Below are 127,144 nucleotides of genomic sequence, written 5' to 3' on the forward strand. Positions count from 1 at the left end.
CATTAATCTTTGGGTTGCCAAGACTTTAGGGTGTCTGAGGTCCGCTTGTCAGGAAGATGGAAATAGCTGATTTACAGTGAGTCACTGAGCAGCTCGGAGCTGCTCAGATGGCAGTCTCCCAAAACAGGCATCTGAAGTAACTTCGTCTTCCTGCACCACATAAAATGCCAGGCAGTTTTCTTCAAGTTGAGCCATATATTGCTTCCCCCCCGCCCCCTGGTTTAGGAGCATGGGCTGCAGCCCCCGCTCAGGCTTTCCTGCCAAAAGCACGAGCCAGCCTTGTCCAGTAGAGGGAATTGACTTTTCCACTTCTTGGCTATCATCCCTCTGAATGATCTAGCGGGTGACTCCAGCCACAGTTAGTTTCATTTATTTTTTTCTCATCAGCTCTTGAAAGTTCCAGTTGGGTCTGCTAATTTCTTCCATAAGCTTAGGAAAACAGAGCTTTTACAGCTGGGCTTTCCCAGAAGCTCTGTGCTAGGGATCCGGCAGGCTGACTGCATGCGTTGTTAGCAGCTAGTTAGGGTCCATATGTACAGGGCTGTATGGCATGCTTCACGTCATATACAGCAGTGCCTAGGGTGAGGCTGCAGGGCACTCGGGTGCTCTTGGCTCCATCCTGATACTTTAAATGAAGGCCTAGGAACAGGTAGCTGGATTGAGGAGGGGAGGGGCGTGAGAAATGAAGGGAACGGGTGGAAAATGGAAAGCAGAGAGGCAAGGGAGCCTGAAAATCAAGCAGAGAGGCTGCAATGGAAGAGAGTGCAGCTAAGGCGCTCTGTAGGCAGCTGGCAGCACACCACCGTGTGGCATGGCAATGCCTGAGGTCCTGCTCGCTCCTGGCAGGGAGAAGGGGTCACCTGAGGAGGTGATGCAAAGTGCTTTTAGCAAAATCAGCATGTAGGGTTGTCTGCCACTGCGTTGCAAGGCCTCTGCTAAGGACCTGATATTAGCATTGCAATGAAAAGAAACACTTGTGGGGGCTGGGCTTCCTCCATGCCCAGCAGGGAAAAGTAATGGGTTTCACCACTGGGACACCTTCAGGAAATCAACCTGGGGTCCTGCCAGGCATTGTGAGTGCTTTACAAAACAGATTATTAAACAAATAGCTAATATAGAGCTGGAGAAAAATGTTTTTTTCCTCAACAGACAGAAGAGGAAAGCCAAGAAACAGCAGATGCTGTAATGGATACAGGCTTTCATGAAGCGGTAGGATTGCCCATGGCTTCAGGCTGCTCTTCTTCTCCAAGCCAGTACTGCGCAGATGGACAGGTATTTGTGTTAACAGCGTTTGCTGCTTTCACTTTCCCAAGATTTGAGCCTATTAACTGGTACGTGTGAGTGTTGAGAGACAAGCAAGAACTACTGGTCTCAGAAATTTAATAACAATTGTAAACAGAATAAAGGCAGTATATCACCGAGGTGGCCAGCATTGTTGGATCAAAGAGCAAGAGTGGTTCCTGAGTGAGTAATACTATGTCTCCAGTCCGCAAGGCTCTATATCTGCACCCTACTGCCCTGGACCAGCCATGCCAGGAGATGCCGCAGCTCCCTTCCAGCCCACGTTCCTGGGGGTTTGCCATGGAAACAGGGATGTGGGTGATTACAGCTGCACTGCATGGATTGGGGACGGGCTGGGGTGAGCAGCAGACCCAGAAATGGGGCTGGAGCCAAGAGAAAGGTGGAGAGCTGTGCCACTGCTTGGTGAAGAGCCAAACGCGAACTTTCAGGGCTCGTATAGACAAATTGTCTGAAGGTCCCAGGATTAGTAATCAGTCATTCTGTAATTAGCATTAAATATGATTATTTCCAGGTTTGGTCCTGTGGAAATCTGGCAGTGTATAAAAGAAATATGTAGAGAAGTGAGCTAAAATTTCCATATACAGTAAGCCATAGGCTTTCCATAAGCTTATGGAAAGGAGCGAGAGCTGGACTGGAAAGGTTAGTTATACCCTGCCACAGGTGTGACGGAGGAGCGTACACTGGCAAAGCCAGTTAACAGCGTAATCGCCATGAAAAGTTAATTCCTGCATACCCTCGACCCTGACTCAAGGGTTTGTGGGGGAGAAAAATCTAGAAGCAAGAGTGGCAAAACACCAGAGATGGTGAAAGGAGGGAGAGAAGACTGAGCAAAGTAGGAAGGGGAAGAGGAGCCGGGGGAGCAAAGGGGAAAGCTTCCCGGCTCCGGGGGTAATCAGGCATTTCAGTAGGTTTGAGGGAAATGGCGTGGAGAGGTAAAGCAGTAAAAGGAAGCCCTGTGGGAACGTGGAAACAGGCAGACACGTGCAAGAGACCTACAGCTGAAGGAGGGGACCTGCAAGAGAAGGGGTTAGTGGGCAGAGGAAGCAGCTGGGAGTAGGTAAGAAAAAAGGTTGATTTTTAAAAATTATTATTCTCTGCTTTTTCTTCTAGGCAAACTGTGTTCAAAATGTATCACTGTCCTTAAAATACTTGTCTTGAGTCGTGCTCCAGGTGTGCATTAGGCGATTCTCAGGCCAGGCTGCACCTTCCAGTCCCAGTGGCCCAGGGGGCATCTCCAAATACAACCTTAGACCCTAACCACCCCCTCCAGGGGCACATTGGTACTTTCTGTGCTTTGCAGAAACCCCAAGGTTTTCCCTTGCCACCTCAACCACAGGCACCTCCCCCTGCCCTTCAGGTGGGGTGACCTGTTTGGTGTGGGGTCCGGCCCCAGCAACCTCCCCGGGGGTGCAGGGCAGAGGCAGGCACCCTGGCAGGGCATGGAGAGGTCTTTCTCCATCACGGTGGGCAAGGAGAGCCAAAGAGCAGCAGGGAGAGAGGGTTCAGCAATGGCATGTGAAAATGCGTTTCTCTGAGGAAAACTGAACAGGAAATCTTCCACTGAAAGGATTAACTTATCTGGCTTTTTTTTTCCCCATCTAAATCCCTTTGGAGATTACCACCCTGCACTCCCCTGGTTTGGATGTGCAGCTACCCACAGCAGGTTGCAAAGGGTAGTTTATTTCTTGAGTGCTGCAGGAAAACCTAGGTTTTAGAGAGGCTGGGGGTCGTGCTGTGGTGGGCGCCATGGTGTGAGCACAGTGACTTCAGGACGGGGGAAGTGAGCCCTGGAAACCCTGTCCCATGGGTGTCTGTAGGTGACTGGCATTGATGGGGGTGCTTGGGAGAAGCTATAGATTTTGGGAAACTATTTCAAAAGGATGTTGTTACCTCAAGACATGTCTGATGGGCAGATCCTTGGGGGGACCACGCAGGCTGGCAGTCTGCAGTGCTGCCCTCACCTTATCCTCAATGGCTCACCACCTCGGTCCCATATGCGTAGACATAACTGGAGGCAGGGGGACAGAGGGGACAGTGCCAGTCCACCCCAGGCCTGCATGAAAAGTGGTTTGGGCAGTGCTTTTCATCCCTAAAGCTTTCCAGCCACCCTTTAGACAGGGTTTGCAACAGGGGAGCAGATCTCAACAAAGACAGCATGGATGTTTTGTGTCTCAACAGCAGTGATGAGTCCAAGTGCGAACCGTGTGTGATCTGAATATCCTCCAGTTACACCTTGGAAATGCTAATAAAGCTACATCTGAACCGTGTACATGGAGCAGATGCCAGGATCGGGAGACAGAAGCACCTTTTTTACTCCTTGGGAGCACCCACTGGGCTAAGTGACATCTGGCTGGGGTGCTACCAGATCGTTGGGCCAAAGGCTCAACCCCCGCACATCTACTTTTAAGGGTTGTGTGTACAAAGTGGTGTGTGTTAACTTCAGTAAACAGCTTAGCAGAAAAGGCAAAGCAGAGCTGTGCAACACTTGATGTGCCACCTGTGGTTTGGGGGTAATAGCCTAGTGCTGCCCTTAGCTGGTCAAAATGCTCCGTCAAGGCAAACAACGGAGAAACGTCATCTGGAGCTGTGTTGCCAGGATTTGGCCCAGCTGATGAACTGTTGAAGGGTTTGGGAAGATAGAATAATTCTTCTAAGTAATTTTTGCCCCATGTTGCACAGTGTAGAATAAAATAAGGAGATTCAGGAGGGTTAAACCAGCTAAAGGAAGGCAGCAATCTCACGGAGCTGCACATCCTCTTTAAATACCATCTGTTGTCAACTTTCAGTCATGGGCCTGTGCTGTGCCTTAGATTGCATCAGGTTTTTCCCATAATTTCTGAGAGGTCAGCTTTTGTAGATTCACTTCTACATGAAAAGTTCTTGAAAAGTGCAGTAGTCAGCAATTTTACAGCAAAGCTGTAAAAAAATTATTTTTTTCCAACAAGAATTAATGTAATTAAGGGGGAGTGGGATGCGTGCTGGAGCTTAAGAAACACAATTTAAATCCACAGGGACAATGGGTATGTAAGAGGGTGAAGAGGCAGGAACAGGTTTATTGCCTGGATTTTGGAGCCTGTCTTTTTGCGGGCTGGAGAAGCTGGTCACTTTTTTAAATAGAAATCAAAGGGTGAATGCTCACCGGTGTGAGATTTGGGTCACTAGATGTCTCAATGATGTGCAATCAAATCCCTCAATGCACCAGTGACCTTGTCTGACCACTTCTGGGGCAGGTTGTCACGGGGGAAGATCTCAGCTTCCTCCTCTACAAAACCAAACACCCCATGCGCATCTCCCAGTGTGAGTGCTCTTGGTGCCTCTTTCCAAATGACTGCAGTTTTGTTGCCATGGCCATCTTCCTCAGATACCTGCCATTTGTCAGTGGGGTTAAGGCAATGCTTAGCAGAGCAGGGTATGAGATGATCAGTCACAGAAGCCCTAACTGATGTACAGAAGCAGTGGGGATGATGTGGCAGGGCTGTTGCAGTGGGAGAGGCTGCTCCCACCTCAGAATAGCCATGGACATAGCCTATGGGAGAGCCTCAGGGATTAGCCTCCAGCATAGCTCACAGGATAGCCTATGGGATAGACTGCAAAATAGCCTAGAAGATAGCCTAGGGGCTGGGCTCCAGGGCAGTTTACAGGATAGACTGTAAGACAGCCTAGAGGACAGCCCACAGGATAGCCCTACAGTGGCAAGGACTCTCTCCTGGAGCATTTCAAGTGCCTGCTCCAAGCTGTTAGAGAGGAAAGATTTGAAGCAGAGGCTTGCACCTCCCCGAAGAGTCGCCTTGCTGCTGGCTCTGAGGGCATTAGGAGTACCACTGGCTTTGGTCTGAAAGGCCAGCCTGGCTCTAGCTCCCAGGCTGGCTCCAAGACCTGCTCAGCCCTGCCAGCTCTTACGAATCCACTTCGCACAGCGAACAAGCCCTGCCCGTGTGTTGCAGGGGGCAGCTGAGGCTGCGCATTGAGCCGTAGCCCGCAGGGCCACATTGGCTTCCTCTGCAAGTCAGTTGCATCTCTCTCAAGTTGCAGCAAGGCCCTGGGGGTGGGCAGGGAAGGCAGCACTAACGCTGCTGCTGCAACTCCAGCTGTCCCAGACTGCAGCGCAAAAGAGGCCAGGCAATGTTTTTGCAGCTCCTCCATCAGAAGCCTCAGAAAACACCAAGAACTAACACTCACAGGACGAGCTGTTTCCAGCCACTGCATGCTTGCAGCCCATCAGCCAGCCTCTCCCCCGTGAAGGCAGAGGAGCCGCTGCCTCCAAAGCTCTCTCCCCTCCATGACCAGCATCACCCTTCTCCGCCACTGCTCCAGCTCCTCACAGGCGCAGGCACTGCAGCACAGCACAGACACAAAGCAGATGGCATTTGGCATCCGCTCAGGGAATCGACTGTCGAATGCTCGTCTCCCTCCTGGTTTTTGGCTGTGACTTCCCACGGGAGATGCCTTTGCCAGGACACTTCACATTCCCTTAAATAACAAATTCCTTCACTCCAGGTGTGGCACGGGTGGTGCTGGGTGAGAGTGTGGGCTTCACACTTTCTTCGTGCTTCTGGAGCTTACAGGGTGAAAAAAGCTACTGCTTTTTCTTTCCATCCTTGTAATGATAAGAGGAGGGATGCGGCAATTAAGCTGCTGAGTTTGGGCTGAGACAGCTGGAGCCCTGGCCAGCTCAGAGCAAAGCTGGGAGCCTGTCACACGACCCACAGGGTGCAGGTAGCTCACCAAAACGGTCGGCACTAATTAATAACTACGGTCCTATTTCAGCATAAAAACGAATGACATCTCTCACCACCCTGATGAAGGAGGGTTTTTTCCCCCCTCCCTAGCCCCCCCGGGGGATAAGTGCCACTTGGTCTGGTGCATACCAGGAGCTGGTCAGCCCCAGGGTCAGAGCTGCAATGTGGATGCCCAGCAGCTCTCAGCCCTAAAGCCGAGAGGGGTTGTTGCTATGGGAATTGAGAGGGCACTTGCAGACAGCATCTGGAGCCTGTGTCTTTCCCTGTCTGAGGCAGCTGGATTTGGAGGGAAGCAAAACTAAAAGGAGGTGGCAGAGAGAGACAGAGGCACAGCAAAATGCATGCATGTTAGAGGAGGGACCTTCCCAGAATGAGAGTACAGTGGGATACAGAAGAGCGGGGACACCAAACTGGCAGGCAGCGGTGGCTCAGCTTGGTAGGATAAACCTTATTTTCTGCTCTGTTTGACACTGGAAAAAAGTCTAGTGAAAGCCCAACTGTAGCAAGATGGGATCTGCCTCTTCAACTTACCGGCCCAAGTGTATTTATTTGGATATTGATGGAAGAATTCAAAAGGTACTTTTGCTGTTTTTCACAAAGTAGCATCTCCAGACGTAGCAGCAACTGAGGGCTGTTTGCTGCACGACGTATTTCTGTAACGCAAGTTAGATGCATGTTTGCATTCAGCGCAGTTGCACGCTTCAAATCTCTTTTTAAGGGGAAGGGGGGGATCTTGAGCGCCTTCTGCTTTGTACATGGATGTTTGCTTAAAGGGGAAAGGGGAAGCTGGCAGCAGGGGAGGGCTGGGTGCTGCCAGCTTTTGCTGCTGGTGTGGGGATCCTTGGTTTAGCAGCTGTGCAGGCTGCCTCTCCCAGAGTAGCGTCGCAATGTGTTTACAAAGTTTTGCCTGGGGAGAGGTTCTCACCAAGCAGTGGGAGCCAGAAAGCATGGCGTGCCGAGTTATGTGGAGATTTTCTGCCAGGGGTTTTAGCAATGGGCATTTTGCTACTGCCAAGCTGAACGGCAGGCAGGTGCCTGACTGCTGTGCGATGGGGTGTGCCGCTGCATCGCCAGGGGGCTGGGAGGTCCCCACCACCTTTGCTAAGTTGTTCATAAATGATGATAAATGTTAATTAAAAGTTTCAGTTCCATTAGCCTGCCTTGTTTGCTGAACCACGGTTCACAGCACAGGGAAAACTGCAGGAGAAATATATTCTGGCTGAAGGGAGAGCTCGCATGCTGTTGAGCTGACAGCTTTTAAACAGAAACAATGCCGCTGCATTTTTGTAATTTTTTTTTCTTTTTGTCAGCAATTCTTTGGCTACAAACCAAGTGCCTTTTTTGTAATTAAGAATTGCTGCAAGGCTCAAGAGCAAGTAAACTCTGACTTGCAAAATACAAATCTCTCTTGTCTTCTTGCTCTAAATTTTCATTTCACCTAGCCTCACCTTTTGTTTCTCCTTTAAAAAGAAACAGCAAAGAAACCCTTTCCCTTCCCTCCCCTTTGCTGTATGAGTGACTGCAGTAACGAGGTAAAGGGAGAGCTGATACAGTCCCGTCCCACCACGCATGCCTCTGTTGCCTGCTGTCCCCTCTGCCACTGCCCTGGAGACCCACCGTGACCGTCAAAGTCATATCCTCGGGAACAAGACCTTGGAGAATCCAAATCTGCACCAGGAGCAGGCTGCTCCTCTTCATCCATCTCAGGGCTTAGATGTGACAAAGGTCCCTCCGCTGCCGCGGGCTCCTCTGTACTGGTGGGAGGGAGCGTGCTGGCTCTGCCGAGCTGAAGGTGCCGCTTCTCTTTTGCCAGGGCTTAATGAGTTAGTTGCCTGATGGCCCCCAGAAGCAAGGCTTGTACAGAGCTCCTCGGCATCTTTGCAGTTCAGTATGAAAATGTTTTGGTATTTTGAAAGGGTGGTGAGTGTTTCCATAGATGTTGGGAAAGCACATTGTCTGTCATCTGTGCTGGTTTAAAAAAGAAAAAAAAAGCGTTTCTCAGAACCAGTCTCTGGAGAGTACTTTTGACACTAAGAACGCAGAAGAGGCACAATCGCAGACCAAGCAAACGCAAACTCAGGCGGATTAAGGGGGGGTTTGTTCTCTAAATGTTATCTGTTTCTTTTTGTCAGATGTGAAATTCCATCTGTGCAATGTTTGGAAGGATTCCATTCCTGCAGTAAAAATGCCATGTAAATGGGGTTCATCCAGGGGTAAGCAGGGCATATCTCAGATTCTCATGCCTCCTCAGTAACAACGTCATTACAAAGAAAAAAAAAAAAGCCACCCTCACAACCCTTAATCTTCTAAGGAATGCAGTACTGGAGGCTTCTACAGTGAATTCATTAAATCAATGCTAAGCTACTCATCAACCCAGTAACGAGGTAGGAGCTTCATTATAACAGCACTTGTTTGAAAGGGCTCAGCTCCAACTTGCAACTGGCTTGCTGGACATGCCAGCGCTGTGCAATAGAACCGGGCATCCTCTGGTAGTGCTAGCTGTGATAGCAACTATTCATAGGTAATTTTGGGTTTCCACGGCCTCATCCTGAATTTTTACCGGTGCAGCTGTAGGGCATGCTACTGACTTTGGGAGAAGTTGTTTCACCTCAGCACTGGGGTAAATGAAGGGACAGAGCAGGCTCAGAGAGCTGCATGCCACCTCCCCTGGGAGCCTGCACATTGCAGATGAGCACTTGACAGGAGTGTTGAATTAAGCTAAGTAGGTTTGTGTGTTGGCAGGTCCAGAGGGGCACAGCGAGGGAGGCCATCACTGAAGGAAAATTTGCTGGCTTGGAAACCCTTCACAATAGTCACTGAAATAATGGAGGCACCATCAGCAGGGGTTGAATGAACGTCTAAACCCAAGGCCAGCAGGTCCCAGAGGAAAGGCTGAAGTCCATACCTGCAAGGCTGGTGCCATGAACAACCAAAAGTCCCATAGCCTCCTGTGAGAGGGCAGTGGGAGGCTGGGAGCTGAGGGGAGCCCAGCCCAGTGCAGCTGTACATTGCTCCAACGTGATGCTGGGGAAGCCTCGCCCTCGCCTCCATAAATTACTCAGCTCCTGCCCTTTCTCCTCATCCCCATCCTGCCTGCAGCCTCAAAAGCTTCTGGTCGTTTGTCACAGTTTGATAAACTGACCTTTCGTAGACATGGGCAGGCACAAAACTATCTTCACCAAAGCTGACTGAGCATCTCCCTATGCTGGGACACAAGATGACCCACCCCAGCCCAGCACACACCAACCACGGTACCTCCACAGGCACCTGAGCTCAGGATCACCAAAGGGTGGGTTTTGTGTCCACCAGGGGAAGGCTTTGGGTTGCTGGTAGCTGTGTCCCAACCAAGGGCAGGGGATGGGGGTGTCCCATGGGGTGGCCGCCTGCTGAGCTGGTGGAGGTAGAGCTGAACACAAAGCAGGAGATGGAGGGGATGGCTGTGCTGGGGCGGCAGCAGAGGGAGGATCAAAGGCTCTGCAGTGTTCCAGCCGTGCACCAAACCATGACTCTGCACAAACTAGCTTCAAAGAGGTCACTTGTTCTTGGAGCTGACTGAAAAATGAAATTACAGCATAACGCACTTCCTATCCAGTGCCTGTGCAAAGGGGATGCACATGCAGGGGAAACAAGAGCTGCTCTGTTTGTTCATTTTTAAAGGATCCTTTCACCCAGAGACACGCAGCAGTTCATTTCCCACTTGCCTGGACACATGCCTCCCTCTGCACTTCGGCTTAGCACACCTGTGAAACACAGCCGTGTCCCACCCCTGCCACAGCTTGCTCTGCTGCCAGGCAAAGGAGAAAAAGGTGCGATGGGGGAAGCCGTGGCCCCGTTTGATGTAGGAGAAGGGGATCTTGCAGTGCCACTGTGGACAGGGATTTCTCATTGTTCCTGGAGTGCCACTAGATGGGACCAAGCACCCAAAACCCCCAACCTGCCGGCAGGAAGGGAGGTTTGCTCTGCCAAACCTGAGCTGGATCTGGAGTCTTATTTTCCTTCTTAATATTATTAACCCTTTGGCTGCATTTTTAAGAAAAAATCCTACTGAGTCTGTTTCAAATTAAAAATCCACCAGCAAGAAAATATTCCCCAGCTTGTGCCTGATCTTTTTCCATGAAGAAACTACTGGGGAACATTTTCTTTTGACCTTTGAGATTTAAATGGTAGCAAAACCAAACCAGCCAGTGGCCCTATTCCCAGGTGGGTGGCTTCATGGCTCTCATTTCCAAATGTCACAGGGTAGTGGCTTTGAGAGTTCCTCTGAGAAAAATACTTAATTCAAGAGGATTTCTGTTTCCAGTGTCTTAATCAACATCATATTTGTAACATGGATGGAAAGTCAGAGGGGTATAGGACCTCAACTAACTGGAAAAAAAGAAAAGGACCGCCACCTTTGTCAAGAAGTCTATGAAATCATTCAGGGTGGTATTTTCTTCCTCTTCAGAAAGCAACTAAAGAGTTTTGGAGTAATTTTGCTGGTTTTCTGAGTCATTCTGGATGCCAAACAGATAAATGACCTTCGTTATTTTCTCAAAGAAATGTATTGAGTTCAACCTTTCTGACTGCTGTACTGACCTGTGGAGCAGGACACTGAGCCATCCATAGCCACTGTTCCTCTTGGTCCAAGGTCCGCAATGAACAGAACAACATTAAGATTGCATTTTGGTGCTGTGGTTATTGCACTGAAACGTCAGCGCACCGGAATAATTTCTGTCATGTGAACTTCTCTTTTTAATTAGAACAACAGCAACTGTGGTATAAATGCCTAGACTCTAGCAAAACCAACAGATTTTTCCAGAGCGCATCGTGCTATTTTTAACACACCAAACTGGATTCAGTTTACAAAACACAGCAGAAAAATAATGGCATGATGATTGGTTCAAGGCGATTAGATGTTTTTGCATGCCGGTAACTCTTGGCACAGCAGGGCAAGCATGCTCTGCGGTGCTTATGGACCCCATCCCCTGTCTGTTTGGAATGAGGATTTAGGACAACACCCTTTCAGCTGCCAAGTGTCAGAGGGGTGTGCAGAGTGGGTGCTCATGGGCTGTGGGGGCATGGACACCTCCGGGGGCTGCTCTGCCTGGCTGGCGTTCACAGGTTCTTCCCATGCATGCACAAGCTGATGCCAAAACCCATTTTAGCACTGTGAGGTGTAAGTATGTTTTTGTGGGATCAAGGCCATTTTCTTACCGCTGGCAGATCTCTGTGGGTGAGGGAGGGTGCAAGGTCACACAGCCTGAGTCTGGCCGCTGGTCTTAGCTAACCCTGGCATTCCAATTTTAGCTGGCCCCAGTGAATTCAAGGCAGCTGCTAGATGTTCTTGTAAAGCAGCAAGAAATGAACAGCAGGTTCCTAAAACTCCATCACATTACAGCACATAAACATTTTAAAGAGTCAAAATGGCTTAAAACCATGGTTTTAAAAAAATGAAAGAAAGTGTCATATCAGAGGTCTCTCTCTCTCTCCTACTCCCCCTTCTCTTTCGTCCCCAGTGAGGGCTCCTCAGAGCATTTAGGGGACCAACCCATAGCCCCAGTACAGCTCTGTAATTCCAGCATAGCTCCATAATTCTTCTATGCCCCTCACCCAGAAAGGCTTGTTTGCTGCTGTTTATCATTCTGAAGTCACATGCAGTCTATTACAGTTGTTAGAGTTGCTGCTCACGTTAGCCAAGACAAAGTGTAACAGTCTCCTGCTAGCATTACCTATGAATGTGGACAAGCCAAACACAGCAACTCACGCGACTCATATACAATTCTTCTGGTTTACTACAAACAAGACAAAGCCATCTTGGTTTCAGCACCTTTCTAGCAAACTTATTTCTACAGCTTCAAATCAGCCTTTCACTGACCCCTCACCATACCTGCATTTCCTTACACCATTAACTAAGATTACCCTTCTAACAGTCCTATATTATCAAGCATGTTGTAATGTCAGACATTAACTGTGTGAGTAGTTTTGAAACAAGCAGCCTAGCTTCACTTGCATTTAGTGAGGACATTTGGTGCTAAAGCTTCCTTATTATTCAGTTTACAAAACATTTCAAGCCTAATGCATTAATGTGCTACAGGGTTAATTGTACTTAGCACTCCATTAGCAGCAAACATGTGCCCTTTTTGTGTTAAGAAAAGCCAGAGTATAGACATTTGTGTTATTGCTCAAAGGCTGAAATGTCTACTGCAGGAAACAATAAACTTTCAGCTCAGCCTCTCACAAACAGCCTTGGTTTATAACCTGGTTCCTGGTTATATTCCACCATTAATCATTAGTACTGAAAGACTGAATATTAGCAATATGTCCCTTAGTATAGTCAATAGGTTGCACAAGGCTCTCTTTAATGCAACCTCACTTCTTCTATGAGCCCAAAGGACTCTAAAAAGTAATGAGATCCTTCCTCGCTCATAGTGAAAGAGCCAGCCTCTGCCATGCTGTCTCTCTGAATGGATGTCCAAAACTGCCCTGGGGATCACACATATGAGTGAATCACAGATGTTTTATCTTTCCCAAAAAGAGAAAAATCTCTTTTCCTATAGCTTTCTGTTCAGGGATGTTATAGGGGTGGGAATTGCGACTTACCATATAGTGACGTGTCTCGCGATCTTGATACTTCAGCTCTGTCTGCAGCTCCTGTTTCTTATTTTAGGATAACATATATAATTAGGAAACTATAAGGATTCACCCCACTTAACCATTAACCGTAGCCATCTAAAAGTTAGTGATGAGTGCTCCAAGCTAGTCATGCAGTTTCCCCTGTAGTCAGTGGGGAGGTGGGTGCTATCTCCAGAGGATGATTCATCCCATCTTGAACTGGGTTTTGGAGACATGTGGGCTGATATATACCCTTTGGAAGTTGTCCTCTTTCTCTGCTGGCAAGAGAGGGAGTCTAGCAGAATGACATGCATGAGATGTTGAACTTGGAGATGGTTAAAGTTACTTCAGACAAATCCCACCTGTATATTTCACTTAGGTGTCCTGTTAAAATAAATGTTGTCACATCACTGCCCGAAGGTAAGTGTGGATCAGCAGGACCGCAGAGCTCCAGCTGCTGGAAGTAAAATAAAACATCGACCGCACTCCTCATCCTCTAACAGAAGAGATATTTAAAGAGTTTGGGGGAGCTTTCATTTTTGCTTGGACTCTCAGCTGAGGGCTTTCATGTTTTCTTCCCCACACATGCACATGCACACATGCACACATGCACACATGCATTTATTTCCTGTTCTTCTCTTAGGGAAGCCCCTACTACATCATGCAGTTGGCAAATCTAGCATACTATTTTTAATACAACCTAACATTCGAAGCTCAGATAAATGGGGTGGTTTTCAAAATATCAACTGTTAATTAGTGCAAGAAATAAAAAATAGATAGTTGGGATATAGTTGTGCTTATGCTATGCTTGTACCTGAATTCAAAGTATAAGAAACCTGGAAGATGTTTAGATATGGGATTTTAGGTAAGGCTGCTGTTAGATATTGGGATCTATGATAGTTCGTTTATTGCTGTTTTTTAAGGAAGACTTATTTGCTTACACGTCTAGAAATATAAATTCTTTCCAGTGATTTCTACACAGTGGTATCTGAAAGTCCTGGATCTTGCTTCATACTAATGTGGACAACAAAGACCACTGGAGAAACAGGGAAAATCACAATGAAAAAGTTCACATCAGCCTTCTGCCATAGCAATTCAGGAATCCTCCATGAAAGCTGCTCGTACAGAAGCAGCAACAATATTCACAGTCCATGCAAGATACATAACCGAGTTTTACCAGACTCTCTTCTGACACACTCTCTTCCAATCTCATTAGGAGCGATTATCATTTTAGGTTGTTTCCACTCCAGTTTCAGCCCTGACTGGACATTGATCACTGAGTTGAATGAAAGACATCACCAAGTGCTAGAAGTCTTGAACACAGCAGGTTGAGATGAGCAAAAGAAAGCAGGACTGGAAACTGAGGGTACACTGGCTTTGAAAATATTTTTGTATTATTTATTTAGGAATTTTACTAGGGTAAAAAAAACCCACAAATGTGAGTTAAATTCTTGGAAGAAAACCCAATTACCAACAGCAGATCAGAACAGGATAACATTCTGGATAGGGTTTGCAGTTTACAGAGAGGATTAACTGTTCTGAGGATCAAATATAGAACAGAAATTGAATTTGTAAGCTGTGTTTTTTACCCACCCTATCTGAAAGCAAAACATGATGTGACTAGTTGGAAACTGGTAGGTTGCGGAGTATGTGCTCAGTGGTCCCTTAGTAATACCTCCATCACAGTCCTTAATATTGAACTGTTCCTCTGAGTGGGGAAGCCAGTCAGAGTACCAGAGCTCCTAATCCCTACTCTTTCTGAGGGGTTTTGGAATCCTTGTCCTGGACCAGGGGTAGACACTATGGATTAAGAGACAATGCCTCCTTCTTTCAGAGGAAGATGTTTCAAAAAACTGCAGAACTGTCTCCAGGAAAGAAATCAGTCTCACAGAACCGATCTCTGGGCCAGGAACCAGCCATCCCCGTCAACTCATGCTGTCCTGCTTCACAGTCACTGAATGTTTCATCACAATATTATTTCCACTCCAAAAAGCTTCAGTTATTATTCATTCTGCTTTCCCCCGCTTTGTTTCATGTTATTTTCCAAGGCAGACAGAACCATTCCTCACTTAAATCAAATGGCTGCTTCTTGGTCTTGATGAAGACTCACTGAAACAATCAAGCAAAGCATTCAGAGAAGACTAGTTTTCCTGTCCTTTTTTTTTTCTACACATGGTAGAAGTTTGTTAACAGTGACAAAGACAGAAATATGAAATAATGTTAGTTCTCAAACAAGGGAAATTAATTGTTTGAAGATGCTGCATCACTTTTGAGGAATATATTATTTTTCTTCTGGCAAAAATCCAAGGGAAATGCAATTAACAGGATTTATATGTGGCTGATTTTCTTCGTGGCATTTAATTATCAGTCTGCAAGCTGAAGCAGAGGCCTCTGTTTCCCATGCAGTGCATCCCTACTGTAACTCTGCTTACATGTGATTTTGGCTCTGCCTTTGCTTTCAGAAATGACCCTGGCAACTGAGTATCTTGTGTTGACCAATCTTGCAGGAAACTCTTGTACCATGAGACAATGTTGGAGTCCCTGTGTCCACTTTTTCTTGCAGGAGGTGTGTCAGAAGCTGAATCCCTGGCTTTTTTGGGCTGTGCTGACCTAGGTGATGAACTTTTTTGACACATATTATTGGGAAACCTGTCTGTGCCCTACACACACATGATCTTAGCCCACTACAACAGCTGTAGAAACTGCTGTGGTCTCCTGTCTTTGGCCTCTATTATGCTCCATAGCAAGGTCTCAGTTCTTTCCTAAGCAGTGGTATCTTCCAGTGCCAGGTATTAATGCAGGGAGTGAAGTGTTGTGGGACACATCGCAGCCACGGCTTGCCACCCAGGTGTAGGAACAGGGACCTAAGCAAGAGGATGACTGTGGGTCAGAGACAGCTGAAACAGGTTTGAAGGGAGATGAAGTCCCTCAGTGCTGTCTGTGGGTCTGGATCAGATCCACAAACAGTACCAGAAAAGTATCATCATGGAGACCACGCTGAACAGCAATGGTTTCAGGAGATCTGCCCAAGCAAGGACATCTTCACAGGGCTGGGTAAGATACGTGCTTCTGCAACTAGTGCCAACAGGGTTGCCTGTCCTCAAAGCTGCAGGTCAACCATCTTCCCTGATCATCGGAGAAACCATGTGTCCCAGATGGTTGAACTATGGCTGCAAGCCAAGTGTCACTATATGGCCTTCAAGTTGCTAATGTCCCTGCAATGACAATGGACTTTAGGCAAATCGGATTCCTATACTGTGCTGGAGCCATCAATAGTATGCAGTACTGTCCTCCCATCTCTCCAAAATACATTCCAATTGTATTCCATCGGCAAAACTGACATCAACTTTATTGGGAATGTAAACCTGTGGACAGTAACAGGAACAATTGCATATTGCTGGGTAATGTCTGAAGCTAGCTGCTTTGGTTTGGAACAGAAGGAAGTTGGTCAGAAGAGCTCAGCAGGTCGCAATAGAAGAAAATTGTAGTAGCTTATGTGCTTTGATTAAAAAAATACAAACAGCTGAGGACAACCACCCTAAGTTGAGTATCAAAGTGCGGTGGGTGATTCACAAATCCACTTCTAGCAAACCTAAGTAAAAATGCCAAGTGTGGAAAGCTAAAAAGCATGTATGGAGATAACTCATGATCTAGCATCCACAGTCTTTATTTTGCTTCCCACTCTTGCACTATTACGTGGAGTAAAAAGCATTAAAATTCATCCTCAATGCATTGAAAGATCCTGCTGCTTTCTATGAGTCAGGCTGGCTTTCTTACCTTTAATGGTTTTTAATTTTATGGGTTTTTTATCTTTTCCTCTTTTATCTGTCCTGGTCAATCATAATTGATTTCCAGAATAAGAAACCTCAATACCTGAAATAGCACTCCTGGCACATCACAAGCCTTTACCTTCTGTTCAGCCACAATTAACATAATCTGCTCAGTTACTGTGTGCACCAGTTGTTGTGCCCTCCAATGCCTGTCAGCCAATTTTAGCACTTATCACTCAGGTAGGACTCTGTGTTCTGCTAGGAGTGGGTTTTCAGTCCTATCTGTACTCAATCAACTATGTTTTATTGCTTTGATTGCTGCTGTATTTTAATAACCAAGGGCCAATCACTGGATAAAACAGGTTTTTAAGACCCACTTGGGTATTAATCCCACCCATTTCCCCAGTAACAATCACTACCTCAGTAATCAAGTGCCTTGATTGCCTGGTGTAATCTCATCCAGGTCAGAAAACAGCGAAGGTGAGTGTAAGCACACCTATCGGTCACAGCCACCTCTTGAGGTGACCAGTATCATTCTCTTCTCTACCACGAAACCCATGACATTCCACTCAAGAGTAAGAGGGCTTTGCTTCAGCATCAACTGGAGCTTCGGTGCATCTCACTCCAGGCACAAGGGGACTCAACCAGGCTGGTCAGGTCTTGCACATGCTGTCCCAAATCTCCTGATGCTTCAGGCTCGTGGTGACCTGAGCTGTGAGCAGGCATTAGCAACTCCTCACTGGCACAATGTCCTGCAGGCTGTCCCATGGCTTCCCCATCGCCAGCAGCAGAGGTCTGGGTTGGCATCACATGACACCTCTGGGTGAGGAAATTCCCCTGGTGTCTGAAAGGCATCTCAGAAAAGGCACGTGTGTTACAGCAACGCTATTATGATTTAGGAACTCAAGCACTCAAAGGCCAAAGCTGCTGGAGTGAGGCTGCGGGCTTAATTAACTCCTGGCACCGACACTTTTGGAAGCATCTTTAATTAGATGATAAAATGTTATTTTTTCAAGTGTGGTCCTCATCTCGCTGAACACATGGGGCCTGCTTTGACCCGGCAAGGGTGGCAGCAGCCCCCACTGCCTGCAGCCCCCGCTGCCTGCAGCCCCTGCCTCCTCCTGGCAGCATGAGGCAAGACAGTGAAAACAAACCAGTGGAAAGCCACCCTGGGTGACACGTTCCTCATTTTCTGGGTCACCAGCCTTGAGGCTGATCTGTGGGCACGCACAAAACTCCTCTGTCCACAACAGGCTATACTTGAGAATATGGGATGCTAAGGGTGGTTGTGGGGGTTAGAAAATAGAGTTTCCAGCAAGGTACTTGAAAGGAGAGGAGACTTTTGACTTTGATCTCCCTGTGCCTCAGACCTTATCTGCAAAATACCTCTTTCTTGCTCCTCCTGAGTTCTAGCCATTAGGTCTCCACAAGTCCCTTTGGGCTGCCGAATCCTGAACCCAGAGGCTCTATGGCTATTTCTTGTGGTGTGCGAGGGAGCTGTGCTCCAGCACTGGCCAGGGAAACTGCCCCTCTCCACACCACCACCTCCCCTCATTCACCACAGTAAGCTGTCCCCCACAGCCAACAGCCACCCTGTTGACACCAGCAGCCCCCAGACAAATCAGACCCACTGCTCGCCATTGTTCCTGCCTTTGAGAAGATGAGCTAGACCTGACTGCAGTGAGGTATTTTATTTCCATGGCAGGTTCAAAGCTTCCACCCACAGTCAATCAAAGGCACACAGAGAGGTTTTCTGCCCTCCACTGTGGCTGCAGAAGAGCTTCTCAACCAGGGAGCACCATCACCCACACGTCCTGATGGACATAGGAGTCTTGAGGAAAATCACGGCATGGGATGGCAACATTGAAGGCTGTATCACAGTGGGATCAAGGGGATATTGCATTCCCAGATCCACTGCTCAGACAGTCTTCTCTGCATAGGAGAAGGCATGTGTGGAAAGGCAGTGGGTTGAAAAGCTGTTTGGGGGCCTGGGAAGGTAACTGGCAAATTTTGTAATTTTTCAAGCTCCAGGTTGTGACCTAACAATGGGAACCACACAGCCTGACAGCCTGCAGAAAATTTGGCCCAACCTGTGGGGCAAAAAAACCCTCTGTTCAGTTTGAAGCTGGCTTAAGTCCAAAAAGTAGTGCCCTTTTATACCATCCAAGGACCTCCCCAAATCTGGGCTGTTTTCTTCCTAAATCCGGGCTCTTACATCCTTAAATCTGCAGTTGTTATCATCCTGCAGCAATACGGCATTGTAAGAAACCTTTTGCTGTCAGTTCACATACGTTATTGCTCTACTTCTGAGCAGTACAATTAGGTCTCCAGAGCTTGCTTTCTTTATCAAAAAATACACAGGTATTAAACAGGAGTAGAGAAATATTCCAGCTCAAAAGTCAAATCAGATAATTGAAATGGCCTTAAAATTAGCCTAGTTCATGCCTGAATAGAGTTCATATCTCACTGGGAACTAACTGTCCTTTTTCTTCTTTGTCTTTATTTTTCTCCCCCTTCTGCTGTTTGGTTTGGAAGGTGATCTTCAGCAAATACTGCAACTCCAAAGATATTATGGACCTCTTCTGCATTGCAACAGGGTTACCAAGGTAGGTCTCTTTTAATTTGTGACATTCGTTTCACTTTTGTTTCTTTACTTCTGGGGGAAATTTAAAGACAAGCCCCAAAAGACTAACTTAGCTGCTATTCAAGCTTTTCTCTCATTCCAGTCTACTGGAAGAAGAAATTGGGGCAATCCGGATAACACCAGCTGGAAAAGTGCATGAAGCTCTGTCAGGCATTGAGCCACCTCAGCGGCAGCTGTGCCTGAGGAACAGAGAGGAATAGGGTAGAACAGAAAAGAGATAGTCCAAAAAATACAAGCAAGTGCAGAAGACCAGCACTGAGTGCAGAAGGGTTGTGTAGCAGTTATACATCAGCACTACATTTTTGCCCAGATCGAGTGAAACACAACCATATGTTTAGAACCTGTTTTTTAGGGAAAAATTTGGCCCAATGATTTGCCATTGGCATTGGTGAAAGGCCATTTGGCATTGGTGAAAGGCTTTCCATTTAGATACAGTACAATCTAATCCCAGGTATAGGGTAGTTAAACATAAAATACCCCATTTTATGGAACATAAATATCCCCAAATCCATTGCCCAGGCCAAGTATTTTCTAATTTATGTTGCCTTGCAAAGTCCATGCATCTCTCCTGCTGCAATTTCCTGTAGGGTTTGTTTCTCTTACCTTCAACCCAGAAAGCAGCATCCAACTTAAATCTCTGTGTTGAGAGGGATCCAGGATCAGGTGTAGTTGTGTGCTGGGGTGGGAGAGGCTGGTGAATGGTGGAGGGTGGCATGGTGTAGCACCCAGCCACTTCTGCACCACCTGTCCAGAGCAATGGCATGCAGGGAGGGAAGCTCTGTCTAAAACGGGCCATCTCCTCTCTGAATAGGAGCTCGGGCAACGCAGGCCAGATGCACAGCAGCATGCAATAAGCTATAGTCTTTACCTGTGTAAAAATAGGTTTACAATAAGAAAAATCATAGGAAAAAATAAGCCAGTCCTTTGATTATGGGTTTATTGCATGACTCTAGCTCTGGGGATTGAATGATAAAAATGTCTATATTGACTCAGAATTTGCATAAGCTGCTGGACAGAATTAATGTCCTTTGCTGTTTATCCTAGCTATTTCTTCCCATTTGACATTAGAGAGGTTAATAACTCTCATTTGCTTATGATGTGAAATACTTCCACTCTATCACTGAGGAAACCTTGTTGAGCAGTTTTAATGACTCATGATTAGGGTGTTCACCGCATATTTGGCTTTTTTTTTTTTTTTTTTTTTTTTTTTCATCAGAAGACTTTCAAAGAACAATGCATTTCAACCAGGATTCTGGAGCCAAAGTAAACCTCCAAGGTTTAGATCTGAGCCTATGAGATCACACTTCTCACAATACTAAAAAAAAAAAGGCCCCATATTCAGCAAGACATTTTGTTTTGTTTGTTCTGGTAAAAGAGTAACTGAGTAAGTTCAAGACAGTCATATTACCAGTAGTTATTTGTGTAGTGGGAGTCAATACATAGCTGCTGAGTCAATGTATCATAAAACATAGCTTTTTAACAGAAATGATGAGTTGATGAGTCAACTGAATTCAGGGAGCAAAGTCTGCTCAGAGATCAAGGATGATCACACTTAATTTTTCCAGAAACATCTCTGGTAACTGAAGTGGGCGAACCATCAAGCTTCACCCTGTCCCGTGCTTTGACCCTTTCTGCACCCAGGTAAAAAGGATCTGAGACAATGTCAGGCCAGGCCAAGAGTGCTGCAGGAGATAAGATGGCTATGTACTGTGTGCACAGAATTTCAGCCAGCATTTCCAGGTCAAATAAACATCTTTGAAACATGCTTTTCAGGAACACAACAATCTCCCTTCTGACGGCAGACAATTGTATGGTATCCATTGACCCGACAATGCCTGCAAACTCAGAGAGGTAAGCTTTGCTGCAACCTGCTCTTTAAAAATAGGGTCAAGCCCAAGGGAAGGGGTGATGGTTGTGTGCAGATGCATTTCGTACGCAGTGGGAGGTGAGCAGCTCCCTGGAGGGAGGGAGATGACAGTAAGAATTGCTTGCTGGCTTATAACACTAATGCCTGCTGGTTTTGAAGATTTTAACTTGTTATTAAGGTAGAAGTAATTGTCTGAGGAAAAAATACTGCTTTTAGGTATTGAATGTAGAACATCTGTTCCCATCCCACCATGTTTGCTGTCAAGGCTCCCGGCTCCTTTGCTCCCTTACTCCTTTATTGCTCTGCTAGGACACAACCATGACATTACTTGCAAAGAGAAGTCAAAGGTTTTGATGAGGGTAGGTCTCTTCCATGCTAGCTTTGGCCCTTCTCACCTCCAAATGCCTTTTTCTTTCTCTCCTTAGTTTCCTGTTGCTTTTCCAACCTGGGACTTTTAGTTTCACTCTGACTGCTTGTACTTACTCCTGCTAGTGTCATTTTCTTAATTGCATATTTCATCATTACTTATCACTGGCATTACTCTCATTGGCACCTGTGATGGAGCCCCAGCAGTTGGGAGGAACCTACTGCACAGGACGATGTGTCAACACAGGCCAAAAGATGATCCCCACCACTGGAGCGCCCTTCTGACCTACAAAATTTCCTCACCATCTCAGTCCACAAGCTATCAAGGCTTGCCAGGCAGGAGGCATTTTTACCATGTTTGTTGCATGACCATACAGCACAAGAAAGATCTCTCTGTCTCTAGCTCAGTTGTAAACTGGAGAGATGTGTGTTCATAAGAAGTACTCATTGCATATTTAAACTCACAGGTTTTAAGAGTGGTTAGAATATATTCAGATACTTATTCCAAATTCTCGGGGAGTTTAGATATGAAATACAAACTGCTTTCTGAGTGTTGCTAACATCAACCCTCTCTGACTCTTCCAGGTCGCCATACAAAGTGATACCTGTTGCCACTGGGCAACTCTCAGGTAAAACAACCCTTTTGAACTGAATTTGCTAAAGCTAAATTTGTGAACATTTGCACATGGAAATTATATGGCTATGATGCAAGGAAGAATGATGATAGTGTCATGATTGTAGCCACAGCAGAATAAGAAGTATTTGATCATAGTGTTCTGGAGGAAAGTTGAAGAAAAATCCCCAAAGTATTTGAGAATGAGGTGGAATGGCTGGGGTCCAGGGGACTTTCCCAGTGCTTAGCTGTGGTCTGACACAGCACCACTGATGTCCTGGGGAAAGCCCTAGATGGAGCAGTGTGATTTTTTCAGGCAATGTAGACAAAGTTTGAAAGACTGTCCTGCAGTGTTTTGTTTAACTTGTTCATCTCTCAGCAAAGCTCCACTGGAAAACTGAGCACAACATTTGAATTCCATGTTAGTTCCAAATGGCTGAGGAGAGAGCATAATTTCCGTTGTGGGCATGGTAGCTCTAAGTGTAATAAATATTTAAATATACCTGACAAGATTAAAGAAGGCTTGGATGGAAGAGCACATCTGGAACATGTTTCCCAGAACACAGCTGTTCTCCACAGAACACTGTTGTACTCCACAGGCAAGACTAAGCGGCACTTCTACCATTTCTCTTTGCCTGCCAGTGTCACAGTCAGGCCAGTAGCTCTCAGACACTGGAGAAGAGCATTTGCCTGGGGCAGGTCCTGTAGAGCATCTGGCTCACGGTCTCTCTCATCTGTGCAACCGTGTTATCTCCTGCTATTCTCTCCAAGGCAGACTGAGCAAGAGCCCTAGACTGTATGCTGTGGAGCTGTAGCGAAAGGCTGGCCACTGAGGCAAGGGCTGCAGGAGGATAGGGAATGTCAGCTGGGGACACAGTTTGGAGCACTAAAATGAGAAGATAGGTGAGACAAGGGGCAAGAGGTTAAGATTATCCTGGGAACAGAAAGAACAGGAGGGAGCCAGAAAGTCTGGGGCAGGAATAGAGGCTCTTGTGACAGGGGCAAGGCAGTTTTGCTGGTCCCACTGGTTTGTCTTCTTGCTAATGCTGATTGCAGGTCCCACCTCTTCTTATTGCTCAGGCTCCTGTATTACACAACAAAACATAGTGTCTCACAGCACTGCCTTTTTTTAGATGGGGAGACACAGGGAACCAAAGCTGCTCTCTGAGGCACCCACGACTGCTGCAGCAGAAACATCTGTAGGAACAGGGCACAGCAAGGCAGCGTAGGAGAATGATGGGGGGTGGGGGGCTGGGGGGGGGCATGGAAAGGCCGCAGTGGGGAGCTTGTGCATGCAGAGAGCAAAGGCAAACAGAGCAAAAAGAACAAAGAAGCTAGGAAATGGGGAAGTGCTTTATCACAGTAAGATTTGTTACAAGCCATAAACAGGTCCTAGATCGGTGATTGCCACTGTTGCTGGAAGGAGGTAGTCAAAGCCAACTGCTAAGGGAGAAGAAGCTGCCTCCTAAACTATTTCCTTTTTGTAACAAACTCTGCTGGAACAGCATCACTGTTGTGCTCCAGAAGTACGCTATTTGCATTATCAGGTCAGAAAAGGTGGGGTCTTACCTGCTGCATGTGTCTCGGTGTACCCGCTACATGGGTAATCAATAGCCATTTGCCCCAAGATGGAGGAACAGGGCGAACAGGGCCAGCAAGGATCTGCTGGGCAAAGCCACTGTGTTATACCAGCTGGGAAGCCAATCAAAAGGCTTGCTAGAACATCTACCCTTTTTTTTCAGCAAGGATCTGCTGGGCAAAGCCACTGTGTTATACCAGCTGGGAAGCCAATCAAAAGGCTTGCTAGAACATCTACCCTTTTTTTTACCTAACATGAAACTAACTGTATATTTTTATAAGACCATGTATGACTTTTCACACTTTCCCAGGGCCCTCGTTTTTCACCCCAGCTGACAGCACATGGCTTTTCTTTCTTCAGAGTGCAGCTCACGGTGTCAGCAAGGTCTCTCTTCCCTCCTTGAATTTTATGAAACAAGGATTTCCAAAGATCTAAGCTGAAAAGGGCAAGAAAAATTCTGGCTGTTAGTTGCCAAAGCAGAAGAGAGTCTGCTATGGAAAGAGGAGGGAAGTTGAATTGAGTGTGATGGAACTAATGTTCCTTGGTATCTGTTTCTCTTTTGCATGGGCTGTCATTAATCTTAAGCATTCCTGACATTTTGCTGAGAGTAGGAAGAATAAACAGAGTGGGAAATTGTTCCTCTTCATTAAAAGAAAAAAATCCACCTCTGTTCTACTCTTCACTTCTTAAGCAACTCTGCCTGCGTGGTTCTGCTTCCCAAAGCAACTTGTCCAAATACATGCCAAAAAAGGGGTCACCCTAATTTTCACAGCAGTGGGAGGTAATGCACCTCTTTTCAGCAGTCTCCCAGGCAGCTGGAAAAGAATGACGCATGTTTCAGTGGAACAAAGACTGTAAAAGGTGGGACTGGAAAATATGATCCTTTGGGAGGAAAATATAAGCAGTGGCTTTTATCCAGCAGAGGAGATATCCACTGGAGTTCTACTAAGAAGTCATTCTTTATTTCCTGGCCATAGTCATGGGAGAGGGCTGGAATTACAAAAATTATTATTCCAGTGAGCATCCGTTAGATGCAGCAGTGACTACCGTATCACCATGGGGTCAGCTGTCTGCAAGGCAAAGCAAGGGCTGAGCTGGCCAGCTCTGAGCCTGTGTGGCCATTGCATCACGTGCTGTCCCTCCTTCTGTGGCCCCAGAGTAGAAGGTACGTGGCTATCTGAGCAGAGCATCAAACCCCTGGTGCCAAACCCTTCCTTCTTTCTGGGGTGTTTAAACTCCCAAGGCTATCTTCTCCCTCCCAACAGCAGGAAGGCTCTGGTCTGCATCCTTGTGGTAGAACAGGTTCAAAACTCACAAATGGATGGCTGTGTTGTGGGTATAATTAGTAGGGTTCAAGCACTCTGCAATATTGCTGGAGATGCCAATTAAATGAACAAATCCTACTAGCAGCACACACTTGAGAAATAAAACTGAAGTCTGATAGTGCACAAAGTGGAGCTATCGTGGAGCTCAAGTGAGCCTGATCCACCACAGTCCTAAACAGGGCTGGAAACGTGCAGGGACTGTCCTACCGCTTCAGAGTTAGAGCAACAAAGCACACAGGTGGCTGAACGAGCCCTTAAAAATCTCACCAGGGATGTGACCTGAAACAGCATAAGATGTGCTGAGCTTAGTCCCAGTTTTCGCCACATCTCTGTCTCCAGTTTGTTCTGGTGGATCCTTCAACACAAGCATCCCCTCATCCCTGTAGAAATGGGCAAGGAAACCCGAAGACAGCAGTGCCCTGTTGGGACGGAGGCCAGCACGTGGAGAGACCTCACCACTTACCACTCCTTGCTCAGCAGCCTCAGCAGTGGGGAACCCTGCCAGCATGCATCGGAGCGTGCATCGGAGCGGCTTGGCCAGCCTAAGGCTATAGGCAGCATCTTCACCTCCCACTTCACTTGCTATTCAATTGTTTGCCTTTTCAGCTAACAACCCATCTAGCATTTGCATGGAGGAAAGCCCAGGGTCTCTCCCCATGGATATCGGCTTGTAGCAGGAAAGCTAGCTCAACCAACACCTGTGTAGCTGCCTGCTAGGAGGCTCACATCTGAACAGTGCTAACTGCGCCTTGCCCACCACTGAGCCCACCAATGACTGCACCAGCGAACTGTGGAGACAGCTTTCCCCCCCCCCGAGTGATTAAATACACAAGATCTTGTGCAGATTGCTCTTAGTAAAGTGACAGAAGCTTGTCACTGTGTCTAAATCTTCTTATTCTGGGATATCTCTCCTCTCCTTTTGGAGGCATATTCACGCTTGCAGATCAAGCAAGTGTGAAGAGGCAGAGACTGTGAGAGAAAAAGCCCCCTCCCTCCTGCTGCTCCTTACATGCATCCCACATGGATGCATGCATCCGGACAGGGCCAACAGCTTCAGGATTACTCACCTGAGCAGGGGTTTGCATGCAACAGCCCTAATTAACCTGAGCTGTCAAGTGAATTTGGTGTTCGATATGACATGATTCACAGACGTGGGCTTGGGCTGGAAAACACACCCCTTCCTCAGGCTTTTGTCCACCTGGCTGTTTGGTTTTTTTTAATTCCTCTGACTGTCCTGATCCAAACAAACCACAGAGTGCAAAATACAGATAGAGGCCTGAGCCAGAGGCACAAGAACACGTGAGAAGGAGACCGTATGGCAGGAGTTCACCAGCCTGATGCTGGCAGGCAAAGGCAGATGCCCACATCCTCCCAGCCTTGATGGTCACAGCAGAAAAGATAGGGGGAAAACCATCCCACACTCACAACCCCATGCACTCTCTGCCTGCACCCTGCCAACGCTGGCAGGATGGCAAGGGGAGCCAGGGAGGGCGAGAGGGTGTAGGTGGCTCCCTGGCTGTGATTCTGGTGGGTAGGACAGGAGAGGAATAGTCACTGCTGAGCAGGGCGGTGTGAAGCAGAGGGTGCATGCCAGCAGCTTATAAGCCATCTGTGTCAGCGCACAGGTGACCTGAGCTGCCCCAGCATGTACCTAGTCTCTGTCTGGCAGGGAAGGTGTGTACACGCTCGCTGCCAGCCCTCTGATCCGGCCACAGTGGGAGTCACAGGAAAAAGTGCTGCTGCCATATTCCCCTGCACCTGCTTTCTGCCCAGCCCTGCTAGAGACAGGACTGCTGAGAGGGACAGCAAAATGGCTCCTTGCTCTGTGATGCCCCAGCCAAGTTCCCTGCTGAACTTGGCAGGGGCCAGCAGGCAAGGAGCTGAAGTCCCTGTGCCCACAGTGAGCACAGGAATGAGCCAAGGGAAGCCTGGGGAGGCCTGAGCTGCTCTGTCCTCTGCCCAGCATTACACTATTGCAGCATCTTCTGGAGGGAGTTTTTCTAATTTTCATTAGTCAGCTTCAAAATATCTTGCATATTGTGCAAAAACCTGTCTTGCTGAACACCTGCATTTGCAAACATTGCACATTCATGGTGCTGGCAGAGGGTGAGCTGAGAAGAGGGTTGCTGCTGGCTTTTGGGGTGCTGCAGGAAGGAGCTGGTGACCCTCAGCAACGTTCACAGATTGCAGCTGCCCATGCTACATGCACTAGGATTTCCTTTTCATAGAGGGAATTGCAGCAAAACAAATGAAGCAACTGAGGGAAAAGGTAGCTGCATGCACCTGGGGTATCAGCCCTGCCCAGAGGTATAAAAAAAAGCAGATAGACGGTAACGGAGTAAAAGAACACCTAGCCCTCCTGTTACACAAATGAGTGGATAAGTGAGACTAAATGATGTTGGAGTGTTATCTCATTTTCTTCAGAATCGGGGGTTAGCAGTGGTCTCCCCCTTGGAAAGGAACAGGACGAAGAAATGGATCTTTGTCTCTTTAAGATGAGACGAACTGCCACTCTTAGTCATATATCTTTACTGCACCCTAGGGTTATAAAAACATACATCTTCATTTTGAAAGTCTTTTATTACATCCATAAACATCAGATTGCAGCTGACTGTTCCCTGGATGAGAACGTCCTAGTACTCCAAGTGAGTTTTGACAGGGGGAGGGAATGAAAATAAGATTTTTTTTTTAATTTTTTTTTTACTGGAACAGTTTTTATAGGGAACTTGTCAGTCTCTGGCATGCTACAGCCACTGTCAGAGAGCTGAGCAGCACTGAAGTGAGAGGACACGGGTTTCTCTGCTTATTTTCACTGTTGGACTCAGGTACCATCCCAGGTGCTGTGCACGGTAAGCTTTCCTCCTGTCTTAAATAGGACGCAGCGTTTGCTTTGTTTCAGCGCTTGGATTTTCGAATGGGATTTGTGAGAAAACTGAAAAATGGGTCTCTGTGAAAAGAACTAATTTCTTCATTTGCTCTGCTAGCCTCTCTGCTGGGAGTTGGATCACAGAAAAAAAAAATGAAGAGGGAAATAGATCTGAGACTTTCAGAGCACAGAGTGCTTGTTCCAGTTTAAAGACACAGGGGTAACAGCCAAATTGTTTCGATCAGCAAAGTGAAAGCACTTGACAAGTATTTCTGACATCTTTAATACCTGAGGAATTGCAAATCTTTTCAACAGGTACAAGAGCTATTATTTAGAATTACTCTGTAAATGCCGGGCTGTATTTCTGTGTGATGTGTTTTGCCTGGGTGATTGCACTCGTGAGACATTGTGCTCCCTCAGGCAAGTGCAAAAAGTAGCTTCAGAAATGCCATTGGGGTATTTCTACATAGCATATAAATGGGTGTTCCATAATGTGCGGCATGTATATAAGAGTATGCAACATTTCTACTTCTGGAGCATGAGTAACCAAGAGTGCAACCACATTGCAAGCACAGTGCAGTTTAAATTAACTGGTGAGACAAAGTGGGAACAATCTCAAAACAGCAGCTCACAGCTCAGCAAAGGTGATTTATGCTTCCCATCTGTGTGAATACAGTGTGGACTGACTGAAAGATGGGAAAATATTGTTATTATACTTCTTCCTTCCTAAAGTGTACTGTCCCTCAAAATCTAGGTTCTTGTTTTAAGGATGCGTTTGCTTTTCCCTGTGTTAGTTATTGCAATCCTGTGATGGTCTTGGAAGGGGTTGGTGCTTCAGCAGGCTGACTCTCCTGAGCTGGCTGAAGCACCCGAGCACTGGAGTTGGCAGCAGGAGGCAGGGAGCTACTGGAGTGAGCGCTCCCAGTGCAGCCACTGCCACAGCGTCTCAGACATTGATGGGATCCTGACGGGATCCCTATGGTGGCTCTGTCCAAGTTATGTTCTCAAGGGAAGGGGGCTGGGAAGCTTATGCACTGCTGTGTCCATCCTGTGAACCAGGAAGGACTCATTCTGCAAGGACAGTCACTTTGAAATCTCACATTTGCCTGAAGTTTATGCATAGCAGTACAATCCTTATGAATTTGCACAAAAAAAAAATTGGTCTCCAGGATAATGTCCCAGTATACATCTGAAAAGAAAACTGGGTTATCTTGTGTTCATAAGCTGTTGCACTGCTCATAGGCACTCCGGCAGTGTGCTGACGGTGTAGAGGCAGTCCTTGTGAGCCAGATGTTTCAAAAGTGGATGGTGATTCTGGGAGTCCTACCCAAGAAGTGTGAAAGGGGTCATCTTTTCAGAGAGTGCTGCCTTAAAACAAGTACCTCTCAGAGACCTCACCAGCCCCCCTCTAAAAAAAATTTCTGAGAAACCTTGACTGTAATCTGCAGGCAGAGAAAGGCAGGTGATATGAGAAGTCATTCCTAAACACTATCACTGTTCAAAGGACCAGAACTACTTTTTGGCTAAATGCCTCGGCGACAGAGCTGGAAGTCTGGGGATGCCACTTTGCAGGGAGGCTGAGGATGTCTTTTTTGCTCTGTCATTTTCTGTTATGTCCCCCTCCTATTTTCTCAGAGAAAGAAGAATTGTTCCAGAATTTATTGGGACAGATTGCTGAGCAGTTCTCAAGGTAAGAAGCTGAACATCATTATTAATTTAAAATGCTATTTCTTTTATCACCCTAAAGTAATATTTTCACAGGAGGCAGAGGGGCATTTAAGATCTTCAAATCCCACTCTTCCTGACAAATTTACGCCTGGTACACAGCTTATTTCCTGCTGACAGCAATATGGTGGCTTGAACTAAATGTGATTTCAGTGATTATGTTTGATCTAAAAAGGAGATCAAGTTGTAAATATAAATGTTCTTATTGTGCTTCTGCCCTCTTAGGAAGCAAAAGAAATGTTTCTACATTGAGCAGTCAAATCATCCGGTTTGTTTCATTTTTCCCTTTATCACTCAAACATGTCTCTCCCCTGAGAGGATTTATCAACATCTGTATAGCTGCTTATTTTATTCCAGCTGGTTTCAATAAGACAGATCAATCCCGCCACAGCTTAGCAAATCACCAGCATAACTCTAAAGGAAGGGGGGCTTCAGAGTGTGCAGACACCAAGGTGCTGCTGTTAGGCAAGGCATTATCAATTTAACTTTGCTTCCCTGGGGGGTACAATAACAAGCCATTGCCAAGAGAGGGGGTGATGAAGTGTTGCAGAGCCACAGTACATTCCCAGGGTCACAACAAAATCATTAGTTGTTATTTTTTCTGAAAATTAAACGCGGGTGTATTTTCTGCCCAAATTTTAACATTTCCACAGGAAAATTTCTTTTCCTTATGGCAACCATGGTTGGACAGATCAATCCTTTGAAAAATATAGACGTTTCTAGCAAAAGTCCTTTGTACCAAATGGCAGGTACAGCACTAAATGTATAACATTAATACATGAGGGTTTTCTTTTCAGGGTTTTTAAAATCAATGAGCTGAAAACGGAAGTAGCTAATCACTTGGCAATGCTGGAGAAAAAGGTTGAATGTGAGTGTCCCTTTATTCGTATTGCAGTGGGAACCGGTGTCTCAGAAATTCCCCACCTTCTTGCCCTCATTGAACCCCTCTCTGTCCCACTCCTCACAGCCCCTCTGCTTTCTCTGATTGCTAGCAATGTGGCCAGCCTTGAGCCTGAGAGGCCACAGTCCGTCCCAGGGTGAGGCACGGGAAAGGTGGGAGCCTGTGGTGGCACCCACCGGCGGGTTGAGGCCGCGGAGGGACGCTCTGTGTTGCAGACACCCAGAGCTCCTCCCGGCCTCCCCGCTGAGGGGCCATCGAGCCCTCCGCTGAGCTTCGGGCCCAGGGCCACATCCTCCTGCTACCATGTCCCCACAGAAGAGGGTCTCCACCACACAGCTCCCTATCGCCCACCTCCAAGCCCCTCAGCCTGCCCTCCCATGCCCCCCGACCCATCCCCTGCCCCTCCTCAGCTCCCCTGCACCCAGCAGTGTCCCCCATGCCTCTGCACAGGCATTCCCCGCAAGACGCTGCCCTGGAGCACGCCCGGGGCCTAGCGCTCGCTGTTGCACTTTGTAGTTAATATCAGGAGGGTAACACAGCTGCCTTCATCCTGCTTTAAGTCAGATACTTGCACAGGTCAAACATGTTGCCTTGCAGAGAGGCTTTCTCCTTTCAGAAATGCATTTACTGTATGTTAAGCAGTCAGGTCAGTCCTCGTTGCTGACAGAGGCCCAGCACCAGCACTGGGACCTGACTGTGTTTCTTCTGCTCAACGCCATGTTGCCTGCCTCCCCCTGCTGGGAAAGGGCCGGGGGCCGGGGAAAGGCCTGTCCCCACAGCACATGTGGTGCCACGTGTGCGCTACCCATGGGACACTAACACGGCACCAAAACGTCCATAAACGGGCGGTGTAACGTGTGCCATGAGGCAGCCGGAGGGTACATCTTGTGGTCTCGCGAGGGGGTGATTGCTGGGCTGCGAACACGGGGCTTCACCCCTCTCTGGCCATATTGCCTGGCAGAGTTCTAGGCAGCATCGATTGCCTTGTTCAGTGTGTTAACAGCAATGCAACCATGTTCAGCTACTGTGCAACAGCAAAGTTAAGTTCATCTGGTCAAAAGCTCCTTTTCCATTGGGGGGGCGGGGGGGCGGAAATTTTTTTCCCCATGCAGCACCTGACTTGTTTTGTTGCTTTTCAGTATATGAGGCAGAACACAGGTCCCAGAAAGGCAGGGAAGGGGAATGAACAGGGCACTGTCACCCAGCACTGTTTTGACACCAAAGGTCACATCCTTGCTGATACGCAACATTTAAGTCAGGAGCACGCAGAGTCTTCCCCAGCACTACAGCTGCAGAAACCACTTTCTCACTAGAGCTGGCTGGAAAAAAAAAAGTTTCTGGTTCATGGAAGAATTTTTGTTGAAACTTCCCCTGACCAGAAGCTGCCTTGACCCTGCAGCTTCTCAATGAGACTGATGCCATCGTCAGCAGGGAGAGGAAAAATATCCTTATTCAAAGAGCAGCTGCAGGGGACCTTTTCTGTGAGGCCACCCCAGCCACAGGCTCCCAGTGCAGTGGGAGCCCTTTGGTCACACTCATGGAGGGGGCAACCTGCAGCGCACATACTCACAGCACAGATCTCTGCAAGGAGCCCAGGTAGCAATTCCTCCCTGTCTGCTTTTCCCAAGGCTCCGCTGATTTATGCTATGGACCAAAAGAAAAAAAAAAAAGGAAAGAAAGAAAAAAAGAAAAATTAGCTCAGTCATTCTGCCTTTTCTGTGAAACTTCTGACCAACTCCAGTCCTCAGGGCTAAGTGCCATGGACTAGAGCAAATGAGGCAAGCATTCCTGTGAGTCTTCCTATCCCCTTGGCAGCCCAGGCAAGCAGCTCTCCCAGCCAGCTAGGGGCTTCTTTTGGCCACCGACTCCCCTGATGACCCCTTGGGACCCCTGGCTGCACCCTGCATGCACACTGCCTTTCAGCACCAGCAGCCCTTGGCAGCGGAGGGAGATAATGAAGATTTGCACACCACTGCAGGAGAGGAATAGTTGTGCGCTTGCACTCTCCAGCACTTTATTGCTGCTTTAGGGAAGGCAGCCTACACAGAGGTGCTGTGCCGTGCAGGTGAACTGAATTCACTGGTCCCCAGACAAGGCTTCTTTCAGTAAGTGGGTCTCACCGCTGATGGAAATAGCAGCTGATGTAGCAATCTGCTGCTATTCTGCCTGAGCGCTTACGATCCCATCTCCAGCAGCCTCAGCCTGTGGGAAGGAGCTCCCTGGGTTGCCTGTCTCCAAGTGCACCCATCTGCTCAGAAATGGACTTCCAGAATTTGCAACAGAGCCAAATCTGCAACATTTTGAAATAATCCCACGCTTTCATGTTTAAAAAGCAAAACTGTGAGAGAAAGGGAGTGTCCAACCTTCCTACTCAAGCTGGACTCCCAGAGGTTGCTTTAAGAGCCATGTTTCAGTGCTGGATTCAGCCCAAGGATTTCTTTAGACAGCACAGGGTCTTTTCAGAAGGTATTTCTTGCTGCAGAATAATATAATGGGCTCTTAATCAGTGCACATGACAAGGCCATTTATCATTTGTGAGCCAAATGCGAAAAGAATTGTGCTTTTGTTTTGCCTTTTCTCCCACCTTCTTCGGAGATCCCTTTTCCACCACTTTGACATGCGATCTCCAGGATTTCTTCCCCAGAAGGGACGTGTGTGGGGATAAGTGCTCATGACAGCACTACATCTGCACCTCACATAAAATGTTCTCAGCTTCCTTCCCATTACTGTCTAGAGACTTCATCACAAAGATGTGTTTTCGAGGAGCCAAATCTTGTAACTGATTTTTAAATCCCATCTAAAGCTTGTGACTTCCCCTTGGAAAATGCATCTATGCAGGGCAAGCACTGGGAATGCTTTGTCCCATAGCTTGACTTACTCTGCTCGTGTTTTTACAGCAGCCCACATATCAATAAGGAAGCTGGCAAAAACCCTTTGCAATTTGTAAGCACCTCACATCTACCTTAAGAAAATAATTATGTAAATGCTGTGCTCCCCAGAGAGGTTTTGGAAGAAAACTAAAGAGATGCAATACAGAAAAATGCTCAGGGCTGCCATTTTGCACCAGAACTTCTCTTCTCTCTGCAGTTGCCTGCCCCACTACCACATCCATCTGATAACTCCGCTTGGCTCCCACTGCTTCAAATAGGCACCAGCCACCATTTAGATAGCCTGGCGAATGGGTTACCCATGAACTTCTCCTGGATGAATGCACTGGGGTGGTATATAGCAGCATGAGGCTTGCAGGTCAGCTGCAGCTGGTGAGTGGCAGTTGAATGGAGTACCCAAAAAAAGTGCAGCCAGATACCCAAAATGAAGATATTGAGCAAGCAAGACAGCATCTTGCCTGTATCATCACATTGTGATCACCCAAAGAAATTGCTTGTAGCAATGCTAGACAAAAAAACACTAATCTGGAAACAGGATATTTAAGTGAAGGGTATCCCTGTAATCAAGCATAAATCAAAAGCTTTTCCCTTTCCTCTCCTAATATATGGCATTTTGGACTCAGTTCATATATCTCTCTTTTTTCCCCCTTTCCCAGATCCAACAGCAATTTTTGTTTTTACGAACATAAAGAAAGCAAAACTGAGGTCTCTGCTTATTTACAGAGTTGTGCCCTCCAAGGCAGTTTTTTGTCACTTACATGCTACTACCCTCCAGATAAGTGTGATTTTGACTATTATTTTCTAAGAAAGTGACCGAATACTGATTGTATGATTGCACATTCCCTTGAGTTTCCTGAACCACAGCTTGTCCATGCAAACAATGAGTTCAGTAAACAAATGAGCTGTGAAATGATTGCATATGAATGACATGTACTTAATAAATGCTGCTGTATTATGTCCTTGAGCATGCTGGTAGTTCAACAAGAGGGAAAGAAAAGGGAGAATTTTCTCATACTTGCACTGCATTAGGTTCTCATAGCTACATGGAATGAAGTGCATTGCTGCATAAACAGGCAATCAAACTTTTTGCCTTGTGGGTCTCATAATTATGTACAGAAGGGAAATAAAGGATTTTTGTGCTGCATGCAGAAATAACCTTTGATTACAAAACTGATTGGCAAAAAGAAGTGACAGATATTCAATACCTAAAAAAAAACCCAAATCAATTGCGAGAGCAAAACTTTCAACATCTCTCTCCCTCTCCTGCATTCTCACTTTGGTTTTTCTGTACTTAACAATGACTCTCAGAGCTCCTTAATGCTCTGCATGAACTTAAAAATTAAAACCTTTTATCTTAATGGGAATTCTAATCCTACTGGGACATGTTTGCCTAGCTGCGCTTATCATCCCATCGTGGGAGGGTTTTTTCACTCAGGATTTCCTTTGATTTGTGTTCTACAGCAAAGAAGTGAAGGCACCAGAACAGCTGACTGCTGCTAACAATCGTGGAAAAGCTGAGACGTTATAGCCATTTTGTGAATTAAAATCCTGTAGCTATTATCTAAAATTGGCAACAGAGAATTCCTATGGGTTTTCAAGATATATTGCTTTGGCAGCACCTGCATATGTGAGAACCAGGGCAGAATGTAAGAGCTTGCTGGCTCACTGGATAACCCCACTGTTAAAGCCCTTTGAAATTTTGCACAATTGTGAAACAAGATCCTTCGACTTTTGCCATGGTAACCCTCCTGTTGTTTTCCTTTGTTGACAGTGGAAGGCCTGAAAGTCGTGGAGATTGAGAAATGCAAGAGCGACATTAAAAAGATGAGGGAGGAAATGGCAGCAAGAAGCAGCAGGTAAGTTCTGCTTTGGACCTAACCAAAGAAATAAGCATCTGGTTTCAAACCCTAATGCAACATTTCTGCAGAATTGTGTTACCTTCTGGGCTTAGAAGTAAAGGAGGAAGAAACTAATAACCATTAAGGACAGTGACTTTAATTTAACATTTGAAGATCTACAGCAATTCATCAGTTAAAATAGCTCAGGCCATGGGAATAGAGAAAAAGGTCTTGCAACAGAGAGCTATTTTTCACCATACAGAATGGGAATTCTTCATCCAGATTTACTGGGAGAGAGGGAATGGGAGAAGAACTTCTGCATAGAAGTTCTGCACAGTGTAGTGTTTTTTAGGAGCAAGTTATCACTCAAATCAGCTCCAATATATTCTGGGAAAATACAAAATAAATATGTAGCAGCTCTTCTAATTATGATCTCATGCTATTAAAAAAACATTCATTTCAAATTCAACAAGAAACTGGGAATTTACTTTCTAATTCAAGGGCTCACTGTGATTGTGAAGCTTGGTTTTGCTGTAATTAAAACACAGGAAAAAAATTGCATTTGGTATGGTATGCAGCCTAGGCTTGAAAGTCTGCCTCCTGTGTCACTGAAATACCCCATTAGTACAAAGAAATCATCACTGTGAGATTATGAATACTTCTGGGAAGGTTGCTGAAGGATATACAGCGTTGCTTAAAGTGCGGGTGAAGGGGATTTTTCTCAGCAAATGTAACTATGCTATCTTGACAGCCTCTCTCATTTTCTTCATTTGGGGTCAAATTCTCTGTCCTCTAATCAAAGCAATTACCTATTGAGGGCAGTGGGAGATTTGCTAAAAGAATTAGACTTTATAATAATTTGCTGTTATGAATTTTGCTACCCAGATATATCAGGTAGCTCAGCATTAATACATTCCTGTTAAGTCTAAGGCCAAACTCAGCTGTCATACCAGCATAAACGCAGAGTAACATTTTTAAACTCAGATCTGCTCCAGCTTTCTAGATTTATAACAGTAAAATGGATTGCAGTCTGCCCTGTGACTTGCAGCATTTCTTGTTCAGGTGTGTGAGGAAACCTTATGTGAGGAGCTCAAACTGGCAGCACATGTGTGCTGATTTGTGCTGAGTGTGATGTGAATAAAGTGTGCCTATGCATGCGTCCTTACCTTTCCTCAACTGTTTCAGGGAGCTGGGAGAGCTGCATTTATAAGCATAGTGACACACAGGCAGATAGGGAATTAAAACCAAGAAAAGAAATTAATGGCAGCTTCATGCTCACCCAGTTGCTGCCACACAGATGAGGAAGTACGAGACTGTCCCAGCAGCAGCTATGACTCATTCCTGTTCCAGATCTTGTCACCTTACAATCTCTATTTTGTATTATAAACAGCAACCTGTTAACAAGAAAAACAGGAATGGGCAGTGCTATGTCTGCCCAGTGCAGCCGTCTTCAGCTGAGGTGTAGTCTTCACCGCAGGCTTGTTATGAGATATGACAGCTGCCAAAAGCCAGAGTCCAGCATGGAGCAGGATGCTGGCAGGCTGTGGTGAAAGTGGGTGTGGTGCTCAGCAGCAGGTAGTGCTGACACCCAAGCTAGCTTGCTCTGAGCTCACACTGCATAGCTGCTTTCACTGAAGCAGGAGCCTAACTGTCTCTGCTCAGCATCACTTTGTGCCATATCAACGTGGCAGCTACTTGTCACAGCTCTTCTTGGTTGCCTTGAGCTGGGTCTTCCTCCTCTCAGTTGCACAAAACCTCCTTCTCCTTGCACAAAATTCTGCCCATGATTATCAGTAGCCTAAGGGCTTGGGTCTCAAAGCAGCAGCTAGATGTGTCTGGGTTCAGTGTCTAACTGGGCGTGGCTGCGGGTCACTTCTTTTTGCTGTAAGACCTCATGGGGAGCTGCTGAAGAATGAGCTGTGGCTCTCTATTCCCAAATGACCATGGCTCTGCAGGACCCATGCCACTAGCCCATGGTGACCTCAGCCTAGGGGTCCTTCATCCCAGAACGGCTCAGCAAGCTCTGTCCCATTGGCATGAGATATGTGCATGCTATGGGAGGAACAGAGACATCCCTGGGTAAGTGGAAATATATTTGCTCTTATTTAGACTTGTCATCCCTTGTGCAATGTCATTTGCTAGATAATGCATTACAGTTGCAATTAGGGATTGCATCTAATGTTAATTAATGTACATAAATATATGCGGTGCCTATATTCTTTCAATAATATCACAGTGTACACAGCTGTATTCTTATACGTTTACATATTCTTACATTTGCTCTTGTATTAACAAATGTCAGAGTAAGGATTAACAGCTGGGTTTATAAAGTCATCACACAGTGAACTGTGCATCTCCCCTCTTCAGAAGAGCAAAGCAGCCCCACTTGCACCCCCTTAAATTGTGGGGGTTTTGCTAGTCTGCTTTTTGCACTCACCACTGACAGATGCTAATAATGTTATAGTGTAATTTAGAATCATGATCATTTGCAGATACAGTTTTACATTTGTAAAGGTCTGATGCATCCTGGCTCTGGTGTGTTCCCCAGTGTGGCAGGATGAAGGCTTCGATGTCTTACTGCAGCTGGGAATTAGAGAGAGTTGGCTGACCCTCAGCTAACCCTGGCAGCCAGCTCCAGTTAGGGCAAGGAATGCCCCAGTCCCACTAATTTTATCCTACTAATACCCCTCACAGTGGAGTTTTGAGGAAACAGCTTTAGAAATTATTATGACAGCTTTTCACCCACTGAGACTCTCCTTAAACAGGGCAGGAAAAGACAGCTGGTTGAAGCCAGCTGACCACCGTGAACTGTAAGATGACATAACTTTTGCAGGATTTAGACAATATCGTCAGAAATGTTAGCAGACATCAATATTAAGAGGAGAAAAGACAAGACAGCTGGACCAATTCCCAATGGAGAAGAGAAGCACTAAAAAGAGATGCAATACAGAATATGCAAAATAATTCGAAAGGGACAAACAAAGTTAACGGAATACTTTGGTTGGTTTCTTGAGAGGGTTTTCTTTGAGCTTTATTTAGCAGGAGATTTGAAAAATGAGAAAGGATAATCCAAATGTTAGGACTACAGGGATAAATACAAAATGCTAGTAGATCAGTCTCACATGGGACTAATTAAAGTCCATGCGACCAGCTACCTGGGAAACATGTGTTGAGTTAAAGTATCATGATTGCCATGGGTGACACCTCACAGCTCTTAGTTTTATTGTGCTCCCCATGGCTGTAAGGCAAGAAACTGCTCTCGTGCTACAGTGCAGCAGCTTAGATGTTCTGCAAAGGCTGTAAGGCTAGAGTGTACCTCCCAGCTTGGCTCTTCCACATGCAGAGGAAGGAGGAGCAGGTAATTGGCAGTGGGTGCTGGTGTTAATAACACGGCAAGTGTTAATTACCTGTAATTTCTGGCAGTGGCTCGCTTCCCCCTGGGAGCCTAGCAGACTGTGTCTGCTGAGCCTGTGCCTCACTGCTGTTGTCCCACCTGAAGGGCAGCAGACAAGACGGTCATGCCATCAAAATGGATGGTCATACCCAAGATTTTACAAGACCTAGAGCTGGGCTGCAGTGTCATGGGCTCAGTGGGTGCCTACACCAGCAAATAAGCACAGGTATGCCAGCGTCCATACTCAGCATCGCCCCTAGCAGGGCTCTGCCATCCTCAGACAGCAAGGTGCTTGCTGAAAGGAAAGTTACTTGGTTTAAGTAGAAGTGGTTGGGTATCCATGGATACATGCTTGAAGACAGATGCTTCTCACTTGAATTCAAATATATGGAGAAGGGGCAACATGGGCATTGCATGAGGGGAGAAAATCCAAAAGAGAATCACACTTTTAAAGCATTTGAGCAACACCACATTAGAAAGGGAGAGGCTGGGGAGTGGGGTAATTCTCTGAGTGATGCCTACTGAGAAACAAGAGTACTTCTGGCATTTTTCAAGACACTGTGTTTCTGTTCCCATAATGTTAAAAGCTGAATATTTCATTTCAGGACTAACTGTTCCTGCAAGTACAGCTTTTTGGATGAAAACAAGAGGCCGACTCCCCGGCGAGATGTACCATCCTACCCAAAGGTACCACACAATGCTTGCTCTTCCCAGAATCCTACTACACCCTTGCCATCTTGACAAGCTCTGGTTTACAATGCATGACTCCATAGCCTTCTTAGCCTAGTTATTCTACAGTCTAGGGCCTGATCCAAAATCCCTGGAAACTAATGGAAAAAGCTGTTGTTGCCAGTGGTGACTTAAAGTTGGATCCTCAGTAGTCTTTTAATACTTGAAAACTCATTAGTGTTTGAAATGTTAATGATCATTTTGCAATCACCAACATTTAACGCTCTTTTGTCTAGTTACATTTGTTTATTCTCCATGCTCATAGCAGACAATCAAAACTAGCCCGTAATGTTGTACTCTGATTGACAATAGTGTTGCTGTCTGTTTTCTCCTAATGGATTATTTTTTAATTTAAAAAGTAATTTATGGGTATGCTTCACCCAGGGAAACAAAGATAAAATGCGACATTGGATTCTCTGCAGAATGATTCATTGTCCCTGTGAAAATGAGTTAGTGTATTTGCTAGAGAAAACAGTAATGCTTGAAGAAAAATGTCTATTGGGCAAGTACAAGTGCAAATCCACATTGATGAATGAGGCTGAAACCATGAAGCACACAGGATCTTTGATCCTAGCATTGGCAGTCTTTACCCACAGGAGTTATTCAAAGCTACCAGGTTATGTCTGCTCAGTGCCCAGCTCACACCTTGACAAGACACCAGCTTACACATGTGCAAGTCATAGTTTAACAGTGAGCATTTGTTTGCACACATCAAAGCTGTCTCAGCCACTCTGAAGTTCACATGGTCCCATGTGATGCAGGTGTATGATATGGACGTGCATCTTTGCGTATTTGTCTTCACAGTCTTCCAGAACAATGAGTTGTAAGTTCTGCTGTTTATTCTGCTCTGCCTAGCAAAAGTGACCTCCAGGCCTCTGAGGCAGACATCATGATACTACATTTCTTTCCATTAACTTCTGAGCTAGAGGCTTGTTCTTCTGACACTAGAAAATGTTTTCACAAAACATATTGGTTCTAAAGCAGATTTTTGCACTTAATCAGTATATATGTCAAAACAAACTTTGATGTACTGCTATGATATTAGGATCTTGAATTAACAACAAGCGCTATGAAAAGTTGTACTGACTGACTGCAGAGTAAACTGGTAGTCTGTATTTCTGTATTATCCCTAGACCAAAGCCCATAAGAGTTTCGGTTTTAAGAGTTTGGGTCCGGCTTGACAAATCTGTGAAATTTGTTATCAGTTGCCAGGTGCCAGGTTTGTCCAATGTCAGTGAGGTTAGGAAGTGATGAGTACACTGAAAGAAGATATCATTTAAACACTGGTATCAAATAAAAAAATCTGTATTGCTAACACACAGTTTTCTTTCAGAAAGTCATATTAAATGTACGTTATATAAGCAAATGCAAAAATCATTGCTTCTTAAGGAGGAAAATTAATCTTCAGTGTTATTATTCCTTGGATCAAGTATCAACAATTTGATAGCTTAGAACATTCATTCACCTGTTCACTACAGTAAGCCCAGACTAATTAGAAACAGCCATGGTAAATGGACCAATTGAAGCTACAAGGGTTTTGTGTCCCAGAAAGTCTCTGATGAATAGAGTCTTGAAAAGATAAACCAGTACAGTCCAGATCTCCCCTGGTCTTTTAAACCCCCACATTCCTTTTTTAAATTTTGTATATAATTGGTAACTGGATGATGAGCTTGATTTTGTTTTAAGCCTCTGAACATAATGATAAAATAATCACTTGAGTCTTGCAGGCTGACAACCAATTTGAAAATGTGGGTGTTCTTGAAAAAATACTCAAAATGGGAGCATAAATCATCTGAAAGTAAATATATCATACCCACCAGCTAATTTAACACTGTTGGCATAGACACTTCACATCATCCAGATGTAACTGGCTCCACTGATTATCACTGATGTTCTGCAGGCAGCAGAACCAGTGCAGCCGGGGACAGATCTTTATATCTCTGTGCTGGATTTACTCACAGCCCTGTCCATAACACCTCTGCTCTCCTTCCTTTTCTCCCAAACCCTTCACCTCCTGGCTCCACAAGGATCTCCACCCATCAGTGACCTACCAGCTGGTGCTGTGGCAGGCAGCAAGCTGTCTGAGGGCTTTCTGGTGTGGCCATTCTGGTGTGACCATGAGCAGCTGGTGGGGATGGTGAGACGGGTTGGGCAGGCAGAGGAAGAGATCAGTTGCTCTCTCTTTGGGAAATATGGCTAAATCCCTCATGAATGGAACCCCGAGAGTCCCAAGGACATGCCAACAGTAGGTCCCTTGCCAGAGTGGGGGACCATTACTTACTCTGACTGCCTTTTTGTCTACAGTACATGCTGTCCCAGGAGACCATTGAAGCACTTCGGAAGCCAACCTTTGATGTCTGGCTGTGGGAGCCCAACGAAGTAAGGATGCCATGTTAGCTGAGTTTGCACTCTTTCTGAGAGCCAACAAGGCCGGAAGAGCCCTTTAAGATGGTCTGCAGGGTTTTTCCCCTTTTCTGCCCCTTACTGTCTATATTTTTTTAACTTTCATATCACACCAGAATACAGTACTTTTTCCTGACAGATGCCAGGTAGATTATACTGAATATTATATCCTGAGTTGTCTTTATTTTTTCTTTAATCTCTTCCTAGTAATGTCCCATAACAACCAGTGCACTATCATTACTGCCACATGAGTTCTCTTGTGCCGTTTTATCTGAACAAATCAATCCCTATGAAAGCGTATGCTTAAGCACACCATCAATAACTCCACTCAAATCAATAAAGCAGCGTGCTGCTGTGTGAAGCTGGACAGAGGTGCATGCATCGATTCACACCCTTTTAGGCAAGAGGTTTTCTGTAGTGTATTCTGAAGAAGTTGCAAAATTGCGTGCACAGCCTATTAGTGTTTTCTTATTGCTTCATTTTCTTATTTTTCTTATTGCTATTAGTATTATTCATTGTTCATCACTTGTATTGCAGAAGGTTCTGGAAGGCCCACATGTAAACCTCTGTAGAAACATGAAGGAAAAGGATGTTTCTGTAATGGCCAGCTTATAATGTAATGTGAAACTAGATTCAGCAAATATGAGCAAATCTCACCTAGGAAAAGTGTAAGGGAGGGTAGGACTAAACTAGGGGGTTTGTGTTGGATTTTCCCCAAGGGAAGGATTGGGTAGTTCTCGCAGCACCCCTTAGCAGCAATCACCTTAACTACCATCCCAATCAGATCTTGTGCATACAAGAGTCATTGTGGTTCAGCACCTATAGGTCAACATCACAAGGAAAAGTACCTCATACAACACCCGCAGGAACAGCATATTCCTTTCAGGATATTTCATCTGGCTGGTAGCATAACAGAAGGACTCTCTGGTGGCTTTAAGTCCAGCTCCCATTCACAGAGGCTGGCGGAGCTTCCCTTGTGCAGTCCATGCCAAGCTGAGCTTGGTGCTCTGCAGTTACTGCTCCCTCTCCAGCCCCTTTTCTCTCTACCATGGCCATACAACTGCTCAGGCAAAATGGCTTTCCCCCAGCTTTTGAACGCCTGTCAGGTCTTTACAGCAAGAGAAAATTATGACCTGCCAGGTGGACCATAACGCTGTTGGCTCACTGTTATTCTGACTATTAAGAAAGAATGGGGAGAGACAAAAACCATTATCCACGGATTCTTGTGTGCTGAGGCATAGTATTTTAGCACAGTAACTCATTCAGAGTACTAGGAAACCCTATATGGTGGCATGAATGAGGCTAACAAGAGGGTGTGGAGATTAGACATGCCCTGCAAGGAGGAGTGCTGCTCAGAAATAAGATACCACACAAGCTCTAGTGAGCCAAGCACCATATGGGTTTTATCTCACCCTTGTAGCTCTAGTTTATGTTTACAGAGAATATTTCAATTCTGTCAATGCTTGCTTAGCAATAAGCATTTGCCCACATGCTTAATGTGGGGCAGGCAGGTTATAAACGATATTCTTCTGTAAGCAAATTAACAATGTGCTCTGCATCATCTCAGTAAACAGAGATATGCCACAAACTTGTGTTCTCTTTCTCAAATGCTCCCTTGCTTTCAAGCCTTACAAGAGTCCAACATTCACATTTTTGCTCTTGACCAAGAAAGCTGAAAATGGAAACTGAGATTCTCATGTGTTCAGGGGCAGGAGCTTTGGGACTCAGAGTCACCCTGCCACTCACCCAAAGATCTCTTGGCAACAGCTGGAGGGAGACAGGCATTTCTGAGGATAATTCAGCCCTTTTGGATCAAGTTTATTGTCTCAGAAAGTCTTTTCTGAAAGTATTGTGACCTCAAGGGCCAGGAATAAGACAAAGCGGTCTACAGCAAAACGCTGTTCATGTGAGCACAACTCAGCTCAGACATTGTCCCTCAAGTCTTGCAGGAAAGTCTCTTTCTTCCTGTTCGGCTGACTCAAAACCAGCCCCTTTGTTACTGTACAAACTATGCATATTCTCTGGATAAATATAAAGTTTCATTAGATTAAATAATTTTTCTGGAGAGTTTTTAAGAGCCTAAATAACAGAAACCTAACTAAAAATGTCTCCAAGGCCATAGTTGTGACATTACATTCATCATGTTAAAACTCCTGGATCAGCCTACAGTCTAAAAACTACAGCTGCTAATATAATGCCTCCATTTCATCCCCTGCAGATTTTGCCTTCAGAAATGGAAATGCAGATACATAAACTCCTGAACTCCTGGAAGTCTGTCCATTTCTGACTGGTGGCAGCTGTTAAGTGCCCAAACACATCACATTATCAATATCTTTCTTTTCCAATATTTTCAAACCTGGAAGATTAACCGGGAGTAGTAGTGCTAAATTACCTGCATCCCTTCCTACTGCAGAGCAGACATTGTGTCAAAAGAGCAGCCTGTCTTTGCATTTCAGCTGTTAGGATTAATAGTTATAGTTTACAGGAGCGGATGGTCACAAACCTGCTGCAGTTTTGTAGAGTTGTTATCTTTTCGTTAAACAAGAAATATGAGCTAAGAGAGTGAAGTAAAGAAAGAAGATATTGACACATATCTAGAATAAATATTTCTCTAAGGTTCTTTTATTTTCTGCTGTCATTTTCTATACATCTAGGGCCTGATCCGTTTCTGTACAGCTAGGGCCTTTGGAGTCAGTGGTCAAACTCCCACTGATTTCACTGAGCATTAGAACATATCCCAGCTGAATTAGAAAAATGGCAATACTTTTTTGTGAGAAGGAATTGCTATGATATGCATGAATCACAATTACTAAAGAGAGCTGGTGTGATTCAAAGCCCTGCACAAAACCTATGAGGTCAACAGCGGTCTGTCTGCTTCAAAAAGCTTTCAGAACCTCTGTCTCCCCTCTTGCACTGCCTTTAATCATGCAATCTTTGAACATCTTTCATCTTAACAAGAGGGCTCTGCAATTATTCAATGCTTGCAAGGAGGAAATTCACTTTGCAATGTATCATAAAGTAAATTGATATTTACCAAACCAATAAACTATCTCTTCCGGGCTGCAGATGCTGAGCTGTTTGGAACATATGTACCATGATCTTGGATTGGTAAAAGACTTCAATATCAATCCTATCACGCTAAAAAGGTGGTTGGTAAGTATTTCAAATTATTGATATTAGCAGTTTTTCAAATTCAAAAATCAATAAATAAGACATTTAGTCAACTCGACTCACATGAGTAATCCCACTGAAGGCAGTCAATCTATACAAATTCTTAAAATTTAAGTATTTCAGCAAATGTTTACATTCTTGTGGTCAATGACTTTTTTTAAAACTGTTTTGCGTTTGTCTGCTGAGCTTTCTGTTACTGAAAGCAGCTCATTTCTGACGAATGCTCTTGGTACCTACTGGAAATGGAGACAAGACAGTGTCTTCAGATATGACCAAGAAAAAATCAGTATGTGCAATAATCATTAGAGGTACTAAGTCACAGGGACTAAAAGAGCAAGTCAGGAAAGAAAAGGACTTGCTGACAAACTAAACAGCATTTTTTGCTTCAGTCTTTAATGCTAAGAATGTTGCAGAGATGCAAGACTTCAGATAAAGATGAGATTATACCAAAATTAAGATGTCTAAAGAAGAAACATTGGAATATTTAAAAATCAGTAAGTTTTCAGGTCCAAAGGAGACCGTAAGAAAGCACTTGCTAAAAACTGAAGAATATATTTGCTTTCTCAGAAAAATCTATCACGTCCCTAGCGAACTGTAGAACAGTAAGTATTTTACCCATTGTTCAAAAAGGATCTAGGGGTAGCCTGAAGAATTACAGTTAGTAAAACTCACAACTCTACCTGAAAAAATGATTGAAACAATAATTAAAAACATCATGATGTGAAGTTCATTATACAGACGCTTCATACAATTCCTACAGTGAAGACTTAAATCTCATTAATTTCTTCTAATTACCTGAAGCATATGCACAGAATAGAGGGAACTGTTCTACATGATGGATGTAGACTCCCAAGAAAGGCCTGAACAAATTCCACAAATTCAGAAGGTGGCTAAAAAACACAAAGCAAAGCACTGGATTCATTGTATCATGAAGTACAGCAAGAGCAGAAAGCACCTGGGCACCAGTGTGCACAGGGGCAGTGACTGTCATTGCTTGGTGCACTGCTGTAGGGTGAATCTAACAAGTCATTGGACTGATCAGAGAATGGAATAAGGCATAAAATGGACCAATGTTATCATGTCACCATAGAAGGCATAAGGCTTACCTGAGATTTAGGTCTAGCACTGGTTAAACCTTTTTAGAAAAACAGTATGACTACATTAAAGGAGACACAAAAAGTAATCAAGACCTAGGAAATCTCTCCCCAAAGGCAGATGAAAAGCTCAGTAATGTTGACCTTAGAAAGCAGCTGAACAGGAGGGGTGGGATGAAACCCAATATAAACAAGGCTAGCACAGAGTAGATAAAACACAAAATTTCCTCCTCCTGTCTCACAGCCTGAAAACATGGGAAACAAGGTGATATGTCAACACACATCAACATGCCACCCACACACATTACTGCAGGCAGCTTCCTGTTAGCATGTATCTCCAAGTAATTATTTACCACCAGCATTTCAGACCACCTAGATCTGAACAAGGGGAGTTTATTATTCATTTTCTACAAAGGTAAGACAGGGTAAGATTTCTTTTCCTAAACTCTAGCTTCACAGAAAAACAGATGATTTAAAAAGAGCCCCAAGGACTCTGCTTCAAACTATGATACTTCCCCAGGCATGCTGTGGGCACCAGTTTGAACTTAAGCGGGTAAGAAAAAGCCACCTCATACGTATGCTTGCTTTCTTGCTCCCATATCCATTGGCTACAGAAATGTTCCAGAAAGGGGAGGAAAGGGTGACTAATACAACCCAGTCACTCCAGCCCTTTAGTGTTCTGAGCCAGGAGTTCCCTGGGATACGCTGGGCTCCAATGCTGGATGTATATGTTACATCCATGCAGTGTTGTACAGTGCCTGGGCATGGCCACGGTTTCCATGTAGAGGCTGTGAGATACTGCCCACCACCTGGAAGCCCTGCTGTCAACCATATAGTTCCATTAGTTATTCATTTTACAATAATGTAATACATTCCTGAAGTCTTGCTGCAGAATAATCTGAACAGCTTTTGCAATGAAGCCCCCAAATATTGAATAAGCATTGAAAATCCACAGTTGTCTTGACCTCGTCCAGAGCTTTGAGGCTTCCTAGAAATCAGGTCCCAGGCTGAAGGGTTTGATCCTGGTGGGGCTTGAGGTTTCTTTAAGTAAATCCACTATTTAGCTGGAGAAGGGGACACAAATTCTGTCCATGTCATTAATTCAGACTCAGTAATGTGTGTAAGGGCTCTCTAGGGTCCAGGCTACAAAGGATTCAGCAGAAGGGGTCCAGCAGTGCTGCTGATGCTTTGCTGTTTTGTGCAGGACAGGATACCCAAGGCTATCCAGTGCATTGGAAGAGTGACTGTGGCATGTGTTAACCCAGCTGTGCCAGCTTCACTCAGCTAGCCTGGCTGACAGGAGCAAGGACACATGGAAAGACAAGCTCTAGCTTGTATTTGTAATGAGGGCACACAGTCAGGATCTGTAGAAAGTTAAAACACACAAAAATCAGTTCCACGTGCCTATATGGCTAAATCTCTTCAATGCTGCCTAGAATAGGAAATCCACACAGGTATGCTAGTGTGTGTGCATTCACATCTTTACTTTGCCAGGAAACACATCCCAAAGTGCCACCTCTGAACATTTGCAAATGAAATAACAACTACAGTTCAGCCTGGAAGTTTTCAAAGCTGCAATTTGCATTCGGCGAGACAGGGGAATGAGGATGTACTTTGAGTTCTTTACACATCCCAAAGTCACCATTTAACCACATCACAGTCTGAAATACAAATTTAGGATTAGAGCACAGAGTCCTATCTCAAGATCGAGATGCACTTGCAGCTGTGCTGGGATGTTTACCCATCACTAGCTGGTATGAGAGAGAAATTGCTGTAAGCTTTACCTGCTGACAAATTCTTGAAATGCAGTGTTCTTCACCATTCCCCAGGTGGACAGGGAGTGTCAGAGGGCCTTGTGCTACCACTCTGTCCTAGCAGAAAATTATATTGGGCTCCATAGGACTCCTGTAGAGGTATACAGTGCTTCCAGGGAGGCTGGGAAGTGTATGTAATCGTTTTTTTATGAGGAAAGAACTCTCTTGTCTCTGACTGTTTCATTCCCTCTCTCTGCAGCTGTGTATTCACGACAATTACAGAAACAACCCCTTTCATAATTTCCGGCACTGCTTCTGCGTGACCCAGATGATGTACAGCATGATCTCACTCTGCAGACTCCAGGTATGCCCCCACCTCAACAGTATCACTCAATTTCATTCATGGGGCACATGTTCGTCCACTAAGCACCATGACACCTGTGCCACTTTCCTTGCAACACAGGCCACCAGCTGGCTAGCAAGTGGTGAGCTTTGCAGTAGCTGCACTTGTTCAGTCCTTGGGGAGAGGAGGAGAGGTGTTGCATTTCCACCACTGGCTGCCCACTCAGCCATCCCATCCTAGACCCAAAAGCACCTACACAGCTTCCTGGGGTTGCTGGGAAGCTACCTTCACCTCCTGGGTATCTCAGATTTGTACACTGAAGCTCTTGTGACATTGATAGCATGAAACATCTATGAATCAGATCCAAAAGCCTACTGAATTATGGTCTGTGGATATAGTCTTCATCCGTGACACAAAATGTTCCCACAAGAGGTTTTCTCCAAATGTGTGCTTGCATCTGGGTCAGCTACTGCAAATAATACCTTGCATGTACTGTACGCAAGATTCACGTTTGACCTGTACTTTCTCCAAAACTAGAGACATAATTTGTTTTCATTGACTGGATGGATAACCTGTGTTTATATATTAATTTAATTTCTGTACAAACCAGATTTTCTTCAGTTAAAAAAACCCCTTTTTACTCCATAGTTAAACATCTTGGTTACTGGCCTAAGTCTATTTTCTTGCCAGCAGGAGTATGAAGAAAAACTTGCTTGAATGGGAGTTCATCCTATTCAGAAGCTGTGAGAATGTAACACTTAATTTTTCTTACTCTTCATAACTTTAGTTAATGGAGAATGCAATGGCAACTAAGCTATCTTCCAGCCCTCCCTTAACTAATCAGGATGCTCAAATGACTTGTAAGAGACTGTACTAATATCTCAGTGCTTTTATATGATCTCTGCAGTGATACCAAGTTTCAAGCAAATTGCCTCCACCGAGCTGCTGTTATTTAATGCAACAAAAGCAAATCTGAGTCATTTTTACTGGAAGGGAAGACAGAATTCTCTTTCTTGACTGAAGTAAATTGATCTGTGGAAAAATACTTCATTTTTCTCAGATTTGCATTTCTCTAAAAAGTAAATGTGGATGTATTTTTTACTTCATTTATGGGGACAGGGGAAGTAGAAATTGTAATACTATGTTTATGTTTTGTATTTTACAGGAGAAATTTTCCCAAATTGACATCTTGATTCTCATGACTGCAGCAGTATGCCATGACTTGGACCATCCGGGCTATAACAATACGTAAGTCTCTCTTGATTCTATTCCCTTAAAATTTATTGGGAAGGTAATACCAGTTGGTATTTTTGGTAGATCAGGTTTTCCTTCTCACAGCTTGAGCTGGTCATGACCTTCCTCAAGGCCCTGATGTTCACTCGCACATGGGCCAAGGCAGAGTTTCATGCAGAAAACTCAGGTCTGGGTTGGGATTGCCAGCTGTCCTTGGCTCTGTAAGGAAAATGCTTTTCCAGATTTCTATTCCAACAGTTCCCCTCACTCCTGAGAAAACAAGGTAAAATGGTTTACAGCTGAGAGAGAGGGCATAAATTATTATAGCTTTATTGACTGAAATGGAGTAATTACACTAAAATGCGAAGGGTGATTTAACTTAAACATTATTTCATAATTATAAATAATGAAGTGCATATTATTCTATTTATTATCATGTAACGAAATTAGAATTGCTTACTGATGGACACTTGTGTGCATGTATGTGTGTGTGAAAAAGAGAGAGAGAATCTACTTTACTTGCAGACATTCATTAAATAACAGTAGAACCTAATTCTGACTTAGATTAGTGAGAATCTCTCCATTGACATTAGTGGGGGTTGACTGAAGGTCAGACAGTTCCTTCTGTGTTTGGTCTATGTCATTTTAAGCTACAGAAATGGTAAAATTAAAAAGAAAAACCTACAGGGGAATAGTGCCTGACATGATACTGAAGTAGTATCTATCTTCTCTAAAAATCTGATTTAGTATTAACAATCAAAAAACAAGCTGCAGCTAGCTGAATAAGTATTAAAAAAATGTAAATAAAAGTAAGGAGCACGGTTTAGAGCAGCTGGTGTGTGTCTGTAGGGGTTTTCATTGTTTTTCTTCACATCAGCTATCAGATAAATGCACGAACCGAGCTTGCGGTACGCTACAATGACATTTCCCCACTGGAGAACCACCACTGTGCTGTGGCTTTCCAGATCATTTCCCAGCCAGAATACAACATTTTCTCCAACGTCGACCAGGACCAATTCAAGCAGATAAGACAGGTATGAATGCTGTTCCCATCTGTGTCGTACAAACTGTTCCTGAAGATGTAAGCATGCACAGACTTCCCTGCCGTACAATGCAAGTGAATCATTCTCCCTAGAGGGTGGGCCTGAAAAAGCCCCTCGCACTGGAAGGATGCAAGAGGGATTCTTGGAAAATTTCCACAGCAGCACTCCCTGGCATGTCTTGCTGTGAAATAATGAGTATTTCCTGATGATTAAAGCCTATGACATTTTGGGGGTATTATTGAAGGAGCCAATTTACTTTAACTGGGAAATGATTAAGCTCTCATGACAGAAGTTTATACTTTAAAAAGAACATTGTATTAATTTTAAGAGGAACTTCAAAATGGAAAAAGATTTACAACAGCAGAGCACTTGTTGGAAGAGGCTTTGGTGGTCTGGGAGTCATCCCAGTTATCTCTGAGACAGTGAGCAATGCTACAATTCCCATTAGAGCACTAAGGGCCACAATTAGGTCTTAGTTCTCATGTTACACCTTCCTCACACACCAAATGAAAAAGCAGACCAGTGTAAGGCTCAGATACTGGTCTGGTTGGAGTTACTGATTCTGCCAGTGTATGGGAAGCAGGCATAAGTCCAAAATTGATAGATCTGTATGAAACCCCACAACTTTAAATTAACCACGTTTTCCCATCACAAACTCTGCCTAGCAGGAAGATACAGAGCTCCTAACACATTGGCTGCATCTGGGTATTTCAAAGCCCTTATTCCAAGGAGGACAAGCACAGAAGATATCTGTATCTACTGATCTCTGTCTCTTCCTAGGGCCACTAAGAGTCAGCAGCAAAACCCATAGTGCTTTCCAAGGAGCCAAAATTGGATCTTGGCAAACAGTGTGGCTTTTAATATCCTGTTGTACCGGGTTTTTTTTTTCATAATTAGTCAATCAGAAAGGAAAAACCTCAATGCCTCTGGAATATCACACCAGTGTTACAGATCAATCCGACCATGATCTTCATATACTGTGAACTCTTTATAATCCTCCTCCAGTCTGCTTGGTAGTTTCAAGTTAGAAACTTCCCCTTTCAGTATTAACAGTGTAATGCATCTGAGGCTTTCTGTGTGTAAGAAAGACCCTACTTTGCTATGCAATAGTAGACTTTGTAAAGATTGTCAAATTAATATGTGACCATGTTTTCTTTGCTAGGGGATAATTACATTAATCCTGGCTACAGATATGGCAAGACATGCAGAAATACTGGACTCTTTCAAGGAAAAAATGGAAAATTTTGATTACTCAAATGAAGAACACATGACCTGTGTAAGGAAGTTTTGTGGATTATTATTTTTATGTGCATAGTGTGAAAGCTTGTAGATTAACATCTGTTTGTTTTGAAACCAAGATTCAATATGCATTATCAAAAAAAGAATCCTTCCTACATCCTCTGCCCCGCCAAAAAGAATTACGATTTGTAAATGCTCTTTATAAAATAGATTAGTCCAGCTTTAGAAATTTAGAAATAGAGTCCCATCAGGAAAAAAACTATATTTACTCTGTCAGGTTGAAATTGTTATTGCCCACTACTGTGGAGCAAATTATCCACAAGAGTACAGACTCTAGTTTCCTCTACTTACCAACCCAGTCATCTTTGATGTCCAGGGAAGTCTTTCCTCAGCTGTCTCTGAATGCTCCACAAACAACTTAATGGCTATTTGTGGCTGAACTTCTTCGTGCAGTAAATAAGCGTACATCCCGCAGCGACACATCCCAGTGCTGCAGACAGGGAAACCAAGGCAGAGAAGGAATAAGTGACTGAAAGAGTGGAAAAGAATCCAGGTCATTTAAGACCTCCAATTTAATCCTAAAATTGTCCTTTCTGTTTGAAAACATTGCCAACCACTCCATTGTAAAGACACAGGTTCTGGATAGCAGAAAAGATGCTGGTATTAAGACTGCAGTATTAAAGTATTATCATCTTTCAGCTGAAGATGGTACTGATAAAATGCTGTGACATCTCCAACGAAGTCCGCCCAATGGAAGTGGCAGAGCCCTGGGTAGATTGCTTACTAGAGGAATATTTTATGCAGGTAAGAATGAGGGAGAGATGCAATTGCACAAATTACTGATCTTCCTGAATTCCAACTCAGCTACAGGTGTCCCGCTATCTGACAGTGCAGTCTAGCCCTAGGATGGAAAGGCTTCTTTTACAGAAAGTCAGAGAAGGATGTCAGGAAGAGAAGCTGTTCAGAAAGCAAGTGAATGCAGCTGGCTACAATTTGCAGATCAAAGACCTAGAAATCCTAATGCTAGCAGACCGGAGCTTGTTCTTTGTAAAGCGGCTGCCTTGCAAGTTTGTTTGACGTATAAATGATTTTTTGAGCCAAAAGGGCAAGAGCAGTGGCAAGAGAAAATAGTTAAGCGAGTTATATAAAATATCACATGGGAATTCATTTAGATAATTTTCACTGCATGTGAATAGTCCCCTAAAGAGAAAACAGAAGACTTGCTGAGGTGTGTCAAGTCAGACTTTAAGCTCCACACACAATTTCTCCTCACTGGATTCCCAGATGAACACAGATTCTGACTGCTTAAAAAAGGATCCCTGGAAGAGCAGCCCTGTGTTGCCTCCAGCAGACAGGGTCCTGAGCAGTGTGTACACTGCAGCAGTAGGATTTCAACCAACATGTAGCTGCAGTGCTCTGAGGAGAAGATGCCAGAGCCTTCTGGTGTGTTTTGTCTATACTTTGATAAGCTGCGCACCAAGGAGGGCATCTCGCAAGAGACAGACATCTCAGATGATGTGTCAGAAAGGCTTCTAGCTCGCTACATCTCCAGCTTCTTACTCAAAATCACACTATCTGTGTGTCTAACTGTTTTGGCCATCCAGCAAAGGCACTATGTCCTGAAACACCCAATAATCAAGAGATAAAGTCTGCTACAGGATACCTTTTTTGCATGCATAGTCTGTGACCTCCTTGCACATGAACCCACATAGAAACAGTGAGTGGTCAAGTACATAGCTTGGTAAACTCTTACTAGTCAACAGAACTATTCTGCATTGACCTGGTTAGCCAGAATTAGTTTTAATCATTAGTAAAGAAGAAGTAGTTGTTTCTGGTTGAATACCCAAAAATCATCACCCTCTGGAGAATGGTAAGGAAATCAAATACCTATTCCTTCTTTTCCAAAGGGTTAAGAGACATTACCACCTTTCTGAATGCTCTGAAATATTTTACGTCACAAGTCCCATGAGTTTGCAAAGGTAATCAGATAGCCTCATTGCCCCATAAGCCTGGAGGTGAACACTTTCATGCCAGTGTTGTACAGAAGTAACTGATCAGAGTTTTCGTTATTCAGATGCTTGCTCTCAACAAAGCAGGATACATTGCCCCAAGGGAAGCATATTGTTATTCTGTGCTATCTTCAGACACTACTGAGATCTGTATCTGAAGGCTACTGCTCTTTAGCTAGTGATCTGCTTGGTACATTACTTTCCTCACAAGCTTCTAGCCAAGATTAATATTGGTTAACTCTGGATTTGTTCCAGAGTGACAGAGAAAAATCTGAGGGGCTTCCAGTGGCACCGTTCATGGACCGTGATAAAGTGACCAAGCCAACAGCACAGATTGGCTTCCTGAAGTTTATTCTCATCCCCATGTTCGAAACAGTAACAAAGGTAAGTCACCCAAGGCCAGAAGCCGAAGTGGGGGTGTGTAGAGCTTCAACATTTGCTCCAACAGGTGTTTAGTTAGCCAGGGAAATGAGGATGTACAGTTCACACCCTGTCTTTCACCCCATTTCTAGCACGTACAAGATAATGTATACAAAAGGATGTATCAGTCTTTTTTCTCTTGTTTTCACTTAGCTATTCCCAGAGGTGGAGGAGGTGATGCTCCAACCCCTTTGGGAATCCAGGGACCACTACGAGGAATTAAAACAGATAGATGATGCTATGAAAGAGGTAAGTGCTAAAAATATCTCTTTGATAAAGTAAACGTTATGGTTGAATAAGTCAAACATTATAATTTAATAGCAGGTTAATTCTGAAATAGTAGGAATGCTTATGGCATAATCATTTTCACAAGAAACTTTCATTATACCTGGCTGGAGAGAAGTGTGTGCCACAAGCACTGAGTGTGCACAAGGCCATGCCCTTGCAGAGTCCACCAGGCACCACACAAGTACAACTGCAGGAAGGGAGCTGCTTGCAAGAGAGGGACCTCAAGACAAAACCCAGAGATAAGCTCCTAAGGGGAGTGCGTTAGCAAAGCATCTTCCTGGAGGAAGCTGCCTTTCCCCAGAAAGGAGTTAGCCCAGGCTAGATTGCGGCAAAATGTCCTGGGGTTGGACAGTTCAAGGCACTGCACCACCAATGCACAAGTTTATTTTCTGGGAAGAAACTTCCACTCATGTGTCTATCATCAATGATGTGTTTGAAATTTTATGAGGAATTACTCTCTCATACACAGCACCCAGTAAGATTAAACACACAACCAATGAAGCCATTTTAAGGCCCAGGCTGAGTGAGGACCTCCATTTACAGAGTGTCTGTCATTGCAAGGCTCTCTTGTGTCTCACAAGTCAGGCTTAGGGGAGGTGGGATATAAATGTGACCACATTTGTTGTCTCCAGCCGTTGTCTGCATTGCCTCAGGAAACTGGCAGGATGGACACCAAGGCCAGGCCCTGGGAGCAGGTGCACTGTGTCTGCAGGGCGGCAGCCGGCATGCTGGCCTGGCTCCCGCAGCACCCTGCAGCCTGCGACACTGAGCCTGCATGCCTGCCTTGCATGCCTCTTTGAGCACTTCTTTTCCCTGCCAAGGACGGTGACAAAACCTGTCCAAATGGCATTACAGTTTAAGGGTTTTCTGACATGAACAAATAAATCGTGTAGACAGGATACTATCAGTCACTCTGTCATTAAAATAAACCGGGATGTGCCCTGAAGCACTAGTTGTGCTGATATTGTTTGATATGTGGGAAATGAAGGTTCAGTCACTTGATCATCCTTGGCTGGATGAGTGAAATGGTAGCTTTCTGGGGTAGCTTCCACCTCCTCCCAAGTGCTTTGGAGGAAAAGCCCATCAGCAGCAGAAATACTAAGGTTGGTTAATCAAAGAGCACATGCTCTGAGGGCACGAAGTTATAGAAGAAAAAAAAGTCTTTTTGGCATTCTTCAGTTTAGAGAGGAGCATTTCTTGAAGAAGGGAAGAAAAATTCAAATATGACTGCCAGACTTTCTGAGTCCTATTAATCTTTGAAATTGAGCTGAGGTTTTACTTCTGGTTTAAAGAAGCAGTCAAAACAGAAGTTTTATACAAACTGATGGAGATTTAATTATGGTGTATTGGCACAAGAGGTCTTAGGAAAATGGGAGCTGCCTGCATTCAGAAATATCCTGAAACAAGAGGAGTTAGTCAATAATCCAAGAGCCTAGCATGGCAAACGATGAGAAAGACTGAGTTCTGTTTACTTAGGACATACATTCAGGGCTGTTTGGATGAAACAGTGCCTGGGATATACCAAGCTGCTGCCTATTATTTCCCAACACATGTTGCACATGCCTTGTGGAGAGATGAGAGTTCAATTCACAGCAGCAGTGGAAAGGGGCACTGTGTGAGTCAGGGGTGTTAATCCTGCTTTGCTTTTCATTTTAGTTGCAGAAAAAGAAAAGTGAAAGTTTGACCACCAGCAGTACTGAAAAGTGAGACGAAAAAGTCTTTGAACAAAACGTAAGCCCTAAGGTTATTCTGTTTTTGAGAAATGCTGTATTTGCCAAACAGATGTGGTGGCTACATCAAAATCCAACTGGGACCATGTACATGGAAATGTGGCAGGTACGGATGCCCTGCCTGCCTCTCTGCCTGCCTGGGCACCTTGTCTGCAGCCTAAAGCCTGCTTACACAGATGCTGCCACCGTTGGGCACCATGGGCTCCCCATGCTCTGGCATGCCCACCACAGCCCCTCTAGCCGGGCTTCCCCTGCAGACATTGCACCGGTTGCAGCATGGCTCAAATCTTCAAATTTGCCTTTTGGTGACCACGCTGACTGCAGTCTGTAGAGGCAAAGTGGAGTTTTGCTAAGGAGCCTTTTCTGGAAAATGATCCACTGGCATCCAAAAACAAAATAAAAGAGTTGTTTTAGTCAAGATACTATATATATATGTGTGTACAGCAGTATGCTAATTACAGCATAGTTTAACAGATGCTTATATCCTGACAAGGGCCCTGGCATATATTTTTGTTTGCTTAGTAGGCCCTAATGACACATTTCTCTGTGTTATTCTCTGAATTTTATAGTGTTCACAGTACCTTCAGAGGTCCACATAGTGGATGCAATTTTATTTTTTTTCTACACTAGAAGAAATCATAAGAAACTTTAGTGAGTTTGCAGGTTTGCTTTGTGTCCTGGTACAGCTAGATGTCACAGGATCCTTCAGCACAAGCAAAGAAGGGAGCACAAAGCTGAAACCACTGTACAAACATTTTTTATCCTTGTGGAGGCAAAAAGCAACAACAAGAAAAATCTTCAAAGATGTACAGATTTTTTTTTTTTACTTTTAAACTGATCTGCTAAATTATATATTCTTCTACAGAATAAGGTGTTGCACTTGTTTTCTTTTGCGTCTGTGTTCGCGTGAGAACTGTCTCTGTTCCTAAAGACAAATGTTTGCATAATGAATACAAGGTAAGGGGCTGTAAAGGAGTGGGGAGGGTTTGTTCTCCTGAAGAGGAGAGGCTTTAGAAACATTTTTTTGTGTGTTATACTTGCATCATAAGAGCAACACCAAAAGAGCTTCACTTCCAGTGATGACTTTGTAAAGTCTGGGAGCCAAGCTCTGCCCAGAGTTGCAGTCATGCAAACGAGCAGCAGACAATGCTGTGACTGACTCCTGCGCACTGTCTCACCAAAGAGGAGGCCAGAAGAAATCCCCCTTCATTGTGCCCATGAGAGGCAAGTCACAGCCAGGCTGCTCACCTGCTCCTGGTTTCTCCCACGGGGGAAGGGTTGCACTCGCTGGGGGTTTCAGCAGACAGGATCAGTTCCTACCACGGCATGGCTGCTGAGACCAGTGGTACGCATGCACCATGGCCTGCTGGCACCCCCCACACTGGCAGCCGTAGGCATACAGCCAGCAAAGTGTAATGCGTGCTGCTTTGGTTCTCCTTGGCTCAGTTCCTAAGGCTGCCCCATCAACTTTGCTAGGTGTGTTAGCAATAAGGGTAACACTAGTGCTATGCCTCTGTAAAATCCAAAGCCACATGTGCTGTCTTAGCTTGTTTTTCAGAAAGAGATGAGCAGGTGGGGGCCAGTCTTGCCCCTCATGACCCAGGACACACCTTAGGAAGCTTAGCCTCTCTGGCCAGTGTCTAGCACCAAGCTCACCTCTGAACAACAAACTCTGCCTCCTGCTATGGAAATTCGGATTTATTCTCCTGTTGTTTCTGTACATTAATTCCAAGCTTAGCTCTTGTCTCTCCCCCAGTGCCATTTCCCATGTTTGGTCACTTTCTTTTGCACAAAACTGTATTACTTCAGCTACTGTCCACTCTCTCAGGGAGATCAATATCACCTGAAACATCTATCCCTCTCACTATTCCTGATTGTGCATTTCCAGAGACCCAAGGCAGATTCACAGCTAATTCTCTCTGCTTGTGCCTCTTTCTGCTCAAGCTGCCTCCTCCTTTAAACAGCTTGGGGTTGGGGGTGGGATTAGGCTTTCTGCTCCAACTGGAAAAGGCTTTGATCCCTGGGTTTGAACAGTCCTGGGGGACCCCAAGGGAGATGGGAAGATCCAAGCACAGGGTCAGATCTGAGCTACACAGACATCTTCATGAATGGGTGAGCTAAACCCTAGTTTTGATTAACCTCAAACTTTCGATGCCTGAAATTTGGATCTGACTTACGTGGTTTGGGCCTTTTTTCTGTACTAAATCTTACAATTCAAAGTACATTGTGACCCGGATAGTTCTGCTGTGGAATTCTTCACTTCTTTTTCCCAAGTAAATCAAATTTACCATCTCCATTCAAGCGGATTTCTGTCACAAATCAGCTCCCAAAGCAGATGAGCTGTGCAGGAGCTATGAACAATTGCTTAGGATATGCCAAGTCCTGCACTGAGCTTGTTACATGAGATGAGAAAACCTGCTATAGGAACCTGACTGCACCCTCCTTCCACTAAAACTGTTTAAGAGTTAGATCCTGATATGAAGTTTTCTTTCAGTTAGAAGGATTTTCTCTAATCATAAACCCTCATCTAACAAGTATTAATGCATGTGCTTAACTTCCACAAGCCTAGTCATGGACCCTGGTGTACAGTAGCTAATTGCATAGTACAGGCTCCTTAGCTTTCTCTAATTGAAGTTCATGGGAGTTGTTTGAGAATTCATGGTCCTTAGTGCTTGTTTTGGCTTGTTTTGGCTCCATCATTTTTAAGAGCAAGAAAACTGTTTACTGGAGAGAGATGATCAGAAGACATTGGTGAAATCCCACTGATTTTACTGGAGCTGCATCAGAAACATGGAGAAGGGAATGCAACTTGTCCTCAGGGCTGCACCAGTGATTGTCATGATGCTATAATGTGCTCTGGGGCTTATTGAAAGAACAGGCAACATCCAGACTGCTATTCACAGACAGCTGAAAAAAAGACCACATTCAATCACCACCAGCTATTGGTATAAACAGGAATACCACAGAATTTTTTAATCTCATTTGCCTTTGTAATATTCTATTTCTAAGAGACAATCCTCTGAACATATGTTTAACCAAGGGGAATGCAAGGCATTCTCTCATAATTCTAGTTTCTTATATTTTTTCCATAATATTTGCTGATGTGATTCATATGCAAATTAACAGATTTGACAGTCTTGGCAATCAGCCCATTAAAATGTCACACATTTCCAAGGTGACATTTTAAAACTACACTTAGTATGAAAATGAAGTTTGTTGAGGCAGCCAGACAGATGTCTCAAGTGTGATTTAATCTTTTCTCTCCCTAATCCAAGGAATAGGAGTGAATATTGTATCTCAGTGTTGTTTATGGTAGGTGCCTTACAAAGAACTGTCTGTGATCTGTTTCATGCAACTTTTCAGCATCACAACAGTGCCACATGCATCCCAGCCTTACATTGCTAATCCTTTACTTGTGACCAAAGATGAACATGAAACAGGCTGTAACTATTCCATGCCATTTAGCTTGTAAAACTAATGATGAGCCCTGGGATTTTACTTCTTTAAAAAAAAACCAAACAACTATGAGATCCCACAGCCCCATACTCACTTCATTTTTTAGGATGGCTTTCATAATCAGATCAAACTAAGGCTATAGTACAACTGCATGTCTTGAGAAGGAAACAGCTTTTTAAAAATGTGAATACCCCCACAGCAGCCAATTTGCAATGAAAATTTAGTGTGTGTTAAATACATAGGTTATGTAATGCCAAAGAAGTATCTGTGCATGGAAATTGTTAATCTCAGTGCTGCCTCTGAGCAGCAATAATAACAGCATCTGTTCCATGTGAGAGAGAAGCAGAGTGCTGGTGTGGAATATGAACCCATCAGGAGAAGTACTGTCAAGCAGTATTCAATTTTCCTGTTTAAGCAGTGGGTTTTTACTGCAAACTGCCCCTTCTCTCTGGAAACAACTGAAGAACAAGTCTCACCTTTGTGCCTGGTTTGTTGTGTTAAGAGCGTACACACATTGTATTCTCCTTGTCATATTGTTCTGTTCTGTTGTGAACGTTTCTGTGAGAAAGCAGACATGGTGGGGCAAATCACCTACCCTACTAATGCAAAATCTCCCCATATTTACCTCTTTCCCACACCATCATCTCCTTGATTTCCCTGTGGCAAGGCAGAGTATAAAACACAGCAACATCCTGTTAGAGACAAGGAGTACTCAAGCCCCAGCCTGCAGGAAGGATATATGTGAACGGACAGCCTGATGCGGGGTCATCCAGCTGCTGCTTTGACTCCCAGTATAAAAAAAAAAAACCAAACTACTTTCCAAGAGGTTGCTCTGGAATCAGGCACATCCCAGCTCCAGGCTGTGGCCCAGAGGACACCATGCAGGCCCTGCCCTCCCGAACCACCCTTCTGTATGCACAACCCTCTGCCATGCAGCACCCTTGCGACCAAGGTTGTTCAGTGCCAGCAAAGTGAAGCAAAGACTTATGAAGTATATTTAAAACAGCTTGGATTCTGCTTTTCTAGGCAACAGTCCAGTGGGCGAGCTCTCCTTTCTCTCAGCTCTGCAGGGGAGTGCCTAGGCAGATGTAAAGTTTGTACTATGAAAAACTGGTGCATTGGAGGCCTGTGTGTGGGTCCTATGATAGCACAAGAAACCAGTAAGTCTTAATAATAAACCTGTATCTGCCACTGGCTTCAAATACCCTCTATTTGTCATCAGGTCATGACAGCAAGTCATCAGGCCAGGGCTTCCCTCTCCTTTCAAACAGAGGGACCCACCTCTGTAAAGCACCTTGTGGTATTCGGATGTAAAATGCTCCTCACTGCAAGAACCAACAGTTACCATTTCCAGAAAATACGACTTCATGGAAAATTCTGGCTAAAATACTTATTAGATGTCCTCATAAATGAAGAAGCTCTAACCAACAAGTCAAACATCTCTTTCTTCATGATCATGTTGGAGTAGATCTGGCTCTTTGCTAGTGAGAAGTCATACTTTTTACTATCTCACACACACAAAAAAACCTTTCTGACTATTTTGGCACATAATCAGGAATTACAGGTGTACTCAGGCACATGCACATACACAAAATGGCTATCTGTAGACATTTTTGTATTACAGCTCTTGGCTTTTTTGCAAGACAAACTTAGAACCAGGAGGGTTTGGAAAGTGTAAACCACTCTTGTCAGAGCCAACATGTGCTATAATGTCTCTGAGGAAAAATCTCTGTTTTCCAAACTGTGTGGAAGCACATTTACTGCCTGGCTGACAGACCCGGCAGATCCTCTGCCCTAAAGGAAGCTCCAAGGTGACAGGGACTTGGAGCAGCTCTATGTGTTTCTAGATGAAAAGAGCTTGCTGTCAGCCTGCTGATGGTGTTCTGGGCTCAGGACAGCCGGGATGTGCTCCAGGTTGAAAAACACAACAAGAAAATCAACACAAAAACATACAAATCCTCCTCAAATCTGTGTGCCCAAGCCATGCCTTCTAGCATGCCCAGTTAATAGCTTCTCTGGTTAACCCCTGGAAGCCAGCTTGTCCTGCAGTACTTGTGCTACTGGAGAGCTGCCAGGCTTTGCAGCCACCCCACAGCACACAAGGATGCTCTAAAGCACTTGTAACTAACAGGCTCATGTATGAACAACTAAGCTATAAACCATTAGATACGCATGCATCTCAGTGGAAAGGCAGATCCAGAACTGCCCCTGGCCTGGCCTAAAGCAGGAGAGTATGGCAAGCCAGAGGGATAGGCAGCCAGCCCACCACATGGTATGGAGACATAACATCCCAGTGTAATTTTTCAGCCTCAGATATTATGGGATTTTTCTCAGGCTTTCCCAGACAGGTTTAATGTTTGGGTATGCATGGCTTGCTCCTGACATGGTGTCTCCAGCTGTTCGTGTGCTGCCTGACTGCCCCTGCTCCCCACATCCAAGAAGTGAAAATGTGCCCCCAACAAAGGACTGTTGGCAGTAGAATTGTTGGGCTCTGAGACTGTAGCTTTTGTGCCCAGCCATGACCACCTCCGTGGCCAGCATCGCCAGGGCTTCAACATAAATGCAAATGACGAGCAAAGTGATGGCCACACAAACGGGACATGGGCTCTGAGGCCCTCCTGCTCCTTCTAGCTTCGTATCAGGGAAGCTGGTTGAGGTTGTTCTTTTTCTTTTTGCGGGGGGGGGGGGGGGGGGGGGGGCGCAGGGCAGGGGCTGACTGGGTTTTTTTCTAGCACTTTTCCATCCTGCAGCACTTGGTCTGCTTTTCAAATCAACATGCTGGAAACATAGCAGCCATGTTTGCTTACCACGGCACTGAGTGCCTGGCGACCAGCCGAGCTTTCTGTCACACAAAAGCCGCCTTGTCAGGCCTTCACATCTGGGGCCATGTAAAATGGCATTGGAGGCTGAAATCCCCTCTTGTAGTTTAAATGTAAACGTTGCCTACAAGTGGGCCCGTGGCTCCAGAGGGCACGTGGTGATGCGCTGTGCAGGGTGGAGCGGCAGCCACCCAGAGAGCGCAGGGACGGTGGCAGCGCAGCCCTCGCCATGGGCACCGAGCCCCTGGCAGACCGCAGGGAGCAGGCTGCTGGCCCTGGCCGAGGCCCTGAGCCACCATCAGCGCCAGGGCACCCCCACAGTCCCCAAAGGAGGAAGCGGTGGGGAAAGCGCGGGCAGCCTGCCTCCAGGCCGCCATGGGATTTTTTCGGCTGCTGACCCCGGCCTTCCCTCTCAGCCACGTCTGCCCCCCGCTGCCCCACCGTTTTGTGAATGAAGGGAAGGAGGGTGGCAGTGGGGAGAAGCCCTCTGCCAGCCTCCTCGTGGCTTTGGGAAAGATGTTACAGGTAGGACAGAACAGAAGAGAACAGAACAGAATAGACTATTTCAGTTGGAAGGGACCTACAACAATCATCTAGTCCAACTGCCTGACCACTTCAGGGCTGACCAAAAGTTAAAGCATGTTGTTCACCAAATGCCCCTTAAACACTGACAGGTTTGGGGCACTGACCACCTCTCCAGGAAGGTGCAAAGATTTTCCATTTTGATAAGCAAATTTCCCACCCTCAAAAATTTTTCCTGTACTAACTTGAAAGCTTGAAATCTCATTTAACTACAAAAGCTTCAGGTAAATGAAATGAACACTGACAGCAATGCTTATGTGTTCCTTCATTTTTGAGCTATTATTTCCCTTCCAAAAAACTTTATTAATGCAGGTGAAGTTATTCTTGAAACAAGCAAGCCCATAACGTCCCTATTAGAAATGTTTTCCACTATGTTTCCCTGCCCAGCTTTGAAACAACCTGCCCAATTTGACTTCAGCCCACAGGCAACACCATAACAGCTTGCAGCCATGGCCAGGAGCCCTCTTCTGCCTGCCTCGGGCCCCGGAGGCAGAGACACTGCAGGTCAGGCCAGGGGAGCTGCGCCTTGTGCACAAGAGGAGGCCGGTGCACCCCAGAAAGCAACGAAGAGCCTGGGGCAGGCACTGGTGTCCTCAAACCATGCTCACACTGGGAGTATGGCGCCTCCTTCCTCAGCGGCAGCTGTTCTACCACAACTTCCCAGTGCTGTCCAGGGCATCTGGACTTGCATGGTGCCTCCAGGGCTGGCCAGCAGGGTTTGGCTGCAAGGAGATAGCTGCTTATCTTGGGGAAGAGCTGAAGAAATATGTTCCTAAAGGTTATAGGATAACAAGTCTAAAACACTGCGTGCTTCAGAAAGTTCACCGGGGTGATGTGCCATAAATGACAATTTCATTTATTCCAGGCTGTATTTTTTTCCCTCATTCAAGACTTTGATCCTCCTCATCATGCTGGCTACTATGTGTGTTGCCAAGGGCAGAGCTCCTGCTGCAGTGACTCATCCCAGCTCCTTTGCTTGCAGAGGACATGCCACTCACTTTAGGAAAGGTGAGCCAAGGCTGCATCATCCAGAGCTGGTGGAAGCTGGCCATGCTTTGCTAGAGAATGGTGGCAAGTTTCACCTCCATCTGGAAGGCAGCCTGTGTCCAGGGAGAACCTGGTTTGTAGGACTTCAGTAGATAAAAAGTACAGGAATCTCCCCTTTATTTCTAGTGTTTCATTTTATCCTGCCAGCTGTTTAATTTATTCAGCCCATATGGTGATTTATTCATTAACCTGTGCCTCATGTTGCCATTTCCACCCATGCAGAAAGCATCAGCTGCTGCCAATCGCTACACAGTGCTAAGCACCTTCATGAGAGACTGGGCTATGTCAGGTCATCCAAATTCATCCACTGGCAAGTGCACTTAAAAAGCAGTGAAAATGCATTCCTATGCCTACACCTTATTTTATCTATGTATTTATTTAACTATTTTGACTAAGGAGAAAATTGTGAATACTAAGCTAGTGGCACCCACAGTTTTGAACTGCACTGAATTATAAACATTCACATAGCTTCCTTTAGGTGTTCTACAGAATCAAGTTTTAACATGTGTCTTTTGCAGGAAAATACATAAAATTAAATTCAAAAGGTTGCAAGCTGATTAATATTCAAAGTTTGTACCAGTTAGTACGGTAAAGCTCGCTCTTTCAAACATGAACTATGCAGAGTAAGTCAGGATGCTTACTTTTTTAAAAACTGAGATTAAATGCATTATTTCCAGTGTAATAACCTTATAGTACCTCTGAATTTATCTCTAGGACAAAGGTCTTTTCTCATCCCAGTTGTTAAAATTTAACTAGGAAGACAATAATCATCCTGAAAGACACATTGCACATGGAGGGGGGTTTGGTCGCGTGACTTACAAGAGGAACTCAAAGTTTGCAGAGAAAGAATAGTGTTTGCAGACTGTAAAAGAGAGTAACAGCCCCTGGGATACTCTTTCAGAAAAGAGGTGAATCCTGTGCTGCACTGCACAGGAAGATTTGTTCCCCATACGGTGGGGTCAAAATCAAAGCCCATTTGCCACATAGGGTTTGCCTAATTTTTTTAAATTTCTTTTTTGAGACCTGTCTTGTTTAGAACTCAGTAAAAAGTTAGTTTCACCACCGTAACTTATATCAGCATTCACCCCCTGAATGTGCATTTACACAGTGCAGTCTTCCCAAAGCTGTGGGCAGCTGCCTCCAACTAGTTGCCTGGAAAATCAGCTTCTCTGTAAACAAGCCAGATAATCAAGGGCAGATAAAAGTGCCTGGATTAGTCCTCTGTGCGTATGCACATGCTGCCTTTACTCTACTATCCCAACTGTTGCTGTATTTTTACCACCCAGTGACTGGCAGCATAGCCACAGGTGCTCTGTGCTGTGGTGCTCCCCATTCCTCCCTTGCCCAGAGGAGGAAGTACCACAGTGGGCATCAGAGGGTGATCTGCACCCAAACCCTTTCACCATTTCCCTCAGCGCACAGCAGGAGCCTTTTGGTCTGCAACAAGGGGAGTTCATGTTCCAATCTGCACTCCCAGCAAAGGCAGCCCTCTTAAAGCACCACAGCTGCATAGCTCACTTTTTTTGGGGTGGTAGACATGGCAAGGACCAAGGCACGATACCACTAGGGATGTCAACATGGCTGTGACCTTGCTGTCAACACTAACACATAGGGAAGCTGGCAGCTGCCAGGACAAGTTAGCCACTGCAGTAGGGCTGCAGCTATAGCAAAAAGGAAGAGCAAACCTGCAGCCCTCAAATCCCCATCTCACACCCCTAGCTTCACCCCCCACCTTCCTAGAGGGGGAAGGGATCCCAGGTTTGAGGCTGCAGATGTCTGCTCTGCCAGTGCTGCTAAAACCAGAGGGTATCAGGCTTAGGAAGGGCAGTGGAGTCTCTGCTGAGGACCTCCTGTTGCGTGGGGTCCACACAACACGCACCTCCCACAGCAGCGGAGGAAAGAACTGGCATTGCAAAGCCAGAGGGAGACAGGACATTGGTACCCCTTACCTGGGTTTTGCATGTAAAGAATAAAACTCAGGATTGTGCCGGCCCCAACTAAGGAACAAAGTGCCAGGCAACCAATGCAGAAAATAAGAAGCACTGGTCACCTGAACACAAGAGTTAAATGCCTTTGTGCTGTTGGTGTATTTTTAAAGTTGCAATACAGCATTTGACAAAGTAGGTTTGGCTGTTAGATTTGCATGCAAATTTGCATACTGGCCTCATTAGACAAAATTCCAATTAAACATTCATGCATGCAAGAATGGCAGATGGGCCAGCCTAACAGGTATACCATTTTACGCTACGTGACAGCTGTAGAGTTTACATCAGACATGATTATGCCCTCTTCTGCTCAATTAGGGGTTAATTAGCCTGCATCAACTCCATCCATCTCCCACACTGTCCAAATATGACACCTTTTATCTTCTCCAGTTTCTCATTTTTTCAGAATTACATTATCTACTCTACTCCATTAAGAACCCCTTTTTAGCCCATCTAAATGTATTCTCATGTACGTAAAAGCAGCATAATAACAAGGAAACATATAGAAACCTGACATTTCTTTTTATGTTGGTACTTACTGTTCAAAATGTCCTAGAAGAATATTAATTATGTCCGCCTTTCCACAGGTGAAAGGCACTGATCATTTGAAAGGACTCTCCATCTTCAGAAGCATGCTGCACCAAGCAGGCCGTTCCATTATCCTTTCACAAAACACATTGAAATCCCTTGTATGACACCCACTTCAGTCTCCTCACTTCCAACTGCACAAGCATTGTGTTAAAGAACTGCCAAAGGAGGATCAGAGAAGAAAATCATGCAGAACTTTTACATTTTCTGATCCTTAAGGATTTAGCAGGATGGGGAGGATAATAGCCACTATTCTCAGTGGTTACATGACGCTGGCAATAAACAACTTTTGTAACTATCAGATGTCTGTAAAAGCCCCTGATCACTACACACGCCTCTGCCAGGAATATGATTCTGTAAATAATGTGCATCAGCCACCCACAAGGTCCAGCTCTGAGTGGTCCCACAGGCGCAGCCACCAGAAAGACAAGGAAGCTGCATGGCCACTAAAACCAGAACAGTTAAAGATGGAGCCAATGCTTACCCCCCTAACGTTGAGACTACCATGATTTTTTTTCTAGTATTTCCTTCTTCAGTTGGCAATTTTACAGTAATCACAGATCCTAGTGAGTGTTTCCAGTGTGAATCATCCCAAACAGGTTTGGCTCAGTTGCAACCCTGACCTCAAATCTTAGACTATGTCTATCAAAACTAAACACTGTTTCTTTGTTCTAGCTCTAATAAGGACACTTCTACAGTGGTTATCTACATGAGTACGTCAAACAGTAACATTTCACTGGAAGCCTCTCAGTTTAAAATTCATCCAGCTTTCCCCGGGGACAACCATGTTCCACCAGGAAACATCTATAAGCATAAAATGAAAATGGGAGAAGTTGGAGTAGATGCCACTAATTCTCTGTTCACTTCTAATGTCACATGCTACTTTCTGCTGGAAGACTTCATACCACGGTAGCCCCGAATTGCTGGGCAGTCTGCAAATGTTAAGAGAAGCATAGTTTTTACCTCAGTGAGTTGACTGTATAATCTGAAATGGGACATAAATTAACTTACATGGTGTAATACACATCCTAGGATGAGCAAGCAGATGATCGAAGCACTCTGATGATGCTGAATGTTCTGCAGGGACAGCAAACTCCTCCCACCCTCATTCCTCATGTAGCTCCTACTCATTAACCTCTGTGTGAACACAGTGCTGATGCCATCTTTGGTCGCCAAGAGATCTGTGAGAGAAGTCAGGAAATTCATAGGGGTGCAAAACACTAATTACATTTCTCCAAAATGAAGTTGCCAGTGCAAACTCATCTGCATTTTTTCAGCTGAAGTTTCTTTCTTAACTTGTGACAGCGATGGTTACAGCATGTTTCTTCTGCTGTCGTTCAGGAAAGATTTGCTGAGTGCACCAGTCCAACACATGTCTGTGTATGCAGGGGCTGATGCAGCTCCTCTGCACCTGGACAGAAGCCTGTGAGATAACTCTGTACAGAGGTGATCTGTTTGCTTCTCAGAGGAGCTTGGCTGAAAGGTCAGATCTGGAAAGACTTTCCCTTCTTCCCCTAGATGTTGCTGAGCCTTGTGTTACTCCTGCATGTTCAGCTTATCTGTTGATTTTAAATTAGGATCATTTAGATATGCTTTCCTTCTGAATTACATCGTTTTATTGTAAGTTGATGGGCTGAATTGGGAACACTGTGCTCAGCTCAGCCAAGTGCAGAGAGCCCATTAAATTCACGGGGACAAAGCAAAGCACACTGGGGCAAAAACCAGGCTGCCTTTACCCTTCCCAGGAAAGACTTTTCCTGTAAAAGGGGGTGTACTTGACTAACCAGAGGCATGTGAGCTGGAAATCAGTGACTACTGCTGCCAGAGGAGCAGAGCAGAAATGTCATCGCAGGGCCAAGCTCACGCGCTTTACTGACTTACGCGTTTACTTACTTTACTTACTCCTGGGTGAGTAAGGGCTCGTTGAAGTACCACTGGCTGCAGGGGGGGGACAGCTGTGTCTCTCCCAAGAGGAGCTGGCTTTCCTCCTGCCAGGGCTAAAAAAAAAAAAGCAGTCGGTGCTCACAAAGACTAAATTCCCTTTGGTTTGAGGCCCTGAGGGACCTCATTCAGCCACACCAGACTGGGCTGAGTCTACATGATATGTAGCAGGCAGATAAGAGCTTTCTCTGTCCCGACAGGAGCCCTGGGTGTGGGTAGTGGCTGAGCAGCTTTAGATGGCACACTGCTGAGAACCGAATGGACCAGCTCAGGAGCAGCACTGCCAGTAAAGCCTGAGTGCAGACTGGCTTTTCTAGCATCTGCTTCTGCCGAAGTCCTCCACGGCTTAGAGGTGGCCAGGGTGGGATCAGCTCCCAGCCTCAGTGACACTATCTGCCTGCCTCCTCTCCCACAGCTCAGGAGCAGGAAGAGGGCAAAAGGAAGCTAGAAACACAGTCACAACACTTGCTTCTCTCTGTGTCCTCATGACAGCCAGCACCCTCAACTTGTCAGCATGTCTTGGTGTATTTACCTTTGCCAGGCTTACTCCTGCAGGTCTGCTGTTATGAAGTGGAGCTGACCAGCAAGGGCAGTAGATAGCCTTCTCACCACCACCTGGCTCCCCAGGGCAGCAGAAAGGACTGAATATCTTAGCAAAATATCTTCCCAGTCCTAACATCTCCCACTCAGGAATAAAGTGGCAGCTGCACTTGCAGTGCTGCTCATTGCTTACCAGGAAGCATAATTTCCTGACCCTTTCTCCATCTCTTGCAAGTTTGATATGATCTATATTAAAAAAATACAGAAGTTGTTTTACTAGAAAATACATAAATTTTACTAGAAAATACCAACAGGCTTTGCACATTTTAATTGTCCTCAGGCAAGTAAAATCAGCTGGGTTCTTGAAGATAATTACAGAAAGAGCAAAGATGCACACAAGGTATGCAGGCCTGAGTGCCTGCAAAAGAAAGAGGTGGCATCTCACCTAGTTATGAAGGATGAGTGTGGGAATGGGGAGGTGACTGTACCTCCTGGAAAGCCCTACCAGGGGAGCAACTTCTCCATTTCTCATTAACTGAACTGTTTGGTGCAGGTGCATACCTTGCTCAACAAGACTTATTATGTCAGTGACATCTGCAGGGGGAGCCTGATGACACCTGTTGCTCCTGTCAGTGTGACACAAGCTGTCAGAGCAGAGTGGAGCTGGAGCACCAGGCGCTGTGCCAAAGCACAAGCGACATGCATGAAGGGGAATCCAGCAGAGGAGACACATCAGGCCAAAGGGAGAGCTGAAATCAGGGCTCTGATGGCTCACGCAGCCCTGCCTCCCTCAGCTGGCACACAAGCCTCCTTCCCACACCCAGTAGGTGAGGAGAGCAGGTCTCACTGTGCCGTGCATTCCTAGAAGGGGATGTAGCAAGAAGCCCAGCCACAGACCGAGTCCCCCAACCTCACCCTCTCTGCACCAGCATGGGGAAAGACAGGTGCCAGGGCAGGGTGGCACAAGGCACACAAGGGGCGAGGCAGGGCATTGCCTGCACGGTGCCAGTAAAGCCCCACATGAAGTCACAGGGCAGTAAGTGAACTGGGAACCTCCTAAGAATTACAGTAATTGTTATTAATTCATGCATAGACTTCCCCTATGCTATCTAGATAACACTGTTGGACTTCCCAGCAAGCACTAAAAAAAAAAAAAAAAAAAAAAAAAAAAAAAAAAAAAAAAAAAAGCAGCAAAGCAAATAGAGTGAAAAAACTTCTTGCTTTTTGATTTATTCAACCCATTTTCAGTGCCTTCCCAAACACACCCTTTGCTTACTAACAGGAAGCAAAATGGCAGCAGCAGCAGCTTTCCCGTGGTGGTACCTGGCACAGCCCAATGGAGCTGTTTTAGACAACTGTTGCCTAAGCTGCTGCATCTGACCAGCGAGCACTCTGAGTTTTAAGCCATTAACCTCTTACGCAGTGGAATCTCCAAGGCTGCACAGGTGGAAGAGTCAGGAGGATTCTTCCCTTTTTATTTTACTGTAGATCATGCCTGTGCTAGGTTACAAAACCAAAACCAGCTGAAACTTCCTCCTGGCTGTACCACGAAGAGTAGAGAAGGGACGGAGCCTTGTCTCATATGACTGGTTTTGACATAGTCATATGACAATTATCATATTTTGAAAACTTACATACCTGGCTTTACGCTTAACAGAGGCATCACTGGGGTCTTTTGTACTAATTTGGCTGTGGGGTTTTTGTTTGATTTTGGAGATTTTTTTGTGTGTTTTAAAGAAGTCAGTGGCAAGAGTGGGAAAACGCTGAAAACTCAGTCATGACATAATGACAAAAGTTCCTATGCCTTTGTATTAAAACAGGCAGGTAGTAACTACTCTTCTCTGAAGAAACTTACCTTAAGAAATTTCAGGAAAACAGAGAAGTACTGGTTGATTTTTTTATTGTTCTTACTAGAAGTTCTGCCTTGTTTGCAAAAATAATTTCTTGGTAAAGTATTCCAGAAACACAGTATATGCAAACGTTAAGACAGTGACTAATTATTACAATTATTATTTCCTTGAAGATAAGCCTTCACTCTCTAAGGCTGGTTTATTTGCTGAATACTGTTGGTCTTAGATATGATGATGAATTACTATTTCAGGTAAATCTAAATGTACATAGATAATAATATGAATTCTTCTGCAGACTATGAAATAAGGGGAAAAAAAATCAGATCAATGTTGCTTTTAATTTAAAATAACTGCTGTGTCTCATCCTACCTTTCTTAAGCTTTGGAACATCAGAAAGCAAAGGTAGCACTGCAATGAGAAATACTGCAATTATAAAAGGGGAAAACGTCAACAGAGAAATCCAAGATACCCAGCATTGCAGAAACTAAGTAGAATTTATATTCAGTGCTGCCATCTTGACGACATGCTGATGAGAAAATATAGTAACACAGTTCTTATTTAAAAGCACAAAACCCTGGTGGGTTGAAACACAGCAGTAAAGGCAGTTAATCAAAGCCACACGCCTGAACACTTGCACAAATGGAATGCTGAAATGGATGTTTTAGTTGGTGTTTTTCACATTGAATATTGTGTTTCATAATTGCCTTCCCCTGGTAGTCACTTCAGAAAGGATTAACAGCAGCGACAACAGCTACTTGCTTACACTGTACTCTCTTTTCCTTAGCACCAGGCATAGAAAACTCCAAAGTGCCATCACGTCCTGTCCCCTGGCCATCACACAGGGTTTAGGTTGTCCCCTTCTCTTCCCATGGTGGTCGAGCGAGGTGAGGGCCACAAGTACTGTTGTTCTCTTCCCACGTACAAATGAAGTTTAAGCCAAAGGATGACAGCAAGATACAATGCAGGTGATTGTCTCCTTACCTCATGTTAGAAGGCAGTTTGGGTCTCCTACAAATGGTTGGGGTTTTTTTTGTTTGTTGTGGGTTTTTATATATATAATTTTTTATTTATGTATATATATGACTAGGTCTGACAGTCCAAAATCAAAATTTCCTCTCCGGATGAGACTATTAAATTATTCTTTGTACCCCTATGGACAACATGCAGAAATACTATATCATGCATGTAAATGTAAATCTGACAAAAAGCTTTTTTTGTAAATCTATGTACAAAGCTTTTCCATCAAGAGCCTGAGCCTTGCTATTAATAGAAGCAGGGGGGCTCCACAGCTGTGTTAGCCATATTTGCTTCTACCTGTATTTGCTTTGTGCTGGTTCCATTCAGCGAGACCTGAATAGGCCGGAGAGTTGGGTGGAGAAGAACCTAATGAAGTTCAACAAAGGCAAGTGTAAGGTCTTACACGAGGGAGGAACAACCCCACGCATCAGCACAGGCCGGGGAAGGACCTGCTGGAAAGCAGCTCTGCAGAGATGGGCCTGGGAGCCCTGGTGGCCATGGCAAGTTGCCCATGAGCCAACAGTGTGTTCTTGGGGCCAAGGCCAGTGGGGCCCGGGGGTGCATTAGGAGAAGTGTGGCCAGTAGGTCAAGGGAGGTAATCCTCCCCTCTACTCTGTGCTGGTGAGGCCCCATCCAGAGTGCTGTGTCCAGTGCTGGGCTCCCCAGTTCAAGAGAAGCAGAGAACTGCTGGGGAGGATCCAGCGGAGGGCTGCAAAGGTGATTAAGGGACTGAAGCACCTCCCTTATGTGGAAAGGCTGAGAGAGCTGGGCCTGTTCAGCCTGGAGAAAACTGTGAGAGGATCTTATCAATGCCTACAAATATCTTAAGGGCAAGTGTCAGGAGGATGGGGCCAGGCTCTTTTCAGTGGTGCCCAGCGATGGACAAGGAGCAACGAGCACAAACTGAAACGCAAGACGTTCCATCTGAATATGAGGAAGAACTTCTTTACCTTGAGAGTGACAGAGCTCTGGAACAGGCTGTCTAGAGAGGTTGTGGAGTCTCCTTCTCTGGAGACACTGAAAACCAGCCTGGACGTGACTCTGCAACCTGATCTAGGAGAACCTGTTTAGCGGGGGTTGGACTAGATGATCTCCAGAGGACCTTTCCAACCCTGACCATTCTGTGATTCTCTGGAGTTAATACATCTACCTAGCTATAACGTACTGTTTGAATTAAAAGTTGAATTACACAACCAACCGTACTTAACTTCCACATCCAATGAATATCAGTCCCACTGACTCTTAATAAACTTACCAAAAGACTTAAGTCTGTAAGCACTGATTAGAAAATGGGGGGTAGCCACTCCCAGGTGTTCAGGTTATGCACACAGGAACATCCATCTTATGCATATGCAAACACATCCATTACCTCTATTAACAGAAAAGGGTGGGGGCAAAAATATAGTATTAAAAGAAATATATTGCTGATGTGCTTGAACACAAAGCATCAGGTCACACAACTCCTTCTTCACTACTGACAGCTGTGGTCCAGCTCCCTAAGGCACCCGTAGCCAGAGTAGCTCAATTTGGAGGTGAGCTCTGATAGATCTTAGCTGCTAATCCCTGTGGGACACAGTGGCCTTGCATCATAGGCTTGCCAAACGCCATGAGCTAAATGAGACTTGCACCACACCACCACTGGTGATTGCACACTTGTCTGCATGCTGGCCATGGCGTCCCCAGCGCATGCCACAAGTCACAACACTGCTGCTTGGGGACCTTGGCACCAAAACGGGGCTTGTGTTCAAAGGTGCCCAGGAGAACTGCCATTGCCACAGCCCCTGCTGGGGTGGTCGACTCAGCCTAAAACAAAGGGTGCAGAGCAAAAAGCCTGAGCATTCTTGTTTTGAGTGGCAGGGGTGGAGACAGTGCAACTGTGGGCTGCTGCCAGGCTGTGTCCTGGGCTCTGCTCCTCTGCTCAAAGCAGACAGGTGCCAGGTCAGTCGGCACTGACCCATGAGAGCTTACTACGCACACATGCATACAGATGTGCCCTCAACTGTGGCGTTCACGTCCAGGTCCCTACCTTATGCAGGGAAGTTTCACCTCCTTGCTGCTCCTTTGCCTTCCAGAGTCACGTTAGTTCCCAGGAGGTGTTTTTCCCCACAGAATTTCTACTCTGTCCTTGACCGGACTGAGGGAAGGCGATGCAGAAGGTCACCAAGTAAAAAAGTGCTGATGTGGGGTATCAAACAATGACCCACTTCAGAAGTGGAAGAGCCTTTACTTCTAGTTCTTGCACAACTTTCCAGAACCTTGCTGACAGGTACACAGTAACTTGTGCAAACACATTAGAAATCGAGATTTGTCAGCCTCTACAGCCATTCAGTTCTCTAGCCCTTTTTCTTTTCAGCTATCCACTTCGTCTACAAGTATTGACAAACCACGTCCAGCCTGTTTTTTCTCATTTGTGAACCACCACATTCGGCTGAGTTATCCTGGCCTCATTCACCACACATCACCAGGACTGATGGCAGCAGGGACATCCAGTAAGTTAAGCCTGTAGGGCTTTTCCTTTTCAGATCAAAGAACTTCATACAAAATATTTCAGCAAAAAGCAAAGCAAGCTGGAGCAAACTTTGGAGTGTATCGAAATTGGCAACAACTTCTGAGGGTAAAGCAACTGTACTGTACGGGGTTTTGGGGTAGGGTTTTTTTTTTTGATAAAGAAAGGAACATTTTTGTTTACAGACACTTGAGGAGTAAATTTGCTTCTGAAGTTTTTTTAAAAATATAAGGACTGTTCTAAAAGATGCTGCTGAGCTGTATTTGATGACAATTCCTTCCTGCTGCAACAGACAAAAGGTCACTCTGTTCAACGTGTTGCTGAAAGGGTTTTAGTGAAATCCCAACAACAGGAGTAGGAAACATCTTTCAGTTTAAAATGCTAAGGAAAAGAAACTCATTACTGCTTCAACTTTTTCCTTACCTGCATTTTTAAAGGCTCCTTGGATTGTCAGTGCTCAGGAAAGAAGCAGGGAAGTCGCACAATCACTACAAAAGAAATCTAGCACACTGTAGGGTGAACTTTCATGGCCTACAAATACCCCTCGCAATGGTCTGAGGGTTCCCAGTTCTGCTGTAGAACTACACCTTAGTTGACCTATCCCCTTTTTGTTAGGCACATTTGCTTCAGTTCAAGTTCATAAAATAAACACAAGCAAGTGACGTAAGGTTTAACCACTAGAAATAGTAGAAATACCAGGGAGAGGAGTGCCATCTCACACGGTTGCACTGGTACTCACTCCTTTTATAAGTGATTTGAGGGTATCTAACCATTTTCCATTCAAGGTGTAGGCAACACCACAGCAGAGTTAGACCTTCCAGCAAACTTCCTTTCTCTGATCACTTTTCAGACCCCTTCAAAGCAGTCCACAGGCACACACAGGCTCACAACTTAAGCTCAGGAACTGCTGCATGCAGAAAAGGAAACATGAAAAGGAAGGAAAAACTTGCAGGAAAAAGCAAAAATGCCTGAATCGTCTGTCAGATTTTACATCTCACATCACTCCCACACACCTTGATCTGTCATGAGTTAAAGTGTTGGAAGAAATTTTGGTTTCTTCCAGGACAGCAGGCAGGGTGAGGATCACAAGAGCATCCCACCCACAGCCAGTGAAGTTCACTGCTGAGGTCCATCCTGTGCTGAGAAAGCAGCTGGGGAAGAGCATTCCTCAGGGATAGGAACTGCTGACATGGCAGTCTCTTATCCTTTAGACGCGTAACAATACAGACATTCATGCTGAAACTCCATGTAGGACATGTGACCAATGCACTGAGAGCAGTTACCTGTGTTGTCCTCAGAAGATTTTCCTCCCCTGTAATTGGTTTTATGCACAAGGACTCATAACGTTCAACATCAGAGCTGCTAAAAAGAAGGTAGGGCCAGGCAGAAACCTCTGTGGTGACCAGGAAGGTCACAGACAAGAGGTGACCTGTCCTGTCAGCCCCTCCAGAAATGCCTCACATGCCACAGGCTTCAGCCTCCCTGCATCCCTCCCATGCTAAGGTAAGAGCACCAGAGCAATTCTTGGGACCAGCCCTCATGAGGTCAGATCCAGCTAAAATAAAACACAAAAAAGACCTGCCTTTAGCACACACCACCACCTCAGAAACAGTATTACGTGACACGCAGAAGTGATCCAATAGACTCCTGTTCAAGAATGTTGCAGTTTGCTTTGTAGCAGCAGGCTTCATGCTGGGCAAAGAGAAGAATCATTTCTTCACCAACAATTAGCACAAAAACTAGTTGGAGCTTTTTCCTCCTGTACTGCTTAGTTCACAAGCAGCGTGAGCGCTGGCCTGTTTCTCATAAGATTGTACTGAATGACTGAACTCCTCACCCAAACAATCACAAAGCTATACCCTGTGGCTAGTGTCCTTAATTGCTTCCCCAACTGCTTTCCCTAGAGCCCCCTCTTAAATTAAATGAAGTACAACACTTTCATAGCCACCATCATACAGCAGGTATCTGTCTCCAAGTCACCATTCCTACCCAATAATATCAAGCATTTCAGCTAGTGATTTCTCATCCTTTCTCGAGGACCAAGACAAACACGCATCACCAGTGTCATACCAATGCATTTACTGTTCCAGATACAGTCAAAAGACTTTCACCTTACACCTGCAACTGTCCTTCAGAAGACTGATTATAGGGCTTCTTAATCCTAGCTTCTCGTCAGCATGGGATGTGAGGAAACTACCAGGAAATCCGCGTACCTGTTGCTGAGCTCCATTACTGACATTCAACATCTTCCACTAGAGAAGGGGAGCCTACGGTCAGCAAACCAAGCAGCTGGGCCTTGCCTGCATTTGAGCTCTGTTTAGGCCTTCTACCACATTCCCAACCTAAATACAGGAAAGCATTTGTTCCATTTATGTGACATTACGTATGTACACATACACAATGATGCACTGCAGAAATAATTACTTCTAACACAGCACAGCTAAGGACAGATACCACCTTCCCAGAGCAGGGAGGGCACTGCACATATGAGAACATGATCCTCATCAGTCGACAGTACAAATAAGAAACTACCCAAGCCAGCTTGTCAGAAACAGCAAGGACTCCATGCAGCACAAGAGCCTTCAGGCACTCAGGGTGCTCAGCCAGCAGCCCTGTTCCAGGGGCGTGCCTCCACGCTAGGCCAGTTCTTTGCATGAGAGCCAGTGAGCCACTCCACCAGGCCGGCCTGGTGGTTCAGGCACTCTCCTGAAAGACAGAAAGACGTATCAGCTCAAAAGTGTTTCCTCCAGATTACGTAGTCAGGTCTCTCTTATCTCAGCAGGCTCTCTAATAAAAAGGTTATTGCCCTCGAGAGGGTAAAACTCCTTGCTGAAGCCCAAATATAGCCACCACCTTCTCCTTTGTTCAAGGCCCAGTGTAATCCAGGAGCACTCAACTGATTTGGTGATACCCAAACAAGATGCTTCAGATCCCCGGTATGTGGCTATTGGACAGAGGAGGCTGAATTGCTACACAAGATCATCATCTTTTTGGATGTGACACTGCGTTATTACATCATGCAACTGTACACCTAGTAGAAACTACTTCACATTTTATTCATGCCGAGGCAGCTCCGTCCAGAATGGAGACATTAACCAGAACAGACAATACCATTCTTGACAATTCACAAGTTTTGCCCAAAGAGACCTTTGCCAACCAAGGCAGAAGGTTCTTAAAAGGAATCACTGAAATAAGCTGGATCCAGGAGGTGAAAGACTGGCTCTGTACTAATGCACTCAACACTGTCCTTAAGGAGGCACTTCCAAACAGGACTACGAAAATCCACGTGACATCCTACAGCTCAAGAAAGATTCGTGGCCTCTGGGACACACAAGGACAAGACTGCAATTTTGAACAGATGTAAGCAGCAAGTTCTGCTTCACTGCTGGACACCTCATATTCTCAAAACAAGCTACAGCTCAACAATGTCTTACACATTAGCATAACTAAAACTTGAGTGCAAAATTTTAAAGTATCCAGATACTCCAGAGAGGACAGCTATATAAAGAGACCTAGAGAATTATTCATGGTTCACAGGTTAATTCTGTAATGGATTGTACAGATTTCTACACCTGGTTTTACAAAGTACATTATATCCCATATAGACACAATGCCATCTGGTAGACGAATGCTTATCTTCTGCCCCACGATGAAGCAACAAGTGATCCCATAAGGCTCTTACTGGTAACTTTTGAAAAAAGATGTACTTCTTGGCTAAGCGCAACATGAAAGAGTTCTTGCTGAAGAAAGCAATTTTTCCTTATAGACCTCTCAATTTTTACAGAAACACTAGGATCATATTGCAATAAAAGGATCTTCCAGTAACACAAAGTTGACTGACACATTTTACTTTTACTTTCCAATGTATAAAATCTATTTTTGCGTTTCCTCTTACAGAAATATGCCACAAGCAAGAAGCAATGGATTGAAAGCTAGGCACAATTCCTACCATATGAACTGAAGGTAAAGGGTTAAAACAAGGATGGCGAAATCTCAGCTAAAATGTTTTATATACAGCAAGGATTTTGTTACATTCCCTCTCCCATAGCCAGAACACTAAGCTAGTTATATTAACTAACAGACCTTTAAAACAAAAACAAAAGAAAAAAACCCAACACATCAACTTTAATCAGTGCACTTCCACCTGAAGAACAAAGCCTGAACATGGTAGGCAAAAAGGAAATTCCGTCTCGAGGAAAACACCATCTCCAATTTTCATATATCATGCATTAGAGATTCCTAGGACTGAACCGCTAATACTTGTATGCAGCTAGAAGCTTAGACATATTGTAAATGCATTATCTGCTGCAAGCAGGATATTGTCATGTCAGGCTACTTGAAAACCTGAATCTGAATAGATGTTTAAACCAGCCTTTTTCCATAATCCATTTTGCACTTAAAAGCAGTCCACAGTTGGATCAGTTCTTTTCAGCAAGGCAAAAGTTACAAGCTAGCAAATGTCATAGTGATGATTCTTCAGTCTTCATCTTTTTTGTTTGTCCATTCGAGCCGCGTTGCAGATCCTGCCTTTTCTTTTTCTGCTGCTGTAACCTTTCCTCCTTCCTCTGTAAGTAGGCAGCCATGTTATCAAATGAAGCCTTGTAGAGACTGCTGTAGTGGCTCTCTGCACCAACAAAACCTGCAATTGGGCAAAGCGAGAACACAAGACAAGTGTTAATTCCCTTGGGGGTCCCATCAGTTACTTCCTGTACTATAATTACAGACAGTGGAATTTCAACTAATTTCCTGTGGTCCTATTCGCTTTATTAAATATCAGCATTTACACTGTGATTAGTGCTGGTTAGCATCTGTTTAGCCTTCACACAGCCATGCACAGTCTCCATTTTTAGGCTAAAAACATTCACAGACACAAGCACCTGACACTGAAGCAAAGAGAGCACGCAGCTCTCCTTACATGTTGGACACTTGCAGACTTCAAGGCTTCTGTTTTTAAAATGACTGCTGTCACGACTTCTTGTTAGACATCTTATTGGAGTTGTTCCCCAAGACCTGCAAAGGGTATGCCTAATTGTGACTGGTCTCCTAGAGTATTAACCTAAAAGAAGCTCAAAAGAAGTAGACTTCAAACAGCAATGTACTCATTTCTAAGTATTCACTCCAATGGTTTTAACTTTCTGTGAATTCTGCATAATGTTCATCACACCATCTCCAAGACTCCAAGCTTATACAACTACTATCCCAAAAAACCTGATCAGGTTGTTTCTGTAGAACAACACTAGCTGGCTAGGTCCACATTTCTAAAAATTGTTAAGAGTGATACCTGACAAAGCCAGTTACCTCTAGTTCTTTTTATATTCCTACTTTTCCTGCTATCAAAAATTCTTGATCTTAAAGGGCCGATTTGCTAGGGTTTGGTCCTGAAGTTAGTGTGCTACTCCACAGTAGTGTACATACAGCATCCTCTCGTTCCTTCCAGCAATTTTCCCTTGCTGGCACTGAGCAAAGCATACACGTTTACTTTCAAAGATCTTGCACTCACATAGTAAACAATTTATTGGCCTCTGGCCCTGGGAGAAATTGCATGCTGTCAGTTTGAATACCCATGATAGTCTCTGCTTTATTGGTCTGCACTAAATCTTGATCTATCTTTCTCTGGGATCAGTTACAAGCAGAATGTCAAACTGTTCAACGTGTATTTCAAGATTGACCTACATGTCTTAAAACCTACAGAATCATCAATCAGGTTAAACAAGTTTATAAAGGGACAGTAGGAAGAAATTAAGACTGGGTTTAAACAATGTAATGATCACCTTTTTTAAAAGGAGTAACTACCTTTTCAAGCACTAATTATGCACTGGAATAAGTGCTCATCAAGTGAGCCTCTCCTTACTAATTAACAATAATAGACCCTGTCATCTGAGCAGTTCTCCCTTCCCAGCTGCAGATGCAGCTGGCTACCACATATCACAGTAATTTGTTACAGTGGCTAATTAAGCTCAGAACCTCTTCCCTTGCCTACTCTTTTTACTTCTCTATTGTTCATTTTCACTCACACCTCGTACTTCTAATTATCTGCCTGGCCGTAACTATCAAGTCAGCAACATCTACATGCAAACACTCTCCCTTCCAAAGGAGTACCTGACTTCCTCTTTGATTTCAAAGACTGTACCAGCTTAATGACAATTTAATGAACAACTTAATCACAGCTACACTCTAAGCCATCCAATACTAGACACTAAGACGACTTTACATTAGACTGCAGATTCCTGCAACATTTCCATCTTTATGTATGGCCACCAAGAACAGACTAAAAGACCAATGGGGACTGTAACAACTTTTTTAAGGAAGGTTCCCAGTTTCCCAGCAAAGTACAGGAGAGAAATTTCAATTAATCAACTCTCAATACACAATGAGATATCCACTGGCATGTGCTGCAATCTTTCTCTGTCCTGCAGCCACCATAATTTCAGCTTCTAAGTAAAGTTGGGTGGTTTTTACATAAAAAAATCCTACAAGCATTGGGTGCTTCTGAACTAGTAAACCATGTACTACTTTTCTTTCAGAGACTAGAGGTGGGGCAGGAATCAAGAACAAAATGAACCAGCCCTGACAGCAAACAATTTCATCTGTGATACCATCCAGGGTCACACCCTCCAGCCACAGCAAACTCCACACAATCTACCTTGCCACGGTGGACCTGAATGGCCCATCTTTACAGCAAAGCTGCTCCTCCCATGGCTATTCCATTCTTACTGTCTCCACTATACTTCTGATAAGAGTATCACTGCCAGTTAAAGAGACTAAACAAACAAACAACAGTATTCAATATCACAGCAGTAAGACAGACTCTGGCAGCTCAATCATAGGGTGTTTAGATACATCCCTGTGATAAGGTGTCTAGTAAAACAGTTAGAATGGTATAATTCAGATCTAAATGCCTACATCATTTTGTGGTAACAGTATCCTGAACACACTTAATGTACTACACTAACTGCCATACCAGATGGAGTGACGAAACTGAGAAAACTGAAAGATGAAGTAACTTCAACAGCCAGCTGAACAGACCTGAACTCTAATTCTGCTCCTAGATTCATGCTTTAGTTATAAAAACTGCATTTCCTGGGCCTTTAGACCAAATTTCTCTACCTTCAAACACTGTCCAGTTGTCTTGAAGATATTTTGACATCTTCTGTAGTCCTTTGTCATCAGTTACAGCCTGGGAAGAGAAGGAATATTGTTTATTATTTCCAAAATATCATCTAATCTCATGCTTCATGGCACACAAAATTGCAACAGCTCTCAAATGAGTACAGTGAAAGGAGAGTAAGCGTAAGCCCCCCACAACCTCTTTTAGGCTCCTTTTTTCCAGGACTGCTATAGAACCCTGGCCTGAGATCACGTGTTCTGCTGGGGAAGCTTTGCAACTTGAAGGAAAAGAAAACAGATTCCCACTTACTAATCTGCGAGGAAAACGAATATCACAAGAAACACATAAGGGCCACAGAACATACTTGGAAATTTCATTTAAAAACACTTCACAGCTGTACCATAGTTAGCTGGGGACGTAAAAGGATAACAAGTGAGTTTCCAGTTGTTTAACAGGCTATTATAGAGAACTCGATAGCACATTACTCAAATTTGACTCCTGTTGTTCGTGGGGAAAAAAAAAAATCCCCTTAATGCTCCCAGAATGCCTCGTCCCCCAAAGGATCCTTCAGAGGCAGGCACAGCGAAGGCTGTGTGGAAAGCCTATCTGAGCAAACCAGAAAGGGATTTTGTTGTTTTGTGGGGTTTTTTTAAATAATCAAGTGTAGCACAGACAATGGTTTGAAGTACTGAGTGCAACAGCTGACAACCACTCTGCTTGATCCTGCTATGGCAGATGTCAGCTTTACGAGAGAAGAGACTGGTATTCATCATAAGCTCTCAGTAGCTTTGTGTTATACACAGGTGAGAAGCAGAATGAGATGTGTACCCATGCCTTCTATGCCATCTCAAGACACAAACAGAGAAATGTGCCATTTAGCTTTCATGGAACATAGTTTACTCATTTTTGCTATGGCCTCAAAGCAACACAAAACATTCAGGATGCTAGTGTAACAAAAGTATCTACCTTCCACTGATCATCACATGGTCTGTACAACTGAAGAGGAGCTTCATTGTCTTCCTGCAAAATCCAGAGATCTCCTGTTTCCTCAAATGCAATGTCCCAACCTTTATGTTTCAAAGAGATTTGCTGTCTGTAAACTAGCTGTTGGGCAATGGCATCAAGCTGAAAGATGTAGACTGTGGGAATACTTTTGAGAGGAAAAACTTAATTACCATTATTACCGAATCCACCTACAGCCATCACTTGCACAGCAAACTACAAACACCCACGCTAATTCCAAACAGAGCCAAAGCAAAGTCATTAGGAATTGCAAAAAATACTCTAGCGTTTCTAGTGCAGTTTGCTTACATGATCTGAGACAGAAGCTGTAAATACGTAACACATCAAACAGCTTTTCAAGTGTTATATGAAAGAAAAAGCAGTCAACGCTGCCCTTTCTTTAAAAGAAAAGGTAGCAAATGGAATTTCATAAGAATTACTAAAGATTTATATAAGGAGTGTTGCATCATAGCACACTGGCCTACAAGGCTTCACTTGATGGAATACGTAGCCAAGCACCAGTCAAAATAAAACAGGAAGGGAATTACATACCAGGGAGGGGAGGAGGGAATAAGAGGGACAGGAAATCTTGACACGGCTGAAGAACGGGACTCTGGCACTGCACTCATCTCCACCTCTCCCATCAGGACTCACTCCTCTAGCAGCCACAGCCTCTACGTGCAGAGCTTCCTAACCTCCCTCAGACAGGTCCCCAGTGTGCCAGGCAGGACACCATGGCTCCCTCCCGAGTGGCCTACCAGGTCCACGTGACAGCACTGTTCAGAAATGCTAGGCTGTGGAGTTAGAAATAAAAGCCTGACGCAGAGCGCAGCATGGCCCCTGGGCTAAGTGACACAGGCACAGCCCTCAGCTGACATGGCTTCTCCCTCCAGGGCCACTCTGGATGCCCATGCAGAATGCATGACGGGGATCCTTGCTCTGGCCAAGAGCAAGTCCACTGAGGGGACAGATTACAGATTTCACTGTACAGGTAGCTCTGGCAATCTCTCCTTTTCCTGTTGGCAAGCTTTTGTCGGGAAGAACAGCTTCCTTAGCAGGCTTAAGGTGCTGTGGAAAGAGAGGGGAAGAGTGCTTGTCCATCCCCGTAAGACACTTCCTTGCCAGCTGGATTTGTAAAGCTTCAGTGCTTAGGCCCTTCAGCTCCTGAGCACTCTCTCCTTACACAAACACACCTATCTGAACCTCCAAAATCAACGTAGCCTCTCCACAGTTTTAAACTGAAGCAACGCCGGGGTTTTAAACAGAATGGCCAAACCCATCTACAGGAGCAGAATATGGTAACAGAAGTTTGGCCGTTCCATCACCACAGCACCCTGAACAAAACTGGACCTAAAACACATGGGCGTCACGCACAGCAATTTTGGGAGACATCCTGAGCACCAAGGAGGGCTCTCACACATCCTCGTCGTGTGTTTCCTCCTGTGATGGAAAGGCATCCTAAAGTCTGCAAAATTTAACTAAGCCAGGTAACCCTTGCACGCAGACCAAGCACAATAAGGACTCAGAGGCTCCCTGTGAGGCTGCAGGCATGCCTGGGACACTTGGAGATCCACAGTACCAAGTACTGCAGGCTAGGGGAAAGTTAGGACAGCCAGCAGGGAAAGCCGCTCTTGCCTTTGCAGGAGCCATGATGATTTTAACCTTTTTTCCCCATTTACTCTTACCAGTCACATAGAATGGCAACATAACCACCTTGACAGCAGTAGGTTATTCTTGACACAGGGTATTTCTATTAAAAAAAGAAAAAGAAACATCCTTGTAAGTCAAGACCATTTATGGGCAGAAAATTCACATTCCATTTCACATCTCAGCCTTTAAAATACAGAAGATGTCTTAATTTACAGCAAGTTAAGCAACATAATTACCTTTAAACTGCGCCACTGTTTGCTGTTTTATGAAGTTTTCCGCACTTCTCCCTTCACAGCCATCCAGAGATCAAATGCAAAGGTTTTAGTGAACTACTCTTAATAGACAAACTAACAGATGAAGGAAAAGTACACCACCTTCAAACATTCTCTCCTGCGACGCTAATGGCAAAAACATCGACATTAAGCCCGCTCAGCCAGGATATCACACTAGCAGCTCAGAGATTATAAACACAAGCCATTAGCTGCTGTTGCTGTTATGTTTGTTAAAAAAAAAGAAGATAGTGAGGCACAGCTAATATCCTTGCTGTGATGCCTCTGTTTTCAACCTGCGTCTGGGTGAAGCCATACTGCTTAACAGAAAACATGCCTTGAAGAACAAGGCAAGACGGCCAGAGGCCATTTTCCTCATTAAGAAAAAAACCAAACAAAATCCTCGAACAAACTAAAAAAAAAATTATAATCTCACACCCAACAGCAACAAAAAAACCCTACACAACATTCCCAATTTAGAAGACACATAGTTTTACCTGGGAGAGAATCAGAGAAATACCTTTGCTACACAAAACATACTACTTGAAATATATAAAAACTGATTTGAGGCTCCCTGAGTGGGAAGCGAGAGCTTGGGAGGAGCAGAGAAACTGCAATAAGATGCCCTAGGGTGCTTTTCCAAAAGTATCTGTTATGTAATGTGAAAGATGGAACTGCAAAGGCAAAAGGCTGGTTCTCAAGTATATTTTCTAAGTAGTTATAACACCAGCATTTCTGATTAATAAAAGCCTTCCTACTAGAGTTATCTCCTTTATGCCAGGGAAAATACATCTTCTTGACACCCTGCTGGCAGAATTCAGGTGCATCCTCAAGTCCTCTTTCCTTTTATCTACTTTCCAGCCTTCACCTCCTTCCCTGACATGACACTGGTCACTAGACAAACCATCTGGATCACCAGGTTCAGCTGAATTTGGGAGTAACCATGGGATTTTACCCTCTGAGCTACCAGCTGATGTATAGGCATTGTCAGGGTGCTTGTTTCTGAATTTTGCAATCAACATAGAAAAGCAAAACAAGCTGTACAGCTTCCAAACATTCAAGTCAGCAAGTTTAATACCAGAATTAACTATTTTGTCAGTGGTACATGATGCAACTACTTAAAGATAAACCAACAGTGGGAAAGATATTTAATAGTATAAATATATCTGAAAGCCAGGGTTACATAGTGCATCTCAAGCACATGAGAAAAAAAATTAAATCCGTTGTGTGATACAATCTCACGGAAGGAAGCAAGAACAACAGCATGCGCACACCTTTCACTCACGTATTCAGATGCCTGTATGCCAATATGAACAGAAGAGGAGCACTTTACAAAAAACATTATCAAAACGATGATGTGTTTCAGAGCTGTTGGGAACAGATGGGACTAATCTCTTGCTACTGTGCAGAAATACTAAGTTGTTAGTCCATATTTAGCATTGGGACCCAGGATCCCTGTTTCACACTGACATAAAAAATGCTTGCAGTTCCAAATACTGGGCAGGATGAGTGGGCTGAATCAGAAAGGTCCTCTGTAGCCAATACATCTAAATGTAGTTATTGCAGTATGGAGCCATTTATACCACAGCTTTAGAGTAGAACTGACAGCTCCTATTGCAAACCACCAGTGGGTTCTTTAGACATTTAAAGGAACAAGCCAAGATATATAGAAATATATATATAGAAACCCCAAACCTGTGATATTTACTTCTAATAACAAAGCACTGCTTTTATGCCTGTCTCATGACAAACATGCAGGGCAAGTGCAGCGATGGGAAGTGCCCACCTACACAGGAGTGCTTTGTCAGAGAGACAAAGGGTTCTGTGAACTTGAAGTATGCAGCAGCTCTCCCCCACCCTCACTGTGGGAGGGAGGAGAAGGCTATTTTGATTTGAACCAAGTGTTATCCACAGCTGGACAGACCAAGAAAATGTATCTTCTTTGCAAGCTCTTTCCTTTACATGTGTAGGTAAATTAACAATCAGCAAAGTGATTACAAGACCTGGAGTAGTATCTTGTTCAAGGACAAGCCTATAAAATCAGTTAATTTAAAGACAAGCTACAGGAGCAGTCTGTGATAAACAGATGTTCAGTTGATACTCTCTGAACTTATTCAGCATTTATATGACACTGTTATCAGCCTGCCAACACCTTAAAATTAACTTTTGATGTCATCTGTGAGAAGAGGTGACCCTATGAAAAATTAATGTACTGGAGCAGTGGGGTACAGTTGTGCAATTCTTCTTCTGGACTTTAAACAAGCTTCTGCTGTCAAGAGGATCAGATGAGGCGGAAGCTTTGAAGCAGGAAAAATATTTATATAGCACTATGAAATTAGAGAATTACTCCCATTCTAGTGAAAAAATGAACTGAGGATCTGCAACCCATCAGCTGAAACCAATGCTATACTGCTCAAAAACATTGTTACATTCCCAAAACACATATTCATTATCTGCCAAGCAAAATAAGCCCATGTTTATGTGCTCACATGACCCATCATTACAGATAATTCCATTATCGTTATCCATTTTTCCATGCTTCAAGCTGTGTTTCAAGCTTCAGTGCATTCACAGTGGTTATCAATGATAAAAATGTAATGCAGAAGACAAGAAAACACACTTATCGATATCTGATCTTTGGTTGCTGGAGTCATCTGCAGACAGCTGCTAGTTACAACCGACGAAGTGCTGACTCAAGACATTGTTCCCTTAAATTCAGACTGTAAATGTTACAGTAGGTTTTGAAGGTGATCTTTGATACACCTGGATACATAGCATGACTAAATACTACCACCAAACAACACCTCTGGCATTTCTAGCACTATGATGCCAGCAAAACACAAATCTCCTCCTTTGGTCCTGCTGGCCATTGAGACTGTAACTGTTCTGAAAGAAGCACGTACTGACAGCTGTGTAGCATACAGCACAAAAGTGGCAATGCACTGTATTAAGGTTTAAATCTGTCATTTATCTGTCTGTAATCACTGAGACACTGCCTGATCACCATTCCAAGTGTGTACAAACTCCAGAAGTCAACTGAGTCTTTGGCATCCCTCAAGCATTGTGCAAATTTAGTGTCACCGGAGACAGATTTTTAAAACCCCTGTAAGAGTGGGCAGTGAGCAGAATTTCACAGATTCAAGGAACAGGCCAGCCTGAGGCTTCCAAGACCACCATTAGGAGACACATACGGCAGTGGACAGAAGAACTGCAAAACACTGCAGGAATAGTTTATTAACTGTTGTGTTACATTTATTAACCCACAGTTTGTGGATTTTCCCTGTCATTGCTTGCTTACACCGAGGTAAAGAAGCTAAACTGACACTCCTCAGTGAATGGGCACCCCAACTTTCTGCTGAGAGACTCCATCAGCACAGAGTATCCTATGGAAGGGACTTTATCAGGTGTGTGAGGAGGCAAGGCAAGTATTACTGAACTATGTCCAAAAGCCTTCAAATACATTCTAAGAGAGTTGGAGATTATTTTTAAAATCAATTCCTGCTTGCAGCCACAAGGTTTTTTTCCTCTAACATTTGTTAGTTTATCCAATGCTATGTTCAAAGTTTATTATAGCTTCATTTTTTTAAAAAATAATAATAGTTTGTAAGCAATGAGGTTAGAATACAGTGTGAGACCAAGCCCCGTTAATTTATAGGCAAGCTATCTTTCTAAATGCTAAGCCAGTCTAAGCAAAAAGTAGCATTTTTAAAATTAATAATAGGATTCCTCACTTCACAGCTAGTTGCTTACTAGTCCTCAATGATCCAGTAAAGCTAGAAGGCAAACTATTTTAAAATAAAACCATTCTTCCCTCCAAAGGAAATGCCTTACAACATTGCTGTGGATGTGGATTTGATGGTTATCAAACCACACTGTTTCAACATTAGCTACTTTTGAACACAAAGAGAAAACACCTCAGCTATGAAACTCCCCAAGCCACTTATTTCCAGAAGACTATATGCAGTAATTTTACAGGTTTGCCTCAGTCTTAATTCTCCTTTCTTTACTCAAATCCTGCTGCACCCAGACTCTAAGAGGATGCCCGCTAGATGGGCTTGTTGCCTAACTTGCTACACCCCTTTTTTGCTTGTGAAAAAAAGAAACAGCAGTTAACAACTTCAAAGATTTCAAGTACTAGACTCAGTCTGAAATGAGCCAGGGACCTTGTGAATGTGTACCAGAGGTCTCTGGCTCAGGTGTACTTTCAAGTATACTTTCGAGTTCAGGTGCAGGTTAATGTATGGATACTACTCTGAATTCCAAACCCAAGATTTCCAGTATCTAAGCTTTGAATGCTATGATCCAAGTGGCTGCCATCCTGGGCTTACCTACAATGTTGCAAGTTATTACTCAACACAAAGAACAACTTACTGATGTCTTTCACACAGAAAAAAACTCAAGTTGTTGGGTCTGTACCTAGCAGCTTGGTCCTTCCATCAGTTATGCTCCCAGTTCAGTAACTGGGAATCCCACTAACAAAACAGGCCAGACGTATATGGACGTCAAAGAATCTCTGACGGATGCCCGTGAATGGCTCCCGACTGCTGGGAGAGGCCAAGCACAACACACTGACTAACCAAAACCACAACAAAACACAAGGGAAGGGGACTTTCCAATTTAATTTCAGTCTGGATACAAATTCTGCAGTGGATTTGCCTCAAGAGCCATGCACAGCTGCTGGCTTCCCAGTCACCTAACAACTGGGAGGCAGCTGTGGACTTCAGAGAAAGCAGTTTAAAGATTCACATGAAAAACACACCCAGCAGGATGGGTGGTTAAATGAACAACTCTTAAATGACTCAACAGATTAGCAGCCAGCTTAATATGACATACAAAGTAGGGACAAGAACAAGTGCTGTAACAGTGCTATAAGGTCATATGTCAATTCATGTGACAAGAAAGAGCAAAACCAGAGATCAAGTACAACCAGAACCACTGCTCACATCAGATTAGCATCCCGTTATCACAGCAGCACCCCAAACACACACATACGACAGCACTCATGTACAGGCTGCAAGCTAGGGAGAGCTGCTGAGGTATTCAGTTTTCATGTAGGACTTGGACATTTTAATTCTGGATACCGCCCAGCTTCAGACAACCCAAGCCCAGTGTTTTGACTCTGTGGGGTAGTACTATTGCAGGTGACTGCCTACAAATGTTACAACACTGCTCTTTGCTCAGATAAATTGCAACTGTAACACTTGAAATTCTAGGTATTTTATAAAAACAGGCGATTTTTTAGTTTTTTTCCAGTGTTACAAGGTATTTTCTGGCACCAAGACTCTCTGGCACCTGTGGTTTTGGTAACATTTTCACGTGAAGGCTTTCTCCAGTGTGCAGAACTTACATTTGGGAAGAATTACAAACAGGTTCTTTTGGTTACTGCTTGGCACATTTATAAATGCACACAAGAACCTTCTACCTTTCCTGAAATCCCAGGCTATTGTAACAGCAACTCACAGGCCTCACATAACTTCTGAACCCACCGACAGAAGGGAAGCACTCCCAACAAAATGCAAACACCACGTTTGGGAGTCACAAGGATCAGGAAGATAGCAAAAGCATTGACACACACACAGGAGTACCTGGTCGGGTTTGGTTGTCTCAGGCCCACAGATGCTACTTAGATGACAGCAGTACACTTCTTCTCCACTTTTGTACTCCCAAAGCCTCAAAGTCAAGTCCTGGACAGAGGGAAGCAGACACAAGTCTATTACTAACAGCACCTCAGGCAAAGAGAAGCCATTTGTGGCCTTCAGCTAAATCCTATTTCCCTGGAGAGCTTCCCACAGAAGCTGCTAAACAGTCATTTAGTTAAGACCTCAAACTGCAGATAAAACATTTTAATTAACACAATTTTTCCTCTCCATTCTAAATTATTCAATCACACTAACTTTAGTTCTCCTTCTGAAGTGGAAATTGGGTAGCTGGAGGAGGACATTTCAAGCCTAATTTCAAATAGCACAGTAATACATGTGCTCAGCATTTTAATGGCTATTCTTTCAAGTTGCCCTTCTCCACTCCTACTCTTGTTATCACCCAAATTCTTGCTTGCTTTAGTAACCTCCAAGAAAGAAGCTAAACACTTCTCTGGAAAAGCAGAGTAATCCAAGAGCTAAGAATGAAGTACAGCCACATGCAGCACTAACACTAGAGTTGCTAAGTATTAAAGGAACAAGAGACAAGAGCCTTAGGGAAGGCAAGAGCAGCAGCTGAAACCAAACACTAAGGATTACTATGATCTTCACATCTTCACAGAAAACAATTGTTTCCTATGTAGTTTTGGTAGTCTGGGAAACAAAGAATATTGTTTCCCTTATTATAGACCAACTCCATCTACTCCCTTTGTACATGTCTGGCATGACAGCAGGATGCCATCAATTTCAGAAAAGGGCTGGGGGGAGGGAATGGACGGAACACTCACTTCTTCAGTCCTCATCCAAGCATTGCGAGGCACTGCACTGCAATCTCTACATAACATGCACTGGACATACTATGAGGACATACAGACAAGGACATAATCCAGAACAAGTCGCCCAGGGGAAAGCAAGTGGGAGGGTGTAGAAGGAACAATTTTCTCACATTAAAAGCTCTAAAAATATCTGTGATTCTAAGGCCATTCATTCTCAAAACACTCATTATCATGGCAGGCTAGCATAATACTCATTTGCTTCAAAGTTGTTTAACAGTCCAACGATTAAAGTTTGTCTGTGCTCCAAAGCAAGAATTAATGATGAAGAAATACTGAGGACTTTGTGATTTCTCCATCCCAAAGATCTTAATAAGCAGCTAGCCATGCTATAAACAGAGTAAATGGCTCTTAAGATTATCTAGGAACAGAATGGGTGAATACTGAAGAGAAAACTGAGAAAGGGGGGGGGGGAGGGAGAGAGAGGGCATGCTGTAAACCATGAGAGATGATGCTAAGTATTCCAAGGAACCTGAGGGAAACACAAGCAAACAATGGCTTTAAAATCTGTATTTTTGAGAAATACTTTTCTGAAGAAATTGCAATACGTACCCCAGAAGCTGATAACAGTAGGTCAGGACAGTTGGGTATTACAAGTATTTTGTTCACAAACCTAAAGGGAAAGTAGTGAGAAGTTGAACTCTCTTGCATGACACTGGTCTTTAAACACACACAGTAAGAGAAAACACCAATTTTAAAGGTAACTCTAAAATAAACAGATTCTCGACATCAAGCTAATTGGGAGGGAGAAAAAAAATATGTCTACAGTACTTCATATATGCTACACAAACTACCTTCTACTTAATGGGAAAAAAATATTTCCCCATCTGCACTCAAGGAATTCTATCGACTTTCTCCCGACTGCGAGCTTTGCCATTTAGACCAAGAAAATACCAATGGAGATAGATTTACTTGGGTAGCACATTGCCCTTTCTCAACTCATGACACACATTTAAAACATAAATCAACAGATGCTTTTGAAACACAGCAACAACAATGAATCAGCTTTCAGAGTACCACATCTCTCCCATCACAGCTGGAGACCATTCAAAAGCAATCTTTACAGATTTTTAAAACAAGAATGTGACAATTTACCACCAGTGTCTACATTCAGCCAGAAACCTTATTTTTCAGAAATATGTAATACTGCTGTGTCTACCGTGACTTGCCTTTGCTGAGTAACAGGGACCTGAACTTCTGGAATTCGTTAATTAACTTAATGCTCAGCAACTTAAAACACAGTGACCTGAGCAGAACATTACCTGAGTGGGACAGTCTTGCTTTAAAATGGGCATAATATTAAGGCCATTAAAAAAATAAAGAGGAAAAATAAATAGAAAGAAGAGATTTGGCCACTGTAATACAAACTTCCATGACAAAGCAGTAATGGCAGATCCAGCAAGAGTCACCACGCACCTCACTGAAAGAAGATCCAGGAGTGTGAAACAAGACAACAGTTACAGCTGCTTTATGTAAACCTTTGCTCATTCATTCCTAATTTAAATATTGCATTTTTAAATATATTTCAATTAATTTACACTAAGTGCCTTTCCACTCTGCAGCCACTAATGAACTCTTTGTGCAGACAAAACAGCCCCCGTTTAGAAGAGTCTTTCTGACGATCAAATTCTATTCATTAGAAAGTACAACTGTGTACACAGTAGGTGGAAACATCAGACACGGCTCTGTAAATATGCTATAGAAACTGGCCTGATCAAAGACTACTTAGATCTTTAACTTCAGTAGTCTCTTGCTTTTATACTATGCCAATTCTCCACAGATTAGACTACCAAATGATGTTTATTAAAATCAGACTGACACTCCAAATTAATCCATGTCCTAAACGCTCCATTGAAACACCTTGGTAGGCAAGTGTAGATAGGTTTGCTACCCATATCTCAAGTTCCCCAGTCAGAGAGTCTTTAACTCCTGTTTCTGATACAGTGAGTTGACTGCACCGCGTTGCATCATCTTATGGAAGAACATGCCTGGAAGAGTGTCATTAAGCCCAAGTAACTCAGAGACAGACAGACAAGCAGAATTACGTGCATTCTCCACCCTACGCAGGGTCACATCTTCGCTGCTATCTTGTCACTGGGGACTTCAAAATGTAGCAGCAGCCACACAAAAAAAAAAACCCAAACTTGCACAACCCCCCTACCCTACTCAAAAACCCTAACAACCAGCAACAACAAAAAAAACCTCCAAAAGTCCACAAAACCATGTGGAGATAGAAGGCAAAGTGAACAGACTTTGAAAATACCACAACTGATAGACATTTCCCTCTACATTTTGCTGCTTAAAAAGTCTTTTAAAAGTCTATTTGCCATCTGAATCTTCTTCGCGGTAAAATGACTGCTGAGAAGTAAAGGGAAAATACAGTCCCCTCCTGCAGGCTGAAAAGGAAGTCCAGATCAACTGGCTAGAAAAAAACCTTACTCCTATAGCAAAACAAGTACCTGTCTCCTAGCAAGTCAGAGCACATCTGAACCACATCCACACAGCTAGCAGGCTGATTTGCTGCCCTCTACTCTTCAGATCCCTGGGAATAGAAGGACCTTCACTTCAGGATGGAAGAGAAAGGAAAGGAAGGGAAAGGAAGGAACATCCTTCCTGTTTTTATGCAGAGCGAACCCTGAATTTTACTAGGCTTAGTAACACAGCAGCAGCACATTATCTTTCTACAGGGATATCCCCTACAATCCACCTTCTGCAGATCCTTCTACCTACCTAACTGTTCTTCCCCACAGCAATAGAACCAATCTCAAGAAAAACACCAAGTCCCTTTTCTCAGCTACCAGAAAGGCCAGGTAACTACATTAAGAAGCGTGATTCCTTGAATCTATTTTATGCAGCCAGTCTGCAGCCTCTAGTTCACTGCAGTCTAATGTCCAGGCAGAAAGAGTGTATCTTACTGATACAGCCAGGTTTCTTTTGTATTACCACAGAACCTCCAAGTCTGAGCTCTGCCTTGAGACGGCATTAGATTAACATCTGTCCATGCTAATCACTAAGACCTCCCTTCCTAAGACTAAGGGGGGCTCCATCTTGAACTAACAGTCTCCAGACTCTGCAGTCTCTTGTGGCCAGGAGGTCCAGGGAGGCAATTCTGCCCCTCTGCTCTGGTGAGACCCCACCTGCAGTACTATGTCCAGCTTCGAGGTCCTCAGTACAGGAAAGGCATGGACTTGTTGGAGCAGGTCCAGAGTTGGGCCACAAAAATGATCAGAGGGCTGGAGCACCTCTGCTATAAGGACAGGCTGAGACAGCTGAGGTCATTCAGCCTGGAGAAGACTCTGGGGAGACCTTACTGCAGCCCTTCAATACTTAAAGGGGGCTTATTAGAAAGATGGGGACAGACTTTTAAATAGGGTCTGTTGCAATAGGACAAGGGGTAATGGTTTTAAACTAAAAGAGGGTAGATTCAGACTAGAAAGAAGAAAGAATTTTTTTTTATAGTGAGGGTGGTGAAACAGTGGAGCAGGTTGCCCAGAGAGGTGGTAGATGCCCCATCCCTGGCAACATTCAAGGTCAAGTTGGACAGGGCTCTGAGCAACCTAAACTAGTTTAAGATGTCCCTGCTCATTGCAAGAGGGTTGGACTATATGACTTTTAAAAGTCATTTCCAACTCAACACATTCTATGATTCTAATACAGACTTAGCCGTTAATCTACTATGACTAGAAGAGACAATCATTTCATCCACTGAGACACAGGGAAGAGCTGCACACAATAACTTTTGCACACAACGAACTTACTCTGTGTGTCCCAAACAGTAAGATACAATATTATAAGGAGCCTTTGCCAAGCTGACTCTGATCTTCTCATCTCTGTCTGCAGTTAGGATATACCGGTCATCAGGACTCAGTGCCTGTTGGTAAAGGGAGAGTTTAAGTGCCCGGCGGTTCAATGCTTGTTTTAATACAATTCTTTCTAACCAGGAGAAAAAAAGATAAGCAGTAAACTGTCTGCTGCTCCTGATTCTCAATGACAGGCGCAGCTATTAAGCCATGCTTTTCCACCAAAAACAGAAGCATACATCTTTATGACAGTAACTTTGGCTAAGACAAGCGACACTGACTACCAGGTCCAGTGAAATCCACTGAGCTCCAACACTACAGGCAAACGTCCCACTGAGTGTTAAAAAGAGAAACTTATCACATTGAAGAACCCAACCGACATGACAGACTAGGTGAATTCTCATATACATTCTATCACTAAGTCTTCTGTGACTGTAACATGAAGCCTTCTTAAACACACACACTTTCCCAATAGGTAACCCTTTGGTAAGCTTGTTTCCTTACCAAACTCTGCAGGAAGAAATCCCGACCACGTATTGCATTTATATAAAAAACAGAAATCCCAAACCTAGGACAAGAGCAACAATGAAAGACCCAAACACAAGCAGGAACGCAGGTTTGTACACTAACTACAAGGAGGCATGTACTTACAACATCCAACAGCAGAGACAAGTGACCTAGCTCAAGTTTTCCATCTGCTTGGGGTTCAGTTATTGAGTAAGAATAGACATCACCAGACTTGTCTGCAACCAGAATCTTATCTTCTGCAGCTGTAATAACCAGGGAAGTGCATCTCCTGTTCACAGACCTGAAAGAAAAACAGCACAATTTGAACAGCTCTGGATGGCAGCTTCAGCAAATCTGGATTCAGACCCGGTTAAACAGGCCAACAGACTGGACAAAAAGCTCTCAGACGCAGTATTCTTGAAATGGCAGTAATGAGAATAATGTTAAGGGAAGGTACGGGGCTGAAATAGCACTTTTGAGACCTATTAAAAGACTAAACTATGTAATAGCAAACACCTGGGGGGGGTGACAGAAAAAAAAGAGACCATTAAAGCTGCATGCCTGCATTTTGCTTAGGTGCTTTCTCAACTGAGCATTTTACCTAGGCAGCCTGCCAGTACTCTATAAAGAAAGCGAGCAGACTTTTTTGAACTCTCCATAATAAAAATACAAGTTAAACATGCAGAAAAGAGAAGACAAGGTAGGAGTTCTCCTAGTAAAAGCCCTTTGCAACAACACATCTGAAAACTGTGTGGAAACTACTCCTCCATTTACCACTTCTTACTGTAAAAGGAAGCCCTTACTTGTGAACCTCAAGGACTCTTCCTCCTCACAGCCAGAGTCAGAGCACCACAGTCTTAGGGTACCTTGTCCAGGCAAAGCCCTGAACTTGAATTCCGACTGTCCCTCATCATCTGCCAGTATCTTATAGTTCCAGTTGCTATTGCAGCAGGTAACAGTTTTCTTGCGCCTTTTCAGATAAATGTAAGGACCATATATGTGAGAAAACAAGTTTTAGGAAAGGTTTAACCACTTATTCTGGAAAATGCTTCTGCAACTTAACAGCTATTGTTACTGCTGTTATTCTTTTCTTTCCAAACCCCTCTATGTCCTGTGTGTTAACAAACGACTAGGGTCACCGAGGATCATAAGGAATGGACATTTCTATTCACCCGCTCTCAAATTTGGTGATCATCTGGAGGCAAAAGAACAATACACTGTATTTAGGGTAGGAATCAGAAAATCTAATATTTTTTAGTGGCTGTTTAAAGGAACACCGTAACAATGGAAAAATGTATAGAACAGAATGCCTACTAACACACTGCAGGCTCAGGCAGCAGTTTCAAAATAGGTTACCTTGCCAAGAAGAAAAAGTCTTGGTCCAAGTTCATTGTACTGCCTTTGATCTTACAACACAAAAAGTCAGTAGTTCCCCTTGTCTGAAATGAGCTGACTACAAGAGACAGCACCACATGAAAACTTATATATAGCTTGCCACAGAACACCAGCGCAAGTTCCATAGCTCAACTCTAGCATTCTTTTTTTCATGCAGAGGCCCTTTTGCCTGCATTCCCGGTTTCCTAACAGCAGGTAGTGACATTCCCAAAAAATCCAGCTGTGGTCCTAGCTGATCTTTTAGCAGAAAAATGAAATATCAAACAATTACCCCATGGCATATTATGGGCAAGACATACAGGGATGACAGAATGCAGAATGAACAGAATTCACCATTTCTGGTTTTGTTGGTGATTACTTACTTACGATAACATTGGTTAAAGGTCCATCATGTACCCTACACACACAGCCAGGCAGACAGAGACTCTATTTTGTTTTGCAACCAGGGCCTCAGCATTTGTCAGAGACCACCAGAAGCAGAGATGTCATATGCTGAGGTACTTTCTCAGGAAGTCCTTCATGGTACTCTTTTTTTTTTTTTTTTTTTTTTTTTCCTCCTCTTTCTCCACAAACAGTAGTCACAAGCAGCAGCAGAAAACCTGTAACTGGAGGACCTCTGGTGGACAGCTACAGACTGTTTTCTCAAGAGGACCGTACAGCAGAACGGAAACAGTTGGCACCACCTCTAAAGATCTGCTTTTAAGAGAATTCACAAATTCCTCAAAACATCTTCTCCAAATCAAGAGAAGCAGACATTGCACTCGCTGAACTACTCAGTATTACTCTTGCAAGCCCAACCTTACCATTCACTAGGAGTAGTAAAGTTTCAGTTCTTAAGGACACAAATACTATCTTCTGGAATAAGAAAACAGATTATCCTTTCCTCAGCCAATGATATAAACAGGAAGCTTAGTGACAACAAATGGCAACATCCCAAGCACTACTATTTTATAGTTCTAAATGAATCAGCCATATCTCCATAACAAAGTGACACACAACATCCTGCTTCCTTACCTGATGCTAACACATTCCCAGGAAGGCTTCGTATGGAACAGAATCAGACGTTTGCTGTCATCTGTCAAGGCAAAATAATCTCCTGATGGGGAGAAGGCAAAAGCCAGGATGTCATCACTTCCTTTACCTGTAAGTTTTCCATCCTGCCTAATAGAGAGAAGGAAAACAACAGTTCACAACCTGAGAGTTCCTGAAATCCTTAAGAAAGATGGCTGTTCTCACACCACCAAGGGGGAGCATGAAGAACAAAGTACAACAATTTGTGTATTTGTGCTTAAAATGCTGAGCCAACTTGAACATTAATGCAAAGAGAAAAGCTAAGAAAAAGGAAACTGATATAAGGTCTAAGCCTGAATTTACCTGCTTAAAAAAAAAAACAAACTACAAAAAAACCAAAAAACGCTAGGGTTTGTGCTAGCAGATCCTGATATAAATTTAGGACAAAACAGAAAAATTAGCTACAGGTAAAGCAATGTCCAGTGGTAGAATATAAACTAAGAAAAATACTTTTTCAAGTTTTGAAATCTCATGACTTGGAGAACAGACCTGAAGGAGGAGTTATGTAACTGGTTTATATCTTTTTTTCTGTCCTAGATGACCTAATAAACAATGCAGCATTCTCTGTAGATGTCTTGACCAAGAAGAGTCATACAGAATCACTGACTGTACTACTGGTGTTTCTCTAAGAACTTGTACAGTCTCCCCTCTGGGATGAAACAGAAAGAAAAAAATACATACATATATATCCACTAGGGTTAGCAAAACCAAACTCGCCGTCACCTGATCAAGAAATCATCCCATGTCTTTCTTTTATTACCGTCATTACCACATAACCTTCAGAGGAGATGCTCCCTCTAGGAAAACAGCAGATTTTCTCACCCTTTATTTCCTAAGGTTGTCTTCTCTACATTGCTGCAATCGTACACGAAGAGACCATCATCACTGTGAATAAAAACCAACAAACTAAAAACACTAGAACGACCATGAGCTTAACTACAAAGAGCTCAACTCCTTTGTAACATGCTATTTCGTGGTCACTTGCAGCACCGCCAATACCTTGAGGCCCCCCCTGCCAAACGGGCTCCCAAAGCGCCACAGGAGCATCGCAAGTTTACACCTGCCAAACCAAATCGTCACCTGCTGGCAACGTAACCGTGACTTCTGCACATTTTACTCGTCAGACCCGCTGTGCTTGTCACTAGCACTTACCCCGCTGTTCACATAGCAGCGGCGCGCACCTGGTGGCGCGCGATCGTGCCAGAACACCGGCAGGACTAGAAAGCTGAGGAACGCCATTTCGGTAACGGCGGGTGCTGAAGGGGCGCCTGAAGGCTGCGCTCGGCCGCCACGGCGCTCCCGACAGGCGGGCACAGGCCGGGGCTGCTGCCGCTCCCGCCGCCCCCCGGCTGCCGGCCAGCAGCGGGGCAGCCTCTGCCGCTCGGATGGCCCCGGCCCCGCTCGCCCCGGCCCCGCTCGCCCCGGCCCCGCTCGCCCCGGCCCCGCTCGCCCCGGCCCCGCTCGCCCCGGCCCCGCTCGCCCCGGCCCCGCTCGCCCCGGCCCCGCTCGCCCCGGCCCCGCTCGCCCCGGCCCCGCTCGCCCCGGCCCCGCCGGCGAGACAGGCCCCACCCTACAGCCGCGCCGCCTAGCACTGACCCGGGCTCCTTGTACCGCGCCGCCAGGAGCCGCCCGCCGCCGCCGGCGACCATGAGCGCCCCGCGGAGCGCCAGGGCCGGCCCAGGCCCGGGCCCGGGGCTGCGCCCCCCGCCGCCGCCGCCCTCCATGCGTCAACGGCGCCACGTGCCGCCGCGGCGGGCGCAGGGCACGGGCGTCACGGCACGAGGCAATGACGTGTGGCCGTGCTGCGCCTGCGCAGCCGGGGGCGGCTCCGCGAGGCAGCGCCTGTCCCGCTGCGTGACACGGCGGGTGCACGGGAACACCCCCGGCCCCCGGGGGGCCCGCATGCCCCGCTGCGCTGGCCGCTCTCTCAGCGGGGCCGCTGAGGGCAGCGGGCGGGGCTCAGCGCAGCCCTCCGCCCCTGAGCGCGCAGCGGGGAGCCGGAGGGGCCGGGCGGCGGTGCGGATCCCCAGCCGGGGCGCAGCAGCAGCCTTCCTGTGCGCCTCGGGGTTTGGGTGATCCCGCCCGCCCGGGCCCTTGGCGGGGTTTGATGGGGCCGCGCTTCAGGCGGCAGCTGCGCTGTGTCCCGGTGGCGCGGCCTCAACAGAGAGCACGGCAGGATGAAGCCATTTCCAATAGCCGCGTTTCGCGTAATTGCTCCGTGTACAACTGCAGATAATGGACAATGTAAACGGCCGCTTTTAACTTGAAAGCAGCGATTCTATTTTAAAATACTTGGTGTTTTCTGCCTTAAGCGTTGGAAGTAACTGACAATGTTCTGGTCATGCCTCTCACGAGCCGGAAGGCTGCGTGTCTCCTCCATACCGCCCTGAGAATGCCCGACCTCATCTGATCTCGGAAGCTAAGCAGGATCGGGCCCGGTTAGTACCTGGATGGGAGACGGCTAGGGAGCGCCGGGTGCGTAGCCTTGGTTTAGTGGTGGACTTGGCAGTCCTGGGCTAACGGTTGGACTTGATGATCTCAAAGGTGTTTTTCAACCTAAATGATTCTACCGTTCTATACTCGACACTCCCACCGGGCCTCGCCAACGGCGTCCCCGCTGCGGCCACCGGCAGGGGCAAAGCCCCACGGCTCAGGCCCCGCCCACCGGGAGGGCCCGGAGCCGCCCCGGCGTTCGCGCACCGTCCGGGCTCACGTCAAGATGGCGGCTCCCTCGCTGCTGGGCTGCGGCCGGGTGGCGACCCGCAAGGTAAGGGGGAAGGTGGACGCCGGACGTGGGGAAAGGGGCAGGGGGTTGTTCCTCGGGCCCCCCTACCCCTGCGCGGTTGCTCGGCTCCCTCTCGGTGGCACGCACCCGGCCGGTGACCTTCCCCTTCCCGGGCCCGTGGCGCAGGTGCCGGTCGATGGGCGGTGCGCATGCGCGGGCGGAACGGCGGCCCCGCCCACCGAGCGCCCCCCACCGAGGGGCCGGTGGCACCGGCGCGTGTGTGTCCTGGGCCCCGCCGGGGCCGGGGGGCACGCGGTTCACCGGGCCGTTGCGGCGGGCGCGCGTCCCGCGTGGCCCGGCGATCGCTTGTGTCCCGCATCGTTCCTTCTTACACGGTGCCTTGCAGGTGTTGCGGCTGGAGGCCCGGGGGCTGCGAGGGGCGGCCCCCAGCGCGGCGCTCTGCACCAGGCCGGCGGGCTCCGGGACGCCGCCAACGCGTAAGATGCTCCTTTCGTCCTCAGCGGTGGGGGGGGGTAAATAAAAGCAAACGGGCATGTAGCTCCTCTTAGGAGAGCCTCCTTTCTTGGTGCTAACCACCTTCCCCTGCTGCCTGCCTGCCTGCCTGGGGAGCCTTCTGTGCCCTGAGTGTGGTACCCAGACCATAATAATCAGCGGGTTGGAGCCGGGAGTCCTGAACTGAAGTTCAGGTCCCTCTGTCATTAAATTGGCAAGAAAAGTTTAGAAATGCTCGTGGCCACAACTGCTACTTAAGCCAAGAAAGTAAAAGGTCACTCCCATGTAAACCAAGGATTTCTGTTCCAATGTACTGCATAGTAAGAAAACTAAAAGTAAAGGGCTGGTAGGAATGGGGCTGTGTGGGATATATTTACATTCGTAGGCCATGCTGTGAGCTTGATACTTCTTTCCTGTTCACCTTCACTTTAATGATAGCTGCTGTGATGTTTGACTAGACTTGAGAGCTATCATTACATTTGTCTTAATCTAAAGAAGCTTTGCAAATTGCCTGAAATGTGATGGAAATGAGTGTAGCAAGTTACTCTCTTAAACGAGGTGCAAAATCTGGTTTTGGACTTCGAATGTTCCCCTTTCTCTTTTGAAATGTTTGGGTTGTGAGGTCCAAAAGCATCTCATTCCACAGAAAGAAAGACTTGCAAGATCCAAATATCTACTCCAGGCAATAGTGTCGAGAAACTGCAGAAAACTGCCATGGCCCTGTTGTGTTAAATTTAGTTATAGTGCTTCTTGCCCCATAAGTTTGCAAGCAAGGCAATGCATGGACCTGGGTTTGGATGCTGCAGTGCATTCAACATTCAGAAGTATTTGAACCCCTTCTGTTCCTTACCAAAGTCAAAACATGAATACAAACTTCAGAGAGGGATATCTTGTTCAAAATGCTGTTTGTAAATAGGGGCTCACTGAATTCAGTGAGTACAGTTCCCACCCCCAATCAGAGAACCATGTGCTTAAACAGCAAAGCTCCGTGGGACCATACGTAGAATGATCAGACAGCTGTTGAAAAGATCACTGGAAGAATAATTGAATGTGGGCTTCTGGCTTCTAATGTTAGCTTCCTAAATGCAAAGGCATATAAAAGTTTTGTTGTTACATTAACAAAGCCTTACAATATTTTTGGGGCGTTATTTTAAGTGTATTTGAGATGTACTTTAGCATCAATTTCTAGATTCATTGTCCTGCAGCTCTGGTTTCAGAAGGTGTCAGGAGACCTTTTAGACCATCTCTTTCAGCCAGCTGCTTCCCCTGTAAATGGTTATGGTTAGTTAATGTATATAGGATGCAGCTGTCCTTTTCAGATTTTAGCTGGAACGGGGTGTGCAAAATTTCTTCGATAAAAGTCATGTTTACATACGAAGTCAGTGATGGGGAATAGACCTATAACTTCTGCGTGCCACCTTTCTGAGTGTGAACATGTTTTAAACATGTTCCAGTAATGATGCTGATGTTACCAGCATCAGTAAGAATGCATCTGGGAATAATATTCTTGTTACTGATTTGGATGTATTGTTCTTTTGGCAAAGTGATGCAAATACAGATCAGGTGGTACAAAGTTTGAGGTACCCTGATTAAAGTGTGTGTACCAGTTGTATTAGACTTTATGATTAAAAGCTGAAACATATCTTTTTCACATATCCAAATATTACTGTTTAAAGTATTTATCCAATAACACCTACTGTTAATGGTCAAGTTGAATGTAACGTGCCTTCCTGGTTCCTCAGGATGTCTTAACATTAATACTACTACAACTTTTGCTCAGCTTTCACTTGTCTGTCATCCCTTGGGGCATTCTTGTGTTAGTTTGGCCTTCCTGTACGCTGCTTTGAAGAACTCTTCGATCCTGAGCGGTTTCCTCATGTATTAGTTTCTACAGGCTACTCTTTGGCTGTGTCAGTCTGTGCAGGGAGTCAGGCTTATTTCAAAGGTGGCTGCCCATCCTCCTACTTCCCCCTGCCTTCCCTACCTGCCCTGCACCTTCTGTCTAGCAGAGACAAATAATGTGCCTGAAATTATTCAAAAGTATTACCTGTGTAGTAAACTGTTATTTTTTTCATTTGTACTGAAGAACTCTGTATTTCTTTGTTAAATATTTTGCTTTTAATTTCATGTGTCTGTCTCTTCTATGATGTTTTCACTTGGAAATTGCTAAAGACTTGCTTCTGTTCAGAACTCATTATACTAACTCTTTAGATTGTGCAAGGTATTACTGTAAAATACTAGTAAGGGGGAAAACTATCTAGTTTATGGTTTTGTAAAGTAGATCTGGGTTTCCAAATTGCAGATAAATCTATGCAATAGAGTGGAACTCTGTTGAATTATACAACTGGTTGGAAGCAGTGCAACTCATAATGGAGTTGCCTTTGCTATAGCAACTTTCAGTGATGCTGTATCTTCCTAATGTGCTTCCAGTCTTCTTTGTCCTCCTGTTTTCAGTAACCACAGCAGTATTTGCTGTTGATCAACCTCTCAAGGATATCATTAGCACAAGCATCCAAGGGGGTTTTGGCACTCTCTGAAAGGGCCTGAATGCTGCTGCTTTCTCTTCAACTGTTGGCTCCTTGTCTGGAGAATTTAGCTTAATGAAAGTATCCATGAGGGAGAGGAAATAAAGGCAGGGTAATATGAAGGTCTCCTAAAGCCTCTAAGACTTTACAAAGAGGTCTCAAACGAAAAAGGAAGTAGAGACAGTAAAGACTGGAGGAGGTGAGGTCTTGGGGAAGTAACATTAAACTGTATTAGATACAATTTAGTTGGTAGGTCACATGGACGCATGAATAAGTAATACTTTCATGTATGGCCTCAGGTATCTGTTATTCTGCTACTTTGTCTTTTGGGAGTCATCCCTCTCTATTGCTTTAAAGATAACTACTGCAAGAGGCTAGCTATTGCTATGTCTGTTCACTGTGTCTTCTGCTTCTCTGGCTTGTTCATAGACAAGTGTTACCTCTGTAACAGCATATTTGAAGAGCTTAGCTAACAAGCTGTCTTAATGTTCATCTGAGATAGGAAGGTGGCTGTCAACCACTTTTAGTGATGCAGAATTGAATCACGGAGAAAAATAGCTCTTGCAAGGACTCTGGAAAAACAAGGAGCAAAAGGCATTGTCTCATGACTTTCAGCATTGTGGCAGCAAAAATTGTTAAGTGCTAAGTAGAACTCTAGTTTCTTTAACTTAAAATGTCTTAAAACTTTCTGCTTTATAATGCCTGTATTTAGTATAATAACTTCTTTCAATTTGCTTTTTGTGCCAGATTATCTCAGAAAGTTAAAATTGACTAAGATTACTAATTAACAGCGGTGTCAAATATAATGATGATAATCCTCTTTATGCCATTTCCTAGATGTAGTGGCACCACAGGGAAGCACCAAACTGCTAGCCACCAAGGCACCAGCTGAATTTCCTAAAATGTTATCTTCTAGCGCTCTCCTTTTGTCTGCAAATAAAGGTGAGAGCATATCTAGTACTAACCTCGAGGAAGCTTCAGAACCTTCTGCTGAAGACATGAGGGTGTTCATGTCAAGAAAAACCGTGGTTGCATTTCCTCAGCGAGTTGTTTCTTCCCTTGAGGAGGAAAATGTCACTACACCAGCAACAGAAAGAGACTTGAGGAAAGAGTTAGTTGAGGAAGAAACTTCATCTTCATCCAGCTCAGATTCAGATTCTAGCTCAGATTCTGGGGAAGAAAATGATGATGATTCAGAAGCTGCCATTAAAACCAAAGTTGAGTTTCCTAGACGGGATTCCATCTTTTCTGAGAACATCGCAGTAAAGGCATCAATGCTAGCAAGAGAGAACTTGTCCCAAAAATCCCACCAAGAATATGTAGCTAAGAAGAAGACATGCAGAACAGAAACTGATGTGTCTCCTGTCAAGCAGGTCACGTTTTCTAAAAGATCAGTCAGCCATGAAAAGCCAAAATCCAAAGCAAGAGACCCCAAAGTAAAATCAACTCCAAAAGAAGCGGATCGGCAGAAGCTGGTCTTAGAACCACGCATGACTGAAAGACAAGACCTGACGGATGTCACTCATAAATCTGATTATTTGGAGGAAAAGTCCATTGGAACCCAGGTAGCAGCTATTCAGCTGAAAGCTTCATCAGTGACTCAGAAAGACAAAAAGCAAAAACTGGTATCCAGAAGAGAAGAAAAACAGGTGAAGGAGGCACAGGAGTCAGAAGCAGAGGTAGTAGCTGCTCCTAAACCAGAAAAGACTTCTGAAAGCACAATATTGGTGATGGGCACTACAGCCAAGGAGGAGACCATTCAGGAAGCAGGAGTCCAGGCTGGAGAAAGAAACACAATAGAGGGTACAACTTTAAATTGTTTGAACTGTATTGATTCATCTGGGCTAGGGCTGAACTTTTTTTAAAGTGTTTCCAAATCTACTCTGTTCATGATTCTCTGATCTTTATACTGAAGCTAACTGTGTAGCAGTGACTTTCTGGAGGATAAATTCTTGTTCATTGCTAATTGTTGTAAGTGCTCAGTAATACTCAGTTTCCAGTTATCCTGTGAAAGGAAGTGGTCTTCATTTCACTGTATTTATATTTTCATAAACCAGTTAATTATAAAATGAAAATGAGATTGTTTCCTCTATGATGAAAATCATGGAGTTTATATGACAAAAATTGCTTTCCCTCTTGTCTTTTCTCAGAAGGATTTTGTAGCTGCCTTTCTCCTGACCCAAATTTGGTGCCATCTGATTTTTGCTATAAATCCTGCTGTCTTTTTTTTTTTTTTTTTTTTTAAGTCTTGCAGTGTTTCAGATTTCAGTAGACTTTCAGAAATCATAGTATAATGTCAGAAACAGGTATTGATTCTGAGATTGGTGGGTTGTAAGCAAGTCATGTTGAAGTAGTAGAGCTGACCTTATAACTCAGTTTTTGTAGTGAATTGGAGAGGAGATAGCGATACATTTTTAGGAGAGAGCATCATGCATCATATAATCATCTCCCTAGCTATACTTCCATGTTTAACTTACCCTTTTTATTTACTACCAGTTCTGTTAACTTACCTACTGATCTCATTCCATGTATTTCGATAGCAAATGCCCCTCCATCCTGGTCGGTGGTGGCTTACCATTCTTGCCTTTCAACTTAGGCAGCATACCATTTTTAAGACCCCGTGCTTCTGGCTGCTTCTTTGAATGAAAGAGTTTGCCTACTTGGAAGTAAAAGCAACATAGTTGTAAAGCTGCTTGGGTATCATCCTTCAAGTGATATCCTGGCAGAAAAGGCCCTGGGGGTCCAGGTGGACAGCAAGCTGACCAGCAGTGTGCCCTTGCAGCAAAGACCACCAATGGTAACCTGGGCTGCGTTAGGAGGAGCATTGCCAGGAGGCTGAGAAAGGTGATCGTTCCCTGGTGAGATACAGCGGGAGTGCTGTGTTCGGTTTCAGGCTCCCCAATACAAGAGGGATGTGGAGCTACTGGAGATTGTCCAGCTGAGTGCCACTAAGATGGTGGTGAGACTGGAGTATCTCTCCTGTGAGGAAAGGCTGAGAGCACTAGGACTGTTTGGCCCAGAGAAGAGAAGGCTCAGGGAGATCTTATCAATGTGTATAAATAGTTGATGGGAAGGTGCAAAGACAGAGGTAAGACTTTTCAGTGGTACCCAGTGACAGGATAAGAGGCATTGGGTATGAACTGTAACGCAGGGTTTTGCCTGAACATCAAGAAACACCTTTTTGGGGTTTTTTTCTTTTTTTTTTACTGTGAGTGCTGGCAGAGGTTGCCCAGAGAGGTGGTGGAGTCCCCATCCTTGGAGACATTCAGAAGGTGTCTGGATGCGGTCCTGGGCAGCCTGCTCTAGCTGACCTTGCTTGAGTGTTTGAGGTTGGACCAGATGACATCCAGAGGTGTCTTCCAGCCTCAGCCATTCTGTGACTGTGAAGTGTCTAAGCAGGTTAAGCGACAAATAATAGATTTTGTACATGGGTTCCCAGGATACAGTGCTGAGTAAAAGACCAACCTTCTGTTTTAAGGGGTTAATTGGCTCATAATTTCATCAAAGAGCTGGAAGCTAAGCTTGCCTTCTTTCCTGACTAAAACTCAATGGTGAAATACAGCACTGTTTGCAAGTGACATCTTCAGTTACTTGTTCCTCCTTGCAGTCAGCAGTGGATTTCTTAAAAAAAAATAATTGGCAAGGGCTATTCCTATTTATCTACAGAGATGCTTTTCTCCTTATTCATCCATAGTGGAGTTCTAGATGCTAGAGGGGTGGTTTTTTTCCACATTGAAGCTGATATGAAGACCCAAAAAATCAGTTCAGTTAACTTTTTTAAGTATGAGAGGGAGGACTTAACTGTTAAAATGTTCTAATGATTCAAGGTGAAGATTATGACACATCAAAGATCTGTGAAGCAACCTCCTCCACTCTGATGCTGTAAATCCAGAATTAAGGTTAAGCCCATGTGACAAACTTCCTGCAGATCTGTATTGATGGGGCAACAGTACCACTGTGCCTCAGACCCATTGTTGTCATCACACAGCAAAAGCCTCCTAGGTAGGATGTGGTTTTGCTGTTGAGCTCCTCTGTGGAGATGGTAAGGCTGCAGCAGCAGGAAAGTTTCTGTTGGGTAGGTGCTAGAGGACTCTGATGCAGTGGCTGCAGGAGAGGTGGGGGTTAGTACAGGCAAGTTCACACCCTTTACTGCTGGTGTAATGTCTTTGGGTGCAGGGGGTACCAAAGAGTCAAATGTAGCTACACCGTGTTTAACAGCATCGCTGGTATATCCAGATGTATCTTGTTCTCTTTTCCTTTGGAGGCCTTTGAGAACAGCTACTGCTTTTCAGTGTTTAACGTTCACAGTTAACGATACCTTCTGTATTCTGTACTTCTGCTCCTGTGTTCTTTTGTTCATCTGCAAACTCTGCAGCAGGCACGCTGAAGATGTAAAAGCAACTTTTCCCATTACAAACCTGGACATTAAGGTGATGTCATCTGCTTTGTAGAGCAGGTATGCTAAGCAGTCAGCAAAACCTGCTGACTTTAACTGCTAAGCAGCAAAATAGTAGCATGTTAACTCAGAAATATACCTCTTATTCGTTTAGGAAGAACACCCTGTGAAATACTTGCTCTTTAAGAGAGAAAGCATAGATGAAGTCTTAAGTGTGAGGATGATGAACTCGGGGATAAATTTTTCCTTTGAGAAGCCAAGTACAGTGTATTTGGGCAGGAAAAACGAGGCTCCCATCTGCTTTTCTTCCTGAGCATCTGTCTCTTAATTTGGAACAACTGTCTGTTGCAGGTTGAATGTACGCTTGCCTACGCTTGCCTGTTCTTGGGGCTATTTGCAGCAAAGACCGCATCATCTGGTTTTTGTATCTGTCGTGTTGTCTGCTATGAGCTGTCTCATTTGGCACTGAGCAGTAGGCACAGGGATATTTTCATAGGTTGCGTGTGTTGTTTTGCTGGAACCATGGCTTACAACATTGCATTTGATAAGCAAGTCTTGCTGAATGTTACAGATACATGTTCTTAAACTGATAGTGTTACATTGCAATAATGGTGTCATAATTAAGGGGAAATTCTGGTGTTCAGTTGCCCGAGTCCTTGTATGTTTGTTGTAGATGATTGTATGGCAAAGAGCTTAATACGGTCTGACCTAAACCACTACATACAAATTTATATGATGAAGGTTTTTATTAGACTATGCTTATGTCTTTCCTATTGTTAAAACTCTGGGTATATGAGAATAAATTAACATTGGGAGTAAAGTTTTATTTCTTGCAATTTCCTTGGTTGTAAAATCAGCCTGTAACAGGAACCTTTTATGTAAATGTTACTGCCTAAATTTGCATAATATTCTAAAAGTGTAAGAATTAATGTTGGCTTTAATGTGAAGTAAGGAGTTCTGAATAACTTCATTAGGTTATTCTTTTAGGAAGAAGAGCTGATACAAAGTTTAGAAGATTATATTTAGAAGAAAGGAAATTTATATCAAAGGCTCTTGATATATTACTGTTCAGTATAACCACATTTGAAATTAAACCATGGAGATATCAATAATTCCATCACTTCTCCCCATGGAAAATAATTCAATCTGTAAAGTAGTTCTAATAGCTGTATCTCATGGTCTGACATGATCATAAATCATTTGTACTGCTTCTTTGCCTCTCCTGGCTTGCTAAGAATGTCACCTACTGTTCTGGCTGGTGTGAAAACCAAGGCAACTGTGAAAAAGCCAGGAAATGCAGACATATGTCTTCAAAACATAAATGACATGTTCTGCCCTATCCACCCCCAGTATTAGGTGGTAGCTTGGATTTTAAAACCTGTGCTGTATTAGATGACTCGTACTGATTCCTCTTCCCCTACTGCATACTAATGTGCTGCTTTAGGATCAGACAAGGTACCAGCAGAACTTAGTAAACTTACCCTTTTGTGATAGTTGCTGACTTTTTTTACTTTTTTTTTTAATGTTGGCTGGATGAGGGATCTAACAGTATATGAAGGCTGGCTCAGTAATTAAGAATAATGCCCTTTGATGTGGTATCCTTATAGTCAACAGTTACTGTTTTGTTTTCACAGAGACCACAGCAGCTGCTCAGCCTGCTCCAGAAGAATTCGATAATTCTACCTACAAGAACCTTCAGCATCATGAATATAACATTTATACCTTTGCTGATTCTGTTGCAGTTCTCTCAAAATTCAGGCAGCCTCAGCCATCTTCTGGAAGACCATCACCAAGACACTGAAAGAACCACATTTAAAACAAATGCCCAGACAGAACAAGTTGTTCTGTTTAGCGTTGTTGCTTCATCTGTAGTATAAATCAGATAATAAATGCATAATAAGTTATGCTTGTGCTTTTGAATGTTTCTTTTTAGCTCTTGGAGCCCCTCGCTTCTTGACTTATATGAATGAGCTGCAAATGAATCATCACAGAATAAAAACAGGTTTTCTGCCTTTCACTATATATTATTTGGTGATAGTGTAAAAAAAGTCCCGACTTCGCTCAGTGTCTCCAAACTTTGGAAACTGGCCATTCTTTCAGTACTGTTGTCAAAGAACGCAATAGCCCTTGTGCATGTGCCTGTTTAGCATGTGCCATGATTTTAATTATCACTGTAATTGCTGTGCAGGCTGTTCTCCTTGCAAACAAACATGTTCCCAGCTCTGAAGAGGTTATGTTTACTCTGGATTTGAAGTTAAAATCATTGGCTGGAAACAGCCTAAGACATATTTGTCTCCTGTGGCAAGAGTGTATGTTTTGTGTTAGTAGAGGAATGTAAGTTCATGTAATGTGACTGAAACATCTCAAAACCTCTGCTGTTGTAAAGGGAGAATGTACAACTTTATTTAATCTTCTGTTGGGGGTTCTAGCATCCAGGTTCTGCACTAACTGAAAGAATTTAAAATGCACTGAGTGGGCAGTTCCTAATGAACTACTACTTTGATTAAACTCCAAGTGAGAAAACTTATTTCTATGGGTAGAATCACTTGAATGTTATTCTTAAATGTGATTAAAATAGCATTATGGTGAAATCCGCTTGTACTAATTCAGTGAGACTATGTTTCAGTTAACTTCTGCTGTGGAAAAAAAAAGGGAAGATTGCTGTCCAGCTTTGCTCTTGTGCTACAGAAAATGTGAGAAATGAGGCACTTCTCAATATATGTTATCAGCAGTCACAGTTGGTCTCGGTAAATTTTGTGTTTCCATCCTATTAGTAACAGTCTTCTGCCCTCTGGGAAAACTGCCTTGATGACCACCAGCTGTTGTGGGTTTAGTTCCATTTTGGCTTCTTGTTCATTTGAGGGTTTTTTTGAGTTAATTGGTCTTTGAGCAGTTGTACTTGCAATAGCTCCAGCATTTTCCATCACCTGTCTGTATTCTTTCAAGCAACAGAATATGCAAGATCAAAGGGAAAACAGAGTCTGCTTTAGGAGTCTATCTGGATATTGGACGCAAATCCCTGGGTGCAATTAGTAGAACAGATATTTTATACTCTGACTTGGCAAAAATGTCGTAAGAAGGATCAAGAGGGCTACATCAATCTGCTGTGTAGAATTTGAAGTCAGAAACCCCTGGCAAGCAATTTTATTGTCCTGTAAAAACTAAGAAGTGACTAACTATGAAATTTAAAAATCAGCAAATGTCTAAGTCCATGTGCTTAGGAATAAAGTGCAGAAAGTCACTTTGAGACGCCAGTGGTGCCATGTACACTGGACTTGTAAAAGGGAAAGAATAAAAACATGAAAGAGTAAGGAAAAGGGTCTTCTTTATTAAGGGCCTGCCAGAGGGCCCCAGTAAAGCTGCTGTGTTTTCTTATGAACTGAGGCTCCATGTAGTAACCTGAACCCTGTAGCTTAGATCTGCATTGGTGCTGAACTATGTTCCTAACTATTTGTTTTGTGATTACAGAAGGCTGTAAATTGTCAGTATCTAAACAGTAAAAGCTAAAGATAACTATTGATATGCATATGTATTTACTAAATCTACCCACAGTAGCTGTGACTGTTAGCTCTTCGGAGCCAGACTCCTTCGTCTAAGGAGGCTTGTCGTTATAAATACTGACAGCTTAGGAGGAATGGGTTGAAACAAAAGTGTGTCTTGCTTTCAGTCAATTCCTACACGTTTCTAGCTGAGGAAGTTCTAATCTGTGTTTGGGCTAGGCATTTTGCTACCCTTGTTTCACAATTACAGCAAAAATTAATGGTGAATGCCCTTCCTATCTCTGTAATCCTGGCTCAGTGGCTTCTGATGATCTTTCCTGCACCTCTAAAATCAAGTTGGAAGTCAAATAAATTTGTAACTCTTTTGGTATATATGGTGTGTATTGTATATTTGTTCTGTTTAGTGAACCAGTCTGCTTGGGGAGGGGCAGATAGTGTGAGGAAGGGCACCAAGACTTTTTCCTACTGCTGAGTTTTGCTGGGCTTCAATGAAAAAGGCTTCATGTTTTTGTACTTGGTTATTATCAGATATTATTGTGTTTGAGTCATATGCTAGCATTTAAATTTCAAGCAGGATGTGATACAATATGCTCAAATTCTGTGACGTTATAACTTTGGTTTGCTGTGCTAGGCACTTGTCAGATACAGTCAGGGACCTTGTTTTAAAGAATGTATAATCCAGGATATTAACATAACTCCTGGAAAACGTCAAATGTGAAAGAAATTAAGCCTCATCTTAGTTTTTGTGCAAACCAGCTCTTCAGAACCAGCATAAACTTCAGAAGTGGGGTTTTTGATGTGTTACGGTGAGTCCACACAAAAATTTGGAAAGTGGAATCCACCAACTTCTCATTAAAAAGATGAAGCAACTGCTTTCTTTGTCAAAGGGAGTGGCTTTCAAACTGTAGGTCTTAATTTTTTTTTAGTGTAGCAAACTGCTAATAAGATCGCTTTTCATAATTTTGTTCCGCTTAGATCCCTCACAAGTAACTTAGAAGCTGAGAACATCGTGGGCAGCAGTTGAAAACCCACTAATTCAAGGTCCAGAAGTAGTAATGCAAGCAGAGTTTGTGGTGATCACTGTAGTTATTACAAGCTCAGCATGTTTCTGGTCCTCCTGGTGCTTCCTTTGGCATCCAGTTGTAAGCGCTGCAATCTATAAGACTGTCTTCATGATTTATTTTAAATTTGGGAAATGAGACTTTTAACTGGATGCACTTACAGATCTTCCACAGTATGTCCCCAACTTTAAACTCTCAAAACACATTCAGTGCATCTCACTGTTTTCCTTTAAACTCATAAGCCGTAAAAACCTGCCCACCACAAGTACACCATCATCTAAGCTACTTGTGCAATTATGTTGAGTCTGCTCTTAATGTGTGTTGAAAGAATGGTGAGAAGTTTTAAGGCTACGTCAGCATAACGTGCAGTTCTTCCTTCAGCTACTCGGCAATGAGAACGTGACTGAGAACAGTCACCAGACTGTCCAAGTCTGCTGAAGATCCATAGAAGAGCAGGGCTTCTCAGCTTGATGCTGATCAGAATTCCACAGCTTACAAAGTGCTTTGGTGAGATTTTGAGATCTTGTGGCATTTGGGAGGAAGAGTAGGACAAGCTGGTGAGAGCAGCCACTTGTCTGTTCCAAACAGTTTTAGTACCTGGTGCATCCAATCAGTGACTACTGTGAGTGAGTGAGTGAGTGAGTAGAAAGCGTGCTCACAGCATTTTAACTCAGAATCATGCAAACTGAGGTTGGAAGGGAAGTTTTGAGGTGATCAGTCCTCTGCTTTCTAGCAGATGCAATTGTCTCAGGTTGTCCTGGACCTTGTCCAGCTGAGATTTGAATGTCTTCAAGGATGGAGATGCTACAGTCTCCCTGGTCACCTTCTCCAGCATTTGAACACCCTCGTGATTTAAAAAAAAACAAACAGCAACAAACAAAAACCACAGCAAGCAAAACCTTTACCTGTTACCTAATGGGAATTTTTGGTTTTCTGACACTTATCCTTACTACATGCTTCTGACAAGCCTGGCTTTGTCTTGTCTATACCCATCAAGGAAGTAGTTGAAGGTAGTAATAAGGTGCCCCTTACTCTCTCCTTCAGACCAGGTAACTTCTGTTCCTTCAGGCACATCTCGTGCAACGTGCTCCAGGCCCATTTGCATCTTTGTGTGGTCACAGTCCACCCTTAGCGTGTCCTACTCTATCCTGTAGTTGCGCAGGTTGCCTAAGTGGTCTCTGACCATCTTCCTCCCCACAGCTTATGCTTCATAACATGCTAAAGGGGAGGTTATGTTAATTTTCCTAACTTTTTGTGTGGATTCTCCTGTAGTGATTGGGAAGGGACCTGGGAGACTCCTGTTCGTCATGATGTTATGCAGGGACAGTAGTGTGGGGCAGGTTCAGGTCCTCACTGTCCTGCTGTAAAAACAAAAAATAATAATCTTGGAATTGTTCTCGACCCAAATATTTGCTATCTGCCTGTGATTTACAACCTTCCTACGCTTTACAGAGTTAGACAAAAGGAGCTAATACAATAAGGGTAATATAAGCACTTTAGTACAGGTCCTTTGAGCATTCAAGTGACTGAGTTTACGACCATGGTGTTCTTGTATTGTGGCTTTGTTTGTTTATGTGTTTCAATTTTATCCTTTGAGAGAAACTCCTCTAAACTCTGGATGATTTTAATTAAACTCTGAGGACTCTAAACAAAACATCCCGTCAAGTTTCCAGATCATCCTTCTCCTCTCATGTGGTTCTGTTTCGGAGTTACAAATACTTATTTATCTTTTCTATGATTCTATGGTTTTGGTGCTTATATATTATCCTTAAGTGTTCATCTCAGGATGATACCACTCCTAATCCAATCTGCACATATTTTTCAGCTCCCTTTTTTTTCTTTGCCTACACACATTCAATTACCTTTGGAAATTGACACTCACCTCTGAGAGTCTTAAGATACGTGGCAGCTCTGGGATAGAAAAGGCTGTGTTAATGCATAATTAGGGACATAAGTTTAAGCATGTGTGTTTATGATAATAAAACATCCCACAGACTTTGAATCAGCGTATGGAGTCAGTGGGTCAGCTCTCAAAATTTATTTTGGTCTCCCCTGCACTTTCAACAAACTTTTAACTGGAAAACAATTAACAGGAACATGGTTCTGTAAATCGTAGTATCACAGAATACAGCCTATATGCATGTTAACTTTTAATACAAAACCTATGCCATGTGTCTTAGTTAAAATTAATGCCTAAAATTCTTAGCAGTAGTCATCTTTATTTCTCCAGTCTGACATGTGGTTCAAATGGCAGTACCCCTTTCCAAATCTGAGTGTTTTATCAAGTCTGGATAGATAGTTCCTAGAGCAGTGAATATCCAGTTATGTAAAAAATGACCTAATTGAGATTATTTATGCTTCCTTTTTTTGTTGCTTGAGGTTTTGATTTGTTTTCTGTTTCTGTCTTACCTCTCTCCATGGTTATGAGGTGCTCTTGGTATTTTGTTTGGCACTTCGCACAGTGGAGATACGCTTGCTTTCTAAAATCTGTGACAGAATCTGTCTAGCACCGGAGAGGGAATATGCAAGCCACAACACACCTTGTACTAGGCAGGTGCTTATGTCTTGTATCAAAGAAGGGGGCAATAGTTACCTTTCCCTGGAGGCTTGGAAAGGGACTTGAAAGAACCACCTCTTCATGCTTTCATTTCTCATTTTCATGCGCTCCTTTTAAAAAAAGCACTCCTATGCTTAATTTAGTTTAAATTCATGCCAAGCTAGGCCATTCTAAACTGTACTGATGTTTCCCAAACTTTCCTGGGGTACCCCCAAAAGCGCCCTATATTCTAGTGTTTGAGGACTGGGGGAAATGTAAGGGGAGCTGGAAAGAAATTCAGGATACAGAAAACAGAAGGATAATGTCATAACTGAGAGCAAGGATGGTCCTTATGACTCAGGTGTTGGACTGGCTATGGATCAGTTGTGAGACCCCTGCCTGCCTGCATAACCTTTGGCAAGTCACATTAATTTCTTTGGTTCTCATCCTCACTTTATAGATGAGAAGTTAGTGGTCCCAACTTTCTCTTTGTACATCATGTCTATTTAGCAAGCAACTCAGAATAAAAACTAGGAAAAAATGGGAAAAAAATCTTCTTACATCTGTGTCAAGCATGCACATCATTTAGAAACTCTGAGCTAGCTGAGGTTCTCCCAGGAGGCGCAACGCTTATTAACAGCATGACAAAAATACACTTCAGATAGTCTGCACAGAAATGCCAGCGATTCTGAAATTGCATTCAGGCAGTGGCAAGGCCGTTTAGATACAAAAAAAGCTTTACAACTGTTCCAAATACTTACTAGTGGAAGACTGTTAACAGGCGGGAAAAAATGGGGAGGTGTCCAAAACCAGCAATCTACCCTGGTGAGAAATCCAGCTGCTGGGAAGCGGAATGGTGCTGGAATTCATACCAGGTTGTTGTCTCTGGACACCAGTCAATGGACTCCATCTTTTATATCACCCTCCCATTAGCCATAAGGATTCAGTGTTTTTCAACTCCTTTTCTCTTGATGGCTGGATATGGAGAAGGAGCTTTTTCTTTCAAGTCCTTGCTGAAGAACCCTTTCAAACCTGTTGCCCGGGGCGGGGGTGAACATCACTATTCTACCCCACTTCTGCCTCCTGGAGGTCGCCGTTGGGCAGCGAAAAATCGACCAGCCTACCCTTCCTCCAGCTGCTCAGCTCCTGCTGTTCGGTTGTTTAGTACTGGGCCCTGAGCTGCTTATCTTCAGTCTTCCTCCCCTCTAAATAACTTCAGGATTTACCTCCAGAACCAATGACCGCTTTCTTCTGTGCAGTCTTAGGAAACCAGCATGTTTGAAAATCTCAAGAAAGATACCTCGTTCCCCCCTTCACCTACACAAATTTGAGATTACGATAAAAAAAGAGAACTAAAGAAAGAAATAATTGGGAGTTCTTTTCCTTAATGTTAGTCGTACTTTTATGATTGTGTTTTTTGAGATTTTCCAAATAGCCTGGAGGAATGGGGAAGCTATTTTTTTGGACGTTAAGATTTCAGGTAACAACTACAAGATTCCAGCTGCTCGGGCCTCGGGCTTCATGATACTCACCAATTTATGTGTGCTAACGTTAAGAGATTTGGCAGCACTTCAAGCAAGCGAGTGAAAACGTGTTTATTCTAAGCTTCGCTCTTGCCCTTTGACTCAATAGCGGCTGTACAACTGGCCTGGCTGCTCAGCTCCGCTCTGCCGGAGCATGGGAAAAGTAGGAGCAGCAGCAAAGAGACAGCTGGCTAGCTGCTGACTTAGAAAGACATCATTGCGTCACGTCATACTTGGTAAGTTATCTTTGCAATCAGAAGGGCCAGGGTTTTCCCTTTTTTTTTTAGGCGGGAGGTAGGTGCTCCACAAGTTGACCACGGGGATTCATTCGGCCGTGTCGAGTAAAGCGTCCCCATTCATCAGCGGCAAGGTGGCTTTTCAGCCCTGAAATGTAATGCTTTTCTGACCCTTAAAAAAAAGATCTCTGCTGGACGCCTTTCGAGTCCCCTTTAAATGAACTGCTTGTAACCTTATTAGGATTTTCTTTTTCATTTTTAATATGTGGATTGCTTGAATGGAAATATTAAAGCCAGCACAAGCAATAAAGATGGATTGCCAGTAAAATAAACAGTTTGGCCTCTGACTGCACAGAGGAAGCAGATCAAGTCAAGAAAACATTTCCCAAAAATCACTTATTTAACTGTAAGACTATTCTGTTAGCTGCTTCTTATTTAAAACCTACACTATTTGTAGATTACTAATCCACACATTTAACTCTGTGTGGAAGTGCAAGTTAATTGACATTCTGCTTCCAAAGTGATACTGATATGAAGGGCATTAAACTGATACAGGAAACACAGAGTAAAAGTGAATGGGAAGCAACAGAGATGTGTTTCTGAGAATCCAAAAAGAGTTTGCAAATGATAGATAATGAACAAACATGAAATAATATTTACATGCATGCTAGTAAAATCCTGGATCTGGATGAATCTCATGGAAAAAATAAGATAGATTTCTGTCATACCAGACTTTCGCCTTGTCTCTTTAAAACTCTTATGGTGAAACTCATAGGGAGGTATGTCTTGCCCAGTTCGCATTTACTGTTGTAAAAGTATACATATGTAGAAGACTCATTGGTAAGGAATCACATATGGGACTCTATCCTTGAAGTCACTAAGCCGGTGAGTGTATTTTACACCTATTTATGTTGAGCGGGCTCAGCAGCTTGCATGAGGAATGTAATGTCCTGAAGGGCTGACTTCATAATTTGCGGCTGTGTATATATTTCCTTCATGAAACCACATTTATGTTTCTTTATTGTTGTTATTATTTTAAAGGTTTTTAACTACTCACAACTCCCGTTTCTTTTTCCATAAGCCTTGCTACCCTGTCTCCAGTATTCTGACTTTTTAGATTTAAAATCTTGGCTATGCTGTTGAGAGTCAGGTTGCCGGCTGGAGACATCTGGATGGGTTTGAGATCTGTGCGTATCATAACCAAATCTCTTAACTATGTTTTCAGTCCATGTTTTCATTCTTCCTCTGTATTTCTCATTGTTTTGTATACTCTCTATTTGTATGAGTGTATGCAGCCTCCTACGATTATATTAAAATGGTTTCCTTATGCATGGTATTAATTTTTATAGCTTTACATTCACTTTCTTTCTTTCTTTCTTTGCATCATCCCATTTCATGTCTAAATAGGTAGAATAAGTTAGGTAATATGTACACAGGGACTGCTCCACCATGGACTGGAGCTCTAAGTATCTATGTTAACACATACTGTAGCCAAAGAAGTTTACGGCATGCAGAGGGAAAAGGTTATTGTCAGTGTAACTGAATAAGTATTAGGGTTAATATATAATGTATAGGTCTATGTAATGGATAGTTTTTATTCATCATAAAATGTTCAAATGACTTGCAGATGTATGACTGCTGCAGCTGTTGCAGACCTTGTAATGGCATTAGGCTCTGACTCAGAAAGCAGCTCATTCGCCAAGAGATTCTGGCAGTGGCCACAGCTGTGATATTCCCATTGAAAAAAGTATTGTCAGCAGTGGAGGTGGTGATACAGAACTGAACTGGAGTATGAGAAAGGGGCAAGACTGTGTCTAGGTATGACAGGAAAATTGGGGTTCTGAAAGCTTTCATTTTTTGCATGTTTAACTGTATCAGTAGTGTCCTACTGCTACATGGTCTACTAGGGGAGCAGCTGGAATTTATAGTCACCACAGATTCTGGCTATGTTGTACTTATACACACATATAAGTACAACTTATACGTAAGTACTTATATACTATGCAGTTTATGTTGTACTAATTGGGGGAAAAACACAAAACACCAAACCTTTGCTAATGTAAAACTTTGCTCCTGAGTATTAAAAAGAAAAAGCAAGCTACGGGCCCTACAAGCAGATAGAGTTGAATCTCACTGTGCAAACGCACTCTGTGCACAAACTGTGCAGCATGGGAACTCGGCTGCTTGCTGCCTGTGGAGACTGTGCAATCAGGGAATATGCTTACTGAGCAGCCAAAGGAATGCCATCATCCTATGGATGCATGCAGTACTCTGAAACAGTACTGAGGAAGAAAAAAACAAATCCCCTGCATGTTTTGTGATTGTTTTCCTAGGTCTGATTAAAGTAAAGAAAATAATGAAGATTGACATCCAAAATAGGCACACATTTTACACATGGGATGTCATACCGAGATAAACATGCCGGGTTTGATATAGCTTTTTAATTCCTGTGTGACTGGAAAAGCAGAAGCATCATCATTTCTGGAAGAGAATTGGAAAAGGCAGTGCAAAACAAAAGCGCAATTTTGACAGGATTCGGTGATAATACTCAGAAAGTAGGATTAAGGGAAGCAGACCCTAGAGACAGCTGAACAGTAAATCTCTGAAACAGTGAGGGAGCATAACGAGCCACCTCACAACGAAGAGTGGATTTTGTTGCTGCCTTTTCTGATGCTTTAAACTACTTATGGAGTGTATAGGTTAGTTATGAAATGAACTGCAATGCTGACTCTTGCTTTATATGAACAGCTACAAAGCCATAAGCAGTATTGTTTCTGGCACTTTTTGAAGGGCCTCTGCTGATTCCAGTGTGTTCTTTCTGACCCCGTTCAATGCCATATTTATGAAAGTAAAGCTACCTAAACATACAGATTATTAGAAAAGAAATGCAATCTGCATGAACTTCACTTACTAGATTTAAAAAAAAGTAAGTTCCAACCCTTACTGATGTGACTTATGCTTTAAGTGGAGTAAAAGGGAATGTGTTGCTAATGGCTCTCTTCTCCGGGGCTCAGAATTCCTTGGATAAGAGAAAAAAAGCCAGCCAGCATGATTGTGTTGGCTGTTGGTTGGTGCTGTGAGCTGAGACCTAGGTCTGCCCTCTGCCTGGTAAGTGTGCTGCTCACTAGACCAGGGTTACTTGTTTAGTCTGGAGAAGACTTGGTCAGCAGACCAAGGTGTGCTGGAGACTTTACCAAGGTCCCATCAGTGGGAAGCAGTGTGTGACAGCAGTGGGCTGTTGAGGACACCAAGCAAGTCACCCAGCGTCAGGGGCTGCACTTCAGCTCCTTCCTAAGAGCATGATGTGATGTATGGGGCTTTCTGATTGATGCAGGATGCAATTCAGCTTGATAAACGGGGCATGAGAGCAATCAAGGCATGTTACAGGGAAAATTTTAGTTCCAATCTGGTTCTGGATCAAATGTGCTTAAATAATCCTAGAGAGCATCATTCCATCATTGTCTGTGCTGGTCAACAAATACTGTATGCAATGCGGTAGAATCTCAGTAATGGATGGGTGCAGCTCCCATCCCAGGAGACCCTATAGCAATGGTATGAGGCATGGGGTCTGCAGATCTGTGGGAATTCATACACCCCTTCTATGGGAGGAAGCTTAAGTCTCTCCCTGGGAATCTGCACTTGCTCTGGGAAATAAACAGAATGCTGCAAACTGAGAAGAGCTGAAAAGTCGCTGTCTTGCAGCTTCCAGGTTAGATGGTCCACCAAGGAGGTGGGTCTGTATCCTCAGGCATTGCAAAGCTTTGGGAACATTCCTCTCAGGATGTGCCAGTGTGGCACAATGCATCTCTATGATGCAGATCCCCAACCCAGGTCTGAGTGGGCCAGTCATTCTTGGAGGAAGGAGCAGACCTTGGCAGGGATACAAGCTCAGATCTCAGAAGCAGTATTGCTTTGCTAGCATAGCGTTCAGCCTCAAGCTAATTTGCCTAGACTCTCAGCCCACCAACTAACCTGGACACAGCATGAGGTTGGTATTACTTCTGCTGCTTCCAGATCCAAAGCTATTTCATGCAGAGCCAGTATAGGGATCTCTGTACCTTATTGCTCTGCAAGATGTTGACAGACCCTTTCTTTCCTAGAATGTTTTCTCATCAATAAATCTTAGAAAAAATATCCGGAAAGCCTCCTGTATCTCCACTTTCTTGTGAGGAAAGGCTGACTTAGGTAGTCTAACTCCAGGACAGGCTCACTGGCAGGCAAACGGGCATTACAGAATTGCAATCTGTAAATGGGTTCAAAGAAGGGACTAGAGGAATTAATGAAGAAGTCTGCCAGTGGCCATTGAATATGATGGTCTGATTCCAACTGCTGATTCAGAAATGTGCTACATTGTTGACCCCAGGAGGTCCTAAGATACACCAGAGGAAGGCTGACCCAGTAGTTTTCATGTTTCTTGCATTCTTTCACTAAGCAGTTACTACTAGTCACTGTTGGACTCAAGGTAGTTTGACCCACATGTACATGTGGAAGGAACGGATTGCTCTGCATTTAAGAACTGGTTGCCAGCTAGGTCCATCCAGGCTGTCGCGCATGCATGTGTTAGCTTCATACTCAGATGATAACAGCCCTTCATGGTGAGGAAGAGCCTGAAAGCGTTAATGGGAATGCAAACATCAACCATCAGCTGATACAGAGCCTGGTCCAGATGCCTGAGTGCTCCAAAGAGGAAGGGCTTCAGCTAGATGTGGTGGTAGGAATGTATGTCACATCTGGAATGATAGTGTGGATGTTGGCCTGGAGGATACGCTTCTAAGTACTGCAGTGTAGACCATCAGAGACAGGCTTGTCTACTTTCAGCCCAGGGGTGGGTGTGCATGGTAGTTTCCACAAATCCCAACTTGGCGGAGACGAGAAGGGGAATGTTTGTGGAACGCTTCTGCCCTTGGCATTTCCTATTTGCTTTTAGCTCAGTGCAGACGTCTGTGTGGAGCTCAGCTTTTCTCTTGCTTTGTGCTCGGAGCTCAGGTGCCTGGCTAGACAGTTGCATTAGGCAGCAAAGCACCTAATCCTTGCTGAAGGCCACCTAATCCTCTCAGCTTAATGGCCTTCTACTCCTTCAGATAGTCCCTTCTTTATTTTTGCTCTATTTACTCAGCAATTGAATTCTTTCCTCTTCCATCTGCAAAACAGTGTCGGGAGCAGGCTGGCTGGCCAGCCATTCTCATTCCCTGTTACCAACGCCTTTGGTTCTTCTAGGCTCCAAAATGCAGAAACCTATAAAAGCAGCTGGAAGCAAATGAGTAATGGAGAGGAAAGAAAAGTCTCTATGGACTGAAGAAAGTGCTCTGTAGACCAGTGTTTGAGAACCTCTCATTAATGCTTTCAGGTTATTCTTTCTGCATTTCACTTTGCCGAATCCAAATCCTGCTCAAGCCGGTGGGAATTGTTCCACTGAGTTCTGTGAGAGTTGGATCTAGCCTTGGTCTGGAAGGTAAAACTAGTCTCACTGGTTTTCTTTTATTTCATTTGTTTCACTTTCTCCTTCTCAACTCCCAGAATAACATGAATGCATTCCTAGTCCTCCATGGTGAGATTCATACAAAATTTTTATGTTTTTCGTAAAATAAAAATCAAGATATGTATTAGCAATTCCACTTCTGGTTTGTCCTTCTGACTTTGCTTTTCTGCCCCTCTGCCCTGTTTTTTGCCCTCTCTCCACGATGAGGTAAATAAAAATGTCTTTTTAATATAGCACATTTTTGAAGAAACTTTGCAGTCAAACAAAAAGATACCCTCAACTTTTGGCATCATTAAAAGCAGACAGTTTGCCTTCAGAAGGTAATCTGCTTATAGTATCTCAAGTGGAAAAAAGATGCCTTGGATTGTGAAAGATGTTTGTTCCATCACCATGGAACTCCTTGCACAGTTCCCAGGGCAAGGCATTGCACGTGGGGAGGTGACAGGATTTCTTCATCACAGCTCAATCTTCAGCTCTTAGGGGGAAGCTGTACTTTTCTGATAAGCTCTTTTTTGTAAAACAGCAGTTTGTTCAAATTACCATCTCTGATAGCAGAAAGGGAGCAATGTAGAGTATGGTACTACACAACATACAGGAGGGAACATTATCTTAGAGAGCTTTGGGGTTTTATCCTGCAGATTGCCCCAAATTCTTTCCAAGTAATGTGTTAAGATACTGGTAATGCAGTGACTCAACCATATAAACAGATGGAGTGAGTAGTATGCAGCCAGTGATTCAGCTAATGTACAGCTCTGGAAATTCAAATTTGATTTAACAAGAGGAGAAACGTTGAATAAGGCATTTATAATTTTTCCTTTTTTGAAGGAGGCTTTAAGGACGTTGGTTTTTCTACTGAACAGCGAGTGTGGAAAAACATAGGATGATAACAGCTCATCAAAAGGATGATCAAAAAGGCATCTTGATCCCCGCACAGAACCTCCTTGCAGCAGTACTGTACTGCAGTGCCAGCTCTTGGTCCAAGCCCAAGTCCTGCTGTGGGACATGAGCTCTTAATTTCTCCAGAGGGAGTGTTCCCAGATCTCCATGATCTAGTTTGAGCAAAGCTTGACATTTATTTAGACTGAGTTAACTCATTAATTTCAGCTTTAAAATCTTAAAAGCCATATCCATTATAAATTGTCACACATTTTTCCCAGGCTCCTCCTATACCACGTAATGTTGTGGCTGCAGATGTGGATGTGCTGTGCCTGCAAACAGGGAGCATAGAGGTTGCTTTTTGGAATGCTCTCCAAACAGCCAGAGGACAACTAAGTCATTGACGTGTCTTATTACATACTTTTTTCCCTTGGAGTGACGAAAGAAGAAACTGGTTTGCTGCAGAGGCCTCCCAGTGTTAAGAGATCAGCACTTAAAAACTCACCTGATTTTAATGAGAATCCGGGGAAAACCCTGCTCTGTTTAGATTATTCCAGTCTTATCACTGCAATTACACTCTTTATTCAGTAAGTTATGAGTGCAGATTACTGCCACCTGCGTGGAAGCCCATCCCTTCACCTCTATGTAAATATTTCCTTTGAAAGCTTACATATGAAAAAGTTGCAAAGCACACAATCAAGAGCTATGAAAAGTCTCCTTTTTCTGAAGAGGTAAAATGCATATGAATGTTATATTATGCACACAGTTGTAATATTTAGAACTTGGAAATTGCTAAAGGGTGTCAGAGTAAGCCTAATTCGTCTAGCAACGTATGTAAGATACAATTTTGCACTCTAATACATTTACACAATCCTGCTATCACTAAACTGCAATTGAAAGTGCATTTCAGAGTACAGATTTGGGAGAGTGTTTTTTTTTTCTCATTTGGTGAGACAGAACCTTCAGAGCTTAGTGTTTGCAAATATTTGGTCCAACTGTGAAGAATGCTGTTACATATCTGGGACTGTTCTCAGTAACCAAGTAAGGTCCTGACCCTACAAACATATCTGTGCATGCTTTAAGTAATAAAGCATTTTTATAAAAGCTTATTATAACCTAATAAGCTTTTTTAATACTTGCAATGTGAAGAGAGTATCAGAAGTCTGAGAATCTGAGGTTTGTGTTATTTGCAGCTACAAGCCTAAATATTACAGAACCTCACTTTTATGTACTTGTAATTAGCAATTGCAAAACATTAAAATGGCATTTCATTCACTTTGGCATGTAGCTTTTTGCTTTTTTAGAAAAAAAAACAGCCCTCTCACCATTGCATTTAAATAAGTAACCCATACCAATGGAAGTTCATGGCTTAAAACTGCATCAGTTGCGTAATAATCCTTGTAAAAAGTGTAGTATGGAGAATTGCTGCCTTCTGTCCTATGTATTGGACCCTTGTCCATTTTCAGAACTGGTAAGCGACAACAGAGTTTGTTTGGACAACTAGAAACAAAGAAAGAAAAGGGTACCTACGTTTTCCATTTTTGTTTGGGTTTTTTTGTTTGTTGGGTTTTTTGTTTGCCTTTGAATCACTCATCTCAGTTACTTCATTCCTCTCCCCTGCTGCTCCTCTCTTTCCAGCTCCTTCTATTTTCCAAATGTTGCAGGCTTCTCCCAAAAGCCTTGTAATTTTTAGTGCTTTTCTTAAATCTTCATCTCCTGGAGTCATTGCAGCTGTGATATTTTAAAAATTAAGCTTAGCTTTCAAGCCTTAAGAGGCTGTATCAGAGAGAACTAAAGATAAAATGAAAAGCAGGCACCTCTCGGCAGTGGTTGGCAACAGTGAGTTTAGAGATGGGCAGCTGGAAGGCACAAGTTAGATCAAGCATGATTTATAGGTTACTTTCTTGTGGGAGCGAGGTTTATATGATCATGTCATGTAGGTACAGGTATATTCCGGAGCGTATCCATGTTGTTTAATAACATTTGAACCTAGCGACTTACTTCAGATAGGATTAAAGTTGTCAGAATAATTTAGTTCCTGTAACTTTCATGAAAATAAGGTGTGGAGCAGGAAAGATGTATCATGTCCTCCCTGAATGACAGAAAGTCTGCAGCAAGAGCTTTTAGGTAACATCTACTGACAAAAGAGAGAGCTTAAGTACCCCACAATTTTGGAAGAGATTTCCATTAAAGCTTTCACCTTAGAACTTAAAAGTTAACAAACCATGAGGCACAAAAGAGTGGGGAACCAGACTTTCTTAATTCTAGTGCTTGGGGAGTCACGTGCTTTAAGATCGAGGGAGTTAGAACATCTATTGATACCACAAAAAGTGTAAGAGGCTGAGAGGAGTAAAGGGTAGAGTAATCTTAATTACAAAGGAGACCCAAGAGATGGGATTACTGAGGTAAGGGGAAGACAGCAGACAAGGAATTTCTACACCTCTCATGTGAGGGCAGAGCTGGGGAAGAGAAAGTGGCAGACAGGAACGGAAGGAAAAGCAAAGGGAAGCAGGAGGAGAAAGGAAAATTCTGGCTGGGAAAGGCATCGAGAAAGGCTTTGAAGATCACTGGGAGAAGAGATTAAACAGAAACTAAACTAGTTTGAATTTAATCTCTACTTTCTCAGAAGAAATGGGTGAACTCCTATCCAAAGAAGTGCAGGCAAGGCAGAAGGAGAACAAAGGGTTTGCAGGGAGAATCAAATTTGAAGAAGAGGCAGGTTTGGGCATGGGAACCAGTTAATTTTAAGCACTGTTTAGTGAATGTGTCACTAATGAATGTGTCAGGGATAATGAGAGGTGAAACTTGCGGCAGAAGGCAGCAGCCTGGCCACAGGAACTCTGCTGGAGGTGGTGGTACACGATGCAAGAGCAGAAATAGAGAAAGAGGCTCTTCTGAATAAGACAAACTAAGAATTGTATTTTTTTTAAATCTTATTTATATAAGTCATTCACATGAACTTTGAGACCTGATTCACACATCTGAGCACTCTGGATTAGCTTAGCTCATTTTCTTTCCCGCTCTCTCTGCTAGGTGTATAAGTTCTTTCTCTGTTCACCAGCCTGACGGCCACATGGTTCTGACTGTACAGGGAAAAACGGCTCAAAAATGAACTCCTGTAAAGGCTCCAGGCGGTCTAGCGAGAGGATGAAACGACTGTTTTGTTAGCAGACAAGTGGTGGCAGTGTGCACAGAGTGACTAGATGCCTGAAGACCGAGAGCAACTGTGTTGTTGGCTGAGCAGGGTCTTGACACAGCAGTTAGGCTCAGAGGACTGTAGGCAGACCTGGCTTGCAGGAACATTAGAGTAGCTGTTTCTATTGCCAGACTATTAGCCAGATCTTCTTTAAGTGGCCTGGCCCAGGAAAGTGTTATATGAAACAAACTAGGTGGCTCGCTACTGTTAAACCAACAGGAACAGTGGCACTGACCTTGAAAAAATGTAGAGCATTCCCAGTTTACGGGGGTACAGGATAATCAAGGAGATTTCCAGCTGCTGTTCTGCAGAGGGACTACAAAACCTGAAACTAAACCTCCTTTGGTTTTGAGCTGAGCTTCCCCAAGATGAGATTTGCTCTGTGTGTATCAGCTTCTTCCCTTCCTTGATAACCTTTGCCCTCAAAGAGAGAGGTTGCTATGATCTTTCAGACATCTTAAGAATGAGGAGCAAGGCAGGGAGGACAGATCATCTCAGTGACTCGACTGAAAGGTACACATTCAAGCCCTTTTGCACAGCAGAGAACCTACAAGAGAGAAACTTTTGAAATATCCCACCAGCTAAAGGGCTAAGCCACAAGGCACATGTGTCTGAAACTGCATTTTGTCTACTCTCCTGCTCCTTACTTGAGAAGTTTAGGGCAACAGGGCATATTTAACGGTGGTAAAACATGAGGAAAGAGCTGCGCTAATGCTGTTTTCCAAGCAGAGAAACGAAGCAGAGTTTCAGGAAAAGACATTTGTACCCAGCACCTTTATTTCGGGTCACGGCAGGACCTCGGGGGGTCCTGGGGATATTTGGTGGCTGCAGTGTGGCGTCTGCCCTCACTCAGAGGCTTAGTGGGACCGGGCTTTGAAGAAAGACAGGAGCAGGTTTGGGGAAGGAAGCGTCACAGCATGGCCGAGGTCCTGCCGAGCAGTTTCAGCAGGCAGTTCCACCACACACGGCGGAAAAGAAAGAAGTTCCCCCGGAGTTTCTGGAACATGGGCCTGTACAGCCTTTGTGGAGTCCTCCAGTAAGACCCCCAGCTGCCTTCACCGAGTCTCTCTGATTCGGGGCTTCTCAGGGCCGAGGACAAGCCGGCCGAGGCA

At 44.2% G+C, this 127,144-nt stretch overlaps 3 protein-coding genes and 1 long non-coding RNA gene across 8 annotated transcripts; 2 read left to right on the forward strand and 2 right to left on the reverse strand.

The window, feature by feature from the left end:
• The first annotated feature begins 5,442 nt into the window (after positions 1-5,442).
• Positions 5,443-56,851, forward strand: PDE9A (phosphodiesterase 9A). Of its 4 annotated transcripts, XM_037377796.1 has the most exons (18): positions 5,443-6,617; positions 18,938-19,008; positions 20,820-20,897; positions 21,865-21,908; positions 29,298-29,352; positions 30,185-30,255; positions 34,948-35,032; positions 39,014-39,095; positions 41,442-41,516; positions 44,607-44,693; positions 47,819-47,923; positions 49,068-49,150; positions 50,013-50,169; positions 51,341-51,454; positions 52,117-52,221; positions 53,682-53,810; positions 54,000-54,095; positions 55,791-56,851. In XM_037377796.1, exons 1-18 carry the CDS (start codon positions 6,549-6,551, stop codon positions 55,839-55,841), a joined length of 1,557 nt encoding a protein of 518 aa, XP_037233693.1. In that variant the 5' UTR covers positions 5,443-6,548; the 3' UTR covers positions 55,842-56,851. The 4 variants fall into 4 exon arrangements, with proteins under 4 accessions (XP_037233693.1, XP_037233696.1, XP_037233695.1 ...); XM_037377799.1 differs by lacking the exons at positions 5,443-6,617; positions 18,938-19,008; positions 20,820-20,897; positions 21,865-21,908 and adding an exon at positions 27,528-27,645 and having other exon boundaries at positions 55,791-56,844; XM_037377798.1 differs by lacking the exons at positions 5,443-6,617; positions 18,938-19,008; positions 20,820-20,897; positions 21,865-21,908; positions 30,185-30,255 and having other exon boundaries at positions 55,791-56,844.
• LOC119143485 lies at positions 49,166-68,319 on the reverse strand. The gene is made up of 4 exons (XR_005102725.1): positions 68,235-68,319; positions 67,353-67,522; positions 51,769-51,907; positions 49,166-49,405 (listed from the first exon to the last, which is right to left on the reverse strand). It is a non-coding gene; the product is annotated as an uncharacterized LOC119143485 (long non-coding RNA).
• Positions 68,320-77,891: 9,572 nt separating this feature from the next.
• Positions 77,892-99,221, reverse strand: WDR4 (WD repeat domain 4). Its single transcript, XM_037376627.1, has 11 exons — positions 99,063-99,221; positions 98,289-98,351; positions 97,410-97,556; positions 95,145-95,301; positions 94,452-94,564; positions 91,246-91,306; positions 89,810-89,908; positions 83,991-84,055; positions 82,270-82,453; positions 81,303-81,372; positions 77,892-78,834 (listed from the first exon to the last, which is right to left on the reverse strand). Exons 1-11 carry the CDS (start codon positions 99,188-99,190, stop codon positions 78,656-78,658), a joined length of 1,266 nt encoding a protein of 421 aa, XP_037232524.1. The 5' UTR covers positions 99,191-99,221; the 3' UTR covers positions 77,892-78,655.
• Positions 99,222-99,326: 105 nt separating this feature from the next.
• NDUFV3 (NADH:ubiquinone oxidoreductase subunit V3) lies at positions 99,327-109,530 on the forward strand. 2 transcript variants are annotated; one of them, XM_037376625.1, is made up of 4 exons: positions 99,327-100,233; positions 100,598-100,688; positions 104,067-105,032; positions 109,260-109,530. In XM_037376625.1, the coding sequence occupies exons 1-4, from the start codon at positions 100,027-100,029 to the stop codon at positions 109,424-109,426; spliced, it is 1,431 nt and encodes a 476-aa protein (XP_037232522.1). In that variant the 5' UTR covers positions 99,327-100,026; the 3' UTR covers positions 109,427-109,530. The 2 variants fall into 2 exon arrangements, with proteins under 2 accessions (XP_037232522.1, XP_037232523.1); XM_037376626.1 differs by lacking the exon at positions 104,067-105,032 and having other exon boundaries at positions 99,358-100,233.
• Positions 109,531-127,144: the final 17,614 nt, after the last annotated feature.

This window comes from Falco rusticolus, chromosome 2, assembly GCF_015220075.1.
Source record: "Falco rusticolus isolate bFalRus1 chromosome 2, bFalRus1.pri, whole genome shotgun sequence".
In the NCBI taxonomy this organism is placed as follows: Eukaryota; Metazoa; Chordata; class Aves; order Falconiformes; family Falconidae; genus Falco; species Falco rusticolus.

Bases quoted from the DNA above. Each gene is read 5' to 3' on its own strand.
- PDE9A (XM_037377796.1), top strand. From the start codon at position 6,549: ATGGGATCTGCCTCTTCAACTTACCGGCCCAAGTGTATTTATTTGGAT. The intron at 21,909-29,297 runs GTAAAACAACCC...CTATTTTCTCAG, and splicing joins TGCCACTGGGCAACTCTCAG to AGAAAGAAGAATTGTTCCAG. The intron at 41,517-44,606 runs GTAAGGATGCCA...TCCGGGCTGCAG, and splicing joins GGCTGTGGGAGCCCAACGAA to ATGCTGAGCTGTTTGGAACA.
- WDR4 (XM_037376627.1), bottom strand. From the start codon at position 99,190: ATGGAGGGCGGCGGCGGCGGGGGGCGCAGCCCCGGGCCCGGGCCTGGG. The intron at 98,352-99,062 runs GTCAGTGCTAGG...TTTTATTCACAG, and splicing joins GCGCGGTACAAGGAGCCCGG to TGATGATGGTCTCTTCGTGT. The intron at 97,557-98,288 runs GTGAGAAAATCT...TCTCTCTATTAG, and splicing joins ACAACCTTAGGAAATAAAGG to GCAGGATGGAAAACTTACAG.
- NDUFV3 (XM_037376625.1), top strand. From the start codon at position 100,027: ATGATTCTACCGTTCTATACTCGACACTCCCACCGGGCCTCGCCAACG. The intron at 100,234-100,597 runs GTAAGGGGGAAG...GGTGCCTTGCAG, and splicing joins GCCGGGTGGCGACCCGCAAG to GTGTTGCGGCTGGAGGCCCG. The intron at 105,033-109,259 runs GTACAACTTTAA...TTGTTTTCACAG, and splicing joins AGAAAGAAACACAATAGAGG to AGACCACAGCAGCTGCTCAG.